The 144,179-nt window shown below is 40.1% G+C and overlaps 1 protein-coding gene across 2 annotated transcripts; it reads right to left on the bottom strand.

Annotated features, from left to right (window-relative positions):
- Positions 1-64,311: 64,311 nt before the first annotated feature.
- On the bottom strand, positions 64,312-138,003 carry PDCD6IP (programmed cell death 6 interacting protein). 2 transcript variants are annotated; one of them, XM_034956094.3, is made up of 18 exons: positions 134,715-138,003; positions 124,777-124,831; positions 123,279-123,348; positions 114,815-114,942; positions 111,559-111,712; positions 110,319-110,419; positions 107,931-108,062; positions 97,456-97,678; positions 95,385-95,508; positions 91,965-92,142; positions 89,818-89,929; positions 88,453-88,622; positions 81,301-81,549; positions 80,024-80,158; positions 78,777-78,871; positions 69,902-70,025; positions 68,604-68,791; positions 64,312-67,678 (listed from the first exon to the last, which is right to left on the bottom strand). In XM_034956094.3, the coding sequence occupies exons 1-18, from the start codon at positions 134,921-134,923 to the stop codon at positions 67,504-67,506; spliced, it is 2,622 nt and encodes an 873-aa protein (XP_034811985.1). In that variant the 5' UTR covers positions 134,924-138,003; the 3' UTR covers positions 64,312-67,503. The 2 variants fall into 2 exon arrangements, with proteins under 2 accessions (XP_034811985.1, XP_034811986.1); XM_034956095.3 differs by having other exon boundaries at positions 107,931-108,047.
- Between the last annotated feature and the right edge of the window lie 6,176 nt (positions 138,004-144,179).

Below are 144,179 nucleotides of genomic sequence, written 5' to 3'. Positions count from 1 at the left end.
CTTGCCGAGGGCACCAGATGGGACTTTGTAAGTCACCAGTGGACATTGCTCTGTGAAGGGGAAAGGCTTTTGCCTCTGGCCCCTCTTTCTGACTGGCTATTCAAATAGTGTTTTTCAAAACTTTGCAGAAAGCATAAAGATATCGCTCAAAGTTTAAAAAAAAACAAAAAAACAAAAACAAACAAACAATGCTCACAGCAGTGAGCTTCCAGATTCCACACAGGGAGATTTTCAGAGCACACAATATTTCTGACAGGTGGCCACCCCCCTTGTCTCTTGCACCCCCAAACCCAGTTCTTCCAGACTATCGTATATATATATATATATATATATATATATATATATATATATATATATATATATATATACACACACACACACACACATAATTAGGCCTGAATTTGGGTCTACCCAACATAATGACAAGTGCCCAAAGAAGGCCAATCTTATTTCCCTGCTCAGCCCTCATTATAAGTCTCAGCTGATGGGCTGCTGAGTCCTGACACTGCACATTTATTTAGAATTGCAAACACCTGTGTACTGGAAAACCAGGCCAGCAGAAAGTCTTGCCTCCTCCTCCCCACCCCCTTCCCCAACAGCCTCTATCTTCAGGGGCAGCCTGTCCTCCTGCCACCCCTGAGGCCCAAAGCCAGAAGTCACAGTGATTCATGCACCTAATGAAGGCAAACCTCCCCCACATAAGAACCTGAGACAGCCTCATTAAGCTTCCCTGGCAGTGCAGTCCCATTCCATGCTAAGGTGCTATCCCACCAGGGGTTAAAGAAATAATTATTGTGGGGCTGGGAGACTTCGTAAATAGCATTCGCCTAAGGAGGAAGCAGGTTTCCTGAGCCTAGCTGAGAAATACAATTAAGCTGTAATATTTTGTCAGGGCTTTTTCCTCCTCCTTACTGTTTATCAGTGTTAAGAGACAATTTATACTTTGCAATTCTCTGGGATGGTGAGTGTACCTCACAGCAGGCAGGTAAGATTAAACTGTCTATCACAAGGCGCTGGCCTTCCATGTTGCTACATACACATAGCTGGGGAGATGAGAGCCTTGAGCACTAGAGATCTTCTGACTTGAAACTTCAGTGGCTGAGAGCAGGGCACATCATTGCCTCCTCTGCCTAAACTATTGCCCAGAAGCTGGAATCAGGACCAACAGGAAAATTCAGAATTTCTCTTACACAATGGGAAGCCTACAGTCCTCTTTTCAACACAGAGATGTCTTGTAGCTTTACTCCCAAGGGTCGCTGCTTCCCCAGTGAGTCGAAAATGGGGTCCATTAGGAACCTCCCTTCCTGCAAGACAATCTATGACTAAGCTGAAGGCACCATGATTAATTCATTTCTTCACACAACTCATGTAATGAATACATTCAAATGAGGTAATGCATCTCAGAGGGGACACATTTAGCCTGTTTTGAAGTCCAATCACCCTTGGATTTCTCTGTTATAGTTTCCTCACCCTGAATAACTGAAAATCTTTTGACTCTCTTTATCTGTGTTTCATCCACTTTGAATGTGTATGTCCACAAACAGACTTGTACGTGAATGTTCACTGCAGTGTTACTCAAAATAGCCAAAAACTAGAAACAATTCAAATGCCCAGGAGAAGGGATAAACAAACTGTGGCATAGTTATACAATGGAATACTGCTCACCAAAAATTAGAACAAGCCAGTGACACATGCAGCAACATGGATGATTCCCACAGACATGATGTGGAGTGAAAGAAACTGGACCCAAAAAGTACAAACTGTATGACACCATTGCTATGAAACACAAGATCAGGCAAAACGGATTTATGGTGACAAGGCAGAATAGTGGTTATCACCAGAGGGGGAATTGACTGGAAGGACATTTTCTAGGATGATGAAAATATTCTATGTCTTGATGGCCCAGTTGTCACATGGGTGTATATTCTTATTAAAAAAAAGCCACCAAATGTACATTTAAGATTTATTCATTTTACTATATGTAAATTAAACCTCAATAAAGAATTTCTAAAATTTACTCATGATGTCATTTAACTTGAATTATATCCTCCCCTCCAACCTACCAGACTGTCCGAAGCCTCTAGCAGTCTGCTCAAAATAAACTTTTGCCAGCACTTTGGGACTGTTGGCTTCTCCACCAGGCTGTAAACTCCCAGCTCACCATGGGGTCCTTAGATGTTTGCTGGATAGATGAATGGGTGGATGGATGGATAGGTGAATGGATACATCATTCCCTCCACCTTACAGAAAGAGGGAAACCTATCCCACAATGCTTAATTCCTCACCCAGACGAAGGGCTGAATCTGTGCTCATTCAATCATCCACCCTCACCTGGGCCCCCAGGTGCCAACAACACATAGCAAGGTAATGACCAGTTAGGGTCAGACTACATGACCAGATGAAAGACTTAATTTAACAGTCCCACAGGTGATGAAACAATAACTTAGGCTGTATCAGTGGTCCATTCATCTGAGCTACTAGAAAACCATATTTATAAACTACAATGAAAAAAGTACTAATTTGGATAACCCATATTAATCCAAAAATGACTTATATATGTATCTTGAAAATTGTCACTGTTGTCTAATGGTTTAGTTCAAGATTTTCTTACTGGAAGAATGGCTACAATAAGCAGGAAGTACATCAAATTAGCTAGGAAGATGGCAGGGCGGAGAAAACACTTTTATGGGCAACTAAAGTCTGAGAATCTATTTCCAGTACAAATGCAATTAGTCTTTGGATCTCTGTTATCAGGGGCATCTTGTTTAGACTAAAACCGTCCATGTCAGGATCCATTTTTCTGCTTTGTACCAGAGTTTGGAGTCTTTATCCTTTTAACTCAATGTATACACAGGAATTTTCCTTGGAGGGCCAAGAAAAAAATCTTGGCTATAAAATGCATTCTCAATTCCTTTACAGAGAGAGAGAGAGATTCCTCAGACTTCAAGGAAAGGTACACAGGGGAGAGCAGCAGCACCACCTTGCTTGAAAGGGGGATTCTTTCAGCCTTCTGGGGTAGAATAGATGCAAAGGTTTGAGCCGAAGCAAAGGTTACAGGTGTAAAAATGTTAAAAAGTGTATAGTTAAATGTTGAAAGTGCTGAGGTAATATCAGGCATTGATTTTTTTAAAGATAAATGCTGAACCAAACTTGCCACACATGTCTCTCTACATACTTAGTCTGTGATATCTGAGTTACAACTAGTTAGGCTTTCATAAACAAGGATGGTGTTGTTCTTCTAAACCAACAGAGCATGCAACTGTAATGGATTATACAGCCTCCAGAAACCTGATCCTGGATGAGCCACCACCTGTATTTTACAAAGCTTACTCTACACAGGGTGCTATCCTCAAGCAGCCAGGAGCCCACAGCCTACAGGTACCAAAGTTAATCAGGTGGCTATTTGTAGCAATCCCCCATAGACAAAGGTAAGTGTGTGCATGCACACACACACATATGTACACACACATTCACTCACTCATGCACATGCACACACATGCGTGCACACACACACACACACCCATCCCACCCTGCCAGCATCCCATCACCAGGTGCCAGAAAAACCCCAACTGTATAGCAGGTCCCCCTGATCTGAATATACCGCAGAGAATATAAGACCTCTGAAACTTGTATCCCACAGCTCCAATCTGTAAACTCAGTTTTCAGAAGCCTTTCTTCCCTGCACCTTGAGAAGCCCCATGTCACGTTTGTCTGACCATACACTGGGGCTGTCAGTGGGAGGGTAGCCACCAATGGCATGGGCCTCCCCACACTCCTTTTTCAGTGTTTCACAAGCCTCTGACAAAAGCAGCTGCAGAATGCCTGCGTAGCATATTTTCACACTGTCTCCCTAAGAAAATTCCACTGTCTCTCTCATTTATCATATTCGCATAAGGGGCATGGGGATGTGATCCACAACTTGTGGCTGATGCAACCACATCTTTGCCTGCACAAGCTGGAGACAGGAAGAGACAGAGCCAAATTGAAGTTTGAGGGCAGCCAATCTGGTCGGAGAAGGCTCTGAGAAGAAGTACTCACCTCTGGAATGAAAAAAGAATCAGGAGACCATGAGAAAACTGACCCCTATAGAGCAGGGAACCTAGGAAAGAAAAAGAAAACATGTGTCCACCATGGTGTCAGGCAATCTACACCCTCGAGTTTAATCCCAGCTTCCATCCTGTCCAAGGACCAGCTGAGGCTTCAAAAAAGGGGTGGTGGCAGGAGCTGCTTCAGATCATGGGCCCTGAAGCTCTCAATTGTGGCACTCAATCACTGAGTAACACAGCTCTGGGCCTCAACACTTTATAAATGGGCCTCAGTTTGTCCATCTATAAGGTACAGATTAGGATTAAATGGCTAATGTATATAAGGCCCAGGGCATCATGTCTGGCACATAACAAGTACTCAAAATTACATTAGAGATTAACACAAAGATAAATAAGAATCTCAACAAGATCTGGAGGGTTGCTCTTAGTCCAGAACCACCACTGCTAAGGTTGTTTCCGGACAAAAGGCATCATTCCACTCGTGGCTCTTTTGTTATCACCTCCCCTGGACAGCCTGGGGGACCCTTTTCAGTCTCCGGATGTTCCTTGGGCCATTGTTATCACTATCCATTTTTCCTTCTGGTGACAGGAAGAGGAACAGAAAGGAAAGAGCAATGGGAGGGATTGCTATGTCCACCCTACTTTGTGCCATGATGGCCTCGTCACTCAGAGGCACCCACAGGCCTGGCATTCAGGGCCCAAGACTCGCTCTCCTTCCCAGAGAAAGCCCCAACTGCAGGCCTGTCCTGAGTCATTGGGTGAGTTCCCCAGCAATGTTCTCTGTCCCCCACCACCACCATAAGCCCATTCTTGGGGTTCCTTGTGCACGTACAGCCCAGGAAACTGGATGCCTCCATGGTCGAGACACCTGGTGATCTCCAGGCCCTTGGTCAACATCTTTTGAAGAAATTGATTATATTTTAAGTCAAGATGGAAATGAAGGAGCCAAGAAATCCCCCAGTCCTCTTTCTCCTGCACGAGGTTTCTACCTAAGAAAAAACCTCTTGTCCTTAGCCAGAGAAGACACAGTGGTGGAACCTGAAAGTTTATGAGACTAAAGAGACTTAAACAAGATGAAAAACAGGAGAAAGAGAAATAGCTGCACCAGTGTATGTGTGGGAGGAAGCTGAGTCCAGGGTGGGAATTAGAAGCCTGGATAGTGATGGTGAAAAGTGAGGGGCAGCAGGGAGGGAAGAAGTCTTGGGGCCCAGAGTAGGGTGAGGAAGGAAGACACAAGATAAACATTGAGAGGATAAAAGACCAGCCCAAGCTCCTGAATCTCTACCTCACATTCATCATCTCGAAAATAGGATGCCTGCCATCCCCACTCTAATCTTGACAGGAAGCACTTCATAAATATGCTGTTCTATAGAGGTGTTTGTTGTCATACGAATGCCATCTTTTGCCAGGCCTCCCTGTCAACTTGCTCCTTTCGTCGTGAACTGCAGCTAATTGAATAAAATAAGAGTGGTTTCATACCCCAGAGCAAAAACACTGAGCATCCTCAGTGTTTAGGAGTGATGGCACACCTTCAGGTTTCCATTCCGAAAAATATATATATATTTTTACCAAATGTCTGTGAAAGGCAGATAACCTAAAATGGAAAAACGCTTACGGCAGAGATTAAGAGGGAATAAAGGAGAGAAAGGGACGAGTGAAACAGCTTCTACATCCCAGTTTCTTCCAGTTACGTTCGGAAGGTTGAAACATCCCCCAAATGCTCAGCTCACTCACTTCTCAGAATCCACGTGCTTACCCTCTGTACATTCCAGGGAATGACACTCCATGCAGAGGATGCCAGAGGGTGCTAGAAGACACTGGAACGTGCAGGTAGCCCTTGTTGACTGCACAGCAGCAAGAGATTTTGAAGGACCCTCAAGCTTTTCTCTCCCCATCTTTATGATCCCATTTACTGAACCACCCCACTGAACCTCCAGCTGCACAAGCCTTGTCTGCATCTTTATCCTCAGAGCCTGTCACGGGAAATACACATCAAGCTCAGGAAGTTCTCATGCACTTTTCTGGAACAGGAGGGCCTAGATACTCAATTTCATACACACTGATAGGTCACTGATGTAACAGGCATGGTTATCTGGTTGACCTGGAAACTCATAGTTCTTCTCCACATACTGAAGCACTTCAAACAGCAGAGACAGTGAAAAACCAAGAAAGCTAAAAAGATAGCAAATAAGGGGGGAAGGGTGGAAGAAAAACATAACAGTCTGGAGGCATTTGGTGCAAACTTGAGTGCAGTTCCTCAAAATAGCCCCTAAGTGAAGCCACAGAGACGGTGCTGCAGCTCAGAACAAGAGGAGCCGCATCATCTTCATGCAGCAAATGATGTACTCAGCATACTCAGAATTCCTCATGCCTATCTCAAAATCCTTCTCAAAAATGAATCTTTTTCCATTTCTTTGCATCTATTAATAATGACTTCATTTTCAAAGGGAAAAAAAGTGCTACCACAGCACAGTACAATAAAACACCCTCATTTTTAAGAGATGAAAAGTCCTAAACTTCAATTCTCCAGAAAGAGCCTGTGAATGCCCAAGGTAAACCCGGTATTAAAATTCAGCTAGGAAAGTCTCTCTCAAACTCTATGTGTTCTTACTTAACATAGAATTTCAACACCTTTCCAGACTGGATTACAGAAGACAAACTATGGGAAGTTCTGGTAAAGGCAAGGATACAGATAGGAGAAATACACTGAAGGGTAATATCTACTACCACACATACTATGTAAGTACTGTTCATAATGATGACCTTAGGTCCTCATAGAAAAGGTGAACTTACATAATCTATGGAAGAGGAGGGGAGTGGGAAATATAGATGGAATAAGGTTGGTCAAAGTTGGCTATGAATTGTTGAGGCTGGCTGTTGGGTACATGGGGTTTATCACATGACGCTCTCACTTTTGTATATGCTTGAAATTTTTCATAATTATAAAAAGATGTTTTAAGGCTGAATTGGTTTTAGGGTACTCTGCTTTAAAAGGGTAGAAATCACATCATACATTTTGAAACTATTTATTTCAAAAACAATCCCACTAAAATATGAAGGCACTTTAAAGGATATACTCCAAAAATACACATTCATCTAAAAATAACTCATTTCTCGGCAGTAATTTCTTTATGTGGGGAGAGGGGCTGTGTCTATGTGGATCCTCTCTCTCCCTCTCCTTCCCTCTCTCTCTGCCAGGGCCCAAGTCTATTCTTTCTGCACTGATAATCTCCTCCACACAAACCAGCCAGCTCTGAAACATGCAGCCCAATGCACTGGTAGCCATAGGAGATGAAGATGCTGGGTTTTTTGCCAGATCTTGCATCAGGAAAGATGCCTTCCCGAACTGAAGGGCACAAGTACCTGGAATCAGGATTTCTATCTGCCACTGACTGACTAGGTAGGCTGGTGAGGGCCAAGCTAGATTCAGGTTCTCAGATTTGGGGTTGGCACACATGCATCATCACTACCCTACTCCTGGAGCCTGAAGGGTTTCACCTACCCGCTTCACGTTGGCCATTAGGGAAAATTGGTGCTGCAGAGCAATGCACTCTCAGACCAACACTAAATTGAGTTTGCAGGAAACATAAGCAGTCAAGTCTGAGCAGAATCTAATCATTCATTCCAAAGCAGGTTAATTTGTTCTTTATATGTTCACATCAACAATGTCGCAATGATTTGGGCTCAACATCCCGGGATTGTGTAAGGCAGCCAGCCTTGGTATTCCAGGCGGTGTGCTTTGAAGCTGCAAATTATTTGCTCTTTGTGAATACTTAGAGCTACTGGCCTTCCCTATGTGCTCCTGTCAAGAACCATTTGAGGGGGACCTTGGTAGTGATTCTTGAGGAAACAATGCACCAAAGTGGGTAACTCTTATGGACAGTCACTTAAGGCAATAGTGGCCATCCACTTCTTTTATATCAGTCCCCATCTCATGGAGTGGCACCGTCAGCAATCTGAAAACAAACCTGGACACTCACCCAGATGCTACCCTCTCCACTACCCCACATCCAATACAGTCCATTTTAATTCCTAAATATCTCTCACACCCATCCCAACTCTCCGTTTCCACTGCCAATGTCCTCATCCGCTCTAATTTCCTTCAGCTTATTGAGAAAAAAGTTCAAAATGAGGCCAAGGAAGGGAGGAAGCACCTCTGCACCCCAGGAAGGAAGATGCTCCATTCCCGCAGGTAAAATGTGGTATCATTGAATGTCAAATCCTCCCTGTGTCTCAGCATCTGACTCAACCCATCATCCAGAAGTGGAGCCAGTCAGGCCCAGCACCCAGGAGGGAGATTTGCTTGAAGGGTTATCCCTGAGAACCACTCAAGGTAGGAAGCGGAAAATCAAAAGCTCCATCCCAAGGAGAATGAGAAGGTGGTTGAGGAACCCAGTCACGAATCTGGCATGAGGCTGCTGGGGTAAAAAGCTAATGGTTGCATCTTCCAACAAGGCAGGCTGGCTCCATGTGAAGCTCATTCTAACTCTTGAGGTACTCAGAGAGGTAGCCTGTTGACCCAACCAAAAGCAGATTTTGTTCATGGTGTTTTCCAAAACTGGGCTTCACAGTCTTTAGCTGGAACATGCCATCTCCATTTCATCCAATGCCCCACCATACCTGACAGCATGAAACATTTCTGCAACCTTCTGAACCCTCGACACATTTAATTTTTCACTCCCATAATTTGAGCCTAACTGTCAACAGAAAGGCCCAGGGGAGCACTTTTCTTCCTGATTCAGTGGTTTCTATAAAAGGAGGAAGGTAGGGTCTGGCCCAGGACCTCATGCCAAAAACAAAAAGTAAGGCAAGTCAAATGTCCTTCAGGTATTCACAGGGCAATAGACCCAAAGAGAAAAGCAAACAGCCCTCAAAGTCAAACTAATGAGAAGTAGAGTGTACAGCAAACTTCCAAGACCAGGCGGCATGGGAGTGGCGGTGTTCAGGGCTATCACCCAGCTGAGGGGCTGGCTCATGTGTCAGCCTCCCTTGGTGCCAGCCACACAAATGGCTCATTTGAGGAACCCCTACAGAGGTCATCAAATGGATGGCTGCAGTCTCTTCCATAGTCCCTGCTACTGCCTGTGCCTTCTCGCCAAGGGCAGAACATCCCTGGGTGAAAGAACAGTTGAAAGATCAAGGCTGCAGGTGTCCCTTCCCCTGTGCTTGCCCCAGAGAAGACTCTACTACCACTGGCCCTCAAGGGGATAGGAGGCCTCTGTCAAGTCCTCCCCATCCCAAGTGGAGTTCCTCATGTCCAGTAAGGTCCTGGCACTTCCATCTCCTGCCTTTTAAAGAATGTGGTTCAACCTGGCCGGGCATGATGGCTCATGCCTATAATCCTAGCACTTTGGGAGGCCGAGGCGGGTGAATCACCTGAGGTCAAGAGTTCGAGACCAGCCTGGCCAACACGGTAAAACCCCGTCTCTACTAAAAGTACAAAAATTAGCCAACTTGGTGGCAGGTGCCTGTAATTCCAGCTACTCAGGAGGCTGAGGCATGAGAATCACTTGAACCTGAGAGGCGGAGCTTGCAGTGAGCCGGGATCTCACCATTCCACTCCAGCCTGGGTGACAGGAGCGAAATTCTGTATCAAAAAATAAAATAAAGAATGTAGTTCAATCCAGCTATTTTTTTTTTTTTTACTTTTGAAACCCTTTATAGAAATCTATATTATCCAGAATCCCAGGTGGAAGGAGCCAATTTCTGGGTGGTCCTGGAGGTGGTAGTATCCCTCCCAGACAGAAGAGATCCTCTCCAGGAAGCCCAGAGGAACCATCATAGACTTGAACACAAAAAGGAAAATTCTCATGTGTAGATAAAGAAATTGAAACCCAGATAAGTTAAATGACTTTCACAAGGTCATGCATCTGTTTTACAATAGGCTAGAACTAGAAAGTACATTTTCCTATAGGAATATGTATGGCGTTGTCTCACCAGACATCATGTTCTCTTCCTAACTTTGAATAGCAAGCACCCTCACCTCTCAAGGAGGGACCTAGTTTTGCATCATAGAAATTGCCTGAAACTGAAATATAAATATGAGTCTAACTAATGATAGAATTCTTATCCTTAGGTGAATAACATTCTGTTAAGAATGTTAAAAGGATGGGAAAACTATTTGGCAACTTATAGAAGATCCTCATATGTCATCATACTTTCCAAGTAAAGTTATTTCCAAAAATATCTACCTGTAACTTCAATTGAATACAATATGCATAGATAAAATCATAAAGATTTATGTCAGCTACTTGAATTAGCATAAGTCCCCGGCCTGAAAGAAATTAAACAAGTTTTTTTTTAATGTAGTGTCTTGAAAGTGTTTGAGTTAAAAAAAAAAAAAAAAAGATACACTCTCATACACTGTGACAGACTATATGAAAAAATAGTCAAAAATTCTTTGCTATGTGACTTCACAACTTCTCCCATCAAAAGGTAGAGTCTATTTCCCCACACCTTGAATCCGGACTCATCATGAGATTTGCTTTCACCAATGAGATGTTAACAATAAGTACAAGATAACTGGAGGCTAGAAAAGCAATTGTACCCTGGGACTTGCCCTCTCTCTTACTGCTCAAGGAACCATGCAAACACAACCACCATGTAAATGGGTCCAGCTAACCTCCTGGAGGATGAGAGTCCATATGGAGGAGAGCGGAAGTGTCCCAGCTGACAGCCGGCCAACCACCAGCCCATGCAAGTGAGGTCATCCTGGACTGGTCACAAGCCAATCCACTAACTGCCCACAGACTCAGTGAAAGCCCATCTGGAAGGCCATCATTCCAGCCATGCCAGGTCAGGAGAACCATGCCAACCCACAGAATCAAGAGCCACCAAGTGTTGAAGTGGCTTGTTATGCAGCAAAAGCTACCTGATTCATTTTCCAGCATGGCAGATACCTTCATATTATCAAAGTCCAATGACATCAGAAATCTCTTTCATTTTGTTAAGGAAAAGAAAAAATATTATGGAGTGGGCCAGCAGAGATTTCAACCTGGGACTGATAATTATTTCTCTGAGTTTTCTTCCACACCAGCCCAAGAAGCCCCGTGGTGAAAGGCCTCCCATTTGTTTTTATTTCTTTGCTGATAACCACCACTTCACTGTGGTTGAAACTTCAGTGTGGGTATCAGAAATCAATAATCAATACCAAGACTCATCTAATGTCCACCAAGGATTCCAAATGATGAAAGAAACCAACAGAGATTAAGTTACATGGTACCCACAGATTGGTCTCTTTAATTTCACCAACCATGTTCATTGTGATCCTGTCACTGAGCAGTATGGGATTGGATCTTCTCTGAGTTTCAAATCCTAGATGAGTTGTACATGTCAAGCAATGGCTGCTCTTTTCACCTGCTGGTATCATTCACTCCTGCATTCATTTTTTTATTTGCCCATTTGTTCATTCATTGCTATCACACACTTAGAATAAAACTTGAAGTCCTCATTTTGGCTTACAGGGTTAATAGCTACATCATATCTCAACACTCAGTTCACCCTGACCTCCTAGCTGCTCAAGTCACACACATAAAACATCCTTTGTCCTCAGGGCTTCTGTATTTGCTAAGGTAATTCATCAGCTCCATGTAGTCTCTCATCCTCCAGAAGCCTAGCCTGGGCCTGCCTACACGGTAGTAGGTAGCTCAGCAAGTTTCTGAGAAAAAGAAAGCAAGCGCACAAGACCTAGGATGGGAACTGGCACTTAGTCACTGCTGCCACATTCCACTGAACAGAGCTGGTCACAGGGCCAGCCCAGATTCAAGGGATGGGGAAGCAGACTCCACTTCTTGACAGAAGCAGCTTCAAAGTCACAGAGAAAAGAGGGATAGGTAGTGGAAGGAGAGAAACTTTGACCATTTTTGCTATCCATCATATTGACATAGGCCTACAAAAAGGCCTAAGAGAACCATCCCAGGGGTGGGAGCTGGGCTTTTTACTTTTTAAATTTTTTATTGGTCTGTAAGAGTTGTATATATTGGGTGGGTACATGTGATATTTTGATACATGTATACAATGTGTCATGATCAAATCAGGGTAACTGAGATATCCATCACCTCGAACATTCGTCTTTTTTCTTTATATGCTTTCTTATCTCTGTTGGATTTTGAACCCATTAAACGATAAATAGACAAATTTTAACTAAATTGTTTTGAACCTTTTTTATTCTTAATGTCTAGTAAGGAAGGAGATGGAAACTTTTAGCTAAAGAAAACATGGGGCTTTGGGCTGGGCACGGTGGCTCAGGCCTGTAATCCCAGCACTTTGGGAGGCCAAGGCGGGCGGATCACCTGAGGTCAGGAGTTTTCGAGACCAGCCTGGCCAACACAGAGAAACCCCGTCTCTACTGAAAATACAAAAATTAGCCGGCATGGTGGCAGAAGTCTGTAATCCCAGCTACTCAGGAGGCTGAGGTGGGAGAATTGCTTGAACCTGGGAGGCAGAGGTTGGAGTGAGCCAAGATCGTACCACTGCACTCCAGCCAGGGTGACAGCGAGACTCCGTCTCCCAAAAAAAAAAAAAAGAAAGAAAGAAAGAAAAAAGGAAGGAAGGAAGGAAGGAAACATGGGGCTTTACCATTTAAGATGAATAACCACATGTTGGCTGGGTCACATATCTCATTTGTCAACTTCTTTGCGTTTCGGTTCTTTCTAAAGTTCTACCTGTCCTTAAAGTGTGAGATAGCTGAAGTGTCAGTCCAGAGGGGCAGTATAATGTGATGTTACACCCATGACCTCCAAGTCACACCTACAAGGGTTTGAGTTTGAGTTATGCCATTTCCTGTCTGTGGAATCTCAGGCAACCCATCCATCCTATTTCAGTTACAGTTTCCGCCTCTGTAAAATGGAGATAACATTTATCCTGTAAGATTTGGGTAAGGATTAGAGAAAATATATACAGAATACCTAGAGAAGTATCTGGCACATAAGAGATGCAACAAATGGTAAGTATTATTTAGAAAGTAGAAATTTGCATTTTCTTTCCACAAACCATTTCCTATATTACTTTTAAAAATAAACCCTTTCAGATCAGACAGCTAGCTAGTGCTCCCACAGGAAGCCTGTTAGTCAACTCTTGAAAAAGGCATGAAAATCTGCTTATTGTTTTTGATTTTCAAAACCCAGGTCTACTTAAGGTAAACAATGCTGGTGTTAATCATTGTCACTCAGAAAGCAAACCTATCCCCTAATCCATTAAATATACCATCAAAAGACACTGGGCATTTTTTACAGATATAAATGAGTCAGGTCTCCAGGCACCCAGAGGCTGGGACCAGCACAGAGACGAGTAGGGTTTGGAGAAAATTAGACTCTAATTCAGAATTTAGGTGGCTAATAAGAAAACAGTATGATGCTATATGCTCTGGAAGATCTCCTATAAACTCCAGAGAAATAAGGCTCAGGTCTATAAGATGCCTCCTGGGATTTGAGCCTATAACTGGGATGGATCAAGTGGATTATCAAAATTTTAACTAGGCTGATTGCATTCTTGCCAGCTTAAGCACAAAGGCACATCTCTGGAAGGGTAGGGCTCCACCCTGGCTAAGAGCTCAGAAACAGAAAGCTTGTGGTACCCAGCCAGTGGGGGTCAACACCGTCCTGGAAGCTAAGATGTGAGGCAGCTGTTCGGGGTGCCTGCTGGGTGGCTAAAGACTAAAGACATTTGCTTTCCAAAGACAAGCTCCAGCTCACGCTCATTCACACATACAGATTTATTACCCAAACACTGTCTGAGACGCAAAATTTTATGTCTTTGACAAAGAAAGAGCATTCTGAACTAAGAATTTACAACAACCAAGAGACAACAAAAAGATACAGTCCTTTGCATCCAAACAGTGCAGCAGTCTGAGAAATGATCATGGCTGTGTTCCTTGAGGGCATTCATCAGAATGACAATGAGAAACTGGAAACTTCCACAGTGGAAGGGCCAGGGCTGGCACAAGTGTGATGAGGGCTGAAGTGCTCATCCAGACTGCTGGCTGTTCTCGCCTCCTAGCTAGCCTGCCCTGTGATTCACCCCTGTATCCTCTCCCTCCTCCATCCCATTCCTCCAACATCAAAAGCTAACCCTGAGGAATGATCGAATTAATCCAGGGACTATCAAACGTTTTTCTGTTAAATGCCAAATAGTAACAATTGGAGGCCTCACAGGCCACATGGTCTCTGTTGCCAACTACTGAATTCTGCCACTATAATGCAAAATTAGCCATAGACAAAACGTAAATAAGTGGCCATAGATGTGTTCTGATACAACTTTATTTATGGATACAAAAATCTGAATTCCATATAATTTTTGTGTATCATGAAATCTTTTGCTTTTTTTTCCAACCATTTAGAAATGTAAAAATTATTATTAGCTCACAGGCCACACAGATTCAGGCTGGCAGGCAGAATTTGGCCTTGGGGCTATAGCCTGCCAACTCCTGATCTAATCAATTCACACAATCTGAGGAGTAAATGACTACTGAGGTTGAAAGTGTCACCTTTCCCAGGGTTATATGCATGTAAGGGCTCAACAGAATCCATTCTTTCAGTAAGTAGTTACTAAGCACCTTCTAAGGGCCAAGCAACAAACTAGACACTGGTGATATACCAGGTGACCAAAAAAAGGCCTGGTCCCCAAGTTCCTGGAGCGGATGGGTTAGCAGGGAACTTCTCTGATTATATGATGTGAAGACATAGCTGGGCAATGGGGAGAGGATATCTTAAAATGACCACAAGGCTCTCTGGACACAGAATCCACACCACGGAGCCCAAAGTGGACCTTGGACAAACCCAATGGCTAAGCCAGCCACAACACAGCCCTGCCATTCTAGACAGTTTCTTCAGGCTCTAGAATTTCCTGAGGAAGCCACAACTGCTTTCTCCCTGCAATGCTGTTAGATGATAGGCCTTAACTGTGTGTATCTTGGAAAGACTCGTGCTTTTTGTTTTGTGGTTAGGGTGCAGTGCAGGGGTGAGGGGACCGGGCAAGGGAAAGAATTGAATGATATTAAAGCTCAAATCACAGAGTTGTGATGGGATTAACATCTGTTCCTAGGCAAATTTACCAATGATAATTCAGAACTTCACATTTTCTGGGCAACAAGACTCATTTACACAGAGCATTTGAAAATTCTGTTGTTCTGTCTCCCTAGCCTGTGAAGAGCGTGCAGAACGCAATCTGCACTTGCTTATTTTGTATCTAAGCAACTGTCAGATTCCATATCTACTAATAAGAAAGGGTATAATTATACCCTGATACTTTAATTAGTAGCAGATGCCTGTGTTTGTGAATAAAATGTAAGATTTTTAGAGGTCCAGAAGCTCAATTATATGCAAACTTCAAGTGCCTGATGTTTAGGCCCCTAATTCTTCCTGTTGGTCAGCACAGACACAGAAGCCCAAACTGTAGCCTTTACCAGATTTCACAATAGTGAGGAGGGCTGGGGGTCTATTTACCTGAGATATTCATATCATTGCATACCACTGTGTGATCGATGCAGCCATTCACTAGCAATTTTCCAGAAAAGATGGTAATATCTTTATTTTTAATTCACCATTTATTTCTACCTACAAAACCTACTCAAGTAATACACCCTAAAAGAAAAGAAGTAGAACTTGGAGAATGAGGGCAGCCCACTGTAAATTGTGGTTGGGTTGCAGTTTGGACAGCATCTTCCTGGGGGTATTTTTGAGTTTATCTATCGCAGAAGGTGTATTTCCTCAAGCAAAAAAAAAAAGAAAGAAAGAAAGAAAAGAAAAAAAAGCCTTTAAGTATACTAGCTTGGTTTTTTCCCCCTCTTAGAAGTCAAAGCAAGTTCCCATAAATTAAAAAATAAATAAATTTGCTTCCTCAGGTCTAAAAGCACTATGTCTTGTATCAAGGCCTTTGGGGAAGGACAAAAGTGATCAAACATGTCCTTGGAATCACTAATATTGCTGCTTACTCATTTCCACCCGGTAAATGCAAAGCCCTCAAGGTTTAAAATATCATCAGAATTTAAAAAAAAAAATGAAGGAAGGAAGGAAAGAGGGAAGGCAGGGAGAGAGGGAAGGAGGGAGGGAGGGAGAGAAGAAAGAAGGAATGAATCCTTCCATAGTCTATGCCTGTGTTCATCACTCACCAGCAGGCCAGCCAGGTGACCTGGGCTTACAAGTTGAATCATAAGCTAGATGGATAAGCTGATCACTAATCCATATACTAATAGATACTGTGTCTCATACTCTTCGTTATAACCTAGATCTCCAGCACAGGGATTGGCCCAGAGTGGGCACTTGCCTATGTTTTGCTGAAATAAACCAAATGGAATTCTCTGGGCCTCAGTTTTCCCATCTGAACAAGGCAAGAGAGAGACAGAATAATTTCTAGCATCCATCCTATAATTCTGAACCCTATTACCTATAGGCTTGTAGACTTCTGCACTGGTCAGCTGTCCAGCCAAGCCTAAATTCAGCTTAGAGAAAGAGAATAACTTGCAAAAGTCCAGATCCTGAACTTAAACACTGAAATCTCTAAGAATAATGTGTCTCTACCCACCTGTCATGACTCCAAGATATTTCAGGCAGCACTCTCACCAACAAGTCAAGAAAACATGGCTTTTTCTTCAACGACTTTCCAACAAAATTCTTCAACTTTTGGCTCCACTGACCAAATGAGAGGGTCCTCCTGGAACCAACCACCATAGAATAAAAGAGGCCAGCTCTATAAGGTGACCCTACAATTTGGGGAATTTCACAAAACTTTCCTTTGCCTTGTTTTCTTAGAAGCCAAGTCCCTCAAGTCCAAAGATGGACTCCAGCCTCTCCAATATGAGTGCAACAGGGCTCCACCCTACAAGTTAGTCCCAGGGAATCTGTGGAGGGTGAAGAAAAGAGAAATTTAGGAGCCAGGATAATTCTGCTTTTTTTTTCCACCCCAGATTCAGCCAAACAGCTGGACACAAGAGGACTGTGATCCAAGCACTTCACCTCCAAGTCTTTAAGAGGCATGAGGGTGTTACCCACGAGCACCGGGGCAGCATGTGGGCACATCATGCCAGCACAGGGCATGGTGGGAAAGGATGTGCTCATTCCCTCAGGCCAGCTTTCACTAACCAATGTTGCAGAGTGCCTGCCACTGCCTCCCTGACCTCAGGGAGTAGATTAGGAACTTTTGACTCATGCTTAATTCCCTCAGCTTCACCATACCAGCTGCTGACATCCCTCCCCTGTGGGGAGACTGGTGTGTTTAACATAGCTAGAGGCAAAAAAGAAGCAATCACTCTTGCCCAAATCTCTCATTCCACAAAAAAAACCTTCCCAGACTTGCTGGTGAAGTCTCAGTTTCTTTAATATTATCCCAACAATCTCCCTTCACAACCCAACTGTGCTCAAGCGCACTTCCTCCCCCGGCACCTTGCCTTTATCATTTTGTCTTGCCCCTTGACAGTGACAGAGCTGTGCCTGCTTCCCGCTCGTGCCTGGCCATCCATTGCCATCTAGCGTTTGCACACTGGCAGATCTGCCTAACTCAGAGAGCTGCTGAGAGTATTTCTTTGGGCTATTTTGTTCATTCCCCTGGAAACAGATATTAAAACTGGGTTTGGCTTTCCCCATCCCTTGCAGGGAAATCGTTGTTTCTGACAACAGGGACACACCAGCATGGGACTTCTAGGTGTTGCATCTGCCCCAGCCCCCATTCTGAAAGAAGCCCTTGAACTAGCTTTTGTATAGCAAAAACACCTCTAGAGCTTCTCAAATGGTACACTGGACCAAGGAGGACCTTGTTAAAATGCAGATTCTGATCTAGCAGGCCTGGGGTGGGTGGATCCAGGAGTCTGCAGTTCTAATAAGCTTCCAGGCAGTGTCCATGCTGCTGGACAAGAGGCTGTGCTTGAAACACAAAGAGCTAAAGGAGAAACAGAGACTCGTCAACACTTAATTAGCAGCTAAGTACTCAAAAAGAGCCTCAGTTCTGTCTTTAAATAGCACAGTGGCCCCTACACAGTGCACAGGACAACCCTGTTGCAGACAGCTTGGAGTGTGCAGGAAGCCTGCAGCCGTAGTGGGCAGCAGAGGGGAGTGTTTTAAGTACTTGCACCTGGAGCTTAAAATCGGACTCCACCACTGACAATGTGGTCTCATCCTCAGTTTTCTTCTTAATAAAATGGGGACAATAATGACCAACTGACCGAGATAATACACATAGAACAATTTAGCCCTGTGGCTGGCACTGAGTGGCTCACTATTACTATGATTCACTGTTAGGAAACCACCAAATCCCCCGTTGCACTGCCCTTGACTGTCACTTTGTTCTACGAGAGATGATGAGTATGAGAATAGACAGGGGCTTCTCGAGGCCACAACAGCAGACCCTTATATTAAAAAAAGCTGGGAGATGGAGAGGAGAGATGTGAGGAGCAGACGAGGTAATAACTGCTGCTGCCTTTTGATTTCTGCTGAAGCCTCTGGAACCTGCCTCTTCAGTCGTAAATTGTTCTCCAAGGGAATGCAACAACTGATAACCCATGGGGGGTGAGGTGCGGCGGCTGTCCTCCAGCCTTGCTCGCACACCTCCTCCCCCGCCCCTCTACTTGATGGCCACAGCTTTTATTTTTGCAAGACCTTCCTTGCTTCTACCCACTGGGCAGGAGAAGTGGGTAGTCAAGTCCCAGCTCTGGGGGCTTTGGGCCCTGAGGTGACACCATGAGGAGTGGGTGTCACCCAGGACAGTGGTGGGTGATAGGCAATCCTGCTCAGTTCTCAGGCTGAGGCACCAAGGAGCTGACAGTGTGAGGAGTCAGGGAGGACAGAGCTTGTTTTCTTTATTCAAGTCATCTTGCCCAAACTAACCTGTATTAAAACTCCCACATAAAGGAATAAAGATTATAAACTTTTTTAACAAAGTTCATTCCTAGTTCCAGCTTCCTCAATCTGATAGCTAGAAAGAGTTGTCTGCCTGCTAAATCCCTTTGTTATTTGAACCCATAATCAGCCTGAGAAGCAGCCATGATCTAAAGCTTTAGAAGCACTGAGAGGAGAATACATTAGCATTGTTCTGATTAATTCTTCCCCAGGCCTTTTCCATTGTATTTTTCTTTTTCTTTTGTTTTCGAGACAAGGTCTGTCACCCAGGCTGGAGTGCAGTGGCACGATCATGGCTCACTGCAACCTCAAACTTTTGGGCTCAAGTGATCCTCCCCCATTGGCTTCCTGCCATTCTGTTTTTCTATATTTGAATAGCAATTCTATAGAAAATGATTTTTTTTAAGGTAGCAAACCTTTGCAGGGCTGGCAGTACTTTACAACACATCTCCAGGAAAGCCTTGGAACTAATGACTTCAGAGTTACAGATGGGAAGACTGGGGCAAGTTTTTGAAAGAACTGGAGCCAGAACATCCAGCTGAGGTAATCTCAGGGTAGGCCAGTCTCATCTCACTTCAAGAGGATGCCAGTGGGGTAGTCTCCTAGTGATGGTCTTTTGAGACACCTCGAGCTTCCCCCTCCCTTTCCTCCATATCTGCTTTCCTTGTTTTGAACCTGAACTATGTTCCTACTGACTATAAGGCAGCTTCCTCCATCCTTTCCACCATGGACAACTTTCTGCTAAAAACACTGCACTGAAGGACACTGCCATTTGTCCTTCTAGAAGTGGCCCCATTCTGAGGCTTCAGGGGCAAGAGAAAGCTCAAGCCCCATGCAACGAAGGGCTAGGTCAGGAGGGCCTGCTGTCCACCTTGCAGGCCTTCTGGTGAGAGGAGAAGACAAGAGGTCCAGGTGGTATACTCTTTCCCACCTGTAGGAGGTCACCTGTAGGAGGTCAGTGGGGTGGTGTGGAGAGAAAGAGGTAGGGAGTGGGAGGAGAAGAGGTCATAGAGGCCAAAGACCAGATCCTCCAGGGCCTGGTGGGCCAGAGTAGGGACTCCCGAACATGCCAGGCACACCCTCCCTCCGGGTCTTTGCACTTGTTGTGTTTTCTGCTCTGAAAGCTCTTCCCACAGAAATCCATATAACTCACTCTTTCACTTCCAAAAATCTCCTTCTCAGTGAGGCCTTTCCTGACTACCCACAAACACTTTGCATGCACCTTTCCTCCTTTATGTTTTTCTTTCTGGTATTTATCATTACCTACCATACTGCATATTTTACTTCTTTGTCTTATTTATTGTCTGTCTCCCCTATTTGAATAAAAGCTCCATGAGGGCAAGGGCTATTGAATCCTGAGTGCCCAGAACAGTGCCCATCACATAGTAAGATGTTCAATGAATTTGTGTGGAATGAATGAATGAATGAGTGAACCTGGGTTCATTATCGAACCTAAACCCTCAAATAATATCAAGTAGTTACGGAGCATTAACTATAGGCAAAACCCTGTGCTGGGTGCTATGAATTCAATGAACAATAATGCATTGTCCCTGTTACAAAATGCACACCGTTTTACCTGGAAGACAAGTCATAAATGTCAGGAAAGTTAAATAATAAAAAAGGACTTAACCTTTTGTGACCTATCAGTATTTTATGGTCTCTCTAAGACAAAGTCTTTATGGTTTAGGAGGCTGAGCTTCTGGTTTTATAAATTAGTGATTCCCTACTCATTGAAGAGTCCCTTATCCTCACAAAATGATAAAAACCTCTTAATATGTACATGGGGCAGTTTTACAGATATGATAAAGCTAGTACATCAGTCAAGGTGCCAAAACAGAGAATTAATACACAAAATTTCAGTGTGTTACAAGCTCAATAAGAATTTAAAATCGTCATTAAATAAATACCATGAGCAGGTATGTTTAATATTACCATGTAAACCCCAGATAATATTATTACCAAGGGAGTCAGGGGCAGTAGAAGTCACTTACGATGGCTTAAAGCAGGACAGGTCAGCGGGGAAGTCAGTTCTAGCCAGAGTCTCAGTTGACCAAGCCAATTTGAATGTTGCCTGTGGAGAGACCCACAACATAAATGGAGACATTTCCCAGAGACAGAGGAACTCCTCTGACCCATTAAAAACATGACCAAACCCCAGAACACTATGCTCTCGGAGTTTCCTTCTCAGAAGCTCCCCCTCTCCCTCAGGGGTGTCTCGATGAAGCACCCTGAGGGCTTCAATCCACTTAGAGCACCTATGCCATGCTTAGTTTCAAGGATAGTGGTCTTCATTTCCCAAGAGATTTCCCTTTTGTCCTAGTCTAAGGAATGCTGAGCCTCGGGGTGACTTTTAGGACTAACAGCTCATGCCTGGTGGAGCAGGCCTGTCTTCTCATCCACAACTTCACTTACTGTCTTTCATTCATAAGTAACTCTCACTTTCACTACCAGGTTCAGTGAGTTGCTACTTGGTGAGGCTTTGTTGTGTTGGAAGTCTCTAGATGTGAGTAGGTGTCATGCTCAGGAGAGAGGGAAAGACAATTATCTGTTGAAATGTACAACCACCAAAATAGTAAGGTGGTGAGTCACTGAAAACAACCATGAAGATTATGATAGTGATATCATCACATTCAAAGAGGAAGAATGAGGGAGAAAAGAGGAAATACTCTCAAATTCATATTCTCCTTTAAAAAAAATAAGAGCTGGAATATGAAATGGGGGTGAAAGCAAGAAATTGTTCTCAGCAATAAAGATCATTCAGCAGAACATGACAGCCTCCTCACTCTTCCAGCCCTCAACCTACCCGCTCCTGGAAAGTGGGTCCTTGCTGCCTAAAGGAAATTCTTGAGATTCATCCAGCAAATATTTTCTGAGCACCTACTGTGTGCTGGGCTCTGTGTTAGGATGAATCAAGTGAGCATCTAACACAAAGGAGTTCAGTCTTTGCAAGGTACTCTGAAGTCTGGTTTCCAATTCCTACTCACAAACTCATCTCGACCGTTTTTATTTTAAGCCTGTCTGAGAAGGAGCTGCCATGTAAAAATCAATCTTACTCAACTCAGCTTCCAAAGAGAGCAGTTTCATTCGCCCCTTGCAAAAGTCTATTATATCCTGTACATGACAACACAGAGCCAAGAGGGGAGGAGGATACTCCTTTAAAGTCTAACAACAGAAAATCTATGTGCAGAGGGCACTCTGCGAAAGTGTAGATTCCATCTTGATCTACCTGCCTTCTACTTAGGGGGTCGATACAGCCAGACAAAAACTGTGGCCACACCGTGCAGCTTTGTGGAGCCAAGGAGGGTCCTCTCCCAAGAAGAATTAGATGTCTAAGTTACTGCCCTCTCTTGGGAATAGTTTTAACATCCAGCTGATTCCCTTATTAATTAATTAGTTAAATAAAAATTTGATACATTTTCATTCTATGTTTGTAGGAGAACAATGTTCTTTACTTTTTGAAAATTATATTTTGATAAATCCAATAGCACTAGATAGCATATAGTTTCCAGTTTGGGTTTGAACCGATTCACCTGAAGGTTTAGGAATAGTGTTTAGTTGGGGAGGGGGCAGTGGTGAGGCAGCTGAAATCTTTGGTTGGGAAGAGGAGCTGTTAATTTGATGGTAGTAGCTACCCATTATAGTTTGGGGTTCACTCCTTAGGCCCTACTGAGATCCTTTTATTTATGATCTTTTTTTATTCGTTCCTACCCTGCAAATATCTCAATTCATCCTCTTTCACAAAGAAAAATTATTATAAGGTCCTGCCCTCTTTTGACAGAGAAGAAAAGAAAATAATATTGTTTCCTGCTTGGAGATATATCAGAAAAGCCTGCAAGACAAAATTAAATCCAAAATCAATCAGAACCTCAAAGAGAAGAGCCAGATTGCAGGGTTTAGCCCTGCAGAGAGCCTCACCACTCCTCTGGGGAAAAGGGACTTGGAATAGAGGAGCTGCAAAGACCAGGGAACCCCCCAGGTGACCCCACCCCTGCCTCTGAAGGGTGCCCTGAGCTGCCCTTTCAGTCCCAGGGCCTTCTCTTCATGATGATGATAATTTTCTTAAACTTGCTCTGATTCCTGATTTCTAATGTGTTTTCTTCATCTTTTCTCACCACGTTTTCCTCAACAGTGATGTCAGTGATGAAAAGTAAAGAGTTGAGAACATGCTTATTTTAAATAAGCTGAGGATAGTCTTCGTGGGTTGTCAAAGAATGGCAATTAGCAGCTAAGCGTTGTGCCCTTCCTCTGTCATTTTCCTTAACTTGGTAAGAAATAAGTTAGGTTGATTTGGGATTTTCTTTTTTTCATTTTAAATTGCAAGTAGCGGAAGCCTAAAATGTCACAAATACAAAAATAACATCTCTTTACACTTTGCAGCTTAAAAGTGTTTCACAGGGAGAACTATATGTTCTGTTTCTCTACATTTGTTTGGCTTACATCATTCTTTCCCTTCCATGTCTTGTTGATAAAAATCACTGGTTTCTTTCCTATCCCTTAATTTTTGCTTGCTTTCTGATCTTCTGCAGCATTTTTCCTTTCTCAACTTCCCTCTCTCCTGTGGGTTCTAAACCTGCCTATCAGAGTCTCCCAGCAGCCAAGTCTCCCCAGCAGCCCTATCTCCAGCCCAACTTTTGGTCCAGGAATGCCCACCCTCTTATACACAGGATCCAGTTTCCTTAGGTGATGGACTCTTCCTACCTGCTCCCAGACCTCTCTCATCATTCTCTATGCTGATGATCTGTGGTTCAGTAGTTGGAGCTGAGGCTCAGGTGAATGGAGACCTGGGCCTAGCTCCAATGCTATCATTTATCAACTGGATGACAGGAGCAAATCACTCATTGCCTCGTCTACGCGATGTGAGTGATGATAGCCGCAGCATCTCAGGGCTGCTGTGGGGACCAATGAGATGATTTATGAGAAGGCACATCAAAGAGTCTAAAAAGCACTAAACAGATGCTAACTCTGGTTTTCTTTTGCCAAATGCATGGCCATGGTTTCTCTCACTCGGAAATTTCCTGCGAGGTTTTCCTAAGGCAATCCAGCAGAACACCTACCCCAGAGTAAGAAAGATGACTCTGGCTGAGAACTGGAGAACTGGAGTCCTGGCTTCTGAGCAGTTGTGTGGCCCTGACCAAGTATTGAGCCTTCCAGGGCCTCTGCTTCCTCATCCATGAAGTAGGAATAACAAATACCTCCCCAATCTTTCTCAGAAGTTATCAGGAGGAGTAAATGAACATTTTTTATAACCATCAATTTTATAGAAATGAAAGGCATTATTATTTCTTCATTTAGAGAAGAGGGGGCAGTCCTTGGCTTCTATTCGAAACTTTTTCTCATAACCTCCTGTCCCTCCTTATAGGAAAACTGGACTCTTAGATGATTTCTCCTAAGAAAGCTCATTCATTCATTCATTTATTCAATCCATCAACAAAAATTTTCTGAGCACCTGCAATGTCTCTCTGCCAAGCAGTAGGCCTTAAAATTGAGTAAAACAGTCCCTGCTATCTAGAAGGTCACAGGTGAGCGGGAGATTCAAACGCCCAGGTGAGACAGGAAATGTAATGGAGTGGGACAGGGAGCTTCAGGAACACAGGGGAAGCGCAGCCATCTCCACCAAGGCGACGGGGAAACCTGCGCCCCTGTCCTTGGTTGATGGAGGCATGAGGCCAGTGACCTTCCCTCTCTGGGCTCAGGGGCCCCTCGCACGAAAAATGCAGAGGTTGAAGTAGACATTCTCTAGGACTCATAAATGAGTCTACCGTGTCCTGTTATTCAAAATCCTATTACCAAAGGAAAAAAATGAAGATTAAAAAAAAAAAGATTCTAAGCCTCAGGAGGTCTACATGCTCTAATCAAATTGAGATGCCACACACAAATTTCCTTCCACCATACCTCTTTCTCTCTCTCCCTCTCTCTCTCTCTCCCTCTCTCTCTCTGTCTCTCTCTCTACACACACACACACACACACACACACACACACACACACACCCTTACCATTCACTCTGAGGGGACTTGGCACATAATTCACAACCAGTCAGCCTTCCATCCATCTCCCACTCTTTTGGTCATGGCTGAAAAATATTGCAAGGGTCTTCTGGATGCAGCTGGAATAAATTCAGGTTGTAGCCTAGCCTGGCATAAAGCTGCTGAAGTTAATATGGAGGATATCACAGCTTCGGGAGGTGGTTCAGGACTTTGAGCTATTTATAGTCTTTGCAATATGCAGAGCTGTTGCTTTACAGTTTCCATTAACCCCTCAGAGGTTTGAGCCATTAGATTAATTTCCCAGTTCCCTGAGGAATGCTGACCTTTATTAACCCCATTAGACCATTTTCTTTTGGGGTTCAATTCTCTGCATATGAAAAACACTCAACATCTTCATAGGCCTATTCAATTTACTTTGTACTTCTTATGCCAGAAAAGTGAAAAAGAGTTTCCAAATTGTAAAAATCCAAAGCACCCTTCCCCAAACACCTTTCAGGGCAAACAAATTCAACATTTGAGGTTGGTGGAAAAGTGGGGAGAAGGGGACATAATTAGAAGAAATAATGCATGACCCATGTATAAGCATGGTATTTTATATACATACATAAATGATAATATGCATGACTTTGTAAGTATTTAATCAAACTGTTTTAAAAAACTGTATACTGGCTGGGCGCAGTGGTTCAAGCCTGTAATCTCAGCACTTTGGGAGGCTGAGGCGGGTAGATCACCTGAGGTCAGGAGTTTGAGACCAACCTGATCAACATGGCGAAACCCCGTCACTACTAAAAATACAGAAATTAGCCAGGCTTGGTGGTGGGTGCCTGTAATCCCAGCTATTCGGGAGGCTGAGGCAGGAGAATCACTTGAACCTGGGAAGCAGAGGCTGCAGCAAGCCAAGATAGAGCCACTGTACTCCAGCCTAGGTGACAAAGTGAGACTCCATCTCAAAAAAGAAAAAAAAAAAAACTATATACATGACCTGATTTTAGTCTGCAGCTCTGCCACCAACTATTGCCATGATCTTGAGCACAGCTTTCTACCTCTTTGGGCATAAGTTACCTTTTGTGTAAGATAAGAGAGTTGGAGGCCGGGCACGGTGGCTCATGTCTGTAATCCCAGCACTTTGGGAGGCCGAGGTGGGCGGATCACAAGGTCAGGAGATCGAGACTATCATGGCTAACACGGTGAAACCCCATCTCTACTAAAAATATAAAAAATTAGCCAGGCGTGGTGGCGGGCGCCTGTAGTTCCAGCTACTCGGGAGACTGAGGCAGGAGAATGGCGTGAACCCAGGAGGCGGAGCTTGCAGTGAGCCAATATAGCGCCACTGCAGTCCAGCCTGGGCGAAAGAGCGAGACTCTGTCTAAAAAAAAAAAAAAAAAAAAAAAAAAAAGGGATAAGAGAGTTGGATTAAATCAGTCATTTTCAAAATTTCTTTCTTTCTTCACATTATATTGTAGGGAATCTCAGTATATAAAAAAGATGCTCCAATATACAAGGAAGATGCTCCCACAGGCCCAATGGGCCTGAATCCCACCTGCCTGTCCTCTCTTATCCCCATCTTGGCACCCCCAAGGCATCTCAGATACCCTTAGGGATCCCTGGAGCACAGACTGAAACTGCTTGAACTGAGTTTTAAATCCTCACCAAATCCCAAGTTTCATATTCTCATTGCCAAGTTCAGCCATCATCATACCAATTACCATCTTAGGATGCTGTGCTGTTTTAAACGGTTCAAATATATAATGGAAAAATGTCTAGGACAAAAAATTATAATGATCATTTCACTTGGGGTAATGACATATGACCCAATTCTTCCACCATACAGCACTGGAGCACGGGGAAGCAAGAAGCAACAGAAGTGACCCCACTTCACAGGGGGCTACAGTAAAGTGTGAGGATTGGACAAATGGCTCAAGATCACCCAGGAAGACGCTGGATAAGTGATAATTCAGATCTCCACAACAGAGCATTCCTCGCACACATGGGTTCACCCATTGCCCACCTGCAGCTGTCCCTAGAAAAGGATGCAAAGATGCAGGTGAATCTTCAGGGGAAGTCGTCAGCCACTGGGCAGCATTCAGCTCTGAGTATGAGTAGCTCCAGCAACCATGGGCAAAGTCTCCAAAAGTCTTGGAATTCCTAATCCCTGCAAAGACTCTACAGCTTCCATAGTCCTCAGTCAAAAACTCAATTTAAGAAAGTATCTGCAGGCTTCATTGCCTGTTCCATTAGGCAGTCAATCTCCTGCTGGACCTAACGAGGAAAGCTAGCAACTTGTCTCTTCCTTCAACAGATATTGAATGCTTATCATGTGCCCTGAAATGCACCAGGAATTAAGCAATAAATAAGACAAATGTATTCCTGCAATGTCACTAAATCCAACAGACATTTATCAGTCTTTATTTTATGGAACTTTTCAGCATTCGACACAACTGACCACCCCCTTCTTGGATCACTTGCTTCCTGTGGCTTCTACAGATGAACTCTGGTTTTTCACCTACCCCTTGCATCTTTCTGCTTCTCCTGTGCAGCTTTATCCTTCTCTGCTTGGTGGGAGACTCCATGCTAGCATTGTAGGTGCTCTCTTCCTCTCACTTTAGACCAGGAGTTTTAACTTAGGGTTGAGGGACAGTAAACATAAATGTGAAAATGTCTACTTTGGTATTTTCATTCACCTCTTCCTGAAATTTAGCAATTCCTTTGATTATGAATGCAGGCAACAAACTCCAGCAGTATTAGCAGGACCTGTGACTTTCTCTCCAATAATGATGCCAGGTGTCTTCATCCTACACAACAGTTGTAGAGGTCTCAAAATATACACCCATCACTGCTTTGAAATTATAGTAATTATAAGAACTGCTACTGTTTATTGGCATTTAAGGAGTTAATAAAATAAAGAAGCATATATACCTTCACATCACAAATTTATTTTTAATATTTGATAACTATATTTCAATGCAATTAGTTTCCACTGTTATCCTATGCATTTCATTTTGTACATTTTAAAACATTGGGCTGGGTGCGGTGGCTCATGCCTGTAATCCCAGCACTTTAGGGGGTGAGGCGGGGCGGATCACAAGGTCAGGAGATAGAGACCATCCTGGCTAACATGGCGAAACCCCATCTCTACTAAAAATACAAAAAATTAGCCGGGTGTGGTGGCACATGCCTGTAGTCCCAGCTACTCGGGAGGCTGAGGCAGGAGAATCGCTTGAACCCGGGAGGCGGAGGTTGCAGTGAGCCGCGATCAAGCCACCGCATTCCAGCCTGGGTGACAAAGTGAGACGCGGTCTCAAAAACACACACACACAATGGCTGCCAAATGAGTCCAAGGCACCAAAAAAAATGGTGAGTCACTTCCCAGGGGATCTTATTTATGACTGTGGCTTCAGCTGTCACCAACTCACTTACAAGTGTCTTCAGCTTACACCTGTCCTCTGAACTCCAAACCTCTAACTGCCTGCACAAGATCAACCTTTGAATATCTCAAAGTTATTTCAAACTCAACATGTTCAAAGTTAAATTCATGATAGCCCCTTCCCAAACTCCTCACCTAGTGGAGAGGGCTCTGTGTGATCGAGTCCTGCCACCCTCCCCAGCCCCATGCTGTACAGGCAACTCCTTACTCTCTGCCCTCCAGCCTCTCCTTTCAGTCCTTTATATCCCACATTCTGCCTCCCACCAGGGTATGGTTACAGCTGTCTCACCACACCCTTCCCTTACCCTCAGCCTTTGCCTAGTAACATTTACTCTCCATATCTCAGCACTCAGCAAAGCCTTCCCTGGCCTCCTAACTGTATCAAATTGCCGCATTAGAGAGGCGTACAATGCCATGCACCCCCTCTTTTGTAGAACTTACCTCTACTGCAATTTTACTTTTGTTTTGGTAGTTAGTTCTTAATGTTGGTCTCCCTATGTGATTATAAATTCCTTGAGGGCAGGAACAGGGTCTGTTTGTATCACCACTATATCCCCAGCACCTTAGCACAATGACTAGCACATAACTGGTGTCTTAGTCCATTTTATGTTGCTATAAAAGAACATGTGAGACTGGGTAATTTATAAAGAAAAGAGGTTTATTTGGTTCACACTTCTGCAGGCTGTACAAGAAGCATGGCACCAGCATCTCATGTCAGAAGACAAAAGAGGAGTCACCTGTGCAGAGATCACATGACAAAGGGAAGCAAGGTGGAGGTGAGGAGATGCCAGGTCTTTTAATAACCAGTTCTCTTGGGAACTAATAGAGAATTCATTCACCCCCAAGGAAGGGCATTAATCTATTCATGAGGGATCTGCCTCCACGACCCAAACACTTCCCACTAGGCCCCATCTCCCAACACTACCACACTGAGGATGGTGTTGAATGTTGAAATTTGTTGGGGACCAAAAAATCATACCCAAACAATAGCAACTGGCATTCAATAAACATCTGTTAAATAGATGACAAAATTAATTAATTAATTAACTAGTTACAGTCCATGGAGTAAAGGAAAAGATAGATATTAAACCAACATTCAAAATAATTATTATTTAATTCCAATGGTCATAAGTGCTACCAAGAAAAGAAAGATGTGCCGTGAGAACTTATAACTGGAGAACCTCATCTAGGTCATCCAGATTAATCAATAAAGATTTCCCCCAAAGAAAGAACATTTGAGCTGAGACCTGAGAGATGAGAAGCCACTGAAGAGACCAAGGAGGAGTAAATAGAACAGCCTCTGCCCCCATCAGATCTTGACACTCTAGTTGGAGAAAAAGATGGAATTCAAGGAAACTGGACCCCAACTGGAATAATGAGGAGACACTGGGGTTGCCGTTTCAAAGCAGCCTCCCCAAAAGCAATGGGGGCCTTTCCAGTTGGAGCCTTTCCCGACTCCATGGCTGCCGTGCTTAATACTCCATGGTTCTGTATGTGGCAAACAAGGCCCTTCAAGGGCTGGGGCCTAAATGCCTACCTCCCTAGACTTAACTTCCCTCACTCTGACCTTCCACCTTCTGCCACAGCAGGAAAGGACAATGGTTACAAGCATAGGCTCCACCTTAAGGCTGCCTGGGGGCAAATCTTAGCCCCACCAGCTATGAGCTATCTTTCTGGGCGTCACTTAACCGTTCCCTGATTTCCTCATCTGCAAAGTAGAGAGAAAATTGTACAGACCTGAATGTTGTGAGAATTAACTAAAAATAATGTTTAGCACAGTGCTTGGCACTCAGTAAGTGTGCAGAAAGCATTAACTGCAATCATTAGATTCTGGCTATTATTATCATTATCATTATTATGGACTTTGAAGTCCAAAAAACCTGATCCACTCCTTATTAGCCACTTATGAACGTAAATTTCAGATAAGTCATTCAACCTCCCTGTGCCCCAGTTCCTGAACTATGAAATGAGATAATGACACTTCTTACTTCTTAGGCATAGTGTGAGGACACAAGAGACAAGGCAGAGAAAACAGAACATTCCCTGGCACTTGGTAAATGAGCAATACATTTTAGCCAGGAGTCGCAAAGCAGTGTGGTGGTTGTCAAAATATGTCATGCTATTTGGCACCACTGTGACTTTCCTGTTTAAAATGCCCTTGTCCATCCACCAAGCATCCATTCATCATGGGAAACCTGCCTACACCCCTCTTCCCTAGAAGCTTCCCTGATACACATAGTAGCCCAGCCACCCTCTCCTGGGTACAGCTGCTATCAAGGGCACAAGATCTCTAATCCTTCTAACGTTGCCCATATCTCTTTGTGTTAAGGGTAACTGCTTATGCATCTGATCTCCAGGAGTTTCCCAGACACCTCTGGACCCCCAGAGCCCAGCACAGGGCCTGGAACACAGCAGAACTCAGTAAATGTTTGTAACACTGAACCTACTCGGCAACAGGGCACCTTTGACTCATAGTAAGGCTACAGCTGCAGAGTACAAAGCTCTGTGGACACATGGGTCCCTGAGAAAGGTGGGGAGACACTGAGACCTCAGAAGGCAGTCCCTGTGCCCTTGACTTCTTCCCTCAACTCCACCCTCTCACTTTTCTCAGCCTTCCTTGTACTCCTACCCAGAAGGGAAAATGGAAGCCCTGAAGAAGTAAGAGGCTCTGCAGGTAAGGACATGCCATCGGGACTTTTCTGCTAAGTGGCCTGAGTTTGCAGGTTTCCTGAGGGCCTAGCCCAATCCTTAATGAGTTGGCAAGAAAAGATTTCTCATCCCAGCTTGCTGCTCCCGCCTGAGTCAAAAAAATGCTAAATGACATCTTTCTGTTCCAAAAGGAAGAAGGGTCACACTGAGTCTGTCACGTTAGATAACACACCAGCAGGCTGGGACTTGTGTGAACCTGGATGCACCTTCCTGTCTCCTACTCTCCTGGTAATTGGCCAGGGCTCTCCAAGCAGGCCCTTTTCCCTGTACTAATGGCCTCACAGCCTGGCACCACCAACTGCTTTGTGCACTTTACCCAGTGCTGCCTGCAAATGCTCTCAGGGCTCTCCTCGGTCATTAATTCAAAGTTCCTCATGTCCAAAAAGACTCTGGGTGGTAGGCCTGAACACCAGAAGCCACCTAAGTGTCCTATCAACTGTCTCCATCAGGACTGTTGTGTGCGGGTGGGAGGGACAGGCTTGGTGGGAAAGGACAGAAAAATGTTCTCTATTTTTCTTTAAAAATCTAACACAAAATGAAACTTCTCACTCATTTATTTATTCATGTTTTAAAAATGTATTGAGCCGGGCACTGGGGCTCACGCCTGTAATCCCAGCATTTTGGGAGGCCAAGGCAGGTGGATGACTTGAGGTCAGGAGTTCGAGACCAGCCTGGCCAATATGGTGAAACCCCGTCTCTACTAAAAATACAAAAATTAGCCAGGCGTGATGGTGGGTGCCTGTAATCCCAGCTACTTGGGAGGCTGAGGCAGGAGAATCACTTGAACCCAGGAGGGGTAGTTTGCAGTGAGCCGAGATCATGCCACTGCACTCCAGGTTAGGCAGCAGAGCAAGACTTTGTCTCAAAAAATAAATAAACAAATAAATAAACAAACAAATAAATAAAAATGTATTGAACACCCACTACATGCCAAGTTCCATACCCATACTGGGTGCTAGGCTCACAGGAGGCAAAGCAGACATGGTCCCTGTTGTCTCTTGTGGGGTTTACACACTGGTGATGGAGCCGGATTTGAATCGAGGGATGTTGGAAGCAAAAGCTTAATTATGCTCTGTGATAGCTGTTACAATATCCAGAGTGATAGCGTTGGGGCCTGCACTACAGGGCAAGAGGCCCAGACTGGGTGTGAGGCTGGGGTTTTGCAGAGGGCTTGCTCCTTGAAGATTCAACAGATGGAATGCATCTGATGCAGAAGCAGGAAGTAATAATGCCTGACAAAGACGGAGGGGAATGGGGAAGGACAGAATTAGGAGCATTTTACGGGAAACGGTATGTGTAAAGTCCCCGTGCTGAGAAAGAGCAGAGCCCAGGGAAGACAGTGATAGGCTCAAGTTGAGTCTGGAGAGACAGATAAGGCCAGATGGCTCCTGGAGAGCAGTAGTTGTTATTACATGAAGACAACTGTAAATATAAAAATGACTATAGGATCTAGTCACTGCCACTGTCGTCATAACACCTTTGCATTCTAGCATGAGCCTTTGATATTGTCACACAAAGGCAGAGGAATATGGCAGTTTCAGATAGAAGTGCAGAGTCAGCGGGGGCCATGTTTTGGGCGTATGCACATGTGCATGATTAGCAGCCTTCCTCCCTCACATACCTCACTCAGCTAGTAGGGAAACTGAGAGCTCTGAGGCTGGTTGTAGGCCAATAGCTGGGAAAGGACCTAGAAGGAGAGCCATCCAGGTTCTGAAGAGTCACCCCTGCTGTAGAACCCACCAATGGGCCCTCCAAGTGTAAGAACAGGGCATGTGAGTGCAGAGGTGGCTCATCAGAACCTGCCTGATCACAACTCCAGGGAAATCAGGCCCCAGGAAGCAGGACTCAAATAAGCAGGACTCCAACCCGCCTAATCACAACTCCAGGGAAATCAGGCTCCAGGAGGCAGGACTCAGGAGAGGACACCAAGTGATCTGCAAAACTCAAGTCTCATGGAAGCCAGGTACAACCCTAGAGAGTGTCATCTCCATAAATTTTGCCCCTGCAAGTAGAAGTGGCATGAATGATAATCACAAAAATTGGGAGGAAAAAAGCAACCATGAATATAGATAAATTCTCATTGTTAAGGGCTTCTTTTAATAGAAATGAATAGAAAGATTTCATACATTCATTCCCTCATTCATTCATTTTTTCAGCTAATATTCATTGGGTATTTACAATATTGGGGTCACTAGCATTATATTGGCATTGTGGAATTAAAATAAAATCATACAGCAATAAAAACATGCAAACTGTTGATACATAGAAGAACATGAATGAATTTCATAGACATGATGAGTTAAGGAAGCCAGATACAAAAGAGAACATGCTGTATGCTTCTACTTATAGGAAATTCAAGAACAGGCAAAACTAGTCCATGATGATGGAAGTCAAAACAGTGGAGATAAGAGAAGTTATTGACTAGGAAGGGTCACAAGAGAAACTCCCAGGGAGCTGGAAATGTTCTACATCTTTGATATGGGTGGTGATTCCACAGGTGTATCTATAAAAAAGTTCATCAAACTGTGCACTTAAGATTAATGTACTTTGCACATTTTATGTATGTTATGTCTCAATAAAAAATAAAAAATAAGTTAAATTAAATTCAAGTTCAGACCTCAAATCTGATCACGTCCTGCCCATCTTAAAAAGAGATGTCTGGTCACTCCTAGTCTTTAAACTAGAACCCACACTCCACATCCAAGGTGTTTGACTGTCAAGCTTCATTCCACTCCATCCCACTCCCTGTGCTCCAACAGCCCTGAATACTTCATCACACCTGAACATATTGGGTCTTTCTCTCATGTCTTCTCACAAGTTTTTTTGGTTGTTGTTGTTGTTCTTGTTGTTGTTGTTGTTGTTGTTGTTTGAGATGGAGTCTCACTGTGTTGCCCAGGCTGGAGTGCAGTGGCACAATCTTGGCTCACTGCAGCCTCCGCCTCCCAGGTTCAAACAATTCTCCTGCCTCAGCCTCCTGAATAGCTAAGATTACATGTGCACGCCACCACGCCCGGCTAATTTTTGTATCTTTAGTAGAAATGGGGTTTCACCATGTTGGCCAGGCTGGTCTCAAACTCCTGACCTCAAGTGATCCGCCCACCTCGGCCTCCCAAAGTGCTGAGATTACAGGCGTGAGCCACCATACCCGGCCATCTTCTCACATGTTTTTCCTTCCCTTGTCTTATCTGCCTAGCAGAATATCTTCATATATTCACTCACCAAATATTTATTGAGCACTGATTGGATTTCTATCAGGCACTCTTAATCTTGCTTCAAGACTCAACTCGTTCATCAACACCTCATAGCAGCATCTCCCAGGTCTCTGAACCCCAACACATTGTAGAATCATCCATGACACTCATTCCCATGTCACAGATCTGTTTCCATAAAAAGCCTCTCCCTTCCAGACTGGGAAATCCTGTAGCACAGCACTAGGCCCCTCCCACCCTGTGACTTCAGTACCTGGTAGTGAAAGAGTGCTCACTCTGTGTATGAGGAAGGAGTGACTGGGCACAGGAGGCTTGAGCCAACAGAGAATAGAAGACAGACATAGAAGCCTATAACACAAGGCTGAAAGTGACAGATTCCACACAGGTCCTAAGAAAGGGCTCCCGGACACCACAGGATGGAGAGGCCACAGAGACTAAAAGGTGCCATCCCCACATCCTAGACACTGTGCAAACTCAAGATTATAACAGGCCTTAGCTCCAGTGAGAGGTGCACCCCTTTCATGCCTAGAAGAATTACAGCTGTACAGACAGAGCAGAGCAGAGCATGGATGCACCAAAAACAAAGAAACAAAAATGAGCCAATCCTCCTTATAAATATCATCGCAAAAACTCTTAAATATTAGCAAACAGAATCCAGAAACAAATTTAAAAATTAATACTACATGGCCAAGTGCAGTTTATTCCAGGAAAGCAAAGATGGTTCAATATTAAGTAATCTATTAAAATAATTCAAAAAATAGTTTAACCATCTCCAGAGATGTTCAAAAAGCATCTAACAAAACTATATATCTTCTTGAGGACAATTTCATTTAATAAAAATAGGACTATTTCAGAGACCTGTAGAAACTGTTAGGTGTTTCCAATATGCATCCTTTCCTTGCATAGTAATTAAGTACCTGAATACTATGTGGACACTTGGCTGCCTAGAATAAAAATGGTATTCTCCTAGCTAAGTGTAACCATGTAACTAACTTCTAGATAATGGGATATAGGCAGAAATGGCATGCACAACTTCCTGGACATATACTTAAAAGAAGAGAGAATGTCCATTTTAGTCCCTTCCCTCCTTCCTGCTGGTGGGAAAGTGGCACAGCTCCTGGTGCTGGAGCAGCCATTTTGGACCACAAGTGGAAACTGAACATTGAAGAGAGCAGAACAACAATGAACCTTAAAGTAAACAGAATTTGGTATGCACAGGTAGGAAGCTTCAAGTTACAAAACATAAAAAGTGATATTATCCAGTACAATTAGGGAGACAGCAGACGGCAAAGACATAGACATGGGTACTTGTCTAAGCTGTACATTTTTGCACATTCTAACATCTCTGAAAGTGATCTGCATCCTAAAGCTAAGAGCATCTTACAATTGCCATAGGCCTTTTTTTTATATGTTAACATTTTTGAGTAAGATGTGTCTAACAATTACTAACATCTTACATGAAATACAGTACCACAGGCTGATAATCTGGTGACTCTTATTCCATACAAAGCTCATGGGTGAGTTAAACCCTCACAGGTGGTATCTTGAAGACAACCTGCCAAAGGAGGCTGAAGCATTAGGAGAAAATCTTAGTTTTGGTGGGCATTAGCTGCTTCTGTGTTTTCTTTCATGCAACTCTACAAGACAGATGACCTCAGTCTAGAGCCAGCCCATCAGAAACAGAGATGGAAGGGAAAATAATTTTGCTAAGAGAGGTACTTTCTATCTGTGGCTGAAAACCTAAGTTGACTGATAGTGCAGTATTTTTATGGCCATGAGCAATAAAAGACAAGGAAGAAAGTTCCCTTGGGCAGAGGCAGGGACATCAGTAGATAATGAACAGGGCATTTTTCCCAGAGAACAGAAACAGGAGATCCAAGTAGCCCCACCATGAAATGTGTTCTACAGCCAGAAAAGGGAATCTTTGCCATTAGAGCTCACTGTAATCTCTGCCGTGGACCAACGTCTACAGCATTTCCCATTTTCCCTTTTGAGCATGGGAGTTTCTGTTGTGATTATCCTGTGTCCACTGAGTGACTGTATGTCAGCTGTGTTGTGACTAAATAACTTTTCTTTTAGTTTAAAGACCACCAGACCAAGACAGTGGCTCACACCTATAATATTAGAGCTTTGGAAGGCCAAGGCAGGAGGATTGCTTGAGGCCAAGAGTTCGAGACCAGCCTGTACAACACAGTGAGACCCTGTCTGTACAAAAAAAAAAAATGTAAAAATTAGCCAGGCATGGTGGTGTGCCTGTAGTCCTAACTACTTGGGAGGCTGAGGCGGGAGGATCACTGGAGCCCAGGAGTATGAGGCTCCAGTGAGCTATGATCACACCACTGCACCCTGACCTAGGTGACAGACCAAGACCCTGTCTCTAAAATAATAATAATAATAATAATAAACCAAAGGAAGCCTATTTGGACTTCATGGACAGAACTGGCCTTTGGTCAGAGGCAGGACCTAAATGGAACTCCCCTTGGGGCAGGAATTATTATGTTCCACACAGAAAAAAAAAGCAGATACTTAGCTACCGTAAGCAGTTGGTTGTAGCAGACACTGCTAATGACAGATGCTTTGTTGATGTGATAGATATATGTATCTCAGTCTTTAAACCAGCCTCATATTTAATGGGAAAACACAAGACGCACTCTCATTAAAGTCAAGAAAAAGAGAAGAATGTCCACCATTGCCCTTATTATTTAACATAATTCTGGAAATTCTATCCAATGAAGTCAACAATAGATGGAAATATAAAGTACAAAAAAAGTTAAAAGTGAAGACAAAGATAGGAGTATTTGTAACTGATATGATTATTAACCAATAAAAGTCCAAGAGAATAAGATGAAAATCTATTGTAAACAATAAAACATTTTGTAGGTTAGAGGGATAGAAAATTAATATGGAGAGCTTAATAGCCAGTTAGAAGGTAACATAGAGGAAAACATCTCACTTGTAATAACCAAAAATGATAAAATACATAGAAATAAACTTAAGATGTGCAAAATCTGTGTGAAGAAAAGTTTAAATTACCCCTAAAGGATGTATAAAAAAAAAGACCTGTACTGATAAGAAGGTATACCATATTCTTAAATAGAAAAATCCTTTACATGGGCAAAGAAAGCTTTTCAACAAACATCTCATTTTAAAAAGCAATTTGAGACATTATGATATGTTACCATATTATAGTAATTAAAATAATAGGGCAGGACACATGAAAGAATAAATACATGAAAGGAACAGAATGAAAAGCCCAGAAAGAGGCCCATGTGAGTCTGCATAAATAGATAAACACATCACATATGGTCAGGGTTTTACTTTAAGTCAGTAAGAAATGGGTTTTTTTTTTCAACAAAATAATGTTTGGAAAACTAAATAACTGATAGCAAGGCCACCACATTACAAATATTTTTTCCTAATTTGTTGGGGTTTTTTTACTTTCCATATGGTGTTTTTTGCAACTCAGGTGTTTTTTTTTAATTTCCATTTTTGTTTTATGTAGTCAAATGCGTCAATCTCATTTACTATGATATCTGGGTTTGTATAGTTCTTAGAAAAGTCTTGCCCATTTTGAGATTAAAATAATTCTATTTTCTACTAATATTTTATGACTTTACTTTTTAAATGCCCAAATCTTTGATCTACCTGGAACTTATTTTAGTGAAAAATGTGAGGTAAGGCCAAGTTTATTTCTTCTAGTGTGACTTCACAGATAACCAAGCTATGTTCAGTAAGAAAAGAAATCCCTTCTCTGGTTCCAGGTTCTTGCCCCAGAACCAGATGACTTTACCATTCTTGGCATTAGAAAAGTACTTACTGCAAGGAGTCAAACAGCCTGCACTGGATGGGGCCCCTGTCTTCAGCACCAACCCTACACAATGAAATGTGTACCTGTCAGTGACCCTGCATTGCCTCCAACAAGAACAGGCTGAAGGAATTTGGGACCCTGCCCTGCTTTTCACTGCCATCTCACTGTGGCTTGCTCTCTAACCTCATTATCTGGGATGAAATACCTTGTGGTTCCTGAAATTCACCTCTCACCACATTCCTTGACTAACTCATTTTTCAAAACTAAACTTTGCCATTAGTACTGGAAGCCTTGCTTTACACAAGACACAGACACACACACACACACACACACACACTAAACTACACTTTCCTTACCCACACCCGTCCCTCTGGGTAGTCCCTCCCTTTGCTCCCAAACCCCTTCACACACACTATGACCAAAACAGAAACCACATTCCACATTGTGCTGTTCACTGCTGTGTATCTTCCCTTCTAGACTCCAAACAAATATATCTGCTGCTTATGCTGTCTCTTCAGTTAGTGGAGAGGGGTGCTGAATAAATGGTTCCTGAATGACTAAAGGTCTTCTAAACCTGTTCCATTAGTAAGTATTTTTCTAATGCCAAGAATGGCAGTCTTCAAGAAGAATATGATGTTCATGACACTGCTATACATAATGTCCAAAAATGCAAATTATAAATGCTTAATTTCCAACAGAGCCAATAGTCAGCCAGCCACCCTGGTATGCGACAGCATGGCAGATTTTTTTGCAAAAATAGCCCAAATTATTCTCCTCCCTATATCAACACCTCTTTTCAATGTGACTTTTCACATCCTTCCATCCAGAAGCAGAATCTGTGTCTGTCGTTTGGGTCTGACCCTGGGACTAGCTTTGGCCAATGAAGTATGGCAGAAGAGACATTTTTGCCAGTTTCGAGCACAGGCCTCGGGGATCCTTGCATGTTTTTGCTTGTTTTCTTGGAACTCTGTCCTACCATAAGAAAAGCCTAAGCTGGCCTTCTGGTGGATGAAATACCTGTGGCGAGTTATCACCATCACTCCAATTGACCTTGCAAGATCCAGAAGCAGATTGCCTAACTGATCAGCAGCAGACCACAGACACATGATTGATGCTGGTCAAGGCCATAAGAATCACCTAGCTGATGCCAGCACAAATTGCCAACCCACAGTTTCACCCCAGGGATGCAGGGATAGTTTAACACATGCAAGTCAATAAATGTGATACATCACATAAACAGAATTAAAAACAAAAACCAAATAATCACCTCAATAAATACAGAAAAGTATTCAATAAAATCCAACATCCCATTATGATTTTTTTTAAAAAACCCTCAACAAACTAGGCATAGAAGGGACTTACCTCAAAATAATAAAAGTCATATATGACAAACCCACAGCCAACATCATACTGAATGGGGAAATTTTGAAAGCATACCCCAACAACTGGGACAAGACAAAGATGCCCACTTTCACCACTTCTATTCAACATATACTGAAAGTCTTAGCCAGAGCAATTAAACAAGAGAAAGAAATAAAGGACATCCAAATTGCAAGAGAGGAAGTCAGACTATCACTCTTCCCCAATGATATGGTCATATACCTAAAGGAAAACCCTAAGGACCCCTCCAAAAGACTCCCAGATTTGATAGATGAATTCAGTAAAGTCTCAGGTTATAAAATCAGTGCACACAAATCAGTAGCACTGCTATACACCAACAACAAACAAGTTGAGAATGAAATCAAGAACTCAATCCCTTTTACAACACCTGCAAAACAAAACAAAATACCTAGGAATATACTTAACCAAGGAGATGAAATATCTCTACAAGGAGAACAACAAAATACTGCTAAAATAAATCACGGATGGCACAAACAAATGAAAACACATCCCATGCTCATGGATTAGAAGAATCAATATCGTGAAAATGATCATACTGCCCAAAGCAATCTACAGATTCAGTGCAATTCCTATCAAAATACCAACATCGTTTTTCACAGAATTAGAAAAAAAAATCCTAAAAATCATATAAAACCAAAAAAGAGCTCAAATAGCCAAAGAAATCATAAGCATGAAGAATAAATCTGAAGGCATCACATTACTGAAATTCAAATTATACTACAAGGCTCTAGTCACCAAAAGAGCATGGTACTGGTACAAAAAGTAGACACATAGGCCAGTGGAACAGAATCGAGAACCCAGAAATAAAGCCAAATACTTTACAACCAACTGATCTTTGACAAAGCACACAAAAACATAAATTGGGGAAAGGACACTCTGTTTAATAAATAGCTCTGGTGATTCTAATGCCCCTTCCAAAGATGAAAAAGTTTCGGTATTAATGGAAAGAAGGAGAAATAGTAGCTAAGAGTAAAGAAATAAATAAGTGGGTTATTAATTGAGGAAAATTCAATATTACATTAACGACCCAAGAGTCTCAGAGCAAAAGATGACATTGTCTCTTAGCTCATTATTCCAGATACCTGTAAGGGTGAAGCTGTATATTTACCAAGGCCACTCCTGCTTTTGGAACCTGAAAAGATTGAGAGGAAACCTACAAATGTGAGCGGCCTCATCCTGGGAGACATTCATACAATATGATAGACTGAACTAGTTATTAATGATTGTGTATACAGAGATAGATAGATAGATAGATAGATAGATAGATAGATAGATAGATGTAAAGGATCCATGGTTAAAAATCAGGAGTGGCCTGTGGTGTTATGATATATATTGATATATGATATCATATATCTATATATATATCATATATCTATATATAGATATATATATCATATATCAATATATATAGATATATATATCATATATCTATATATTGATATATATATCATATATCTATATATTGATATATATATCATATATCTATATATTGATATATATATCAGATATCTATATATTGATATATATATCAGATATCTATATATTGATATATATATCAGATATCTATATATTGATATATATCAGATATCTATATATTGATATATATCATATATCAATATATATTGATATATATCATATATATGATATATATATCAATATATGATATATATATCATATATATGATATATATATCATATCAATATATATGATATATATATCATATATCAATATATATGATATATATATCATATATCAATATATATGATATATATCATATATATGATATATATATCTATATATATCATATATCTATATATAGATATATATATCAAATATATATAGATATATATATTTGATATATATTGATTTTCATCCACAGTTCTGGCTCATAACTCCCATAACCCTTGTTGCAGTCTTTTGTTATAATGCTGGGTGTGTTCGGCCTCTGACCTTCTCCCGCCCTCCTTTCACCTGCCCCAAGGTAGGACTCTAATGTTCTCCACCTTTCTGATTGTGGATGTTAAGACTCTCCCATGAGAGGGTCGCACACTATCCCCTGGGGCAAAGGAATACTGATGTAATGAAGCTTCCATAAAAACTCAAGAGGACTCAAGAGGGTTCAGTGAGCTTCTGGAGAGCGAACATGAGGAAGTTCCTGGAGCAGGGCCCACCCAAGGAGAGCATGGAAGCTCCAAATCCCTTCCCCTATACTTCATCCTATGCTTCTCTTCATCTGTATCCTTTGCAATATCTTTTATAATAAAATGGTAAATTAAATAAATTAATAAATGGTGCTGGGAAAACGGGCCAGCCACATGTAGAAGATGAAACTGGATGCCTATCTCTCACCTTACCCAAAAATCAACTCAAGATGGAGCAAAGAACTATTTAAATCAAAGACCTGAAACCACAAAAATTCCAGAAGATAACCTAGGAAAAACTCTTCTGGGCATTGGCCTAGGCAAAAAATTAATGACTAGGACCCTAAAAGCAAATGCAACTAAAACAAAACTAAATAAATGGCACCTAATTAAACTAAAAAGCCTCTGTACAGCAAAAGGAATAATCAGAGTAAACAGACAACCCACAGAATGGGAGAAAATATTTGCAAACTATGCACTCGACAAAGGACTAATACCAAGAATCTACAAGGAACTCAAACAAATCAGCAAGAAAAAAATGAATAATCCCATCGAAAAGTGGGCAAATGACATGAATAGATGTTTCTCAAAGGAAGATCAGGGAAATGCAAATTAAAACCACAGAGAGATACCACCTTACTCCTGCAAGAATGGCCATTACTAAAATGAAAAAAAAAAACAATAGATGTTGGTATAGGTGTGGTGAAAAGGGAACACTCACATACTGCTGGTGAGAATGTAAATTAGTACAACCTGTATGGAAAACAGTGTGAAGATTCCTTAAATAACTAAGGGCAAGTAGAACTACCATTCAATCTAGCAATCCCACTACTGGGTATCTACCCAAAGGAAAAGAAGTCATTATGTCAAAAAGACACTTGCATGTGTATGTTTATTGCAGCACAACTCACAGTTGCAAAGAAATCAATCAGTGTAAGTGGCCATCGAACAATGATAAAGAAAATGTGATACACATACACATCATGGAAAACTACTCAGCTATAAAAAAGCACAAAATAATGTCTTTTGCAGCAACTTGGATAGAGCTGGAGACCATTATTCTTTCTTCTTTCCTGGCCCACTGGCTACAAAGGAGAGGAGGCCATTATTTTCAGTGAAGTAACTCAAGAATGGAAAACCAAATACCATACGCTCTCACTTATAAGTGGGAACTAAGCTATGAGTATGTGAAGACATACAGAGTGAGATAATGGACTTTGGAGACTCAGAAGAGAGAGGGTGGGGCACAGTGAGGGATAAATAAACTACACATTGGGTACAATGTTCACTACTCAGGCGAAGGGTGCACTAAAATCTCAGACTTCACCGCTATGTAATTCATCTGTGTAACAAAAAACCACTTACACCCCAAAAGCTATTGAAATTTTAAAAACTATATTAATTTTTAAAAATTACAAACCCACAGAATTATGGGCTAAATGGATTGTTTCTTTTAAGTCACTCTGTTTTAGAATGGTTTGTTACACAGCCAAAACTAACTTATAAAACTGGTTATTAAATTGTTGCAGGGGCCAGGCACAGGGGCTCGAACCTGTTCCAGCACTTTGGGAGGTCAAGGCGGGAGGATGGCTTGAGCCCAGGAGTTTGAGACCAGCCTGGACAACATGGTGAGACCCTGTCTCTATAAAATAGATAAATAGATGAAAATGAATTGTGGCAGGAAGATTGCTTGAGGCAGGAGTTTGAGACCAGCTTGAGCAACCTAGCAAGACTCCCACCTCTACAAAAAAAGAATTTTAATTAAGAAAATAGTTACATTTCTTCCATATCAGTTAGTAAATATTCCCTACCCAACCTCCCAACCACCAACAATCTACCCTACAATCCAGCAACAAATGAATTAATGTCAGGTCCTACAGAGACCTCCAGGACATACTCTGTTTCTATAGCCTAGAGTGTTCTGATTGATCAATATGAATATCAGTTGTTAAATATTTTTGAAATTACCACTGGTCAAAGGAGAATGACTAAGCCAATTATGATATCTCAAAATATATAGTTACTAAAAATAACTATATGAACTGTATGTTTATAAAATCATGCTATAAAATAATATTACAGTTGATTACAATCAACTGATATGCATTCATTATAATAATACTAAATGCCTATGTGCACATTGACAAAGATGAGAATTAAAATTATAGTACCAAAAGCTTGGTGGGTTTTTTTTCTCTGTACTTATTTTATTTTAGTGCATAAGAGAAAACAACTATAATTTTTCCAAGTAGAATGTATTTAGAAACTTTTCTTCCTGGAATTGGGAATCTCAGAGCAAAGCCCTAATCTTGAATATAATGCATTAAGAAAAAGTGTATAGCTTCCTATAGGCAATATGTCCTAAATGCCCATTTAAATTTCTATTTTTAAAGGCTAAAAATTTGCAACATGAAAACAAAATCAATGTGCTCTAGAATCAATCATACTCATTTAGGCTAATATTTATTCATCTGTAAATAACTTTGCTTAATAAACTCCTATTCCCCAACCCAACATGGAAAGAAACCCTGTTTTTGCCAAGTCAGCGTCCAGATTTTTGTGATGCAAAAGTTATAAGATGAGTATGGCAGACATTGCTAGCTTCTTACACAATATCCATTCTTCCCTTATCTATTCAGGGCCTTATTTCCAAGGCTCCCTTGTAGCTAGCAATGGCCATGTGACCGTCTCTGGCCAATGAGTGTAGGGAGAATTCTACTGGCTGGGGCTTCCAGAAAATCAATTGTTTTTCTGATGTAAAGAGACCATTCAGCAGGCACATATCTTTTGCTTTTGGCCATTCCCCCTCTTCTAACCTGGAATGTAAGCATGACGCCCAAAGGTGCAGCAGCCATCTGTGAGATGAAGCAAACCATCCACCCTAACTGGCAGAGCAGAAAACCAGGAAGAGCTTCTGGCACAGCTGTGGAGCATCTTCCTATGGACTTCTTGTCTGGGGAGAGATTATAAATCTCTTACTTATTTTAGCCACTGTAATGAGGTTTCTGTAACATACTGCCAGACACAACACTGGCACATAAAAGAGGGGAGATGAGTCCTGAGAGACAGGAAGAAGGTAGGGAGGATATGCGCAGAGAGGCCAGGTCAATCTCTTTAATAAAGAACTAGATGAGGAAGGAAGAAGCAAGAGAAAAATCAGCTCTGGATTGTGGTTACAGGAGCAGCTTGGGTGCTGGCACAAGAGACCATCCGGAGGAGCTGAGGAGTAGAGGCAAGGGTCCTTGAAAAGTGGAACTGTGGCTGGTGAATCTTATCCCCTCAAAGTTCAACAGAGTCATGCAGCAAATGGAATTCCATCTCAAGTACTTCTGGCTGCTGAATTTTGTTTTGTTTTTGTATATGGAGAACTCTGCAGAGACTGAGCCATGTGGAGGCCCAGGGTTCACTAGGGTTATAGAAGAACTAATCTGGGAAAGTTATAGATGACAAGGACAAGCGTCGCTGTAGTGAAAAGGGCAGAAACAAGGAAGCAAGGGATGTGAGTTCAAGTCCTCATTCTTTCACAATCTGCTGTGAAGCATTAAGCAAGCACTTTGTCACATCTTGCTTCAGGTGCCCTTTTGTAAAAGCAGAGAGGCAGACCAAATGTACCCTAAGAACCCTGTCAGCTCTGTGACTATAGTATTCCAAAAGCTACTGTAAGGGCAGGACATCTGGACTCCTAGAAGGATATCCCTTCCTCATGTAGCTTTTCTTCTTGTCTTTGATGGCACTATATTGGGTGCATGAGGGTGGGGTTTGCAAGGAAAAAGAGGTCCAATTCATTAACCAATATTCCAATTCAATAAACATCTGCTGATCACCCGCTCTGAGTTGAGCACTCAGATTAATATGGCCAGAGGATTCCATGTAAGCTCCTTAGCAAGCCCCAGAGGCCCCCACCATAGGGCCCTGTCTGACTCCTTGGGCTTACACCCCCTGGTTCTCACCCACGTCCTTACTTCTGGTGTCCCTCAGCCTACTGGGATACTCGGTACCTCCCCAGGCCTACTCCAGATATGCCTTCTTGCCTGATATGCCCATCCCTTTTTGACCTTCCGATCTGGGAAACTCCTACTCATCGTTCAGTGCCCAGAGGTGGAGGGGTGATGGGGAAGCAGCCTTGAGAGTTTTCAGCTGGTAGCTGGCCTCATCTCTACCTGCTAGACTGTGTTGTCCCCTGATGAACACAAAATCTTTCAGAGAATATCAGTAGCAGTTGAGAACTTCAGAAAGACTTCAGAAAGAACTTCAGGAGCAGATGGCTGCTCCATCATCAGACCTGAACAGAGGTAAAAACAAAGACCCTGTGCAATCACAAGAGTGACCAAACCTCCCTCTCCCTAGGCTAACATGAGATGCTGCTGCTTCTTTTCCAGTGATACCTCTAACCCCAGTATTAGTATACTAGTACTAGTGTAAGATGCTCACTTACCAAATTGCCCCACTTTCTGACAGCACCAATCCAGAACAGAGCCCAGCTTCATTGTACTCTTCCCCAAATCACCAAACACATGCCCAAATCCTCCAGTAAGCCCCACTAACTCCCTCTTATCCACACATCCACGGTTCTCTGTGGCATTCACTCTCTTTTGGTGTAGCAAATTATGACTGCAGGTGTTTCCCTGGTGGCCTTTGGCAGGTGGCCATTGACAATCTTTTCCACTCTGATCTTCAATCCAGCAGAGCAAAACTTCTCTCTCATGTATTCCTGTGTTACCTGTGCACACTTCCAGCTTCCTTGAATCCTTTTTGGAACAACACTCTGTTACAACACTTCTCACTCCATATTGCATTTCCTGGTATCCATGTCTGTCTACATCTCTCCCCTGTGACTGTTTATTCACCAATGACAGGGTCCCTGTCTTCCTTATCACTTCCTTCCAGCACCTAGCCCAGGGCCCGGCACAGAGTAGGTCCTCAGGATGTCTTTGTTGAATAAATGCCCCAAGACTCCACACAAAGCAGCATGGGTGGACTCTGAGAATCTCAATTCAAAGCACCAATTGGTTCATAACTCTCTTTCCTTCACAGCTCACATCTCATGTGGAACCACAGGAGGAGGATGTTAGAAAGTTGCTCTTCATCAGCACTTCATGCGGCTTCTCATTTCTGCCTCGTGTGCTGTTCTTAAATTTGCAAAGTTGTCATCACTGTTGATTATCCAGTGTGGCCACCTCCGTGACTTCAACATCCCCTGACAGTGCTAGGCCCGTTTATTGAAAGCAGAGGACTGCAACTGCAGGCAAATAACAGGAACACGAGCTAATGAGTTGGTAACACCAAGATCCTTCACGAGAGGGAAGAAAGGAAGAGTCCTAGGGTTTAAATCACCTCCACAAAACATCCACAAACAGGACTCTGTGAGGCTGTCAGGAGCCTATGGTTTCTGTTTAACATGCACAATTAGCATTTTTAGGAAGCAGCCTTTTGGGGATAAGTATGTCCTGAAGTGTACCCTTTTATTCCTTTTTCAGTTAAAACACATCCGCTTAAAGGCAACCTGCACTTGCCCTGGCCCATGCACCAACAGTGCACCATCCCTGGCTCCCCTCCCATCCCATCTTCAAAGGTGCTATGGAAGAAACTGCAGCTGCTTTCACTAAGGAAAATGCGATTTTTCTCAGTTTTACCAAATGTGAAGCAAATATTTTTTAAGTGGTCAAAAATAACAGAAGTTTTTTTGTTTTGTTTTGTTTTTTCTCTCCAAAATGGCTCCCTTGGATGACAAGGGTTGTACAGACCCCATTCACTGAAGCTTCAAATGAAAACTTTACGTCCACTCCCGTGTCCTCACTCTGCAGCCCCCACTCCCGGTACCTCGCTCACGTCAGTAAAGAATTAGGGTCATGGACAAATACACAGGAACAAGGCGCCCAGTGGGCTCTCTGAAAAAAGAAAAGAAACAGCTCTCTTTTTTCATAGTTGAGGGGAGGTTTAAATATAACAAAATGACCTTTTTTTCCAACAAAAGTTAATTCTACCAGCCACAGGAAGGGTTGTAAACGAGATGTCACTTCTCAATGGTTTAAGAAACATGTAACCTGGAGAATCACCTCAATTTTGTCACCTATAAAGCAAGGTTCTGTTACCTGACCCCAGCATCAAAAGGTTGTTATAAGAAATATTTGTACAATATCTTTAAAGTGCCTGTGGTTTCTCAAAGAAAAAAAATGGAGTATGAGGCAAGACTATAAAATCAAGTGTGGGCAGGTTCATAAATAAATGAAACAAGTTCTGAGACCACAAGCAGAAATTGATCTTGCGGCTTAGAATTCCAGCACACCCAGGACTGACCCAGGCGGAGGAAGCACCAGGGCCCTCTGGGAGAATAGCCAGGAGTCCTGCAGAGCTAGAATCAGGCACAAACCTAGTTCTTGAAGTTGGCACAGCAACTTCACATGGTGGTCACAGCAAGGATGGCCTCCAAGGAGTCAGAGAGAAGCGCTGCTCCTCCTATCTTGTCACCACTGCCAGAGCCTGCCACCACCAACTGCTGCCCCTACGGCTCCATCACCACCACCAACCAACTATTCCATCATCATTTTCCAACGTACACTACCAACAGCTACCTCCTCATCACTCCACCAACCCTTCATTATCATTCCATCAACAACACCAACACTACCTGTCCATCACTCCACCACCATCACAAACAGCCACCCCAACCAACCTACCACTCCACCAACACCAACCACCCCACCATACCAACTATGCACCACCCCCAGTCCACATCATTCCACCAACACCACCTGACCATCACTCCATCACCATCACAAACAACAGCCACTCCACCACCCCACGTCACCCCACCAATGATGAATACCCACCACCACCAGTACACATCATTCCACCAACACCACCATTACCCCAGAAACAACCACAGCACCAACAACTACCTCACTACCACCACCCAGGCATCATCACACCACCCGACCTTCACCCAACCATCACTCCACCACCGTGGTACCACCACAGTCCCACTGCCACTGATCAACTACCTCCACCATCACCCCCACCACCGTACCACCCAGGTTCATCCACCCCATCCCATCCTCACCCCACTACCCTAGCATGTTGAGGAAACAGGGTCCAGAAGCATGAGACCACTGGTCTAGACTGTCTAGAAGATTCACACAACTCTTGAAATTTGTCATCAGAGAATGTTTAGCAAGTTGTCTAGGACAATAACAGTAATAATAATAGCTCATAATTTTGAGTAATTGCTAATGTGCCGGGGACCATTCTAAGTGCTTTTCATGCATTAACTCATAATAACTTTATGCAGAAAGTACCATTATGGTCCCTACTCTAAAGATGGGAAACTAAAGACAGAGACACTAAGGAACTTGTTTAAAGTCTTGCAGCCATAAGTCATATCTGGGACTTAGCCCAGGCCATCCAGCTCCAGGGCCCATGCTCTGCACCAACTTGTCACACTGTCATCTCACAAAATAAATCCTGGCACTTTAATGAAGGGCAGTTATTAAGTTCACCAGGTTATTGGCAGCACCAGTGCCATCAAGTGAGGCAGGATGCACCAGCAGCCCATGCTCTTGGCTACTATTTGTCTGTCCCATGCACACCACATGCTTAAGGAACAAAGCTGTGATCCTCAGTAACAATGGCCAGGCACGGTGCTAACTGTGTATACGATCTGTTTCCTTACTTCTCACCACAATCTCCTGAGGTAAAAGAATTCCCGTTTTATGTATGAGGAAACTGCGGCTCAGAGATGATCAACAACTTGCTGGTCACACGGTAGACACACCTGAAAGGACCGTATTCAGAGGGGTTGTATTTACCCAACACGTGCCAAGCATCCTGTGAGCTCTAGGGATCCACAGCACTTATGGCTGGTTCTCTCCTGGCCCCAGCATTTAGGATGGAGCCTGTAAAGCCCTGCTTTCAACAGTGAGTTGTTCAATGTTGCTCATAACTAACATTGGGGGACAAAAAAAAACAGGCAACAATCCCTAAAGGCCAGAGAGGCAGACAGTGTAACAAATGTTAATTTTGGAGTCACAGGTAGGTTTGAACTCAGAACTGTGTTCTGTGGCCGCGACTGCGCCCACGTGGACATCTGCTGCATTTCCTCCAGCCTGACCTACTTCAGGGCAAGTGAGGGACTGCAGAGCTGCAACTCCGTAGGATGCTGACTTGTGAAAGTGGCTGCCGCCCTTTGCAATTAGACACTCTAAGACCTCAATTCTGTGCACTTAAATATATACGGTGACCTAAGTGCTGATGTGGCCAAACGACAAGGGAACGTGTGAAATTGTTCCCATTAAAATCAGCCCTAGGGGCAACCACTGCATAACCAAGTGGAAGGCCTGGCCAGGTCCTCGGGTCCTTATTATAGGATCACAGCCTCTCTCCACCTCTAAAGCTCTCATTTCCCTCCCTCCCACGCCAACCCTGCCTCTGCCCCCTTCCCACGCATACACACAAACAACACATTCTTCTAACAGCCACTGTATTCGTGGAAAACCTTCAGCTGTGTTTCTAACCTGAAGAAGGAACTGTTCCTATGAGAATAAAAAAGGAGGTATCGTCTCTGCTCTACAAGGTTTCAGGGGGCAGGGGGAAGACAGCAAACAAGCTGGGGCACTAAACTTCGCATTCTCATCTAGTGCCTGGGAGACTCACTTTTTCATATCACGTCTTCCTGGGTTCATGAGACAGGGATGCTTCAGCTCTTGGCGGGGTATCCGCTACAGAGCCTCATCACAGCACCCCAATTACACTGCTAACAGTAAAGAAGAAAATTCGAACCAATTTTAGAACGAGTTAAGAGGAAATAAGAAAAATCCCAGCTATGATCTTTCTAAACATAAGTTGTGAAATAGTTCCCTCTTGTGGCTAAACTGGGAATTGCCACTTTATCCTTCCAGTTCTCCAATGTCTAGAAGTTAATCAATTTTTTAGTGTCAGAAGAAGCCTATGGACTTCTTCCGAAATTCATAATTACAAAGGAAACTAATGGCATTTCAATTAATTTATCCAATTATGAAACAAGTGGGGGCTATGCAGATAGATGTTCTTTTTTAACACAGTAAATAACAAGACCTAGTGGCAGGTCTAATTACCATAAATTCATGATATGCTCCTTTATGATGGGCATAAATGACATTTTGAGAAATCAGTGGCAGCTGTAACAATATGTGAAAAGCTGAGATTTCTAGAAATAAAGTCTCAGTTTCTGGTAATACTACAAAGGTTGGTTTGTTGCTATTTATAACTGAAGGAAATTCTAAATTCAAAAGTTAAGTTCTAATCTCCCATTCTAGTTCATCGAGCTGTTGAAGCCTCAGCCTCCCAAAGTGCTGGGATTACAGGTGTGAGCCACCATGCCTGGCCCTCTAGTTCACTGATCCTTTGAATTCTGTTCCTGGGCCCCTTGGGCTTGGTGAAACCCAGCTGTTCTAATCTAGCTTAATTTATTCATTGAGCAGTCTCTCTACACGAGGCGAAGTTACCACTTTTGTAGTATTTCCGGGGAAAAATCCTCCAAGGTGTGTGAGAACTAGGAAATCTGAATTAAATGGTCAACCCAAAACATTGTATCCAGCTGAAGCAAATCCAAAAAAGTCAGGAGCACCAGCTTCTGTCCTGTCTTGGCTAAACATCCCCCTGTTGAAGTGAATTTCAGCAAAATAAAGTGTAGAGAGGACTGGGGGCAGAGGAGGGCCAATAAACCCAGCAAAGTCTCCACAAGCGTGGGGTGGTGGGGGCAGGTTTGCCTGTACTAGGAATAATTAAAACAGCCAAGTGTCTGAGCACCTACCAGGGCCAGTCTGTTCAGCTTTCTACCACTCTCAAGAAGGGATTATTACTCTCATTTCAACAGTGAGGCAATGGAGGCTTAGATGCAAAAGTCTTGCCCGGAGTCATACGGCTGCTTGGTGGTGAGGCCACCACTGCCTCCCAGAAGACCCCATGGGTCCCCACGGCTTGGGGAGAAAAGCCAGTCCACAGGGAGGCTCCCTGTTGTATCCATGCCTCTGGGAGAGGCAGCGAGTAGGCAAGACTGAAGGTCAGTTGAAGGCCCCACAGCCACAGATAGTGACTCCCACAGCACAGCACCCATGGCCCACAAAGGACGCCCTGGATGGAGCACCCAGACCCCTCTCTATAAGCCTCTAATCTACCAAGGAATTCCGCATCAAGTCCAAATGTACTCCTTCTCCCTGCTGAGCTATCTAGCCCTCATCTGACCACTCCTCTCCTGCGCTTACACTTTCTTGAGGCTTTTTACATTTAATTGAGGTCTCCTGCCTGCTGCCCCTTCTCACCTCTGAACCCCTCAACACATGCCTCTTTGTCTGAAATGCTCCACTGCCCAGCCGGCACAAGCACCACCTTCCCCACTCCACATGAAAGCACACACAGAGAGGGCAGCAGTCTCCCCTAGGAAGGAGCACCAGTGGTGTCCTACCAACTACTCTTAGGCCCACCCTGGATTCCGGCCCCCAAGCCCTCCTCAGCCATTAACATCAACTGCAAGATTTCTTGATGGCTGAACACCCTGTGAAATGTCCCATGTCTCCCCACATGTCCCAGTGGCCTTGTCAGGACCAATCCCCAAGGACGGTATGCCTGGCTAACCTCACCGTGCCCCCCACCGGTAGGCCCCCGCCCCCCACAAAGGGCAGAGGGTAGACCCTCACTCTTGGGACCCAGAATCAAAAGCCCATTTCCCAGGAGTTTGGGAGGGTCCTTCAGGATAATTAGCTTTGGTGACATGTCAGCATGTGCTGGCCTGAACAGCAAGGCCTGGGTGCGAGCCACCAAAATCAGCTTTCTCTTTGACTCGTTTCTGTCACCCGTTAGTACCCAGCCTTTACAGCGTCTGTGGTTGGGAGCAGGTGTGAGGGTGAGGGTCTGTCAGATAGAGCTTGGAATGGGATATGCCACTCAGGTTTGTCCACACCGGTTCTGAAGACACAGCCCTGGCTTGTGAAGTCTAGCACTGAGGACAAGCCCCTGCACCCTGTCCTCACTGGGTAGGTGCAGACACTTTTCGGCAGCCCACTGTGTGCTGGTGATGGTTGCAGCACCAAGAAAGCCTACTCTGGAGCTCTGAGTAGTCAGACTCAGCACTGAACCTTCCTGTGCTCTGAAAGCCCTGGGGCCCGAGGGCCTCACCCTTGTGATGTCACTGAGCTCTGCAGTTTCTCAGCCTCTGATCTGGTGCATCTCAAAAATGGGCCCCAGGGATCAAATAAGCGTCTTCTGACACTAAAAAGTTGATTAACTTCTGGTGCATCTCAGAAATGGGCCCCAGCAAGACTCGAATGCTCTTCTACTGGGGCCAAGTGGGAGCTTCATTCTCCCCAAAACACCCATTGTTTCCAGTGGGTTCATTTCCACCATGACAAAACAGCCTTCCCCACAGGTGGGGCAATGCATTGGCCTAGGCCTTACATGGCATGACCAGGCTGGGCCACTGTAGGAATATTCTTGAATGCCAGGATTCAGGTTCTTCTCTCTCAGTCATAGGGTATTTTGCCTGGGAAATAAGAAAAAAAAAAAAGAAAGAAAGAAAGACGGAAGAATCTCAACACTGTGGAATAAGTGATTTACCTCCTCTCCATTCTGGTGACCCTCACATCTGACCAGTGGGTGAGAGCATTCAGGCTGCTCTTCAAACTCAGCTTCGTCTTCATCCCCTTCCCAACAGCGGCTTCTGAGAGCCTTATTTCTGCTCAGCAAATCTCCAATGGGCGTCATCATCAGACCATGGGGTGCAGTTGTGTGTGATGTAAATATTCTTTGCCATTCCAGAGATGGACCAAATGTGGTGGGTGGATGTGAATTGAAGCCCACCAATCCAGGGACACAAGAAATATTCACTGATTGATTGATTGATTGATTGAATTTGTTTCTGCCTCAGAAGCTCATTCCTCAGGGTGCTGAGAAATTCCGTCTCAGTAATTACTGGTTCCCCACACAAATACCCCAGGGGTTGCCAGGCACTCCCTGGGCTGCTGCCTGGCCTTGCTGTCCCTTCAGATGTGGAAGCTCCACTGCGTTTGAAGCATGATACCTCTGGGAATGCTGTGATCTCCTAAACCAAAACCTCATCCCCTCTGAAATGTTACCACTCCCTTTGACTCCTGCCAGAGACCCCAGCTTCTGCTCCCACGCACCCTCCAACCCAACAAACAATCCCAGGGGCAGGAATATGCAACGGGTTTAGCCACCTGACTGGAGATGAAAACAGGGACAAATACAAGAGCACTGCCACCCACAAATTCACATCTTAATACAGTATTCACTTGCAAACCTATCCTTCTAGTTCAATATCCTTCTCTTCTGGAATGCAAATTCCCAGGCACAGTTTAATCCCCAGCACCTAGAAGAGTAAGTAGTCTCTCAACATATAGTTTTGAATGACTGGGAAGAAAAAAAAAATGAAGGAATGAGAACAAAAGTCTTTCTACAAAACAAAACTCCATGAAACAGGAGAAACTTTGAAAACTAACATCTAACTGCAGTGAGATCCCAGCTTCATCACAGGCCAGTCCCAGGTACTCAAGCTCCCTGTGCCTTGTTTCTTCCTCTCCTGTAAAATGAGAGATCAAATCAGTGGCCACCTCACAAGTGGTGCTCAGCTAAAATAAGTTAATGGACTTTAAATTCTTAGAAGAGGACCTGTAACATGACAAGCACTCTATAAACATTAGCTGTTTTCAGCAGCAGAGGCAAGAGCAGCAGACAAGAGGAAGCTACACTTGTTGGAGCAGTTCAGATGAGAGGCAACAGGGTGAAAGAAACCTGAGCCCCAGCTCAGCTACTTGGCAGCCATGTGGCCTTGGACAAGTTGCTCAGCTTCTCTACAACGAAGCTGACTCCTCTGTTTTGAATGAATATGAATGAAAAAATACCATTTTCATAGGGTTCATATGAAACTTCAATGAATTACTACTGGCTGGGCATGGTGGCTCATGCCTGTGTGAAAGGAAAATCTTGGAAATCTTGGGGCTCCAAAATTACTAAGCTAAAGGGAAAAGTCAAGCTGGGAACTGCTTAGGGCCAACCTGTCTCCCATTCTATTAAAACTCAACCTTCTGCTCACTGAGATAAATGCATATCTGATTGCCTCTTTTGGAGAGGCTAATCGGAAACTCAGAAGAATGCAACCATTTGTCTCTTATCTACCTATGACCTGGAAGCCCCCTCCCAGCTTGAGTCTTCCTACCTTTGCTTCAAGTTGTCCCCCTTTCCAGACCAAACCAATGTTCATCTTATATATGTTAATTGATGTCTCATGTCTCCTTAAAATGTATAAACCGAACTGTGCTCTGACCACTTTGGGCACGTGTCGTCAGAACCTCCTAAAGCTGTGTCACAAGCGCGTGTCCTCAACCTTGGCAAAATAAACTTTCTAAATTAACTCAGACCTGGCTCATATTTTGGGGGTTCACACCTGTAATCCCAGCACTTTGGGAGGCCAAGGCAGGAGGATCACTTGAGGCCAGGAGTTCAAGATCAGCCTGGGCAAAATAGTTAGACCCCCATCTCTACAAAAACAAAAATTGAAAATTAGCCAGGTGAAGTGGCACACACCTGTATTCCCAGCTACTTGGGAGGCTGAGGTGGGAGGATGTTTTTGAGCCCAGAAGATCGAGGCTGTAGTGAGCTATAATCATGTCACTGCTCTCCAGCCTGGGCAACAGAGTGAGACTCTGTCTCTGAAAAGTAAAAACAAAATGAATTATTCAAACACTCACCAGTGCTTAGAACTAGCAAGTGCAAATACATAGTTGATGTTGAGCAAGTCACTACTGTAAAGTCAGCCAAGAGAAAGGACCAGTAGACCCAAAGTCAGGCAACTGAGTTTACTGACCTGCCGGGCTGCTCCTTGACAGGCAGAGGAGGCAGCTGTGAGCTCATACGCTGGGGTGGTTTATGGGGGTTGACTGTGGGGGCTGGTATGGCATACATTCTGCATAAACACACATCCTAGAGTTGTTTTGCTAAATTCTAACAGCGCTGCATTATTTCTAGCTCAGGTTACATAACATCTAAAGGAAATGGGGAGGGGGAATCCTTGCAGGAACAGGGGGCTAATTTTCAACTAACAACGATTATATAAAAAAGAGCGGCTACCATGATATCAGTGAAATCAAGCAGCTACTATCTACAGGGGAAAATGTGAGATCAGTAAAGATTGTACCAAATCATAAAATATCATGGCCGTATTTGAAAATGTTTTGGAATGCTCAACATCACTAATCATCAGAGAAATACAAATCACAACCACAATGAGATGTCATCTTACCCAGTCAGAATGCTACTATTAAAAAGACAAAAATAACAGGTGTTGGTGAGGATCCGAAGAAAAGGGAACTCTTATACAGTGTTGCTGGGAATGTAGACTAGTACAGCCACTATGGAAAACTGCACAGAGACTTATCAAAAAGCCTAAAATAGGAGAGATGGAGCAAGGTGGCCAAATAGAAGCCTCCAGCCATCATCCCCTCTGCAGGAACACCAAATTGAACAACTATCCACAAAAGAAAGCACTTCACAAGAACCAAAAATCAGTGGTTGGACATATAACAACATTCTCTATAAAAAAGAGTATATTGAGAAGTAAAACTTAGTGATGATTTTATTTAAAATGTCAGTCCCTAATCATTCTTACAGTATTTTGCTATGTTGAGAATGTAAAAAAAAAAAGTAAATTGCAAAAAAATTATATCTATAAGCAATTTTAAAATCTTTAGTATTAAAGAGTTAATTCAAAAAAATGGTTTTTAGTTTTTTTTTTTAAACTAAAACTAGAATTGCCACTTGATCCAGTAATTCCTCTATTGAGTATCTACTCAAAGGAAAAAAATATCAAAATACCAAAGGGGCACCTGCACCCACAGGTTTATGCAGCACTATCCACAATAGCTAAGGTATGGAATCAACCTAAGCACCTATCAATAGATGAATGGATAAAGTAAAGAAACTGTAGTATATATATACACAGTAGAATGTCATTCAGCCATAAAAAGCAAATACAATTATGTCATTGGTAGCAACATGGATGGAACTGGAGGTCATTATCTTAAGTGAAATAAGCCAGGCACAGAAAGACAGATACCGCATGTTCTCACTCAAATGTGGGAACTAAAACATTTGATCACCTGGAGGTAAAGAGTGAAAAACTAGACAACAGAGACTGGGAAGGGTGAGTGGGGGCAAGGAGAAGAAGGGAAGTGGGGTAAAGGGCACAAACGTAGAATAAGATGGAATAAATTCAGTGTTTGATCGCAGAGTAAGGTGGTTATGCTTAACAGAAATGTATTGTTCTTGGGTGATGGACACCCTGAATATCCTGGCTTGATCACAATGCATTATACACATGTATCAAAAAGTCACATGTACCCCATAAGCTTGGACTAACTTTTTAAAATGCATTGGTGACAGTGTGTGGCAGACCAAGCGCTGCAGAAAAAGGAATTGTGAATTAGATTATTTCAAGAAACTTCTCCAATCAAAAAAAAGGTTGAAGATTAAAATAATGGGTAAAAAATAATAGTAGCTAACATTACTAAACATTTATTATGTGCTACATAGATAGAAAACATGTGGAGAGATCTAGTATCTGTAACAATAGAGATTCCAGAAGGCAGTCGAGAGCATATGGAAGAGAAGTGAAAAATCCTCCAAGCTTACTAAAGGCTTGAGTATTTGTATCCAAAGCTCATCTGGACTTCTGGGGTTCTGCTCTGACATGTGAAGAGCTCAGCAACCACCCCTTCATCCTCACAACAAAAAAGAGCTGAACAAACTAAAATCAACAATTCTTTTTTTAATCCACCAGAGAATTGAGATCGCAGGGCAAACAAATACCCCCAAGACTGGAGAAACAGACAAATACAGAAGCAGGAGCCGAAGCCACTGGAGCCAGGATCTAGGAGGAAAAAAACTGTAATGGACAAACTGCTGGAAGCTGAGTGGGGCCTAGACTGTGTGTTAAAAATTCCTGGGGCCCAGTCCTAGAGGGGCCCCCATGTTTTCATGAGTTTCACCTGCAAAAGCCCTACCAGGGTCTCGTGGTGAAAATTTGGGGGAAATCCCCTGATGCTTCCAGCAGAAGGGGAAAGTAACCATCTGAGCATTCTGTTCTCCACTTGCCCTCAAGGGAAACTATACTGGTTACAATGCAGGGGAAAGGAAATACAGTCCCCACTCTGTGTCCATAGGTTTTGCATCCCTAAATTCAACTAACGTTAGACCAAAAAAAAATTTTTTTAATTGTATCACTACTGAACACGTACAGACTTTCTTTACTTGTCATTATTCCCTAAACAATATAGTAAAACAACTACATAGCATTTACATTGTATTTGGTATTATAAGTAATCTAGAGATAATTTAAAGTATATGGGAAGATGTGCACAGGTTATATGCAAATACTATGCCATTTTATATCAAGGACTTGAGTATCCATGCACTTTGGTATTTGTGAGAAGTCCTGGAATCAAGCACCTACTGATACTGACAGAGACAACTGTACCCAACTCCAGCCCCCTTTAACTAACTTCCTGTCTCACCTAAGGAGTAAAACAAAAGCTGGGAAGCACTTGTGAGGGTCACAGGCCATGGCCACAGGCTCCTTGAAAGATTGAGACCAAATCACAGGATTATAGAACACTTCTACCCTCACACCTCAACACCACATCAATAAGGCTCCTGTGTGACAACAGAGATTACAGCTGAAACAACTGCAAGCCTGAGGCTCTGTTTAAGAAAGAATGTCTAGGGAAAACCAAAAACAACAGGGAAAACAAAAATGAGGACACTGAAGAAAACTGAAATCTCAGACATCTACAGCTATGGTAAGTGATAAACACAGCCAAGTTCTTAGCCAGATAAACATAAACCCTTATCCTAAAGATCTGTTTACCTCAGGTCCTTTTAGCCAATATATCAAATCTGCCTTTCAACAGTAAATTACAAGGCACATTAAAAGGCAAGAAAAACACTCTGAAAAGATAAGCAAACAACAGAACAAGACTTACATATGGAAAAGATTTTGATACTATTTGGGAATTTTAAATAACTATACTTAATATGCTAAGGGTTCCAATGTAAAAGTGGACAGCATGCAAGAACAGATGAGTAATGAAAGCAGACAGCTCGAAACTCTAAGAAAGAAATGAAAGAAAATACTAGAAATCAAAAGCCCTATAATATAAATGAAGAATGCCTTTGATGGGCTCACTGGTAAACTAGATACAGATGAGAAAATATTCAGTGAGCTTGAAGATATGTCAAGAGAAACTTCCCAAACTGAAATGCTAAGAATGAAAAATTGGAACAGAATAGCCAACAACTGTGGGACAATAACATAACATGTAATATATTCACAAAGAGAACACCAGAAGCTGAAGAAAGAAAGGAGAAGAATAAATATTTGAAGTAATAATGGATTAGAATTTTCCAGGATTAATGACAGATACAAAACCACAGATCCAGGAAGCTTGGAGAACACGAATCAGGACAAATACAGAAAAGTCTACACTTTAACAAATCATATTCAAACTTGCAGAAAACCAAAGACAGAGAAAATCTTGAAAGAAAGCAGAGAAAAACCTGCTTTACCTATAGAAAAATAAGGATAAGAATTCCATTAGACTTCACAAACAATGCAAGTAAGAAGAGAAGGGAAATATTTACGGTGTTGAAAGAAAATAATCACCAACCTAGAATTCTGTATTTGGCAAAATTATCCTTCAAAAGTAAAGGAGATGATCATAGACATAAATATAAAACATAAAACTACAAAATTTCCAGAATATAACATAGGATAAAAGCTAGGTAATCTAGGGTTTGACATAGATTTGATATAACACCACAAGCACGAGCCATGAAAGAACTGGTAAGTTTGACTTCATTAAATTAAAAACTTTTGCTCTGTGAAAAAGCTTTTGCTCTACAAACTAGAAGAAAATATTTGCAAAACACATCTGATAAAGGAACTACATTAAAATATACCCCAAAAAAGCATTAAAATTCAATGAGAAAATCCAATTCAAAAATGGATAGAGGTCCTGAACAGATGTCTCACCAAAGATACAAGATGGCATATAAGCATGTGAAAGGATGCTCAACGTCATAAATCATTAAGAAATTGCACATTAAAAATAGTAATATACCACTACACACCTATTAGAATGGCTAAAATCCAAAAATCTGACAATACCAAATGCTAGCGAGGATGTGGAGAAACAGGAACTCTCATTCAGTGCTGGTGGGAATGCAAAATGGTACAGCAACTTTGGAAGACAGTTTGGCAGCTTCTTACAAAGCAAAACATAGTCTTTTATGATCCATGAATTGTGCTTCTAGGTTCTCACCCAAATAAGTTGAAAATTTATGTCCATACAAACCTGCACATTAATGTTTATTCATAAATGCCAAAAACTGGAAGCAACAAGTGTGTCTTTCAAAAGGTAGATGGATAACCAAACTGATATATCCAGTATTCTCATACAATGGAATATTACTCAGCACTAAAAAGAAATGAGCTATGAAACCACAAAAAGGCACAAAGGAAACTTACATGCCAAGAAGGCGGTCTGAAAAGGCTACATATTGTATGATTCTAACTGTATGACATTCTGGAAAAGACAAAACTATACAGACAATAAAACGATCAGTGGTTGTCCAGGTTGGGGAGAAGGGTGAGTAGGTGGAGCACAAGGGATTTTTAGGACAGTGAAACTATTCTATATGAGACTGTGATGGTGAATACATGACCTTATGCATTTGGCAAAATCCACAGATGTACAACACAGAAGATGAGCCTTAACATAAATTATGTACTTTAGTTAATAATAATGTGTGAATACTGGGTCATCAATTGTAATCAGTGAGCTACACTAATACAAGATGTTAACAAGAGGAGAAACTGTGAGGGGGTGGGGTAAGGGGGGTATAAGGGAACTCTATGCTTTCTCCTCTATTTTCTTTAAACCTAAAACTGCTCTTAAAAAAATCTATTTTTTAAAAAAAGTTCATACATTACCAGGTAATTTGAGTAAAGACAGATCTTTGCTGGAGAAAAATTTCAACTCTAATGGTTAAAAGTTTTGTAACACATTACTTACAAGGAAAAAAAGGCAACAGATATCTCTTCCACAGCACTGTGGTCTGTTTCCAAGTGCCTTCCCTTGTGCAGTCGCCTCACTTCCATCTACATTGTATTTCCTTTCTGAAAACCCCAATAGTGATAAAAGACACTGCTATGGAAAGGGAATAACATAAAGACCCTAAAATACGAAACAAGAAATAAGAAAGTGAATCTTCCTTTAGGAACCAAATACTCTTTCATTAAAGGGAATGGTGCAGCCAACGCTGGGCCCACGTGGCCTTTGTGGAGTCACCACCGTGTTGTAAATTCCCACCTTCCTGCTGATGAGAGAAGCTAGAGGATGCAGTATATTCGGTATAACCCAGGGAGCAGAACAAAGAAGTTGCTAATAAACCAAACTGAGTATAATTTATTTCCTGTTGCTACGATAATAAACTACCACAAACTTAGTGGCTTAAAACAACACAAATTTATCTTACAGTTCTGGAAGTCTGAAGTCCAAAATTAGTCTCACAGAACTGACGTCAAGGTGCTGACAGACCTGTGTAGGCCTTCCTTCTGTAGGATCTAGGGGTGAATCTTCCTTCCCTTTCCCAGGTTCTAGAAGCTGCCCACTTTCTGTGGCTCATGGCCCCATCTTCTTAGCCAGCAGCATTAGGTCAAGTCATTTTCATTCTGCCATCTGTCCTTTTCTCCTTTTTCCATCTCCTCCTTCCACTTTTAGGAAACGGAAATCACACGGATTCAGCCTGATAATCCAAAATCATCTCCCTATTTTCAAATCAGATGATTAGCAATCTTAATTCCCCTTTGCCAAATAGCCTAACGTATTCACAGGTGCTGGGGAACAGGACATGGACATAGACAGGCCATTATTCTGCCTGACGTTGTCAAAAGGAATTAAATGTGGTTATGCTCTGTTCCCTTTCTAGGTATAGATATTCTCTGTGATTCAATGTTACAAGTTTCTTGCTGAAAAACTACTTAAATATCAGCCTAAAATGCAAATCTTTATAAAAAATTATGATATATACTTTGGATAATTTTGAAAGAACATGAAAGCATAGTGGGATTAGAAATTGGCAGTGATTCAGTACATGTTACTGTTCTTAATAATGTCAAGCGTAGCTGAACTTAGAAATAATTCTCTAGCTAAAAACAGTCTTTGGTCTCTATGAAAGAATAGAACTCCAGTTTTAGATGCAACTATCACAATTCATTGTGTGCCTTCCACAGAGGGTCACAACACACCTGCTTCTGGGAGCTGTTAAGTCTAAATACAATGTGAACCCTGTGCGCCCTGGTAGTGGAGACTGTCTTAAGGAAGAAAACTGGGTCAAGGGACGGGGCAGGAAGGACACTTACTATCATACACCATTTTCTACCTTTTGAAATTTATACCGTGTATTGCCTATTCAAAAAACATACTACTTTTAAAAAGAACACATTATGCAGCCCAGTCCATTGTGGGAGGCTGATGAAGGCTGAAGGGGCCATTCTTGTGCACCCCTCTTCTTCCAGGGTTCAGTGGAAAAAGAAGACACTGGCCCCTCAGGGAGTTCCTCATCCAGAATCACTGGCACCTGCTGGCAACAGAGAAGCCCACAGGCTGGAGGCAGAGTAAGATTGGTGTAAGAGAGAGGGCAAGACCAAACCTCCTGAATGTTCAAAAGCATCCCAAGAAGGGAACAAGAGAAGAGGACCAGCTATAACCAAGTTATAATAGACCATGTTTACATATTTTATAAATCGAGTAAAAAAATGCAAACATTAACAATTATAATCGAGATGTACAATGTAAAAATAATAGTGCATTAGCAATTATGAGCCTAAACCCTGTTTATATGTTTTCCCTTCCCCATCCCCCTCCTTTTTTTTTTTTTTTTTTTTCAGACAGAGTTTCACTCTTGTTGCCTAGGCTGGAGTGCAATGGTGCGATCTCTGCTCACTGCAGTCTCCGCTTCCCAGGTTCAAGCGATTCTCCTGCCTCAGCCTCCTGAGTAGCTGGGATTACAGGCGCCCACCACCACACCTGGCTCATTTTTTGTATTTTTAGTAGAGACAGGGTTTCACCATGTTGGCTAGGCTGGTCTCGAACTCCTGGCCTCAGGTGATCCTCCCACCTCGGCCTCCCAAAGTGCTGGGATTACAGGTGTGAGCCACCGGGCCCAGCCCATCCCCTACTTTTTAAGAAACAACATACGGCTGAGAAGGAAAAAAAGAATATTAATGCTTTCAAAAATTATAGGTAATAAACAATATTTCAAACAACTAGGAAACATAAAAGAACACATAATCCAAGCAATGACAGATATAGAAAATAGAAAGGATAAAATATTTGTATCAGACAAAAATATCAGATCATTTAATTTTACCAAAATTGTTAAACTTCCCTTCTAAATTACAAAAAAAAAAAAAAAGGTTGAGTCAAGTAACTAAATCTAAACATCTAAAACTAAAGCAGGTGCACACATTAGGTTAGAAAACCTGCTAATGCATCCAAAAACAAAACAAGAGTAGTCATATAAAACAGTAGCCGGGTGCAATGGCTCATGCCTATTAGTAATCCTAACACTTTGGGAGGTCGCGGCAGGTGGGTCGCTTGAGCTGAGGAGTTCCAAGGCCAGCCTGGGGAACATGGTGAAACCTCCATCTCCACAAAAAAAAAAATTAGCTGGGCATGGTGGCAGGTGCTTGTAGTCCCAGTTACTAAAGAGGCTGAGGAGGTTGAATTGACTGAGCCCAGGAGTTTGAGGCTGCAGTGAGCCAAAATAGCACCACCGCACTCCAACCTGGGCAACAGCGAGAACTCGCCTCAAAAAATAGAATATACTGCAAGATGGAAAAGGGCCACTTCATGTTCACAATAAAGACATACTTGATGAGTGTGAATCATGTGGGCTTCAAAGTGTGTAAAGCTTAAAACAGCTAAAAATATAGGAACACTTAAAAACAATGGTAATAGACTTGAACCTCTTCACCTGTATCACCTGTGTTCATAACTTACGCAACTTTTAAGCAGAAAGGATCGCGGGAGCCACAGAACTGAGAGAAGCCAGGATCCTTTGCACAGCACCAATGAGGAGAAAAGGCAGACAACTTGGATGTGCCCCAAATTGATAACTTACAAAGGCAAGACCGGTCATTGGGCAGGGACACTGACTGGCAGTAGCCTGTGGTCTGAGGCTCGGTGGCATGAAGCCCTCTGGTTCACAGGCTGTAGTCGGTCTGCTCACAGGGAGTTCCTAAGCCAATCCTGCCCTGTGGTAGTAGTAAATACTAAAGCAGGCCAAGCACACAGCTTCTCAGTCATCTTCACTCGGGATGCAGCAGAACCCATCCCCCTTCCCCTCATCAGCTGATGAGTATAGTAATCTTGCTGATCATTTCCAAAAATTAACCTAAAAAGTGGTATTTGAAAAGAATACTCCTAGAGTAAATCACATAAGCAATGAAAAACATGGCCCATCCATGACCGCTAAATTATCAGGTTGCAGGTGTGAAAAAAAAAAATTTAAACACTATCTTCCTTTTGTAGTCTCATGCATTTAGTCAAAGTGGGTATTTTTTTTACATTTTCCAATTCACCATTTGTCAAAGAAATAATGGAAACTATAAAGCTGAAGAATAAACACTTTAAATAAGAATTCATACTCCAAAGAAGTAAGAATCTTTAAACTTTTATTTCTAGGATACATTCATCTGGACCTTTTTGTTTCTTTACAATGTTCCCCCTAAGATAAATGAATACAATAAAAATATAATCCAACTACCAGCAATGTTTCTAACCAGAAAAGAATCTAAAATCTCTGGTGTGATAATATAGGATTTTTTTAAAAAATATAAACTTCATACCAGAAATAAAGCCTGAATATTCTCTTTCTTTAAAAATATATTTTTTCCTTCTTTGCTCTTCCAAGTAAATCTTAAAATGAACCTGTTAGTTCTAGTCTATTTTTAATCCAGCAATTATAACACTACCTAGCAGGGTTTTTTCCTTTATACCTTGTTCTGTACTGTGAATCAACTAATAATTGCAAACGTCTTTAAAAAGTGAGATGCCATTTGGCTGTAGCAAGATTCTTCAAGAGATGCTGAAAATTAAAAAACAAAACACAAAAAATCCCTATTAGCAAACTGAAACCCACTTAACAAATTATATTATCATGTTTCTGAAATTAGAAAATGTATAAAAGCACTTTTGCAAACTGTAAAGTTCAAATGGAAAACATTTTTTATAATCTGTTTGGACTATAAAGACTGCTGACTGGGACAGAACTTTAGGGACACAAGGCTCTGTGAAATCCATTTTTTTCTGCAACTCCTTGGTTTTGAAGGGGAGGTTTATAAATTGCAAACAAGCTGGGGTATGGATACAGGAATATCTCATAAAGATTGATTGGTTTGTCGTGACATGTGACTGTTTTTCTTAATTGAGAATAAAGACCAAGGGGCACAGGGAGAGTTCTCTTAGATCAATACTTTATACCAGACTGATAAAAATTAGACAGTGTTTTCCCCACTTCTGACTAGTTCCTCTATGCAGAGCTTCATTATTTAAGTACAATCCAGTTTAAAATAGTATTCCAAAGCTCAGCATAAATGGTCTGGGGATGATTTCCTTTCCTTGATTTAGGAAGATAATAAAGCCTAATTGTAAATATGGGTACAACACACCTGAATCACAGAGTAGTACCCTTCCAACTCCAAACCAACAGTATGATCCTTAACAGTAATAAAGGGCTGCATTTATTGTGATTGTCTGTGCCCAGACACAGGTGATTAAAAAGAAACCAAAGGATGAGTGAACTGACAAGAGGGAAAGGGTTTGGGTTGCTACATTTAAAAGGTTACACTAACAGAGCTGAGTGAGTCAGGTGTGCTGTGGCAGGATCAGCTGTGGGGGCCTCCTTTCCTAGTTTCTGAATGATCTTCCTGTGGCTCTGTGAGCAGGCCCAGCATGGGGAATGGGCTAAAAGGCTTATACATCTCTTTTGGCCCTCAGATGCACTTACCCTTTTCTTTGGTGCCCTCTTTCCCCAAGAGAATATTCAGGCCAATTTTGCTTTTTTCCTTTTTTCTGCATTAGTAAGACATTATAAACTAGCAACTTGTAATACCTCTAACTCTCACTGAGTGTCTTATGTTAGTATAAAGTACCTCAAGTAATAAGAATGTGGAACTTAAATGCCACTTACAGAAGTCAAACAAGCCCATGTCACACTTTGATGAATCCAAAGTATTAAATCTTAGCAACTGATAAAGTAAAAAGCTATTTTTGCTAAGGTTTAACTATTGGACTTTAAACCAACTTTAATATTCCATGAAATCAAAGGTCATTTATATTGAATTAACATGCCTTCATGTCTCCTACACACAACAAAGTTTAAAATATACATATATTTTTAAACCAATTCACTCCCTTTTACAATCATACTTTCATTCGAACATTTAAAATATAAATCCAAACTGTCAATGAAAACAACAGTGGGACAAGTAACACTATCATTAAAATGAAACAATAATGCAAGAAAAGGTCAGCGTTGAAACTCAGAAAATAAACATAAATAGATTCACTGGAAATCTGCTCATATGCCTAATGTGTTCAGAAATGAACCTCACAAAAAACAGATCCCACTGTGATGTTAGACAACTCATTCCTTTCTCATTTTCTCATTCCATGATGCATGTCTTCACTATTTTTACTGAGGTTTATACAGTGAGTAGATATCCTAATGGCAGAGATTAATATTAAATACATAGCCTATTCCATAATTGGCATATGTTCCCAACCATTGTTTTGTATGCTCCTTGAATTATAAAATAGTCCAATCTTTAAGGAAAAAAAATTAAATGGCTTAGATCTATTCATACATATTGGGCATTAAATGTCACTAAGTTAACACAGTACGGTGGAAAAAAGGATGAGAGGGTACAGTAAGTGTTCCCCAAACAATTCCATTACATTATGAAGTATTGCCAATGGCGTATTTATTTTAACCAGGTTATGGGAAAAAAATGCAAGAATTATTACCAGAATTTGCATCAATTTTCTGGAGAAGCTAACAATAAAACATTAAATATACACATTTATTTGTATGTTTATTTGAAGAATCTTTGGTAGCAACTGTTTGTTTCTTCCACATTATAGGACTTTCTAAAATAAATGTCAAAAATCGTTTACTAATCAGCATACGAAAGATAAAGTATGATAATATTCTTTTGATTTCCCTGTAAAACATCCTTGATAATAACTTGTACTATTCATGCACTTAAACAGTATCTGTTTAACTTATATACATACAAAATGAGACTAATACCAGAAAAAAAATTAGACAGTAATGAGAATCAATAACAAAACATAACAATGACAACTGTTCTTAAGTAATTTATTTTAAAATTATAAGATTTACAGTGCCTTGATTATGCAAAATAGCATAATGGAAATTAAACCAAATCAATAAACCAAAGAGAAAGAAAACTTAATTTTCTCTAGTATCCATACTTAAACCATCTTTCTAAGTATCTGATGTCCCAACCATGTCTTATGTAGAAAGTATAATCGTTTCAAATGTTTCACTTGCAGGTTTAATTTCTCATTTTCAATTTTTATGAACTGTAATGCAATTTCAAATCCTATTATACCTAGTGTTTATACTGCAACAGCAGCAAATCTCACATGTGTAATCAAATGTGGAACTGGGGCACAGCTTCTAGCTGTAGACAGAAATTATACACTGCATTCAGTCCAGGAGAGTACATTACATTAACCAGAGCGTAGAGTTTAGTACACTTATTGCAGGGTTGGTATTTCTTTCCCTCTGATCTGAATCAGCTGAGCTGCTGAGCAGACATATTACTGCTGTGGATAGTAAGACTGCTGTGGGGGCTGAGGGAAGGGGTATGAAGGCTGCTGGGGTCCCGGGTATGGAGCCTGTCCAGGACTCTGGTGATACACTGGTGGATATGGCATATTATACTGGCCATACGCATAAGGATTATAGCCCATGGGCATGGGCATTTGGCAATACCTGATAGGGAGAAGAAAACAGAAAAATCTTGATTGGTAAATCAAATACTAAAAAATAAAACAATAATCATTCTAGAACTACGTTTTTCATGAAAGTCATTTCTATTTTTTAGTCTATTAAAGAACAGTGGAGTGAAAAAAACTGTTTCAAGGCACTTGTCAGAGAAAAGCATTCCTATCCTGTTATTAATTAAAACAAAAGAGTACCAAGTGTTTAATACTATCCAAAAAAAAAATACTGAAGAAAATAAGATTAAATATTCGAGTATTAAAGAAAGAAAAAAAGTGGAGACCCTTCATTTTAACGTGGCAAAACTAGTCATCTAAATACATTCCTCTTCCACAATATTCAATATTCACTGTGATGTACATAAATTTACAACTTATAAAGTTCTAGTATTTGGCAGACAACATGTACTTACTAAGTAAAATTTAGAGCACATCTTAAAAGGTAGTCAAATGTTTGGATTTTTAAAATTAAGAAATTACCACAGAGATTAACCTTTAAGAAAGTGCAAGCCATAATTAGATAAATTTCTATTCAACTGTTTATTAAATGCCAAGTATTCTAAGTATAGGGACGTAAACAAGGCCTTATCAGTTTTGCTATGCTACCCTCAGAAAAGGTACCTGTTTATCACCTAAAGTCCAAGGAAACACCTACTAAACTCTATAATACAGAAAAGATTATTTAATATAAACCCAATATGTAAAATATAAAAACATAAATTTTAAAAGCCTAGGAAATAGCTATCCTATTCATGTAAGTGACCATAACATTATTTTCATTTCTGGATAAGCTGACAGTGTAGCTTATTCATTCATGACACCTCCATTTGGAGAAGGGGTGACCCTGTTTTTAACAGGTTGGCCAGAGCCTAGAAACAATATTAGCCAACTTGGGATACACAATGTTGCAGCCTTACCCAGGATATCCTGGATAGGTGGGATAGGGTGGTCCCTGGGCCTGTGGAGGAGGAGCTGAGCCAGGCGTTTGTGATGGAGCTGGTGCAGCAGTCCCAGCCCCCACTGGAGATGGAGCAGTAGCAGAAGGAGCTCGATTTGCTGGAAGCACAGGTGGTGGAGGCCTGGCTGGGGGCTGGGGCTTAGTAGGCTATAAGAAAAAGTCAGCATTGACTATAAAATGTTTCATATTTCTCTCAAATTGCTATTAATTAAAATTAATAAGGACATATGAGAAACTCTAGAATCCAACCAAATATATTTTTAATTCCCATTCTTAAATACCGGCTTATTACTATAGAAATATATCATAGTTGAATAATTTTCCAACCTGTGGAAACTCCATAGCCACTGCTCTTTTCCTGCTGCCTCATATTTAATCATTTACTGCTTCCTCCAGTGGTTGGACATTTGAGGTGGAAGGAAGCAGCACAGGTACTGTTTACTACCATCATCTCCTCCTAGTCCCCAAACTTTACATGAAAAATGTCACACACCAGAAAATTTTTAAAAAATAGTATATAAAATAATCACACATCTACCAATGAAATTCAACAACTATTAACATTTGTCATTTCTGCTTTATCTATAACTACATCCATATATATTTGCAGAATCATTTGAAAGTAAGTTGCAAATTTCATGACACTAGCCCTAAAGACTTCAGCACTCAAGTTCTCATAAGGATATTCTCCTACATAATCACAATACCATTTTCATCCTTAAAAAACTAATGCTATTCCCCAATGTCATCAAATATCCACTCCAAATTCACTTTTCCCCTAATTAACACAAAAAAGCTCATATAGCTATTTTTATAAACCAAAAGCAAATAAAGTTCATATACTGCATTTGATTATAAGGAAACTTTCATCTCTTTTCATCTAGAATATGCCTCTTTTTTAAAAAATCTATGACATTCACTTTTAGAAATGATCAACTCAGTTATTTCATATAAATGTCCCATGTGAAAGATTTGTCCAATTGTTTCCTAATAGCATAATTTAACTTATTTTATCATTTGTTTTATTTGCTATAAACAGAAAGTTTAAGGGCTTGATTACATTCAGGTTAAGCATTTTTTTGTCAAGAATTCTTGAACGATGCTGTGTTCTACATATTGCAAAATATCAGAAGGTTGGTTACCTGATGCAGGTGGTAACCACTAGATCCTTCCTATGTAAATCATGTTTTATCCGTTAGAACAAGTAATCATCGTTAATGTAAAACCTCTGTTTAAAATATTTATTTGCCTACTAACCGGCATGGTTCTTGGCGCTGGAGTTGGAGGAGTTGGTGCATGTCCTCCTGCTGGTGAGGACTGATATGCAGGTGTAGGAATTGAAGGAGCACTAGGTTCTCTGGCAATGCTTTGTTGCAAGTCCCTTATCAAAGACAGAGTGTTAAAAATTAACATGATAGAAAAAAATTAACACACATAAAATATCAGCTTTTCTTTTCTTCATACATGAAACATAGAAAATGGATTCCAAACAATGATGGTATTTTAAAATATACTACATTTCAAATTAGTACAGTGACTATGGAAAACAGTATGGAGGTCCCTCAAAAAACTAAAACTAGATCTACAATATGATCCAACAATCCCACTGCTGGGTATATATCCTAAAGAAAGGATATCCATATACTGAAGAGATATCTGTATTCCCATGTTTATTGCAGCACTTCCAACAGCCAAAATATGAATGCAACCTAAGTGTCCATCAGCAGACAAATGGATATAGTGTAGTATATATACACAATGGAATATTATTCAGCCATAAAAAATATAATGAAATTCTGTCATTTGCAGCAACATGGATGGAACTGGAGGCCATCATGATAAGTGAAATAAGCCAGGCACAGAAAGACAAATATTGCATGTTCTCCTCCATATGTGTGAGCTAAAAACAAGGAGACAGAGTAGAATGATGGTTTCTAGAGTCAAGGAAGAGTAGGGGGTGGGGATGAAGAGAGGTTGGATAATAGGTACAAAAATACAGTCAGAGAGAATAAATAAGTTCTAGTGTTTAATAGCACCATAGGGTGATCATAGTTAATGATAATTTATTGTATATTTCAAAATAGCTAGAAGATTTGGAATGTTCCCAACACAAAGAAATGATAAACGTTTGAGATGAATATCCTAATTACCTTGATTTGATTATTATGCATTGTATTCATGTATCAAAATATCACATGTGCCCCACAAATATGTGATGAATATCCTAATTACCCTGATTTGATTATTACACATTGTATTCATGATCAAAGTATCACATGTACCCCATAATATGTATAATTATTTATCAATATAACAAAAACTGAAAAAAATAAAATATACTACATTTTTATTCTTGACTAGAATCTAAATCCTCTTTCTTCCTATTGTTTAATAAAATGAAGTTGTATCTTTTTTATATTTCTGAAGACTGGGGGAAAAAGTAAACATTTTCAGAGATCACAGTTACAGCTAGAGTAAGAAACATGTCAAACTGGGCAAGTAATCCTAAAAGACTGCCCACCCTCTAATAAAAGGTAGTCCCTGGATTTAAAAAACTCCTAACATCATCTATCTAAAAGTTATCAGAAAACTACAGTGACTCATAGTTATGTAGCTAATGTTTTAATCACTATATCAGTGTTTATACAAAATAAAACAGGTGAAAAGGCTAACCTTTTATGCAAACCATTATGCAAATTTCTAGATAAAAACTTCCTGAAGATATTCAAAGAAATGTGGCATTGAAATATTTTATATTAAAAGATAACACATCACCTGTCACTAAGGTAAACTCATGAAAGATATATTGCTGAAAATACTATTACAATTTAGTATTAAATATTAGAAAATTTTGTCTCCTCTAACAGTAAATTGAAATTTATCCCAAAATCACACTAAACAATACCTAAGGTAAAATGCACTCCATGTAATACATGATGTCAATCATCTTTTCACTGCACTGATTAACGTACACAAAGAAGTAAATATGACATGTCCCAAAACATCTGAGACAGTACCTTTTGCCCTGATTTAACGATTAACAGCAAAGCCCCACACTGTCCGCATCCAACCTTCCCTCTCAAGAAGGGCCCCAGTCACTCCAGACATAAAGAAAACTAGTATACATTCATCAAAAAAAAAAAAAAAAACTACTTCTTAAGTAAATAACTGCTTATAAAATAAATAAGTTTTTAATCAATATCAAAATTCTAAAAGGCCAGATTTTGAAATATCTAAAATATATACGTATATTATAAAGCTTTAACACAATACCTTTCTTTTCCTTTGATAAACTCTAGGGATGGTTGCAGTAAATAACACATTTATAGAGCAAATGATAATTTCCTAGCCACTTATAAAAGATATAAATCAATGCTATTAAATAAAATCAATAATGTAAAAGAGCAAAAAGATATAAAATAAAATGCCACTAGTACTATGCCCAACAACCTGACAGTAGTATTCAAACCATTAGTCAAAAGAAAGTAAAGCTCAGAGTAAAATATTCATTCTTCTTAAACGCTTTAAACTTCTGATGAAAGATTTCAATGAAAACAGAAATTAAAAAGCAAAGCCTCCAGCTAATAAGTATATAAAAAGGACATATTAGTCATCAGGAAAATGAAAAATTAAAATCATACAATGAGATAATACTACAAACCCAGCAGAATAGCTAAGGGCAAAAATGTGGAGCAACCAGGACTCTCATATATTGCTAGGAGGAATATAAATTAGTACAATCACATTGGAAAACTATTTGACAATATCAACTGAGCATACACACATATCCTTTGACCTCGATATATACCCAACAGCACTGCATATAACATGCTCACCAAAAGCATGTACTGTCTAATACAGTAACCATTAGCCACACATGACTATCAAACATCTGAAATGTGGCTACTCTGAATTGAGATGTGTTGTAAGTATAAAATACATATTAAGCCGGGCTCGGTGGCTCACGCCTGTAATCCCAGCACTTTGGGAGGCCGAGGCGGGTGGATCAGGAGGTCAGGAGTTCAAGACCAGTCTGGCCAAGATGGTGAAACCCGTCTCTACTAAAAATACAAAAATTAGCTGGGCTTGGTGGTGGGCGCTTGTAATCCCAGCTACTCGGGAGGCTGAGACAGAGAATTGCTTGAACCCAGGAGGTGGAGGTTGCAGTGAGCCGAGATCGTGCCACTGCACTCCAGCCTGAGTGACAGAGCAAGACTCCATCTCACAAAAAAAAAAAAATACAGATTAGATTTCTAAGACTTAGTGTGAAAAAAAGTAAAATATCTCTCATTTGTAATTTTACATTGATTATATGTTAAAATAATACTTTGGACATACTGGGTTAAATGAAATATTGAAATTAATTTCACCTGTTTTTTTTTTAACTACGGCTACTACAAATTTTACATTTTCAATTGCATATGTCACTGCATAGTACTTCACCATATAGATGTAGTTTTATTTAATTAACCAGAACCAGACATTTGACTTGTTTCCATATTTTTACTGCTACCAGCAATATTGGACAGCAGTGATTTACAACATTCATGCCAGCACTATTTATAAAAGCTCAAAACTGGCAACTACTCAAAATATTCAACAGTGGAATAAATAACTTGTACATTCACATAATAAAATATATGCAGAAATGAGAATAAAAGATCTACAAATACACACAACTATACTGATGAATCTCACAAATATAATGTAGAATAAAAGCCAGTCATGGAAGAGTACATAATATGTGATTCTATTTATATACAATGCAAAAACAGGAGAAAGTAATCTATGTTCTTACAAGTTAGGATAGCGGTTGCCCTGGAAAAGAAAGATAAAGACTGACTGACTGGGTGGATGCATTAACAATGCTTTTAGGGTGCTGAGAATTTTCTGTGTATTGATTTAAGTGCTGGTTGCCTGGGTGTACGCAGTTTGTGAACATTCAACAAGATATACCCTTATGTATACTTTTCCGGTATACATTATATCCAGTAAGATTTCAAAGGATTTTGGCCTTCAGTATTAACAACGACTTTAACAAAATAAACTCTCAGATATTCAAAAGCTAATATTATTATATGGCCTACTTTTCCATCTTTCATTCACCTTTCAATCACTGAGCTGAAAATACTTGACAAGTGTAAATAAAATATATACTTGTTTACAACAAACCTGATTTTTAAATTAGATATATGAAATATAAAATATTTTAAATGACGATATTCCAATCTTTCTTCCTTAGAATATCCAGAGCTTCCTTGTGCGTAAACAAGCCAATTTCTATATTTGTTATTTTCTTCCTTTTTACACAAAACATACTCTACACACTGTTCTGTGTCTTTTTACCATAACTATCTTGGAGATCTTTCCATATCAGTAAATTGAAAACACCCTGATTTTTAAAATAGCTGCACAGCATTTCACTATACAAGTATAGCTTTATTTCACCAGCCCTGGTCACTTTGTTTCTACTTTTTTACTGCTATTTGCAATGTAGAAATGAATAAGCTCATAAATATGTCATTTCTAGCATATTCTAATATATCCTCAGAATAGACTCCCAAAAACAGAATAGCTGGATTAAAGGATGTTTGAATTTGCAGTCTTATTCTTTACAGCTAAAATGCCCAACACAAGGATTGCACCATTGGGTATTCTCACGGCAATGTATGAAATCTATTTCTCCAACATGTGACAACAAAGCATATTATCAAACTTTCAGATTCTTGCCAATCTGAAAAATATTACTTCAGACTAATTTTAATTTGTATTTTATAATGAATGAGGGTATTCATTTTTTTTCATTTATTTAAGAGCCATTTGTATTTCCTTGTCTGCAAAATTCTGTTTGCGTCTTCTCCTCAGTTTTCTATTGGGTTTTCTTCTCGTTCATTTCTAGGAGTTCTTTTCTAAATAAAGTAAATTAGCCTTTTGCCTGTGAATAAGTTTCAAATATTGGATTCCCAATTTGTCATATCCTGACTCTGTTTATCATATTTCTATGAGAAACTTATTCTTTTCTTTTTTTTTAATGGCTTCGGGATTTTAAGTAGGAGTTATTAGATCCTGCTCATCCCAGCTTTATTACGGAATTCTCCTCCATTCTATTTTACACCTTATATTTCATTTACAAATTTCAAGTTTGGTCCACTCAGAACTTACTCTGGTATAAAGATAACTTTTATTTTCTAAATGGCTGGGCAGTTGTCCACCTCTTCTGGTTGGCTGAAGATCTTTTACACTAAATTCACATATGTATTTGAATCTATTTCTATTTTCTATTCTGTCTTTGTCTAATCATGTACCAGTACCACTGTGTTTTAATTAAATATGGTATTATATACCTTAATATCTGGTAGAACTAGTATTCCTTCACTACTCTTTTTATTGTTTTCCTGGCTGACCTTGCTTCTTTTTCTACTTGAACTTTAGGATCAACTTGTCTAATTCCAAATGAAAAGCTGCTGATTTTTTTTAATCAAAAGCATGCTTGCATATCAAAAGCATATGAATGCTTTTAATCAAAAGCATATGAATGCATGTTTATTTCTTTTGTTTTGTTTTGTTTTTGTTTTTGAGACAGAGTCTCACTCTGTTGCCCAGGCTGGAGTACAGTGGTGCAATCTCAGCTCACTGCAAGCTCCGCCTCCCGGGTTCACGCCATTCTCCTGTCTCAGCCTCTCGAGTAGCTGGGATTACAGGCGCCCGCCATCACGCCCAGCTAGTTTTTTGTATTTTTAGTAGAGACGGGGTTTCACCGTGTTAGCCAGGATGGTCTCGATCTCCTGACCTCATGATCCGCCCGCCTCAGCCTCCCAAAGTGCTGGGATTTCAGGCGTGAGCCACCGCGCCTGGCCGCATATGTTTATTTCTTTATTTATGTTTGTTATTAGAGATAGGGTCTCACTGTTGCCCAGACTGGAGTACAGTGGCTATTTACAGGTACAATCATAGTGCACTACAACCTAGAACTCTAGGGCTCAAACCATCCTCCCACTTCAATCTCCCAAGTAGCTGGGACTAGAAGTGCATGCCATCACGCCCAGTTGATGCATAAGTTAACTTAGAATTGACATCTTTATGAAGTTGAGTCATCCTGTCCAAGAACATGTTTTTTAACTTGCTCAAGCCTTCTTTTTGAAATACTGTTTTCTTCACATAGGTCTCATATATGACAAACTTATATTTTATCCTTTTTGTTGCTACTGTAAGTGGGTCTCTTCATCTTATCCTCTATAGGTTTATTTACATGAAAGCCACTGATTTCTACAAATTATTTTTATGATCAACAACTTCAGTAATAATAATTTTATTATTTGCAGAGTTTTGGGGTTCTCTTGGGTTTTCAAGTAGTTGTACAATCATAATGTCTGTAAATAGTGCTAGTTTTACTTCTTCCTTTCCAATTTTTTAATTTCTCTCTCATGTGATTGTCTTGGCTGGTACTGCAGTATAGTATTTAAAAATAGTGCTGACAGTGACATTTGTTGTCTGTTCTTGACTTCAGAGGGAACTGTTTATAGTGCTTCTCCATTAATCATTATACTGAGTTTTGGGCAGAAATATATACACACACATACATATATATATTTTCATGTTACGGAAGCATCTATCTTCTATCTATTCTTATTTTACTGAGTATCAGAACACTCATTTTCTCAAATGCTTCTGCCTCATCTATTAAGACAAACCTGTGATCTTTCCTTTGATGTGAAAACACTGAATACTGAAACTGGAATAAATGCCCCCCTCACCTTGGTCAATAATTATTTTTTAACGTCCTGGTGACTATTACTGGCAAATACTTTATTTAGGACTTCTGCATCCATATTCATAACTGAAACTGGTCTGTAGACTGTTTTGTATTAATCTTTGTTAGGTTTTTTTTATCATTAAGACTAATATGGAGAATACTCATCTTTTTTTAGGCTGGGGGGGTGGCTCACGCCTATAATTCCAATTACCTGAGGTCAGGAGTTCGAGACCAGCCTGGCCAACATGGTGAAACCCTGTCTCTACTAAAAATACAAAAATTAGCCAGGAGTGGTGGTGCACACCTGTAATGCCAGCTACTTAAGAAGCTGAGGCAGAAGAACTGCTTGAACCCGGGAGGCAGAGGTTGCAGTGAGCCAAGACTGCACCACTGCACCACTGCACTCCAGCCTGGGCGACAGAGCAAAACTCCATCTAAAAAAAATCACCTTTTTTTAAACATTTAGAACCATTTTTAAAACATTCTAATTATTTGCTTTTTATAGGTTTAGTAGAAATATTCTAAAAACAACTAACCTGCTCTTTCTTAGAGGTAGAAGAAAATAACTTCTCTCATGAACATGAGCAGAGAGGTGAATGAACATGAACATGTTCATTCTCTGTTCATGAATATGAACAGAGAGATGAATAAAGATCTAGTTGGCTGAAAGGGTCATCAGTATAAGACTCTTTCAGCTCTTTATATTTATTACTAATGAATATATGGCTTTTTATGTACCCGAAAGACAGTCTGGATATAAAATCTTTAGCATGTATTTACTATATGATATAAAATCTTTAGCTCATATTTACTATCCTTGAGATTACAGCAATCACTCCACTCTCTTCTGGCATACAGAGCTGCCAGCCTAATTTTTTTCACCTTTTTATAAACTGGCTTGACTGTTTTGCCTGACTGCCTAAAGGATTCTGCCATTATCTTTTAAGGCCAATAATTTATATGCCTTGATGCTGACAGTTCTTGATCATTTTCCCCTACCATATGATATCCTCTTTCAACAATCTTCACTTGTTTTAAGAAAATGTTCTTGAGTATCATTAAATACGTGTTCTGTTTACAGAACGTTAAATAACTGTTCTGTCTGGTTTTTCTTCTGAGAGAAATTCAGTTTTGCCTATATTAGATCTTCTGTGCCCATTTTCTAATTCTTTCTTGACTTTGGTTTCATTTTAATTTCCTCATTTCTACTCTGTGTTCCTGTGTGTTCTTCAGTGTTTATTCGCCCTTTGTGCTCTTTCCCATGTCATGGTTTTATTCTTCCCTTCTACTTCTTTCCTGAATTCTGACACCTCACATCTTATCACTTCCTGTTTTCTTACCATATTCCTGCAGTTCTGGAATTTCTGCTCAAAGTGTTCCTTAGAGGAGCAGTCCCCAACCTTTTTGGCACCAGGGACCGGTCTCATGGAAGACAATTTTTCCACAGGGGAGCGGAAGATGATTTCAGGATGAAACTGTTCCACCTCAGATCATCAGGCATTAGTCAGAGTCTCATAAGGAATGCACCACCTAGATCCCTTACACGGGCAGTTCACAATAGAGTTTGCGCTCCTATGAGAATCTAATGCTGTGGCTGATCTGACAGGAGGTGGGGCTCAGGCAGTAATACTCGCCCAGCTGCCCGCCCGTCTGCCACCCACCTCCTACTGTGCAGCCCAGTGCCTAACAGGCCACGAACCAGTACCAGTCCAAGGCCCCAGGATTGGGGACCCCAGCCTTAGAATGATTGCCTCCTTACATTTGTTGTTGTTGTTGTTTTTGTTTAGTTCATGGTCAGATGTTTGCTCATAATTTTCACCTATTCTGTGACAATATTATTTTGGTAAATGTTCTTCATCTATGAAGTTTTATTAAATTTTGTTAATGTTTTCCACCTTTTATCAGCACTGTGCTACTCTGTATTGATTACTCAGCAGGAAATGAGTCGTATGTTAACTGGCCCTGCTTTCTCAGCAGCCTCCTTCTGAAAGTGATTTTGCTGGTATTCTCTGAGCTATTCATGCTGTCTCCTCCATGTTCTATAGCTCTAGTTTTATGTAAGGAACCTATTTGCCACTTCAAAATAAATTGCTTGTATTTACTGGCACTTCCTGAGATCTGCCACCTGAACTGTTTTTATCATTTCTGTGACCTCATTGTACTTCCTGCATCTAGAGTTTCTGCTTCTTTTCATCCTTTCATTCCCAGATTATGCAGCTGTTTACTTGTTGCTTTGTAAAATACTCTATCTAGTTCCTTCTTCCATGAGAAAAGGAGGAAAATTGCTATCTCATACTACCAAGTTCATACCAAAAGTCTCTACATGATTTTTTAAAAGAAAATTCTTTAAGTACAATTTGGTACACAAAACAGACTTACTTTAAGAGTTCATCTCTTTCTGTCTTCCGTGCAAAAACTATATCACTGCATTTGTTCTGGAACCTGACCAGGATTTCAGTCAACTCATTGTAAAACTATAAGCAAAGAACAAATACAAGTAATGAACAAGAACAATTTTTTAATCCAGAGAGTAATGTGATCTAAAGCTAATTTGTCAATGATAGTTAGAGCCGAAGAACTGAGATCTGCATGAGATACATTTATACAATTTACTAGGCCCAACAACTTAATATTAAATATGATCTAAGACTCCTAAAGAAAACAAAAATAATAAAAGCATTTTTACAGAACATTATCATAAAAAATGTAACAAGTTAAAAGTTTCATGATCATGAAAATCTTCCTAATTCCTAGAGAAAAGTCAATTGTTTAGTAACATTAAACCTATTTAAGTGGAAGGATTAGGTTTTCAAATTCACTACAGAAATGCAAGCATACTTCAGAAACCCTTAAAAGAATTTCTAAAGGCTCTCTGGAGGGTTTTCTCAGCTTACCTATTTAAACAAAGCATTTTAAACCAAATTAAAATGGCATTTTACTATCCTCTCTATTTGGAAGGCTTTGCAGTATTTTCACCCTCTCTTCAGAGGGTTTTACATTTTACCTACTGTATTTATATCAAGGTAACTTTATTCAGTGATTATTATGAAGTTAAGTACCAAAAGGAATTATGCATCTGAAAAAACTTAAAAATCACTGTTCCCTCAAAAACAAATTGGTAAAAAGAAATACAAGTGAATTCCCTAAACTTTTTAAAGGACAAGGCAAGAAAGTATTTACATATTCAGTAAGCCTTCTGACACTTGGGCAGGCCACAAGTCTGTCCTCAGCAAACCACCACAGAGAACATAAAAGTCATGCCCCTCCGCTTTTCCATCACAAATCAGCTTTGACTACTCCTGCCCCTCAAAATTCATCAAATTAGTCAACTTCCTATCCCTTAAAAAGGTGTCATTGACATCTCTGCTAATTCCTGCTACCTGGAATATTTATACCCCTTTTCTGCCAGTTGAAATATGCAATTCATTCTTCAAAGTTCCCATGAAATGTTGCCACCTTCATTAAGCTTTCTCCCTCCTATAACAAACTTCGCAGCAGCAATGGCATTAAAGCTAAAATTCTAGGCAAAGAGCAATTTGGTTCAACTGGAAATACCACTTAACTTCCAAACTATGCGTTCACATCTGTACTTGCTAGCTATGGTTCCTTTTGCATGTACTTCATACCTTTGTGCCTTCCTTCAAATTAGCTACAAGTTCAACAAAGTTGTCATATGCAGTAGCTAAATTCTTCAAAACTTCTTCTCTTAAGTTAGCTTCATTATTAGATTGTTTCATTTTCGAAAATTCCTGATGTGAGACCTTGTTAAAAGAAAGATTTACGTATTTACATTTATTTATAAAATTAATATAGCTCATAACATTTTTATTGATCTTTTCCAATTATGAAAATCATATGTAATTAAATACATATGCAAAATTACTAGAATACCTAGTACACTCTTTTGAATCCTCATTATGCTTTAAATCTTTCTTAAGTAAAAATTTCAAAAATCCAATAGGAGTCAAAACAACCAATAATGATCACAGATTTCTATTAGTATATAACACTTGTAAAAAATATAACATGAAAATTATTTTACCTTTTGGAGTTATTTTATATCATATATAGATACAATGTTTAGGAGTAGAAATATATGTTTAATTTTGCACATTAACTATTAAAAGGGCAAACTTTCAAGTATTTGTTAGTCCAAACTACCTATCTGTAAACACGAAAACTAACTTCAAAATTCTCAACATATTTACTTTGCATTATTTTTTTAAAAAATGACTGAAGTCTGTATGTATGTTAGCCATACAATTAAAGGTATCAGTAATTCCAACTAATTTCGATTTTCCTCCCATATGGAAAAAAAAACAAAGCTATTAAAAACTTGGAACCATGAAAAATATCTGAAGTATCAAGCACACCTAAGTAATATGCAACATTTTAGCCATAGAAATGACTTTGTTTCTGCCGGGCATGGTGGCTCACGTCTGTAATCCCAGCACTTTGGGAGGCCAAGGCAGGAGGATCACGAGGTCAGGAGATCGAGACCATCCTGGCTAACATGGTGAAATCCCGTCTCTACTAAAAATACAAAAACTTAGCCAGGCGTGGTGGCGGGCGCCTGTAGTCCCAGCTACTAGGGAGGCTGAGGCGGGAGAATGGCGTGAACCCGGGAGGCGGAGCTTGCAGTGAGCCAAGACTGCGCCACTGCACTCCAGCCTGGGCGACAGAGCGAGACTCCATCTCAAAAAAAAAAAAAAAAGAAGTGACTTTGTTTCATAGATAAAACTGATGTGCCAAGTTTAATTTTACAAAATATACATGTATTAAGTTCTACTCTTAACTACAGATATTCTCCAATGTCATTTTCCTAACTGAATATAGGTTTAGTCCAGACATATCTTTTCTGTAATTTTTAAAACACAGATCTTATTAAATATATAAATTTCACCTGAATATTTTTAAGAAGTCCCTCCTGTTTCTTTAGAGATTCTTGGACTTTAGTTGTAAGACCTCCATAGACTCGATCTAGTTCAGTAACAGAAAGAGCTTCTTCATTTATCACACCATCTTGAGCCAGGGCTGTCAAAAACTTGCTTGTCATGTCAAAATTCACAGATTTCAAGTCATTCTCCAGACCCTCTCTTTCCTTCTTTACTTCATCAAGATTTGACAATAAGGATTTTAAGACATTTACAACCTAAACAAAAAAGACACCTTAGTTTAACTGCAAAAAAAAAAAAAAAAAAAGCCAATTTCGAGAAGGAAATAATATATAAAGGTTCATTCGGGCTGAGAGAGAGATGATTTCTCAGAGAGCCAAATATAAATTGAACGTGAGGTTTATATAGATAGACACTGTACCTTCAGTTGACTCATATTAAAACAAAAGCAGCATTAATAACAATAGCCAACATCTACAATTTACTGAACTCTTATGTGTTAGGCACCATGCTAAAACACTTCAGAAATATAATTTCATATATTCCTTACAATACCCCATGGGGTATATATATTTATGACCTCTATTCCAAAGATAGGGATAACGAGTCTCAGAAAAATTAAGTGACATGGTTATACAGCTACTAAGGGGCAGGGGTGAAATTTGAGACCTAAGTCTGACTAGTTCCAAAACCAATCTCTTAGCCACTCTACACTCTACTCCCTCCCAATCATGGCTGTGAAGCAGGGGAAGGTATGATTTTGCTAGGTAAGCAGATATCCTATTTTGCCTAGAGAGACTGAGAGAGATATAGAGAAACAGAGGTGAAGACAGAAATAGAGACAGCTATGAAGCAAGCATGGTAGATGGAGAAAGAAATAGAGAAAGATACAGATATAAGGGTATATACCACATTTATTTTATATACTGGGAGAGGAAAAGGAAAGAGGGTTCTTGTGCCTCTCTTCATACCATTAAGAGTTTTAGGCCAGATGTAGAGGTTCATGCCTGCAATCCCAGCACTTTAGGAGGATCACCTAAGCCTAGGAGTTCGAGATCAGCCTAGGCAACAAAGTGAGACCCCATTTCTACATTGAAAAAAAAAAATTAGTTGTGTGCAATGGTGTGCACCTGCAGTCACAGCTACTCCAGAGGCTGAGGCAGGAGAATTGCTTCAGCCCAGGGGGTCAAGGCTGCAGTGAGCCATGATCATGCCACTGCACTCCAGCCTGGGTGACAGAGAGAAACCCTGTCTCAAAACAAAATACAAAAACAAAACAGAGATTTATCTCTTGTATTCAGTCAAGACACTCTCTGACCTATACCCACCTGATTCATAAATACCTCTTCATATTCATAGTGTTCAAGTGCCTTCTAATGAGCACTTTCAAGCTGCCCCTTTCACTCATCTCTTCATACTTTGCTAAGACCACCAAGAACATCAACCCAATGTCTCTATTCCGCTTGCCCCAATGATGCTCATAGAAAGAAAACTGGGGGAAAGACAAAGGAAGAAGAGGACATCACGAGCCCTGTCTCCACCCCTGTCTTTCTCATTACCAGCAGCAATTCCAATTCCCATGGATTCCCCTACCAACTGCCTGTTTCTAAAAATTCCTATTCTACTCTTTCTTCCACAGTCTTAGTTAGCTCCTTGATAGGAATGTCCAAAGTAACATCCCTTTGTGAAGACCAGAGACTCGAGGTTTCTGCTAAATGTAGGTGAATTTCCTTTTTGGCCTTGTTTACATCCATATCTCCTAAACATCCTAATTTTAAAATGGAAGGAAAGGAAAGGAACAGAAGAGGGAGGGGGGGAAGAGAGGAAGGAAGGGGGAAGGGAAGGAGAAAGGGAGGGAGAGAAAGAAGAGGATACAGGGGAGAAGGCTGTGGAAAGAGAAAGAAATATGATTCCTAGAGTCTAGAAAGCATCAAACCACAGAAACTCTAAAAGGAAGGAGGAGGAGAAAGAATCATACGTGGGTGGATATGACAAAGTCTGTTTAAAGACCTAGCAGAACTTGATATCAGACGATGTGAATAAAAGTTTCCTTCCAAGTGACTTCCAGGACATATTATTAAATGAGAAAAAAAGGATACAAAAGCATATACAGTATGCTGCAATTTGAGTAAGACAGAAGGAAAATCAGAAAATAAATATACACATACATAATATGTATATATGTATACATATGTATGCATAATTTGGGGTGGGGGTTGTTTGTTGTTGTTCTTGCAAAAAGAAAATCAGTAAGGACAAACCAGAAACTAACGAATATGGTTACTTACAGCAAGTATACAGGAAAGAAGTAGAGGGAAAAGGAATGAGGCTTCTCTGCATGTACCTTTTGAATCATGAACATTTTTCACACACTCAAAAAACGAGATTAAGTCAAAACCTGAATATGGAAACAAATGGGTCTATCAAAGTGAAACGTAATTACATAAAAAAATGTAATTACATAGAAAATAAAAAACACTTCAACTCTGACTATACTCCCTTAGAGACCATAATGGACTTAGTTACTGTGCAATCAAGGACAGGTTACTACTAAGAAAATTCAATTTTCACAACTGCAAAATGGGCATAATAGTACCTATTTCAGGACTGTTGTGAAGACTGAGATAATCTATATAAAGTGCTCAACATAACTTCTAACAAAGGGTAAGTATTCAATCATATTACTTAGATTAGGAAGAAAAGCTAACCACAACTTCCATGGTATCCAACCAGACTGATACAGAGAGGGTCAAATAGTTAACAAATTCTGTGATATTCAAAAATGCAATAATTCTAACTTTCTGGGGGAAAAAATGCCATTTCAAACAACGAATTTATGAACGAACTTGTGGACTACCACACAAAGATAGAGATCCCTTATATTATGAACATGATTTTAAAAAAATTCATATGCAGTACACTAGTTTAACATATTTCAGATTATAAGGCACTGGCCTCATTTTAACAGAGTAAATGAAGTAGAAAATGAATTAAACTGCTTCCACAAATGAATGACCAAGATAATAAGAAAACCACTGCCTAAATTTTCTTATAAATTCAAATTTGAGGTTTAACATGTTATCAAAGTATATAAATAATTAGAATCCTAGCATGTTTATTTCTTATACACAGCTCCAGCTACCTTTCAACTGCAATTAAATGTATCCCTTTATTAAGTTAGGCTGCCAGTGATGATCATTCAAACAAATACTTTTTGTTTTGGGTCCATTCTAGATGCTATGGACACAACTACTAACAAAAACAGTCTTTTCCTTCATTTGGGGACCAGAGAGGATTAAATAAATATGCAAAGGGGAGGAGTAAACAAATACACAAAAATAGAATAATGTGGGTAGACAATGACAAAGATGGAGAAGAGGTGACATCTGAGACTAATGAAAAAGAGGTAACAGCCACGGAAATGGGAAGAAAGCCCTGCACAGAAGGAAACGCAAATGTAAAAGTCCTGTGGCAGGCACAAGCTTGGCAGGATCAAAGGAAAGAAAAAAACGCCACTCTGGCTGAAGCATAGTAAACAAAAGGCAGAACAGGAGATGAGGTCAAACAGAATGGCAGGAATGGCATCACCTAGGTTGTCAATACTTTGTCTTTCAGATCAGGAACTTAAAAACTTTTTTGGTAAAGGACCAAACAGGAAATATTTTTGCCTCAGTAGGCCACAGTCTCTGTTGCAACTCTTAACTCTGCTTTGTAGTGTGAAAGACAATGTGTAAATGAATGAGCGCAGCTATGTTTCAACAAAAATGTATTAACACTGAAATCTGAATTTTATATAATGCCCACATATTAAAACATTCTTTTGACTTTTTTTCAGCCATTTAAAAAATGAAGTAGAAAGTAGAGTTTTACATTTTAAAAATGTAAAACTCATTCTTAGCTCACAGAACATACAAAGAGAAGAGAAGAGGCAGGCTGGATTTGGCCCACAAGCCACAGCTTCCTGACCCCAGTTTTAGATTTAAAATCCTCTGTGGCATTTAACAGCACCAAGTACAATATGAGACAAGAAATGCCCTCAATGGGCCGGGCGCGGTAGCTCACGCCTGTAATCCCAGCACTTTGGGAGGCCAAGGCGGGTGGATCACAAGGTCAAGAGATCGAGACCATCCAGGCCAACATGGTGAAAACCCGTCTCTACTAAAAATACAAAAATTAGCTGGGCACAGTAGCACATGCCTGTAGTCCCAGCTACTCGGGAGGCTGAGACAGGAGAATTGCTTGAACCCAGGAGGCAGAGGTTGCAGTGAGCCAAGATTGCGCCACTGCTCTCCAGCCTGGGTGACAGAGCAAGACTCCGTCTCAAAAAAAAAAAAAAGAAAGAAAGAAATGCCCTCAATGAAATCTTCTATTTTACTTTTATAACCTTGTCATTTTATTTTCAGAAAAGGCAAATAAGCAACTATGTCTACAGCAAGGAACGCAGAAACTTGATACATTTACCCTACACTAAAGGTAACCTAGAGGAGTTTTTTGTCTCTTTATGTTAGGGACCAAGGTACTCAGCACAGTTCTGGAATAGTAGGCCTTCAAAAAACACTTGGTGAGTAAATAAATAAACAAACAGATTCCAGTCATTGTCAATATGTCTATAAACTTTCTGTCATGAGAAATCAGGAGTAAAAGCTGTGTTTGCAGATCCTCCACTAGTCTGTGAATCCAAAAAAGGCACTCCTCTGGGAGGGCACACAGTTTTAAACAATTCTCTTTATGCTCTACCTCTAAGGAGGTAAAGGGTTTTTTTTTTTTAAAGGTACCCCCTCCATTACTCCCAGCAGATGTAACACTTTGAGTGTAACTGAACACCATCCTTGTGCAAAAAAATACATGTTCCTTCCTCTGGCTAGACTCAGCCCCATATACATTAGGGCCAAGGCTTGGCCAGCCAACCATAGACTGGACTTCAGGCCACAGTAGATCATAGGCAACCAATCACAAGCAGTGATTCTAGGTATTTAATACAAAAATCTTTAAATACAAATTACCACTAGTCTGCAAAATTTGTCAGAGTATCTCAATATCTAAAACCAGATGTCCAAAGAGACTGAAAATAAGTAACCAGACAGTAGGCTTCTTCACAATAAAAGAAAAAACAGCCCTACCATCAAACTTGGACTTTTTAATAAAACATGTACATTTGCATCACTCTAATCAGCAATCAAAAAACTGAGTTTTTATCATAAAAATTCTGGCTAAAATCCGCCATCAACTATTATAACAACCATCTGAAATAGCTTTGATAAACCTGATGCTTGCCTTATTTGATTAAGGCACATGACAAACGAATATACAGAGAGTACTGAAATTTTTGTGGTTACCCTGTCAAGAAAATCTAGCTTCCATAAAATTATTTCGTATTGACTATAAAAGTTCCTTTCTCCTGTGTAACACAAGTAAGGATTAATAAAACTGATATAACTGAATAAAATACCAATATATCAGTGCATACTAACGCAGATTTTGCTTAGCACAAACCATTTTTGCTTTTCTACTGAAAGCAGAAGAATCAAAGGACAAAAGCCACGTAATTCTGAGTCATGTACAAGACACCAAAAAGAATACAAAGAAAGTACTAACCAGAAATCTTTTTCTAAAATAAAAAAGGTACCAAAATTTATTGCTGTTCGAAGGGTCTGCAGTTTCTTCTTCAGGTTCGTTGTTCTTCACAAGTTAATCTTCTGACCACCTCCTTTTCTCCCCTATGTCCTCAAAACAATAACTCACATTCCTTGTTCCATTGGGTTCCCCCGTTAGATCCAGGTTCAATGCACATTCAACTACGTAGCCTTCTCTTCCCTTTGAGAGGTGCCCAGTACCTGTGCATTTACTCTACACTAAAGGTAACCCAGAGCAGTTTTTTGTCTCTTTATATTAGGGACCAAGGTGCTCAGCACTGTTCTGGAATAGTAGGCCTTCAAACACTTAGTGAATAAATAAATAAACAAACAGATTCCAGCCATTCTCAACATGTCTATAAACCTTCTGTCACAAGAAATCAGGAGTAAAAGCTGTCTTTGCAGATCCTCTGTACCTCGGATAACTCTCTAGACACAGCCACTACTCAGCCCTTCTCCGATCCTACACGTTTACTTTTTCTGCCTATCCACTCTGTTCTCATAATGTGCCAATCTCTTAAGAAGCCTCTGAAGAGAACTACTCCAAAATTACTGAAATTTAAGTACTTCATCTAAATCCTCATAACATACTTCCTATACTTTCCCTGTGACATTTTTAAACTTCTTCCCTATATTACAGTCATCCTTGTACATGACTAATATTCCACAATGGATCATAAATTGAGGGTAAAGTCTGTGTATAATTTGTATGTTAATTTTCCAATGTACCTACCATAGTGCCTTACACAGAGCAGATATCCAGTAGGTCTTGGAATAAATATATGAAATATATAAAATGCTTCTATGGAAAGACAAATAAGGAACAAAACTCAAACTTTTCAGAACTTACTATCCCAGGAAATTCACTTTTTTCAAGAAGTTTTCAGCAGTATTTCTTGCCCTTTCGCTTGTTTTCCTGTGCAGAGATTTGAGACCTCTATCTTTTCCTACTAATTACCCTATCTCCCTGTGATAGGTCATTAAATTATACTTGCACTTTCTCTTCTTTTAGGACTTTCCAAATCAGATGCCCTACTATTCAATTTTCTCTTTCCCGTCATCAGTAGAAATACCATGATGGTGCTATCCATTTATTAACATGCACACCTTGTCAATCTTCCTTTCAAAGGTAGTTCCGGTGAAACAAGGTGGAAAGGAGTATAGAATAATGTAAGAAATAAAGAATTTGTGTATCTGGCTATACCCAGTCCTTTCATTTCAGGAAATTTCTATACTTCCAAGCTTCTCTCTTTTATAAAACCCAAATTAAATACTGTTGACCTATGAAGTATCTAAAATTTAGTTCAAAAAAGGGCATTCAATAAATGGAAGTTACTATTACAGGACAGTTAATATTAGTATAATTATCTATTACACAGTCTATATACTACTTTAAATATAACAACCCCAATTTATTTCTGCATTTTTTTAAAGTTGACAATAAGAAATTGGCAGTTCATTATATAAAATGGCTTGAATGTGGTTTTCTTAAGCAGATGACAACCCACATCAAAGTGTCCTTCTTACCTCACTGCCCTGCATGGTCTTTGCTGGATTAGCAGAAGGGATGGCAGCATTCAGCTCAGGCTCTGGCTTACACAAAAGCACGATGGTGTCACGATGAGACTGGTAACATTCTTTCACTTGTCCATCTGCCTGCACAGCTTTATCTAAAACTGTTCTGAAGTTGGTTCCCTCTGGGAGAAAATAAAAGTTTGCAGAGCACAGAAGTGATTCTAACAGCAACGTTTATCGGCTGGTTATATGTTGAGTTCTAGTCTCCAACTTTACTTATCCTCCCCTTCTATAGACCCCAATTCACTTAATAATAAAAACAGCTCCTGACAGTCTTTGCGTTCTCATTTTTAGAAAGATGACAAAATCACTTATAAAATCAAAAGCATAGCTATACCTTAAAATACATTTGGTGGTTACTATCTGCCAAATAAAAGTTAATTAATATTAATCTTTTCCTATAACTCATGAATGAAGAAGAAATCATTCTCTCCAAAAATTGGTCCATTTATTTTAAAAGTATTCCTCTGTCAAAAGAGCAATGTGACTTAAAAAAAAAAGATTTTTAGAAAAATCTCAATAATATACGAACTTTTTACAAAGATAAATAAAACTAATCTCCAGCCACCATGAAGATAGCATTTATCTCAGCAAGCACAAAATCTTAATAATCAAAGTCTTAAGAAGCATAAATTTGGCCTCAAAATAACTTAAAGCTCATTTTTTTTTTTTTACCACCCAGGATTCACTACTAAATGAAAAAAATTACAAAGCCATAAATGTAATATGCTCTCATTTATGTTTTTAAAATATACGCAGGGGCCAGGCATGGTGATTCAAGCCTGTAATCTCATCACTTTGGGAAGTGGAGGCAGGTGGATCACTTGAGCCCAGGAGTTCAAGACAAGCCAGGGCAACATGGTAAAACCTCGTCTCTGCAAAAAATACAAAAATTAGCCAGGCATGGTAGCACATGTCTACAGTGTCAGCTACTCAGGAGGTTGAGGTAGAAGGATTGCCTGAGCCCTGGAGGTTGGGGCTGCAGCGAGCTGTGATCCTGCCACTGCACTCCAGCCTGAGTGACACAGCGAGACCTTGTCTCAAAAAAAATAAATAAAATAAAATATGCACAGAGTTTGGAATAGAAAATGAAAGTTGGAGGATCATTTTAACTTTTCACTTTATACCCTTCTTAAAAATCTGTACTTCTGACAATTGGCAGATTACTTTTGTGAACTTTTTAAATCTTTATACTAAAACTGGGGAAAAACAGTTTCGGTAAAAATGAATTTACAACTGAGCCTAATTTAATCAAGCAAAAATGTGGGTCGAAATTGGGAATTTATTCAAATGAAGGTCATTTATACACATTTTTACCTGCTCTTAAAGGCTTATACAGTTCATTGGATGGTGTCCTTTGCCAACGTTCCTTAAATTTTGCTCTTAAATCATTATCGGTTGCTTCTTCTTCATCCAACAACCTTAATGACTTTAAAAGGAAGCAAAAAGAACCCTGAAATGTCATTTCTGGTATAAAAACTTTAATACATTTAATAAATGTTCATACACAATATAAGTGAGAATTTGGTGAGATAGGAATACTAGGTTAGAATATAAATCGACTTTTTTCTTGCAGACATCTAAGTTATAATGCATTTAACAAAAAGTCTTATAAATTTAAGGGTGAATTAGCGATCACCTTTCTCAGTTAAAAAAAAAAAAGGAGGAATAAATAAGAGACTATCTACATCCATATATCAATTTAAAGAAAGTTTTAAGATTAAAATAAATAAATAGAAGCCATAAACAAAAGAAAGGGGAAAACTGATCAATTACATTAAAAAATATAAAATTTAGACTTTCATTCCAATACAACAAACAGAAAATTATGTTTAATATATTTTTAAATGCCTTTTTAATGCACAGATAAGATGACAGGATAGTAGGGGGCCAGAAACACAAGGAAATACTAATCTACCAGTAGACACAGTGCTAGCACCAACAATGTATGACAATCCCTGATAGCTTAGGACAAAGAATAGCAAACTTGTGTCAAACACCACAGAGTAAACATTTTAGGTTTTGTGGGCCACAGTATATGGTACACAGAATTCTTCTTTTTTGACAATGCTCTAAAAAAGATAAAAATTATCCTTAACTAGTGAACCACACAAAAGTAGGCCACAAGCTAGCACTGGCCCACCATCCATAGTTCACCAGCTGTGTAGTTCACCATTGACTTGGATTGTGAATTTAGAACATGAAAAGTCAACAAGAAACATAGGTAGGGACAATAAAAGGTAAGAGGTCAGATCAAAAGCACTCTCCACCCTCAAACTGGTATACTTCCAAACAGGTGATTCTCAGTGGATGAATTTTTAAAACAGAAAACTGCCCTACAGAAGAAAACATGCCTGTCTGGACCTTGGCTCTAAAGAAAAAAGAAAAAACAAGAAGTATTATCTGAGATTCCCGATCAAAAGCCTGAACTTGGGACTAGAAACCGCACTATCTGTGTGACACAAAGTCTTAAGATAAATTACTACTATAATTAAAAGATTATAAAAGAAAGGAAAAAACCTCTTAAGTTTGAGGAGGTGCCAGGTATATAATGCCTTTTTATGGCAGAAGCAAACACAAATTCTTTCTAGAATTCACCTTAAACCCAGATCTCAATGAATTCCCACAAATAAGTACAGGAAATATGAATGCACAATCAAAACTCACTGAACACTAAATGCAATTCAGTATTCTGTACTGGATCTTGGAACAGAATGAGGAACACTGGTGGAATAACTGGTAAAATCTGAGTAATAATACTGTACCAATGTCAATTTCCTAGTTTTAACAAATGTGCCATGACCGCATAAGATTTTAACTTTCAGGGAACCTAGGTGAAAAAAATACAGGAACTTTCTACACTAAATTTGCAAAGTCTCTGTAAATCTGAAACTATTTTTTAAAGTTTTAAAAAACAGTAACAAAAAAACTGAACACAAGAGAAAACAAGCCACCATAAGCAAGAATCAGCAAAAATTACAAATCATAGACTCAAACCCACAAAAACTACAGATATTGGAATTATAAGATAAATAATATAAAACAAATATATTTAATATATTTTAAGAAATTAGGGATAAATTAAAGGGTTTAACCTTCCAGGTTAAGACAAATTAAATTAAAAAGAAAAATCTTGCTACATGCTATGTATAAAATAAATCAATAATTACAAAGACTGAACAGTTTGTATGACAGTTGATTTCTCACAGTATACTAGTTTTACACAGTGGTCATTTGAGTTTCATTAGTGTGTACTTACTTACCCTTAAGATAAGAATGAAACCCATTCTCACTCAACCAGAATTTCTCTTATGCTAGAGAAGGCTCTGGGCCACAGTAAATTCACCAAAGTGATGAATACTAACTACACTGTACCAGCATGAGGAAGTCTCCAGTCCCAATCCCTGCTGGACATCAAGGGATCACAGTGTTTATACTTGAAAAGCAAATCTTATAAAACATACCTCATCTAGGATTTCTCTATTTCGTTGCAGTAATTCAGGCAGTTCTTTAATCAACTGATCAACAGTCTGGATGCCTCCCTGTTCAATCACAGATCTGGATTTAGTCAATATAGACTGAGGTACAGTGTCTCCAGACACATCTTCAATTGCTGCTGGAAGATTAAGGGAAGCTAGCACCCTGAAAAAATGAGATACTATGTTATATTGAAGTCTAAAACAATTTAACTCCTCATCAATACTTACTTTATTTAATTTAGTATTCTATAACCAAATCAACAGCAATGGAGTTAGCACCCAGAAAAACTGGATAAGCCCTATCAATTAAAAGCAAAGCAAAGATTAACAGAAAAACAAAAAAAATCAGTGATTGATAAAATTAAGCCAAAATCATTAAAAAATGAAGCCCACAATTCAGAATTAAAAGCCAAAAAATAGGCTGGTGCAGTGGCTCACACCTGTAATCCCAGCACTTTGGGAGGCCCAGACGGGTGGATCACCTGAGGTCAGGAATTCGAGACCAGCCTGGCCAACATGGTGAAACCCCATCTCTACTAAAAGTACAAAAATTAGTCAGGCGTAGTGGTGAGCACCTATAATCCCAGCTACTTGGGAGGCTGAGGCACAAGAATCACCTGAAGCCGGGAGGCGAAGGTTGCAGTGAGCCAAGATCTCACCACTGCATTCCAGCCTGGGCGACAGAGTGAGACTCTGTCTCGGGAAAAAAAAAAAAAAAAAAAGTCAAAAAATAAGAAAAACTATGACCGCATTAAAATATATTAGGTATCGTTGGCTTACAGTTCAAACTTCTTTCAGTCTAAGTAATTAAAAGTCAAAAATTCTATCCTAAAAAAGCAGTCTTTTATACTTTTGATTGTTACAGCATCTCTAACAAGTCAGAAACAATACACAAAATAGTTATTTTTTTCTTTTATGCTCTCTTTCAACAGAATCAATAGTTATAATTTCACATCATCTAGGCAAAATGTCAACAGAAAATAGATGATCTAAGTATTCATTACAGAATCTTCATCTGTTCTCAGTTTTGTAGCACAGTAACAATTCCTCAGTTATTTCAGTTACATGATGGCGAAGGGAGGTACATATCCCTACCGACTATGTAAAGACAAAAAGGCAAATGAAATGATGTAATACAATGAACTCCTCAGAAAATAAGCTCTGTAAAATCTCAGACTGCCTGTTTATCATATGCTAGAGTAAACTTACATTCCTTTCTTGTTAGAGAAAAATGATGGTAAAATCCATGCATTAATCAAAACTAAAAACATGAAAAGGCAAGCCAACTACAAGAGAAATACAGTTTGGCCCTTGAACAACACAGATTTGAACTACATGAGTCCGTGTACCTGTGGACTTTCACCTCTTTCACCTCTGCCACCTGTAAGACAGCAAGACCAACCCTCCTTCCGCCTCTTCCTCAGCCTACTCAAACTTGAAATAGACAAGGATGAAGACCTTTATGATGATCCATTTCCATTTAATCATAGTAAATATATTTTCTCTTCCTTATGATTTTCTTAATAGCATTTTTTCTCTAGCTTATTTATTATAAGAATATATTATATAATACATATACAAAGTATGTGTTAATTGACTGTTTATGTTATCGGTAAGGCTTCTGGTCAACAGCAGGCTATTAGTAGTTAAGTTTTGGGGACTCAGAAGTTATATGCAGATTTGACTGTGCAGGGGGGTCAGCATCCATAACCCCATGTTGTTCAGGGTCAACTATATTCTCAATTATATGTATCTGACAAAGGACTTGCCTCCAAAATATGTAAAGAACTCTTTAACTATTAAGAAAAACTCAGTTTTAAAAACTGAGAAAAAGATTTCAATAGATACTTTACAGAAAATATATGAATGGCTAGTAAGCACATGAAAAGCTGCTCAGTATCATTAGCAATTAGGAGAATGCAAACTAAATCACAGTGAGATTCTGCTACACACACACTAAAGTAGCTAAAACTAAAAAGACTGACATACCAAGTATTGGTGAGGATGCAGAACAATTGTATTTTCAAACAGTGCAGATAGGATATAAAATGGAACAACCACTTTGGAAAACAACCTGGCAATTTTGTATAAAATTAAATATGCTAACCACACAACCTAACAATTCGTCTCCTAAGTATTTACCCAAGAGAATTAAAATATGTCCACACAAAGATTTATACATGAATGTTCACAGAAACTGAAATGCCCATTAACAGGTAAAAGAGTTAACAAACTGCTCTATAACCATAAAATGGAATACTGCCCTATAACCATAAAATGGAATACTCCTCAGCCATAGAAAAGACTGAAACTGATACACATAATATAGATGAATCTCAAAAACAGTAGCTAAGTGAAAAAAAGCAAAACACATTCTAAGTATATACTGTACATACTGTAAGTACTGTATATGCATATGCTAGAATGATTACACGTATTTTAAATTGTATAAAAAGTAAAACTAAACTTAAGACAGGGAGCAGATCAATAGCGGCCAGGGGCTAAAAGAAGAAGGACTGGGAAAGGGGCATGAGAGAATTTTTTCAGGGTAACAGTAATGTTCTCTAACTTAATCATAGTGCCGGTTACATGGGTACATACATTTATCAAAACTAAATGACCAAGCATGGTGGCTCATGCCCGTAATCCCAGCACTTTGGGAGGTCAAGGCAGGAGGATCGCTTGAGCCCAGGAGTTCAAGACCAGCCTGGGCAACAAAGTGAGATCTTGTCTCTATAAAAAAATCAAAAAATTAGCCAGGTGTGGTGGCTTGCACCTGTGGCCTCAGCTACACAGGAGGCTGAGGCAGGAGGATCACCTGAGCCCAGAAGGTTGAGACTGCAGTGAGCCATGTTTAGTGTTTACACCACTGCACTCCAGCCTGGTGACAATAAGACCCTGTCCCAAAAAACAAAAAATATATATATATACATAAATATATATATACACACATACACACACACACACACACATATACATATAACAATAATTGAACTGTGCACTTAGAATAGGTGTATTTTGTGTGTGTAAAATATACCTAAAAATTCTTTAAACCAATGAATTATTTTCTTAGTATTCAGTCCATCAGAAACAAAAATTGGTTCAGAACACTAAATGTACCATGTATCTGAGTTCATTTCTACTTCTCATTTCTCCCAAATAAATACCTCTTAAAATACAAATTTTTAGTCCTCATATCCTCACCTTGTTTCTGTAATTTCTTCCAACTATATTTGCTAGAGCTTCATAAATACAGTGTCCAACAAAAATAGTTGTAAGTGTGTGTCTACATTTTCTATTTTATATACTCTTGACATTTGGCTCTAAGCTCAGAAACTAAAATGTTCATAAACTAAAGAACAACCAAACGGAAAACTTTAGGCTCTAAAATTAAGCTCTACCTACCCATTTGCCAAAGTGGTGGCTTCTCTCATCTGAGCAATTGATCTGTTAACCAAATCGGCTTTCCTCTGATTATAGGCAGCCAAAGACTGCTGTACTGACACAGGAACCATCTTCTCAAACAGATCTAAAATTAGGAAGAGAAATTACAACAAAATTTTAAGACAAAAACCCGAACTGTAAAAGTGACTGTTTATATTTTCTTTCCAATATTCACATAGTCTATAAATATTTATTGTCTATTGACATTTAAAGATGAAAACTAAATCACTATTTAAAGCACAATGATAAAGAGAATTTTTAGATCACTACATTCATGGACAATGGCGACAATGAAAAGTTTCTTCTTTGAACTTAATTTTCTTTAACTTTTCCAGATGTGTTCATCACTGAGTTTGAGGGATCTTCAGTGACACTGTTCATCTGTTGATTAAACTGAATGAGGGGCCGGGAGCAGTAGCTAAGGCCTGTAATCCCAGCACTTTGGGAGGCCGAGGCAGTTGGCTCACCTGAGGTCAGGAGTTCAAGACCAGTCTGGCCAACTTGGCAAAACCCCATCTCTACTAAAAATACAAAAATTAGCCAGTGTAATGGTAGGAGCCTGTAGTCCCAGCTACTGGGGAGGCTGAGGCAGGAGAATCGTCTGAACTCAGGAGGCGGAGGTTGCAGTGAGCCGAGATTGCGCCACTGCACCACAGCCTGGGCAACAGAGCAAGACTCGGTCTCAAAAAAAAAAAAAAATTGACTGAGTGGGTCACGGCAGCAGGATTCTATTTCTGGCTCCAACACTTCCTAGCTATGTGACCTTGAGGAAATTACTTAACCACTCTGTGCATCAGTATCCTCATCAAATAGGGATAATAACAGTACCCATCTCAGGGCACTTCTGAAAACAAATGAGCTAATATTTGTAAAGTGCTTAAAGAGTGCCTGGCACATGGTAAACACTTTGTGTTTGCTAAATAAACATATAATCACCCTTTCCCAGTAACAGAATATTCTCCTTGGAATCTCAGCTAGAGGCTACCATCTGTTGTATACTTCTACAATATAATAACATGTATTTATCTCATACAAATACCACTCCAGAAGTTTACATGTTTAAAGAAATAGGCCGGGCATGGTGGCTCATGCCTGTAATCCAAGCACTTTGGGAGGCTGAGGCAGGTGGATCACCTGAGGTTGGGAGTTCCAGGCCAGCCTGACCAACACGGAGAAACCCCGTCTCTACTAAAAATACAAAACTAGCTGGGCGAGGTGGCAGGCGCCTGTAGTCCCAGCTACTCGGGAGGCTGAGGCAGGAGAATCACTTGAACCCGGGAGGCAGAGGTTGCAGTGAGGGAGACGGCACCATTGCACTCCAGCCTGGGCAACAAGAGCGATACTCCGTCTCAAAAAAAAAGAAAAGAAAAAAATATATTATTTTTGTGGTTTATTTTTATATTTATTTTATTTTATTTATTTATTTATTTATTTTTGAGAAAAGATCTCACTCTGTCACCCAGGCTGGAGTATGGTGGCACGGTCTCAGCTCACTGCAACCTCCACCTCCTGGGCTCAAGCGAGCCTCCCACCTCAGCCTCCAGAGTAGCTAAAGCCACAGGCATGCACCACCATGCCCAGTTAATTTTTTTTTTTTTTTTTGGTAGAGACAGGGTTTCGCCAGTTGCGCAGGTGGTCTCTAACTCCTGAGCTCAAGCAATCTACCCATCTCAGCCTCCCAAAGTGCTAGGATTACAGGTGTGAGCCACCACATCCAGCCATATTTGTTTATTTTTAATGGCAGCATCTTAAATAACAAATGTTAAGTTAACAAAATGACAAGTGCTACAGTCTTAATCAAACACACAGTTTCAAGTCTTCTAACTATTGTATACTTTACATATGCTTTATTATTGTTTACTTTCCATCTTAACATTGCACTGGCACAATATTTATTCTCATATTCATTTTAAACAACATGAATACAAATTATATTCAAAGCATACAACAGCAATTATGTGATTTTTAGCTAGGAAAAACAGAGTAAACTAGAGAAAAATGAGATTAAAGTGTGTCTGAATAACTGACATACCAGTAAATTTCTGACTGATGGGTACATTGACTGGGGTAGATTTCACAAGTGTGGCTTTGCCAATAGGATCTAGATCTTTAAGGTCTGGAACTCGATCATGATAAATGAAGTCATTATCCTTCTTTGCTGCAGTAAGGGCACGATTGATTTTGTCAGAAAAATCCTTCACATTAACATATTCATCATAGCGAGATGCCACTGTTTTAATCAGTTCTGCTGCATGCTAAAAAGAAAAACGTCAACAAAAAAAAAAAAAAAGAGGGAGGTGATTTTATTTCTCTTTCCCCACCAAGTATTTAAGCATTGGTTTCAAAAAAAAAATCTTTAATCTGAAGACTTGCATTTCCAGCAATGTGGCTGACAGGATTACCTGGAAATTCTCCGATCACAAAATACCCGAAAACTGAAGGATAATACGTAACAGCTATCCCTATAAACACACAGGCAGATTATCAAGATAATAAAAGAAATCCATGAGCCCATCAGTATAAACTGACATTGAAGAAAGCTGGCTGTTGGGTTCTTTCTTTTTTTCCTTCTTTTTTTTAGACAGAGTCTCACTCTGTGACGCCCAGGCTGGAGCACAGTGGTGCGATCTCGGCTCACTGTGACCTCCACCTCCCAGGTTCAAGCAATTCTCCCACTTCAGCCTTCCAAGAAGCTGGAATTACAAGTGTGCACCCCCACACCAAGCTAATTTTTGTATGTTTTGGTAGACATCGGGTTTCATCATATTGGCCAGGCCAGTCTCCAACTCCTGATCTTAAGTGATCTGCCCAACTCAGCTTCCCAAAGTGCTGGGATTACAGGCTTGCGCCACTGTGCCCTGTCTGGCTGTTGGGTTATTTCTACATCCAAAGAATTAGCAATTAAAACTTATTAAAGGCCCTCATGGAGAACTGAAACAAGGGTCTGGAAACCACACAACACAGAGAATTGAGATGCACCTCTTTCACTCCTTCACATGAAGGCAGGAATCTCAAACGGCCTAACTCTCAGTGAAAGGGTGGATCTGAAAAAAATTATCCAACAACACAGGAAGTGAACAACATGTCAACATCAATAAGAATTTTTTTTTAAGTTTGGCCTTATAAAAAAATGAACATAAGCCGCATACAAATTTAGGTGGTATTAGATATAGTGACACCATATAAAATAAAAAGCATTATTAGGGATAAATATAATACATAATCTTTTAATATTTGCCAATTTGCCAGAAAGATGTAAAATTTCTTATATTTTGCATGTAATAGTATCTATATAAACAATTATAATGAGAAATTGACACATTTACCCATAATCAACGTGGAAGATTTTAACATATCTGTCTCAGCAATGGCTGGACCAGATTTTTAAAAAGTGTAAGATTATAGAAGATTTGAGCAACACAATTAACGAGTTTGGTTTACCAGACATAGAGAACACTAGACTCCACAAATAGAGAACATATTATATTCTCAGGCATATAGAAAGCATCTACATCTATAAAATGACCAGATGAAGAGATAAGGCAAGTCTAAAACACCAAAATAACAAGAATACAAAAATGGTTTAATACTAGAAAATCTACTTATATAATTCTCCAAAATAATAAGTTAAAAAATCAAATTTCTCCATAGATGTTGAAAAAGTATTTGATAAAATTCAATATTCTTGATTTTTTAAAATCTTCGTAAAATAGAAATTATAGTTCCTTAACATGATAAAAATCTTAACCTCCAAAGCTGGTATCATGCTTAGAGAAAGATAACCAAAACAAAACAAAAGCTACCCTTCAGTGTAAACTAGGAAACAGGAAATTGCACAAATTTAAATCACTTTTTAAATTTGTAAATCAAATTTGATTTGTAAATGTGGTTGAACCCTCCCCCAAATAGCAAACACTAGTACCAGAACCGTAGGTATGCTATACACAGAGGGGGAAGAAAGGGAAGTGCTAAGGGTGCCACCCTAAGTTAAAACTACTTTAAGCAAATCTGAAAACAACAAAACAGGATGAGAAAACCTTGCCAGGTGACGGTAAAGGCAAAGCCAACTGGCCCCTATCATGCCACCAGGGGACCACAGAAAAAAATGTGACGCTGAGGGGCCTCATCCCAAGAGAGCTGGTGAGAAAAAGAAGTAGACAGATTAACTAAAAAGACAGGGTTGCTAGCGGGAGCAGAAAGAGAGAACAGAAAAGTAGGGAGGGAGAAGAAAGGGCATAAGCACTCAGAAAATGCCAGCAAAATATAAACCCTAAAAGTAGATGCATCAACTTGAAATGCAAAGGCTGTGAGGAATTCAGGGCAGCACAGGTACAGAGGTAGTGGGATTCTTCCTAATCCAGCGTAGGCTTTAAGAGCCAGAGAAGTGGACCTTAGGAGGGAGCCCTTAACACAATGATGCTTGTAAAGCTAACCCTGCCCATTTCCCTGCACAGGAACCCCCAGCAAAATCAATCTCATTCAAACCTAAGTAACTGAAAAGTCAACTCATCTCTCAATACAAAAAAACCATAAGGAAAAAACTGAAAACAAGCAGTATATCTTTCCAGTAGATAATGAAAGCTCACCAAAGAAATATTGCCGCAAAGCAGATGAAAACAGCATGCTAAAAACTAAACTAAACTAAAACACTTAAGAACACAATGACAGTACCAAAAGAACAGAGGATTGGATGGCCCAAACCAGAGTGAGTGATAGCCAAATAGCAAAAGAATATGAAACAGGAAGTGACAGAACTCACAAAAGTAAAGAAAAATACAAATTTATTTAAGAAAGCAAGACTGAGACATTTATACAAGGAGCAAAAGGGAAAACAGACATCACAGAAATCATAGTAAAAAACATACAGAACAAGAAAAAGTGAAGAAAACAACACAGAAGTTGGGAAGGAGGAGGCTGTTACAAATTAAAGATTTAGAGGGCATATCAATCAAATGCAAAGTGAGGACTTTGTGTGGATCCTGATTTGAACAAACCAAGACCCCTGAGAAAAAAATCAGGGAAAACTAAACTAGATGTGGATAATACTGGATTATGACTATTAACTACTAATTAATATTAATATTAATTTTGATAGATTGGGATAATGACCCATCTAGCAAAATTTCTTAATTTTTTAAATTTTTGTTTTTTAATTTTTTTAAATCTTTATCTCTTAGAGACACAGGCTAAAAAACTTAAGAATGAAATGATACGTGAGATAGTTGTAAAATACTCCAAAAAAATGAGGAAAGGAGAAATAACTAAAACACAAAATAGCGAAATACTGATAATCACTTAAGTTGGGTAACAGAAATTCAATGATTCATACTTTTATATATGTTTGACCATCATAGTTACACAACTACACTTTTATATATGTTTTCCATCATAGTTAAACAAAAGAAAATTCATATGAAGAAACATATGCAAGAATAGTCAGGAAAATCCAGAAAATAACAAAATTTAGGAAACAAGCAAGGACAGGCAGAAAAATTCAAAAAATGAGAGATAATACCTATCAGACATTAAAACAGTCTCAAGTATAAATAACTAAAATGATATGGAACTGGAGTATGAACAGATAAACAAGTCAATGAAACAATAAAAGCAGAAATAGATCCCAATATATACCGTGAATCTAATGTGTGATAAAGTCAGAATGTCAGATCAGTGAGGTAAACAAGGCTATTATAAAATAAATGGTTTGGGGACAACAGGCTAGCCATTTGGAAGAAGACTTTAAAAACTGGATCTGGGATCCAAGTTAAAAGAAAAATGGAAGATAGTCAAGATGAGAGTTGAGCAGCAGGCTAGAAAATAATGAGAACAGATTAAACAAATTGACTCCAAAAAAGTTATTTAATACCCAGTATCCAGATGTCCAGACATTTTTTTCTACTACCATTCTCCAATAAAAGAAGACATTACTGATTCTAGGTCTGGAGAAGGAAATATAAAAGATAAGTCTTGAGCATCTTGTAATACCAGAAAGTAAAGTACTTTAAAAAATGATAGGGGGCTGCGCTGGGAGGCGGCGATGAGAGGCTCGCACGCCTCCAGCCCGGCCCCGGCCCCCCGGGACGGAGAGCCGAGCAGCCCCGGCTCTGGGCTACGGACTATGGGCGAATAGCTCTGACCACCCGGCGAAGCATGCCACCTGCCTTGGCCTCCCAAAGTGCCGAGATTGCAGCCTCTGCCGGGCCGCCATCCCGTCTGGGAAGTGAGGAGCGTCTCTGCCTGGCCGCCCATCATCTGGGACGTGAGGAGCCCCTCTGCCTGCCTACCCAGTCTGGAAAGTGAGGAGCGTCTCTGCCCGGCCGCCATCCCATCTAGGAAGTGAGGAGCGCCTCTTCCCGGCCACCATCCCATCTAGGAAGTGAGGAGCGTCTCTGCCCAGCCGCCCATCGTCTGAGATGTGGGGAGCGCCTCTGCCCCGCCGCCCCGTCTGGGAAGTGAGGAGCGCCTCTACCCGGCCGCGACCCCGTCTGGGAGGTGAGGAGCGTCTCTGCCCAGCCGCCCCGTCTGAGAAGTGAGGAGACCCTCCGCCTGACAACCACCCCATATGAGAAGTGAGGAGCCCCTCCGCCCGGCAGCCACCCCGTCTGGGAAGTGAGGAGCGTCTCTGCCCGGCAGCCACCCCATCCAGGAGGGAGGTGGGGGTCAGCCCCCACCAGGCCAGCCGCCCCGTCCGGGAGGGAGGTGGGGGGGTCAGCCCCCCACCCGGCCAGCCGCCCCATCCGGGAGGGAGGTGGGGGGGTCAGCCCCCCGCCTGGCCAGCCACCCCGTCTGGGAGGGAGGTGGGGGGGGTCAGCCCCCTGCCTGGCCAGCCGCCCCGTCTGGGAGGTGAGGGGCGCCTCTGCCTGGCCGCCCCTACTGGGAAGTGAGGAGCCCCTCTGCCCAGCCAGCCGCCCCATCCGGGAAGGAGGTGGGGGGGTTCAGCCCCCCGCCCGGCCAGCCACCCCGTCCGGGAGGGAGGTGGGAGGGTCAGCCCCCTGCCAGGCCAGCCGCCCCGACCGGGAGGGAGGTGGGGGGGTCAGCCCCCCGCCCGGCCAGCCGCCCCGTCCGGGAGGTGAGGGGCGCCTCTGCCCGGCCGCCCCTACTGGGAAGTGAGGAGCCCCTCTGCCCGGCCAGCCGCCCCATCCGGGAGGGAGGTGGGGGGGTCAGCCCCCTGCCCGGCCAGCCGCCCCGTCCGGGAGGTGAGGGGTGCCTCTGCCCGGCCGCCCCTACTGGGAAGTGAGGAGCCCCTCTGCCCGGCCAGCCGCCCCGTCCGGGAAGGAGGTGGGGGGGTCAGCCCCCCGCCCGGCCAGCCGCCCCATCCAGGAGGGAGGTGGGGGGGTCAGCCCCCCGCCCGGCCGGCCGCCCCGTCCGGGAGGTGAGGGGCGCCTCTGCCCGGCCGCCCCTACTGGGAAGTGAGGAGCCCCTCTGCCTGGCCAGCCGCCCCGTCTGGGAGGGAGGTGGGGGCATCAGCCCCCCGCCAGGCCAACCGCCCCGACCGGGAGGGAGGTGGGGGGGTCAGCCCCCCGCCCGGCCAGCCGCCCCGTCCGGGAGGTGAGGGGCACCTCTGCCTGGCCGCCCCTACTGGGAAGTGAGGAGCCCCTCTGCCCGGCCAGCCGCCCCGTCCGGGAGGGAGGTGGGGGGGTCAGCCCCCCTGCCCAGCCAGCCGCCCCGTCCGGGAGGTGAGGGGCGCCTCTGCCCGGCCGTCCCTACTGGGAAGTGAGGAGCCCCTCTGCCCGGCCAGCCGCCCGGTCCGGGAAGGAGGTGGGGGGTCAGCCCCCCGCCAGGCCAGCCGCCCCATCCGGGAGGGAGGTGGGGGGGTCAGCCCCCCGCCCGGCCAGCCGCCCCGTCCGGGAGGTGAGGGGCGCCTCTGCCTGGCCGCCCCTACTGGGAAGTGAGGAGCCCCTCTGCCCGGCCAGCCGCCCCGTCCGGGAGGGAGGTGGGGGGGTCAGCCCCCCTGCCCGGCCAGCCACCCCATCCGGGAGGTGAGGGGCACCTCTGCCCGGCCATCCCTACTGGGAAGTGAGGAGCCCCTCTGCCCGGCCAGCCACCCGGTCCGGGAAGGAGGTGGGGGGGTCAGCCCCCCGCCAGGCCAGCCGCCCCATCCGGGAGGGAGGTGGGGGGGTCAGCCCCCCGCCCGGCCAGCCGCCCCGTCCAGGAGGTGAGGGGCGCCTCTGCCCGGCCGCCCCTACTGGGAAGTGAGGAGCCCCTCTGCCTGGCCAGCCGCCCCGTCTGGGAGGGAGGTGGGGGGTCAGCCCCCCGCCCAGCCAGCCGCCCGGTCCGGGAGATGAGGGGCGCCTCTGCCCGGCCGCCCCTACTGGGAAGTGAGGAGCCCCTCTGCCCGGCCACCGCCCCGTCTGGGAGGTGTACCCAGCAGCTCATTGGGAATGGGCCATGATGACAATGGCGGTTTTGTGGAATAGAAGCGGGGGAAAGGCGGGGAAGGGATTGAGAGATCGGATGGTTGCCATGTCTGTGTAGAGGGAGGTAGACACGGGAGACTTTTCATTTTGTTCTGTACTAGGAAAAATTCTTCTGCCTTGTGATCCTGTTGATCGGTGACCTTACCCCCAACTCTGTGCTCTCTGAAACATGTGCTGTGTCCACTCAGGGTTAAATGGATTAAGGGTGGTGCAAGATGTGCTTTATTATACAGATGCTTGAAGGCAGCATGCTCGTTAAGAGTCATCACCACTCCCTAATCTCAAATACCCAGGGACACAAACACTACGGAAGGCCGCAGGGTCCTCTGCATAGGAAAACCAGAGACCTTTGTTCACTTGTTTATCTGCTGACCCTCCCTCCACTATTGTCCTATGACCCTGCCAAATCCCCCTCTGTGAGAAACACCCAAGAATGATCAATAAAAATAAATAAATTAATAAAAAAAAAAAAAAAAAACTGGATCCATATCTAGCACCACACATCAGGATAAATTCCAAGTGGATCAACAATCCAAATATGTAACAAATTACAGACGTATTTATATTTTGCTATTGGCAATCCCATTTCTATTAATTTATTTAAGATATACCTGCTGCTATGTACGGGACTGTGCTCCCCAAATTTCGTATTTTGAATCCCTAACTCCTAATGGGATGGTATTTGAACATGGGACCTTTGGAAAATAATGGGGTTTAGATGAGGTCATGAAGGTGGGGCCTCATAGGGGATTAGTTCCTGTACAAGAAGAGACACCAGAGGGCTTCCTCCTGCTGTTCACCACATGAGAACACAGAGAGAAGGCCATCTGTAAATCTCACCAGAATATGACCATACTGGCACCCTGACCTTGGATTTCCAGGCTCCAGAACTATCAGAAAATAAATTTTTGTTGTTTAAACCACCCAGTTTATGGTGTTCTTATGGCAGCCTAAGCTAAGACACCTGCTGAAGTACAAGATAACTTGTGTACGTGATTTTTTACTGTAGCATTGTTTATAACAGTGAAATCTTGGAAACATTCAAGTATCCAGCAACAGGAGACAGCAATAAACTGTGGCTTACACAGTGAAGTACAATGCAGCTCTAAGGATGGTCTCCCTGTTGCTGAATTAAGATGAAGAGATCTTCAGGATACATTGTTATATGAGAAAAGAAGGTACACAACACTGTATATATTAATAACATACTACCACTTCAGTAAGAATGAGAAGTGAGAATGTGCAATGTGTGTGTGTGTGTGTGCTATGTATATATTTGCTTCTATTTCAAAGAAAGAAAAAAAACAAGAAATTAATGGAAATTAACTATGGGGCAGTAGGAATAATGGATGGAGGGAACAGGATAGAGGGAAAAAGAGGAACAGGAATTGAACTATATAACCTTATATATACCTATTTTCCCAATTTTGAAAAATTTCAAGCCCACAAAATAATTAGCTAGGTTCAACAATTACCATTTTGCCACATTTGCTTTATCTATTCCTTTCCCATACAAACACATAATCAAGTACCTTTTTTCCTTTTATTGCAGAACTATATGAAACTGAAGTTAGATGTTATAAGCCCTCATCCCTAAACACATCAGCAAGTATTCTATAAGGACAATCTCCTTAATACCTACAACCTAGTATCATAACTAAGAAAACAATACTTGCACAAAATCAGATTTACAATCTTGCTAGGTCCCTCATTAATGAGTCAAATAAATCTTTGACATGTAGTCATTCTATGTGAGTCATGTTTTTATATGTGTGTGTGTGTGTGTGTGTGTTTCTATATCTTTTTGAAAACTGTATTTCATCATCTTTGAAGATCCACCAAGATGACCAAGAAGATCCATCTTCTGGGGCCACATAAACTGCACTGTTCAAGAAGTGCAACTCATGAGCTGTATTAAGCTCAGGTACAATTTTTCGTGGCCCCAGAAGTGATTGATTCCAAGCAGTTATTTTACCTTTGCTGCCATTTTATCTATTGTTTTGATTTTCCTGATTGTGATTTTATTTTTCATTTCTGGTTTGCACAGGACCAATAAGTTATTTCTCTTTGCTAGTAGCCATAACTAGAAAGTTGGTTTAATAGTGTGACCTCCTAAGATCTCCGTCAGAATCATGGGGTATTATTCTCTACTAAGTGAGAAACTATAGCGAATATGGTTTATTGGTCAACTTCTTGTCTGTTCTGTGTGTCTTCTTGGGAGTGCAAATCAATTAAAAAATATTTCATGCCTACTGGAAAGAATAACTGTCCTCTGAAATATGGATCAGTGAGTGTGTTCTGTGTTAACTTTTTTTTGAGAAAGGGTGTCACTATATTGTCCAGGCTGGCCTCAAACTACTAGCTTCAAACGATCCTCCCACCTCAACCTCCCAAGTAGCTGGACTACAGGCAGGTGCCATCACACCCAACTTCTGTCTTAACTTTAACCTATAACTAAAGCTGTAAAACTAAAGCTGCAAAATCTATGTGTCTATAACTGAGGAATAGTCTTTACCTCCCTCCCATTGTGTGAATCTGAAATAGTTTCCTTTTTCAGGGGTACTTAAAAATGAGATTAAATTTCAAAAGGAGTTCTTTCTATGACTGATTTATAGAGACTAAATATGGGCTTACTTAAATCTAATAGTCCCAGAAACCAGAAAATAAAGAAACTAAACTTACAATTTAAATATGCTAGCCTTAAAAAAAGAATCCTTCCCACAAATTCCTTGTTCAGAATCATTTTTATATATAAATCTAAGTTACTGTAATCAAAGTGAAGCCCCAGACACATCTGGGTCTGACTTTTTTAAAAAGACTTTCTCTGATTTGGTCACTGTGAGATGCTTTCCCATGAAAAGGCTAATTAATTAATCTGAACCTCCTACACAACATTTCCATTGTTATGGTCTGAATGTGTCCCCCAAAGTTCATGTGTTCCCAATCCCAAAGTGTTGGGACGTGGGGGCATAATAAGAGGTGATTAGGTCAAGAGGGCTCTGCCCTCATGAATAGATTAATGTCATTATCATGGGAGAGGGTTAGTTATCAAGAGAGGGGCTTCATTGAGCAGTTCGGCTCCCTCTTGCTCTCTCTCACTCACTAGCACTCTCTTGCCTTTCTACCTTTCACCACAGGTAACACAACACAAAGGCCCTCACCAGGTGCCAGCACCTTGATATTCGACTTCTCAGCCTTCAGAATTGTGACAAATTTCTGTTCTTTATCAATTACCCAGTCTGTGGTATTCTGCTGTAACAGCACAAAATGAACCAAGACATCCATAGTATCTTCTAAAAATCAGTACATATTTAAACTTCCCTAACTCAAATGCCATAAGTCATCTTTCTATCCTCTGTCTACCAATACTCAAAACACAAACAACTCATACAAACAGCTCTTGCTCCTGCTGGCAAGTTGCCTCAGGTGCCATAATGTCACAGCAAGTTTCTGACAACCCCAATGCCAACAGTATGAACACAACTGCATAGAAGGTACTCTGCTGTTCACAAGAGATATATGTGTGTGTGCGTATATATATATATATATATATATATATATATATATATATATACGCACACACATCTCTCCACTGTCGTCCTCAAGTTGTGGAAGTATATGCCCCAGTTTAGACAAAGACCAGGCCACAAGTTAAACACTACACATACTCCTGGAGCATGGCAATTAATTTAGAATTATTTTTACACTAAAATAAACATGACCAAAAAAGAGAACTGAATGCAAATTCTGCATGAATTTTTCAGATAAAATATGAGACCTCAAAAAACCATGCAGTAAAGTCTAAAGACAAAAACAATCTGGAGATGGCAATTAATTTAGAATTATTTTTACATTAAAATAAACATGGATAAAAAAGAGAATTGAATGCAAATTTTGCATCAATTTTTTAGATAAAATATGAGACCTCAAAAAAACATGCAGTAAAGTCTAAAGATAAAAACAATCACTTGTCCCTGCTGATAGGGGTGATGAACGGGAAAGGTTTTTATGGGCAAACTTGGAAATCTCACTAGGAAAAAAAAGAGAGATCCAAGTTAGTTACTTAAATATTTATTACCAAGAGACTCACCTGTAACCTTGCAATTTCTTCTCCAAATTTCTTCTGCTGTTTTGCCAGGATAGACTGATGGTACTCAGCATTGGCCTGCATGATACAGTGCTTTGCAGCCAAGACAGGGAACACCTCCTGGAAATAAAAATACTGACCAGGGGAGAGTCCAACCACACAAACCACCACAGACAACATGGGATGCAGGAAGAAAAAGGAAAAGAAGACAGAAATTAGAATCACCCCATTAATGGTTTAGAGATTAAGGTTAGTCATTAGGTGTAAACAGAGAAGACGACATGATTTTGTGTGGATTGAAATCTATGAATTAAATTTTTTTTCTTCCAATTGAAGGGTTTTTTTTTAACTGTTAACTGAAGCCAATTTAGGTTTTTACAATTCTCTTTAATTGATCCATGAAGTCAACATTTTGTTTACAAAAAGAAAAGCATGCATTATTATAAAGAGAAGTAGAATGGACATTCACAGAGGAACACAAAGCACAGAGCTTTAGAAGCTTTCTTATGAGCCCTTACCCAGCCTGTAGAGTTAACTAAACCATCATTACTCACATATACTAATGAAATTGCTCTATAGATGACTGTTTCATCATGTTTTAAAAAAAAGACAGTAAATTTTCACTTAAATTCATATCCTAAGAGGGTTCTTACTAAAGATGATTTTAGCCATATAAAAATGATTTAGTATCATAGATACACTAATATTTCAGTATCTTATACTCAAAAACATATCATAGACAAATGCACTAAGTATATGACCAATGATAATGATAAAGTGTTATTTTGCCTATTTGTTTTGAAAATAATTCTAGTCAAAATTAATTTCAAAAGATCCAAAGACATAAAGCAGGAAAGCAATTATACTAGTGGTGGCTCTTCCAAAACGTCAAAATCTAACCTGTAACCTCACTGCTTTTAGGAAGTATATGGTATTAAAAAAAATCCAAGGAATTAGGCTAGACAATCACTATCTAAACAAAAAATGTAAGAGAATCAAAAACTGAATTACTACCTTGTGTGCTTTCCTGTCTCCCAGGGAATAATTTCCTACCTTCCTGGATCACTACTTGCAGACTTTTCAGTTTTATAACTAGAATATGAAAATACCTTATGAGCTTTATTAGTAAAAAGGAAAAAATAAAAGACATCTAAATTTCAAACTACACTCATGCCAGTTCTCAAGGTAAGGCTGGAGCAACTTGGTTCTGAAACAGGAGATTTTCAAGGAATACCAGGAATGCTGCAGAGGTAGCTTCCAAGTCTTTGTAGGTGACTTTCTTCTCTCCATGACAGGACTGAACTAATGGCCCAACAGGATGTAACGGAACACTGTGCAGCTGAACATGAGGTCTTTCAGATGAAAAAAACATGAGAGGAGATCCCAAGTCTCTTTTTAAGAGGAAGGCTGTTAATACCCAAGAATCCTGGGCAAATTTCTACTAGGCTCTTGGTGTATCTTAAATCCCCAGGAATCGTCACATTAATTCCTTATTGATCATTTTCTGAGTAATAAGTACTGTTAATGCACTTATGGGCATTTTTACTTCACCCCCAAGTTGTCTGCAATTTTTTAATGTACAAAGATTCCTGAATATGACTTATAAATCAATAAATTCCCCTACCAAAAAAAATCATGTAACAGATACCATATGATGAAACTAATTCCTTGAACATTTCTGAAGGAAGTAGTTGAAACATATATTTCACTCAATCTTTAAGTTTTCTTTATTAATCATTCCAAATTTACTAGTGATTTGCTTTGTCATTAACAAATGATCATCACTGAATAGTCTTTACAATTGTCACTTCAGAAAGGTTTACATTAAAACATTATACTTCCTGTGATATGTGGTTTAAGATGGTTGCTTTCCTTAGCTGTCCATTAGCAGCCCAATTTTTTATCCCTGTTGGCAAAACTGAATTCTAATCAAAGTATCAGATGAATTTGTTAAGTTTTCTTTTCCTTTTTTCTTTATGTCTGTTTTTGCGCTTTAAGGCTCATCTTTAAGAAAACAGGACAATAATTAAAAGTGTGAATCATCAACATGCTCAAGTATACATGCTTGTACCAAATCACCAATGATTCAGAACTACACAATGCCTTGATTTGATAAAAGTATTGAAAACAGATGGTCAACATTTTCCAGAAAGAGTTCTAGCTTGGAAAAACAAGTTTAGTAAAAGGTAAAGACAAAGGCATCCCCTAAACATAAAAGAATTGTTCATGCATCTTAAATTTAAAAAAAAAAAACTATTTCTACTATATACTTCGGATAACTCTATTAAAACTTCAAATTTCTTTATAAGTTTCAACTTGCTTCTTATACACAAAAAAGTCTAAATATTTCACATGCAAAGTAAGCAAGTGTTTATAAAAACAATAACTGACCTTGGGGAGAGTATCTTTGTATTGACACTGTTTGAAAGCATCACCAAAATAATCTGCAGCCTGATTAGCCAATTTAGCTATGATGGCATCTTTCATTTTATCTGGAATACAATATGACCATTATAATTAAAATAAATATGAGCTAATCTGACATGTCTCAGTATAAACACTGAGATCACAAGTTTGTACACGCATCTTAAAACATCTTTCTTGATGAAATCACATTTTCTGCACAAAATTTAGAACAGACAAAATAGATTAGTGGTTGCCAGCAGTGGGGGAAAGGGGAGTGAGGAGTGACTGCTAATGGGTACATGGCTTCTTTCTGGGATGATGGTAATGTTCTAAAATAAGATAGTGGTAATCAAAACTCTATGAATATACTAAAAATCTTATGTTGTATACTTAGAAAGGGTGAACTTGAGTGTATATAAATTCTATCTCAATATAAGCTGTTATTTTAAAAGAAAAAAGTATTCCAATTCCTATTTCTTCCACATGATGACTTATCTCTCATTTTCAGTTTCAGCCCATATTACATATTCAGCCCATTTTCAATCTCTCATGCTAACTTATATGCCTTATAAGAATTATTCTTATTCCCTCATTCCCAGGGCTAGGGACTGTGCCTGGATGACTCCTTCTTGTCATTTAGGTCTACTTTAAAGAGGACCTCCTGAAAGAAAGCCTTCTTGACTAATGAATCTAAAATTAGCCCAGCTTCCCCTATATCCCTATCCCATAACCATACCACCAGCCACTATCATATAATTCTCTTATTTTTTATAGCAATTATTTCTGAAATCTTATAGCAATTATTTATGAAATTATCCTGTCTACTTAATTCTTGCTTATCATCTCTCCCGTCGCCAAAACGTAAGTTGTTTTCTAACTCCGTTTATCTAGAAACTAGAACAGTGACTGGCACAGAGTAAGTATCCAATAAATATTTGCGAATAAATGTCTGACATGTTAAAAACATACATAAATACTATTCCAGAATGGAGTGTTTAAAGACAATTACTAAAGATCCATTTCATGACTTCAAACACAGCCTACATTCTTAAATGTAAATTTGTGCCACAAATTCAGAAAAGGATAGCTGAAAATTTTCCACAATTCATGTATCAAGTTCAAGAAGGAAAGCTCGACATTGAACATATTATATTCTAATCACTTTCTTAATTTAAAAGCCTTATCACTTCTTTTCACATGCAACAAAAAGATAAATTGGAGTTACCTCTTGTGGCTTTTAAAAAAAATACTTCTTGAGCCTGTGCCAGCATAATAAGACTGAGGGTCCCAACAGTATCTGGAGATATGTCCACGGTCGGCTCTCGACTTAAGGCAGATAAAACCGTCTCTTTAATATGTAAAAAGGCACCACTAGCAAACTAAAGGGGGGAAAAAGAATTTCTTTATAGGAACTCAGCAAGACTTAATTTCCTACTGTTACATATAAAAGTCATTTCAAATGTTAACTCAGTGAACAGTTAATATACTTAAATTTTTATATTACGCAAAACCAATCTAAAACATCTGACCTGCAGACAATAAGGTTATCTTTCTAAAACTCTATAGCGTAACAAGAGATTTAACAAAGATTAAAAGTAAATTACAAGGAAAAACAAAGTAAACTAATGGAACAATCTGATTAAACTATTTTTAGATATACTTCCTCAAAATTAACATGAGAATAGAGGCGGGGATAAACATTAAAATATTTTTAGTACTGCAATGCTCTTGCTTTGGTCCCAAACAAATTCATCTTTCAAATAATTAAACATGCCGTAGTTAGGGGACACCCCAGATAGTACATACACCTAGTCCTCTGAGGAACAGCATTACTACCCATTGCTAGTGATTTCTGTCTGGCCTTCAGAGCTCACTAGTGAAATGTTCCCCATCAGATTTTTCATCTCAATTATATTTTGTTAATACTAAAATAACTTTGCTTTTATGAAACAAATTATACTAAGAAAAAGAAATAAATCAGTCTGGGATTAAAAGGTGTCATGAGTTGGCCGGGTGCGGTGGCTCTCGCCTGTTAATCCCGGCACTTTGGGAGGCTGAGGTGGGCAGATTACCTGAGGTCAGGAGTTCAAGACCAGCCTGGCCAACATGATGAAACCCCGTCTCTACTAAAAATACAAAAATTAGCTGGGCATGATGGCACACACTTGTAATCCCAGCTGCTCGGGAGGCTGAGGCAGGAGAATCACTTGAACCCAGGAGGCGGAGGTTGCAGTGAGCCAAGATCACGCCATTGTACTCCTGCCTGGGCAACAGAGCGAGACTCCATCTCAAAAAAGAAAAAAAAAAAGGTGTCATGAGTTAGATAAATAGATAACACAGAGAAAACTCAAAGTCAAATGTATTAAAATGAACAGCATGTTTCTGCAGTCAGTAAGTATTATAACACTAGAGTATCTGCTAGGAATGAACAATTGAACTTGTTTAGTAAACTAGTGAATCAAAGTCTAGAACAGCAAAGTGTCTGAGTCTCTCATTTACAGATAAGGAACTGGAGGTACTAGAGAGGTTAAAGAACTTGCCCAACGGCACAAAGCTTCTGGGTGGCAAGCAGCCTAGACAAGGACCTAGGTCTAATACCACCACCACCAGTTATCTTTCCATGATACCAGGTGCCCTGCTGTGAACCCTCACAGAATGGAATGTTTCTTTCATAATTCAGAATGACCTAAAATCTCATATACTAACTAACTGAGTTACAGTTAACCAAAAGCTAAATAAAATTTTACTTCGTTTTCACTACTGTATTTTATTTTATTTATTTTGAGACAGAGTCTTGCTCTTGTCGCCCAGACTAGAGTGCAATGGCACAACCTCAGCTCTCTGCAACCTCCACCTCCTGGGTTCAAGAGATTCTCCTGCCTCAGCCTCCCGAGTAGCTCAGACTACAGACACCCACCATCACACCCAGCTAATTTTTCTATTTTTAGTACAGACAGGGTTTCACCATGTTGGCCAGGCTGGTCTGGAACTCCTGACCTCGTGATCCGCACACCACAGCCTCCCACAGTGCTGGGATTACAGGCGTGAGCCACCACGCCCAGCTCCTTTTCACATTTTAAAATATTTGCCATGTATAGCCTCAAAAAGAAATAGCGTATGCATTATGTTTGTCATCTATGCCCATTCAAAACTGTAAGGCAAGCCACAATTTGGAGCGTGTTGTTTGCTTAAGGTATATTTTCCTTTTACTTTCTCAGAAGAGCATCACTCACCTCTTCCCTAAACATAAACAATGGGAAAAAGCAGACTACCTCTGAGACAAGCAAATTTCATGGGAGGTTTGGGGGTGAAACAGTGGAAGGACATTTGGAATTACATGAAATTTGGAATCAGAACTATTGAAACCCAAATGGACTGCTTTATTAAGACTTCGGACCTTTAGCCTCCTCGTATGTAAAATGGGAATGACATTATATGACATACATCACAAGGTTTATCTGAGAGTCAAATAATGTACATGAAAACACTTTGTAAATTAGAAAGTAATATAAAATGACAACATGATTATATATATATTACTTAACAGTAATCATTTACTGTTCTTTTAACCAAAACAAAAAAAAGCTGAATAAATAATAAACAACTGCTGGCCGGGCATGGTGGCTCACATCTGTAATCCCAGCACTTTGGGAGGCCGAGGTGGGTGGATCATGACGTCAGGAGATCAAGACCATCCTGGCTAACACAGTGAAACCCCATCTCTACTAAAAATACAAAAAAAATTAGCCAGGCAAGGTGGCGGATGCCTGTAGTCCTAGCTACTCAGGAAGCTGAGACAGGAGAATGGCGTGAACCCAGGAGGCGGAGCTTGCAGTGAGCCGAGATTGTGCCACTGCACTCCAGCCTGGGCAACAGAACAAGACTCCGTCTCAAAATAAATAAATAAATAAAATAAAATAAACTGCCACAAAATAACATGCCATATTAGTAAATGATCAGTACGTAAAACAGATTAGGCAACTTATGAACATATGTGTCTGACCATATTTAAATATGACCTCTCAACAAGTCTCAAAGTTAAAATTTTATTTTCTTGCCAATTTCTTGTCTTTATTTTTGTAACAACAGTGAAATTTCAAGTGTGTCTCACTCTAAGAAAACATATGAAAATAATGTACAAATTTTTTTAATTAGGTAATTTATTTAAAATGGATTTACCCTAAATGCCTGAGATGAAATCTCAGACATTTCATAATTTCTTCAACCAACAATTATTGAGCCTCTATTATGTGCCAGGCACTGTGCTAGGTGCTGGGTATAAAACAATGAGGAATAACAGACCTGGTCTATAGACAGTTTATCTAAGGGCTTCAACAGTAAGAATCAATTCATTTTAAAAGTGCATTCGTTTAAGAAAACATCTGTTGCGTAAGAAGTATCTATAAACCTAAATGCAAATTATTTTCCACTTAATCCAATTTAGTGTTGATCATTATTGTAGTAACTACTTTTCAGCATACCTGGTAATGCTTAGCAGCGATTTTCAATCCTTCATCATTATCCAGGTTCTGTTCTGCTGCAATTTGGCTAGCTAAGGCTGCACAATTGAACAACACACAGCTCTTTTCATATCCTAAGCTTGCAAGAGCTGTAAAAAATTGAGAAGGAAAAATTCATCAGATTATTTTTTCTAAAGAAAACAAATGTTTCAAAGAGAAATACTATGACCTCTCTCATCCCGCTGACTCTCACAAAAACAAGTTTCCAGACCTGTTTTCTTGCTGTCATATGCTCCCATATTTCAAGCTGCCCTTACAGGCATTTATTTCCACAACAATATTCCCATCACCCAAAACGCTAAAGAACAGTAAGTTATTCTTTCTCTCCTTCCCTTTACTTCCACATTTCTATTACAATCAAATTCAAATGTAAAAGTCATTTTCATGTCATTTCTCTCAGTTTCTTAAATTTGAATAAATTATTTCCATTTTTCCGTCACCTCTCAAAATCACATTGTCCCACCACAATCAAACCAATTCCTCATTACCACAAATCTAAGTCGATGCAATTACCTCCTAGCTGGCCTTATGCTTTACTCCCTCATGCAAATACATTTCTCAAAGGGCTAGCAGGTTAGCTGGGCTAAAACCCAACTCTGATTAAAAAAAAAAAATCTACACACTTCACATCCACTTAGGATAGCTCCTATTAAAAAACAAACAGAAAATAAGCATTGATGAAGATATAGACAAACTGGAACTTTCCTGTACTGTTGGCAGGAACGCAAACTCGTGGTTGGGCATGGTGGCTCACTCCTGTAATCTCAGCACTTTAGTAGGCTGAGGCAGGAGGATCTCTTGAAGCCAAGAGTTTGAGGTCAGCCTGAGCAACACAGCAAGACCCCATCTCAACAACAACAAAAAAAATTGTTTTTAAACAGCCAGGTATGGTGGTGCATGTCTATAGTCCTAGCTACTCGGAGGCAGGAGGACCACTAGGGCCCAGGAGTTCAAGGCTGCAGTGAGCTATGATCATGCCACTACACTTCACCCTGAGCGTCAGAGCAAGACCCTGTCTCAAAATAAAAAATAAAAATTAGAAAAAGTGCAACTGCTGTGGAAAACAATATGGCGGGTCCTCAAAATATTAAAAATAGAATTGCTATTTTATCCAGCAATTCCACTTTTGAGTATACACCCCCAAAAAAATGAAAGCAGAGTCTCAAAGAGATATATGTATGCCCATGTTCATAGCAGCATTATTCACAAAGCCAAACATGAAAGCAACCCAAGTGTCTGTGATCTGATGAATATATAAACAAAATGTGGTATATACATACAATGGAATATTAGTGAGCCTTGAACAAGAAGGAAATCATATGCTATAACACGGATGAATCTTGAGGACATTAAGCTAAATGAAATGCCAGTCACAAAAAGACAAATATTGTATGATTCCACTTATATGAGTTACCTAGAGTAATCAAATTCATAGAGACAGAAATCAGAATGATGGTTATCAGGGATGGTGGTAGGGGGAGGGGGATTGTTGTTCAATTAGTACAATATTTCAGATTTGCTAGATGAAAAAGTTCTGGAGATGTATTTTACAACAATATGAAATACACCCAACACTAGTGAACTGTATACTTAAAAATGATTAAGATAATAAATTTCATGTTGTGAAATTTTTTTTAAATGCAGTCTACGACTCTACTTGTATGAGGTACCTACAGTTAAATTCAGAGACTGAAAGAATGCTAGTTGCCAAGGGTTGAGGGGGGAGGGAAGAATGGGACATTATAATTGTTTTTTTTCTTTTGAGACAGGGTCTCATTCTGTCACCCAGGCTGGAGTGCACTAGTGCAATCACACCCATTGCCGCCTCTACCTCTTGGACTCAATCAATCCTCCTGCCTCAGCCTCCTGAGTAGCTGGGACTACAGGCACAGGCCACCATACCCGGCTAATTTTTTTATCTTTTGTAGAGACAGGGACTCACTATGTTGCCTAGGCTGGTCTTGAACTCGTTGGTTCAAGCAATCCTCCCACCTCGGCCTCCCAAAATGCTGGGATTACAGGCATGAGCCACCGCCCCCAGTCTGTGAAGTTATCATTTACTGGGCAGAGTTTGTTTTGTAAGATGAAAAAGAGTTCTCGAGATGATGTTTGCACAATAATGTAAATGTACTTAATACCTCTGAAGTGTACACTTAAAATGGTTAAGAAGGCATATTGTGTATATTGTATCACAATTGAAAAATAACTTTTAAAAAAGAATCTACAATAGCTCCCTATTACTCACAGAATTCAATCAGTTTGGAATTCAAGATCTTGCATAATGTGCAAGGCATTGACCACTAGGCAAAATAAGGCTCCTTACAAAAAACACTGAACAAATCAATCTAGGAGAATCAGAACAACACTACATTTGTATGTCTGTGCCACAGAGTAGTACCATAAAGTAAAGCCCTCCTTGTTACAGTACTTTGGTGGCCTCCTAGGTAATAAAGGCCAGTTTTCAACTTGCTTCCAAACCAGTTCTAGTCTCCTCATTCTAAACTAAAGCAGACATAAAAACCAGCTACTGTAACCTACTTTATTAAACATATGGAAAATCCAAAATAACCAGGTTGTGAAAAATGCCTGCAGCAAAATAAAGGAAGAGCAATGTGAACTGAAAAACTAAGCCCAAAATAAATAAAGACAATTACAGTCATAAAAGATTATATTCCAAATATCACAATTAGCATTCCTTAAAGAGATTCAAAGACGGTACATCCACAAAAGAAAAGGATTTTTTTAATTAATAAGACAAAGCTCCTAAAAATTAAAAACTTGATTGTTAAATTTTTTTCAAAAGTTTTAAGGGCGGAGGAAGGAAAAAAAATTTTTTTTCAAGTTTTAAAATTAATATCTAGGCAATCTCAGAAAGAACATAAAGTCAAGAAAAAATATAAAAATTACGAGTGAACAACTCAGAACACCCAACATCTAATAAAGTATTCCAAAGAGAGACAAAAGAGACAAGAACATTATCAAAGAAATATAAGAAAACTTCCCAGAGCTTAAGGGAGATATAAGTGTTCAAACTAAAAGGGCCAAAAAGAAATGCCCTACACACGAATAAAATGAAATCCCATTAAGTCTTTTGAGATTTCTAAACATGAAAGATAAAGAGAAGACTGTAAAAATATTCCCAAGAGCAAAGAAACAGATCACTTATAAAATAACAAAAATCAGACTTTTCATCAGTAACACTAGATACTAAAAGGCAAGGGATTGGCCAGGTGCAGTGGCTCACGCCTGTAATCTCAGCACTTTGGGAGGCTGAGGCGGACAGATCACGAGGTCAAGAGAACAAGACCATTCTGGCCAACATGGTGAAACCCTGTCTCTATTAAAAGTACAAAAATTAGCTGGACGTGGTGGCGCACGCCTGTAGTCCCAGCTACTCGGGAGGCTGACGCAGGATAATCGCTTGAACCTTGGAGGCGGAGGTTGCAGTGAGCCGAGATCGTGCCACTGCACTCCAGCCTAGCGTCAGAGTGAGACTCCCTATCAAAAAAAAAAAAAAAAAAAAAAAAAGCAAGGGATCAATGTCTTCAAGTTCTGAATATAATTTTAATTAATTCAATAAATATATACATTAGGCCAGTGTGGCAGGAGAGAGCAAGGAACAAAATTAAATATCAGCCAGGCGTGGTGGCTCACACCTGTAATTCCAGCACTTTGGGAGGCCAAGGTGGACGGAGCTCTTGAGGTCAGGAGTTCGAGACCAGCCTGGCCAACATGGTGAAACCCCGTCTCTACTAAAAATACAAAAATTCGCCAGGCGTGGTGGTGCATGCCTGTAATCCCAGCTACTCAGGAGGCTGTGGCACGAGAATCACTTGAACCTCAGAGGCAGAGGTTGCAGTAAGCCGAGATCATGCCACTGCCCTCCATCCACCCTGGGCAACAGAGCAAGACTGTTCTCCAAAAAAAAAAAAAAAAAAAAAAAAACAAGAATGAAATATATTCCAAACAAGAAATAAAAGTAAACTGTTTATATATCGGATACATATCTCAGTCTATTATGTTGCCCATAAATATTATCATACCAGACTGTAGTCTCTCATTTTATTTTGACAATTTCTCATGTATAAGAGCTTTTATGAGATTTTACATATAAGAGCTATTTTATCTTTTTTCCTTTATTTTCTTCTATCCATCTAAACTTAAACCAGGTTTTCAAAACAATATTTAATTTTCCTTTTTTCAAAGATGCCTTTCTAAGTATTTAACTATATTCTTGTTTCTTACTTGCTCTCTTTTAAGTTTTTCCTTTATCTTTTTTTTTTCTTTTGAGACAAGGTGTCACTCTGTCACCCAGGCTGAAGTACAGTGGCGTGATCATGGCTTACTGCAGCCTCAACCTCCCAGGCTCAAGCAATCCTCTCACCTCAACCCCCTAAACAGCTAGGACTACAGGCACACACCACCATGTCTGGCTAACTTTTTTATTTTTTGTAGAGACAGAGTTTCGTCTGTTCCCCAAGCTGGTCTTGTACTCCTGGGCTCAAGTGATCCACCTGTCTTGGCCTCCCCAAGTACTGGGATTACAGGCACGAGCCACCACTTCCAGCCTCTAAGTTTCTCAAAATGAAAATAACTCATGAAAATAACAGCTTTCTAAAATTCAAACAATTTTTCTAAACTACAAAAAAATAATTAAAAATCACCCAAGATCTCATCTTCCAGAGTTAACCAGAATTTATTTTTTGGTATCTCACAAATAACTACATAAACATTCACACACATAACTTTTCACAAAGTGGATACTATACCACACTCGAGTTGCCTGGAATGCACAACTCGAGGGAGGAGGAATTACTCTGGGTTCTGTATGAGGAGTGTCCCAAGGAGCCCAATTCCGGGGACCCTAGAGTTGTACAATGCAGCAACTCTGAACTAAGGCAGGCCTTTTATTCAATATTCCATTGATATAACTTTACATATCAACAAATACATATATGCATTTTTATTCTTAGTATTCCAAAAGTACACAATATTCAAATGAATGAGTAGCCTTTTATTTAACCAAGACATTACTGAAGGACATTTAATTACCAATTTTTGCTACTAGAAATGCCTTGATGAACCACCTCCTGTTTATGATCTAATTTTTTGCTTCCCAGTTCTTCTGGATACTTGAGTTCATCACTCAAGTGTCTCCTAGTTCTCCTGCCATCTGCTCCTTATTCTCAGCCTACCAAATTTCTTAAGTCATAACAATACTAAAAATCCTTTTCTTCACCTTGGCTCCCTCTCAGAATGATGCTCCCTTTGTCCCCAAATCTTTACTGTAGATTTCCTGAAATGAGCAACCCACATTTACTGTTTCCATTCCCTCACCTCCCATTCACCCCTCAATCTGATGCTTATTCAGGATACTCCAAGAGAAAATTCTCTCTGCTAAATCCAGTGACTTCTTCAACCTTACATGACTTGAGTTCTGCCACAATGACTCTGTCAAGGATGTTCCAGCCTGGACCTGGGATGATCATCAGAATCACCTGGAGATATTTTCTTTTTTTTTTTTTTTTTTTTTTTTAAACAGAATCTTGCTCTGTCACCCAGGCTGGAGTGCAATGGCACAATCTCAGCTCACTGCAACCTCTGCCTCTCAGGTTCAAGTGAGTCTCCTGCCTCAGCCTCCTGAGTAGCTGGGATTACAAGGCGTGCGCCACTATACCTGGCTAATTTTGTATTTTTAGTAGAGACAGGATTTCACCATGTTGGTCAGGATAATCTCAAACTCCTGACCTCGTGATCCACCCACCTCGGCCTCCCAAACTGGGATTACAGGCGTGAGCCACCGCACCCGGCCACCCGGAGATATTTCCAAAGATACTAATTCCAGTGCCCTACTCCAAAACTTTCTCCTATCACATCTGGCACTCTGTATCTTCATCTTTAAAGATAAACCTTTAACATTTTTCCCAGGTAATACTAATACGCAGCCAGGTTTGGGAACCACTGGACCACATCACCTTTGAAACTCTTCTGGCATTCCTTCACATCTCTATTTTACCCTGGTTCCTGTAAGATATGAAAGCTTTTTCTCAACCTCATTCCCAGAACCTCTTCCTCTATTTCCCCTGAATGTTATATTACTTAGCTCTGACTTTAATACTTTTCTCAGTCAATTATCTGCCAGAAGGAATAAATGTATTATCACCTAATAATTGTTCCCGAATGTGTATCTTTCTCTTCTGAGCTTTAAATCCTTTATTTCAAAATGCCAGAGAAATGTCTACCCAGACATAACACAGAAAAATCAGAGTCAACCTTTCTACTAAAGAGGAATAAATATCCAACAGGTCAAACCAACTTATTAAATCTCAGAGTCAAGCCTCAACTCTTACTCTTCCTTCTGACTGGTAGTCAGCAAATTCAGTCAACTTCACCTCTGAAAAGTCTGAAATCCCTCTCTTCTGTAACTTGCACACACTAGCTTGTCTAACCTCATCATCTCTCATCAGTCTCCTAACTGGTCTGTTTCTCTCTAGTCCCGGGAGTTAGGCCTTCTAGATTCATATCCCAGGCTTCATTAAATCCTAACCATATGACTTCAGAAAATCACGTAATCTTTCTAAACCAGTTTGTTCAACTGGCAATAATAGTGCCTTTTCCTCATTAAACTATTGGAGAATTCAGTAAGACTATTTATAAAGTCCCTTCCAGAGTACCTGGGTAAAATAAATGCCCAATAAACATGCACTATTATTATATAAGAGGGAAAAGTACAAAGTCAGGAGCATAATATTTGCAACTCTCCACAATCTGCTTTCTAATACCATCACCCTCCATAATCCCCAATTCAACCTATGGTTACAAGCCATAACAATAATTATTATTAAATTAACATTATATATAATATCTACTATAAAATATATATTTCCATTTCCTCACCTATATATAAGTATAAACCTTATATAAGATATATAGATATATGTATGTATATGGTATGCACATACTATATAATACATATTATATATCTATATCTTATAAGGTATATAGTATATATCATAGCATATCTTAATGTATATGTATACTATAAAAAGGATATACCATAAGGCATATTATACATACTTATATATAATACATGTGTATATATACATATTTCTTATATATAATATATACATATATGTATATGTGTATATGAATATATGAATATATATGTATATATTTATATACATATATGTATATAAATATATACATACATATAGTATACATATTATATATACTATACATACACATAAATGTATATATGTATATATGTATACAAATATACTATATATGTGTGTATATGTAAGTATATATACATATATGTATATCATACATTATATACTTACATATATAATACACATTATATACACATATATACATACATGCATATATAATACACATTATATATGCACATATAATACACATTATATATGCACATATAATACACATTATATGTGCATATATAATACATATATACATATAATACATATATACATGAAATATACATATATCATATATACATTACAATGTTATATAATAATATAATTATTCATTGCAGCTAATAAAGCACTGTTCTTAGGACTTTACATGTATTCACTCATTTAATCCACATAAGAATCTAATGGAATAGGCCAGGGGCTCACATCTGTAATCCCAGCACTTTGGGAGGCCGAGACGGGTGGATCACCTGAGGTCGGGAGTTCGAGACCAGCCTGGCCAACATGGTGAAACCCCGTCTCTACTAAAAAAATTACCCGGGTGTGGTGGCGGGTGCTTGTAATCCCAGCTGAGGTAGAAGAATAGGAGAATCACTTGAACCCAGTAGGCAGAGGTTGCAGTGAGCCAAGATCGTGCCACTGCACTCCATCCTGGGCAACAAGAGCAAAATTCTGTCTCAAAAAAAAAAAAAAAAAAAGAATCCAATGAGATAAATAGTATTATCTCCATTTCACAGATAAGAAAATTAAGGCACAGAGAGGTTATCTTGCTGGAGCTGGTAGATCAAATGTCCTCACCCTTCTGACCTATGGTTATGATTTTGTATCTGTAATATTATTTTCTACAAATCCATCCTTCAAGGCCTAACTCAAACATTGTCTGCTTTCAAAAGGTAGAATTACTTTCTTCCTCATATATGCTTCTATGAGTTTGTTCATAGGCTATTACATATTACACTTTTAAATGATCAACTATCTTCCTAAAAACTAAGTACATCGGTTTTATTCATTTTTATAACTAGGACAGTGCCTGGCAAGGCATGGGCTCTCTACAAATATTTCAAAATTGCATTAAAAGTTGAAGCTAAAAAGAGAATGAAATGTAAAAAACTTTAGTATTTACAAAGAGTCATTAGGATAACAATTTTAAAAACTAAAAACAATGCAAAGTAGTTAGACCAATTTTCCTATCACTTTTATTAAAAATTACATACCCAGTTTTACAGAGCCTCCAAAAAGTGAACCTTTATCGAAAGCATCCTTCCAGGTAAATGTCAAGCAGATCTGGATAGAATGAAAGAAAACAGAAAATTAGGTTACCTTCCTGAATCTCATTAAATATTAAGTCTTCTTTGAAGAAAAATCCACCATGAAAAAAAGGACAAAAGCTCAAAATATTATCTCCTATAACCACCCAACTTCCTTTCCTTCTCCTTTTAAATTGAAATCTAAAAAAAGTAAAATACTGGCACTGGGATATTTCAAATGGTCATTCTGCCTTGGTAATCATAAACACTATCTTATTCATCTTTATAAACACACAATGACTTTAACGGAACAAAATAAGTAGTAGATGCTTGTCAAATAAGCCAAGTGAAGCAAGGGAAATAAAAGTAAGTACTACAGGTTTCCTAGAAGATGAAATTAAAAACTATTCCATGATGACAAAAGTAGGAGAATGGTTATTTTGGGGAATAGGTTAATATTTTATTTATCTAGGTGGTGGTTATACAGGCATATTCACTTTGTAAGATTCAAGCTATACCCGTGATTTGTTCACTTTTCCATATGCTACATGAAAATTAAATGTTTATTTAAAAACTCTCTCTCTGCTCCTGAAATATGTATTATCACATACAAAGATTAGAAAGAAATAAACCTCATTTAAATTATTTATTGCAATCTAATACAAAAATTTCTAAACTCTTGATTAGGGAAATTTTCAAACATACAGAAAAACTAAAGAGAATAAAGAGAATGAACTCCAGTACATCCATCAGCAGCTTTAGTCTTTTGCCCTTCTTGGTTCATCTACCTCCCAATTTGCCCTGCCTCCAGCCACCTACACTTTTTTTCCAGGAATATATTAAAGGAAATCTCAACATATAATTATTTCACCTGTAAAAACTTTAGTACAAGAATGTTTAAAGTACTTTTCTTATAACTATTTTAAAATTTTAAAGTATCACTAATTTTAAAATCTTTATCCAATCTCCAAAATAAAACTATAAGAAATGATCAGCATTTTCAACATCTAGCCTTTAAGGAGAAAATAGTTGACATTCATGTAATTAACATTTAATCAAAACAGCATTTGCAACTTTTACATGCAAATGTAACTTGTGCAAATAATTTTTAAAGCACATAAACTGAGACTAATAATTCCTGAATTGTGCAGTTTCCTTCCTAATTCTGAAAAAGTCAAAGGAAAGGACACAGCAGATTAATCAGTCAACAGATCCTACTGACATAAAATGAAGTCCAAAGAAAAACAAACCATTGCTCTACATGAGCCCCAGAAGTGACTGAAGAATGACATGAACAGAATTCCAGGAGATTCTTTCTTCAGAAGCACATATATTCACATTAGACAGACCTAAAAGCTCCTATTTTTATAACACTATCTCATAAAACTCTAAAGACAGTGAAGATATTGGCAGAAGGAAATGGGTGCTATTACCATATAATTTTAAGACAGAATTAATGACTTACCTGATTTTCAGAAAATGGGAATTTGGGTTCAATAGAACAAATCTGATCATAATATCTAAAAAATAGAGCAGAATTAATAATTACCAGAGCTAAATATTACATGCATTTATGTAATTACAACTGGTTTAAAATGATACAAAAATTATTCATGCTTACTTTGAGCAGCTATTTTATATGAAAAAAAGTTTTTTAATACGTAAACCAGAAGCTTAAAAAATACATGCAGTGAAAAACTATGAACAAAAACTCATACCCACGACCACAGAAAAATATTTATCAACTGTTATTGGCTAAAAGCAAACTAACATCTGCTCTGAAAACCAAAATATTTCTTAAAAATACTATTTCTTACTAAAATAAATAAGTTTGTATCCATTAGACAAATTAGTATCTCTGGTAAACTGCCAATTAAAAACAGGTTTACCGACTTTTAAATGTTTTGGGTAAGCCCATCTCTATCTGTCTCCAGCACTGCCACACAGCACATCAAAGCTACCACTGTCTTTCAGCTAGAAATCCAAAAGTTTCCTAGACAACCTCTCCATCTCCTTTCTCATTCTTTCCGACCTGTTTTCTGCATAGCAGCCAGAATGATCACAAAATATAAAGCAGTCTTCCCCCCATCAGGGTGAGCTGTCAGTCAGCAAGTCTGGCAGGGAAAGGAGGAGAAAAGGGTCAGGCCAAGCTTTCTAACTGGCCTCTAATCTTTCCTCCTTTCCTTTTTCCCTTATACTTCCCCCACCCCTTCATCAGGGGTATTTTTGTAATGATTATTTCTGGGGGCAAATTTTCAGCAGGAGTGGGCAACATATGAGACCAAGCTTTTGGCTGGCATGGCTATGAGTTTGGTTATAAACAGGAAAAACTATCCAATTAAGTAAATACATTGAAGATAATGGAAGCCAAGTTTCTCAAGGTCAGAGATACAAATACCTGAAAGGGCCAGGCACAGCGGATCACACCTGTAATCCTAGCACTCTGGGAGGCTGAGGCGGGTGGATCACTTGAGCCCAGAGTTCGAGACCAGCCTAGGAAACACAGCGAAACCCTGTCTCTACTAAAAATACAAACATTAGCCAGGCATGGTGGCGCACACCTGTGGTCCCAGCTACTCATGAGGCTGAGGTGGGAGGATCACTTGATCTGGAGGTCATGGCTGCAGTGGGCCAAGACAGCGCCACTGTACTCCAGCCTGGGCAAGACCCTGTCTCAAAAAAAAAAAAAAAAAAAAATCCACAAACATGAGAAGGCAGAAGGTTAGAATAACTCCACAGTTTTAAACTGGAACTGGAGATATCAATGTGAACTTTTTTTGTTTGTTTACAGACAAGGTATCATTCTGTTGCCCAGGCTGCAGTACAGTAGCACAATCACAGTACATGGTAACCTTGAACTCCCAGGCTCAAGCAATCTGCCCACTTCAGCCCCTGAGTTGCCAGGACTACAGGTGCATGTCACCACACCCAGCTAGTTTTTAACTCATTTTTTAAAGGTAGCAGAGAGAAATAAAAACAAGTATAATTGTGTAACTATGTATTTCCTAAATGTATATGCTAAGAGGGCCTATAAGCAGTAACACTTCACAGTAGCAATAAGCACACCTACTGCCCAGATAATCTTTTGCATTAAAAGGAGCCAAGTGCTCCTTAGAGAAATGGCTGACTCAAGGGCTGAGACTGAAAAAATTCAATATTCAAGTCTAAAACATCTTGCTATGCCAGAAAGTTAAGGAAGTGCTCAAAAAATGATGAGGACATGTCAAAAGGGCACAGGAGGTAGCTTTAAGGGGCTCCCAATGGCTAAGCACTGAACCAATCTAAATAAAATAACAGTAAAAAATAAGAGCCCATTGAGGAAAAGACCACCATTCGGAGGTAAATAAACAGGTGAATAGGGAAAACTCTATCCTACGGTACCATAGTCTAGATGAAATTAGAAAAATTACCATTTGGTACCTTTCAGAGTATAATATCTAATTCTGGTAAGATTCATCAATAAATGATAAAATAATGAAAAGTGTGTAATGAAACAGGATATTACATAGTCCCAAAGTATCTCCCCACAAAATATTTACTAATTAGTACAACATGCTTATTAACTGTAAGGTCAAGAAACCTGGCAAACACCATCTTAACCAAGCAATAAAAATAAACATTACCACTACAGAACAAATCCACATCTTATTTTTCCTGATATGCACTAGAAAGAACACAGCATCACTTCGCTGGTATCCTATGCAAAAATGCAGAAATCACCAGAAAATTAGACAAGCCTTTATTGAGGAAAATTCTAAAAAGTAATTAGCCTGTACTCTTCAAAAATGTCAAGGTCATGAAAGACGAGAAAAACTGAAGAACTGGTCCAGATTGAAGGAGATTAAAGAGACGTAACAATTAAATGCACTGCATGATTCTAGATTAGATCCTGAACCTGTAAATAATATTAGGAAAATCAGCAATATTTGAATGAATTCTACGGATTAAATGGTAATAATGAATCAATGCCAACTTCCTGACTTTGAAAGTTGTACAATGGTTATACAGGAGAATATCTTTGTACTCAGGAAATAAACTCTGAAGTATTAAGTACTGAAACCCTTTGGTGGATTCCCATTACACTTAAAATTACATCCAAAAATGCTGAAGGTCTTACAGGATATGGCTATCATCCAACTCTCCAGCCTCATCTCAGGATATTCACTATACATTCGAGTCACTAAATTATATGCTCTCCTTGCTCAGGGCCTTCACTCTTTTTACCACCATTTCTCACTATTGTCTAGGCTGACATTGTTATCAAAGAAAGTTTTCCTCATTCATTCATTCAACAAATATATACTAAGAGCTTACTATGCACCAAACAGTTTTAGGACATTAAGAATTTAGCAGTAAACATCTAAAAATCTGTGCTCTTGTGAAGCTTTTAGAGGGGAAGACAAAAAAGAAAAAATATTATATAGAAGACAGTGGTAAGTGCCATGGAGAATAAAGAGACAAGAGGAATAAAGTGAATATATGAGGAGAGGTAAGAAGGTTGTCATTTTAAATAACATGGTCATTTGACTACATGAAAAAAAGTTTTAACTCTAAAACAGCATGACCATAAAAGGCATGAAAAAGGTGATGAGGTGAGCCAAGCAGATATCTGAGAATTTCCAATCTAGGGAAAATCAAGTGCCAATACCCTGGGACAAGAGGGTACTTAAGAATGTATCTGGCATGGCAAGGAGACCAATATGATCATAGAGTGAGCAAGGGAGAAAATAGTAAGTGATGAAGTCAAAGAAGTAATGATGCCTTGAGTGCAACTGTAAGACTTCTGAGTTTTACTATATAGTGTAAGAGGGTGAATCATCAAAAGGTTTGGACAAAACAGCAATATGACTTATTTTCATACAGTCACCATGACTGTTGTGTAGAAAACTGACTGCAGGTGTGCACGAGCAGAAGTAGAGAGATCAGTTAGGAAGCTACCGTAGTAATCCAGTCAAGAGATGATGCTAGCACGGATCAATGGAGTCCACGGTGGCAGGAGAAGTGATAAAGTTAATCTAGGCCAGGCGCTGTGGCTCATGCCTGTAATCCCAACACTTTGGGAGGCTGAGGTAGGAGGATCACCTGAGCCTAGGGGTTTGAGACCACCCTGGGCACATAGTGAGACCTCATCTCTACACATACATACACACGTCAGCCAGGTGTGGTGGTGGGCCTACAGTCCCCCAAAGGGACTATGCAGCGGGATAAGGTGGGAGGATCACTTGAGCCCAGGAGGTCAAGGCTGAAGTGAGCTGTGATCCCACCACTGTACTCCAGGATGGGCCATGGCGTGAAATCTTGTCTCAAAAAAATACAGTCAATGTAACCCCTTTTTAAAATTAGTTGCCCCTCCATTTATAATCTCTCAGGTCCCTGAACATTTTCTTCATAGGATTTAACACAATTTGTGATATATTATTGGTGGGATTATGTTTATTGTCTTTTCTCTCAAAGGATTCTAAATTCCATGAAAGCAAAGACTAGATCTATTTGCTCTCTGTTTTGTTGCTAGCCCCAAGCAAATGAATCAGTAAAATGCAAAGTTTTCTTCTATCTCTGAAAAATAAAACCTAAAATTCTGGTTTGTGAATGAACAGGAGCTATCAAAGAACAAGCCCATAAGAAGGGAACAGCAAGTGCTAAAGGTCTGAGGCAACCACGCCTAAAGGTGTGCTTGGCACAGCAAGGAGGCCAATATGGCTATAAAGCCAGGACTGGCAAACTTTTTCTGAACAGTGATATTCTAGACTCTGCTGGGAAAAAGGCTAAATCAAGCATATAATAAGTATGTAACTACTTATATAACAAGAGGAAAAACCCCTGCCCTGCCCTGTACCTTTTTTGCCTAGGTTGGGCCATCCCAAAATTGTGGCACACGGCTGCCCAGGTGCCATCCTGGAGACATTCTCCAAAGAAAAAGTACCTGTCTGATGGAGAGGAGCCATGGGGAGACAGGAGGAGTGACCAACATGGTCAGTTTTACTCTACCCCAATGAGACCAAAATTCTCAGGGAGAGTCTACTGTGGGCACCTGCCCCAGCTGGCTGTAGGTGAGATAATTTGCTGAGTCACCAATTTCCAGACTGAGAGTCTACCATTTAGTGCCAAGCCAACGCCAAGCAGAATATTTACTCTGGTGTAGGCAGCACCACAGTAAGTCTGGGCAGCAATAAAGCATGGCCACTGGCCAGGGTGACAGGAGCTAGAAGCAAAGGGGAGAATGGAACAGAGGCAAACAGCTAAGCTAGTTCTCCAACACTCACAATGCTAACCCACTGGAGTGGTGCCCATAGGCCATACAAAAACAGGCAGCTGAGCAGGCCTTATTTTGCTGACCCTTGCTATAAAGTAAACAAGGAAGGGAGTAGTAGGAAATGAGGTTACTTCCTCTGCAAATGGGTGAGGAAAAGAAGAATGGCTAAACTGAATGCACTAAAATTTTTATACCCATTCTCTTCACCCCAAAGTTTTTGAGGCCAACTAACAAAACCTGAGCTTTATGGGGGAAACAGGGCATTTATATCCTGTAACTGAATGATTAGAAGCTATGTGATGAAACCCTCAAAGTAAAATGGCTATCTTAGGACAGATTATAGAAGTTGAAATAAAAGTACAACAGGAGGGCAATCACTGGAAATCAACAATGTCTGATCAGCATGGAGAAAACCCCAACAAAATGAGAGAGATCAACAAATGCTTTACAAAAGAAAGCAGCCATTGCTAACTGCAGTTACCACGAACAAAATCTGTTCCAGGAGATCCAACTACCATAAGCTACTCCTTCAATATAATTCCACAAGGTATTATCCCTCATAGTTCAGCCCAGATCACAAGCATCAAAGTTCTCTAGATAGGGAATCCACAGAAACAAGAGAATCTACCACACCCTTCTCTTTAACATTTAAGTACACTTTACTATAGCAGCAGACTCTAGCCTAGGATGTATCTCTAACAAAGTAGACCTAGGCTGCAAGTTTTGTATAAGTAGGCACAGGGAAAGCCAGTATGCTAAGCCAGGGAGTTGGCAAAAACTAGCACATTGTGGAAAATAATGGTGCAAAAAAATTGGTGTCTTCATAGATTCTATTTTAGAAATAAGCGAATTTTTTTAACCAAAACTATAAAATCCCAAATATATTTAAAAGGTATAATGTCACAGTCTTTCAAGTCAGATAGCCCTGAGTTTGAATCCCAACTCTTAGCTATGTGATCATGAAAAAATTATTCAATTTCTCTGAACCTTTCCTAAAGAGTAATAATACCTCCTTTAAGCGTGAGGAATAAATGGTACTGTATATGAAGTGCTTAAAATAGTTCCTGGACACACAGGAGTACATGTATGACAAATGGTAGTTATAGATTACTGTTTTGCAACAATGGAGAAGTACTTATATATGTTCTCCAGTATTTTATAAAACTCAACCAGTTTGGCACAAATATATAATAACTCAACTTAAAAATCTCATGGGGAAAAAGAAACTAGGAAATAAATACATTTCTTTGAAATACCACAAATAGGTACAGGACAAATTCCCATTAGAAATTCTAGTTTAGGCTGGGCACGGTGGCACACGCCTGTAATCCCAGCACTTTGGGAGGTCGAGACAGGCGGATCACAAGGTCAGGAGATCGACACCATCCTGGCTAACACGGTGAAACCCCGTCTCTACTAAAAACACAAAAAAATCAGCCGGGCGTAGTGGTGGGCGCCTGTAGTCCCAGCTACATGGTAGGCTGAGGCAGGAGAATGGCGTGAACCTGGGAGGTGGAGCTTGCAGTGAGCCAAGATCACACCATTGCACTCCAGCCTGGGCAACAAGAGCAAAACTCCACCTCAAAAAACAAAAAAAGAAAAAAGAAAAAGATGTCAGAGATATCAAATACAACTAAAGTGGAGATCAAGCACTGCTAAGTGGGGTAGGGAGTGCTAATTGACTACATCATTATCAGTCTATCCTATTCCTTATTAACAAAACTGTGTCCCTTTAGCTGAGTATACAGCTGCTCATAATGAAAATTCCTTTTCCTAGCATCCTATCAGAAGGACACACAAAATGGCCGGTAACATATAGGCAGGGTGTTGTGGAACAGTTGCCAGGAAACACCCTAAAGGGCGAGCCCCGTGCCTTTCTCCATCCTACTACCTGCAACTTGGATATGATTGCAACCTGGACCTGAGAACAATATTCTAGGTTTCAAACAACAGAAAGCTGAAAGGAATCTGAGCCCCAATTAACTCCACAGAACCACTACACCAGCCCTGGGCTACCAGAACTACCTACCTGCCAACTTTTTACAAAATAAAATCTTAACTCAGATAATTTGGGATCTACCACATAGAAATGAACCTAACCCTAATGCAGGTGTCATACTAAAAATAGATGTACCTGATAGACTGCATACATGATTGTTAAGATCCCCAACCTCCATTCTCCAGGATAAAATTTAGAAAGCTGATAAGCAGACTTTTTCATGGAAGACTAGAAGCTTTCTCTCTAAAGAAACTGATCACCACAAAAGAAATTACACAATGCTGGTAAATGGTATATCTGGAGCTTCAAATAAAATACAAAATACAAAATAAAAAACCAGCAGGGTTCCCATTTGATCACCCTAGGTCATCATTTACCAAGGTCTAATCAATTTTTAGTAAAAGCCACTTTATAAAGGAAGAAGTATCATATAAAAGGGTTTTTTGTTGTTGTTGTTTTGTTTTGTTTTGAGACAGCGTCTCAGTATGTAGTTCAGGCTGGTCTCCAACTCGTGGGCTCTAGTGATCCTTCTGCCTCAGCTGGAATTATGAGTGCATGCTACCACACCCAGAACAAATGAGTTTTTAAGTACTCATTCTCATTATTATAATATGCATAAATGTATATTTTAGGAAATTTTAATACAACACCTACAAGTTAGTAATAAGAAAACAAGTCTATCACTGGAGCAATATATGGAGCTGCATATCAGGACTTATCAAGCTGGCTTCAATTATTTAGGAATTAGTTTAAACTCTGTTTTTCAAAGTTCATTAGTTTAAAAGTTCATTAAGTTAAAAAATTAATGTTAAGTTTACACAATTATCCAAACATAATTATTAAAAATAAGATATTCTGCCGGATTTGAATGAACATCACACAACTGATTCACATCTAATTTTACAGCATATATACCTACAAAACTTTTGTACCTACCTCCATTATAAACTTTAGTAATATCTCCAAGCTTACCCTAACCCCTCTAGAAGCCCAAAAAGTGAAAATACTTAATATTTGTTGAATTAATGTGGCAGGAGGGGATTATACAGAGGTGACTAAAGAAACATGGTTAGTTTCAAAGAGACTATATCTACAACAGGTCCACTACCTAGGAACAGTTCACACATTTAAGTCTGGTAAAAAGAATAAAGGAAGGAACAAATGAATTAAGTTTTAAAGTTGACAGGAGAACCGTATCCAAACCATTATCCACCAACCTCCCATGTCTGTTAGCTTAAAACCCATGCACCAAGTGCTTCTGAAGACCCCAAATCTGAGGGCTGGAACCAAATTTGATATATTCAACAAGATTTTTATCACAGGGTTCATTATACCACAACTATGTTTTCTTAATATTACTAATGGAAAATCCTCACTGAATGCTATTCATGCCTACATAAAAATTACCTTGAAATTGTTTAATTATGTTAATTCTAAAGAATGGCTAAGTATTTCTAGGTTAACTTTAAAAAAAATGCTTATGCTATTAGACTAATGATCCTTGCAGCCCAACAGTTGTAGCTCTAAAATTTGACACCAAGGGGTCTTAATTCCTCTGAGCAATCTATTCAGTACCCCTTCCTTCGGAGAACCAACCCTTCCCCAGTCCGGACTCATCTTGCTTTGATCCATGGGGTAAGGAGAAATTAAACCGGCTGGATGACTCAGATAAGGGCAATTAACTTAGCCCATTTCCCACCATCATAAATGGGTGCAAACAAACCCAGGAGCCTCCCATGGACTTCCACCAGAGCTAAGGAGAAAAGCACTCCCTTCTGTAAGATACTGAGTGTTGCGGACGATTGTTATTACACTACAGCCATCCCTCTCAATACATGAACAAAGCTTTCGAGGGAAGCATCACGGAGGCAAGACGATCTCCAGTGATACCTAAAGCTAAGGAAGGAATATCCCTAGACTTTTCAGTTAGCAGAATAAGTCTTACTTTTTTTTTTTTTTTTTTTTTTTGAGATGGAGTCTCACTCTGTCGCCCAGGCTGGAGTGCAGTGGCGCGATCTCGGCTCACTGCAAGCTCCGTCTCCCGGGTTCACAACATTCTCCTGCCTCAGCCTCCCGAGTAGCTGGGACTACAGGCGCCCGCCACCACGCCCGGCTAATTTTTGGTATTTTTAGTAGAGATGGGGTTTCACCGTGCTAGCCAGGATGGTGTCGATCTCCTGACCTCGTGATCCGCCCGCCTCGGCCTCCCAAAGTGCTGGGATTACAGGCGTGAGCCACCGCGCCCGGCAGAATAAGTCTTTTCTTAGCTCAAGCTAGTTTAGCCTGGGTTTCTGCTACTTGGATTGGAATACAATTGTGATTCTCCTGTGAAACAAGTAGAATATACTATACGGAGAAAACGAGATTAACAAGGTAGGCAAAAGAAATGTTTAACTATAAAATCGTAAAAAATGTTCTTATAACTATTAAGTATCATGAAAGGAACCCTCATTAAATCAGCATGAGCTAAATAAGCGTTTGCTAAAATAACAAATTTACTCTACTGTGTATATACCTGTTTGTGAACAAACTGCTTTTAAACAACCTACCTTGAACGGTTCTACTATGTAACTAGAGTTTTATTTCAAATAGTTGTAGCTCCTAACTTTCAGAATTCTCCATCCATCATTTGATTATTTTGAACTGAGGAAGACGGTCCATTTCATGTAGACAATGTGATGAGCTGATCAGACATTTGGTCCAGTGTCCCAATTCCCCCACTTCCCCCACTGCCTTCAAGCAACTACTATTATGAAATCAAAATGTGGCCCAAGAAAGACAGTGATGGAAAAATGGGGCGAAAGGGGAAGCTTCAGTTAGAGACCCAAAAAAGTGAAAACTAGTTCTAAGTAAATGTGGCAAAAGAGATCAGTACAGGGCAGACAGCTGCTCCCAGGTATCTGATCCACGGAGCCCTCGCCGACCAAGGGCTAGAGCAGACGTGCAGGCAGGACAAGCGGGCAGTCACAGCGGGCCTGCAGGGCGGGTCCTGCTCACCAGCAAAGAATGCAGACCACACCTACGCGCCTGGTCAGGCCGGGACGGGGCGGCTCGGCCCAGGTTACAGGATTGAAGGAAGGGGGGGAGACAGGAAGAGGAGCGGCGAGGGACGGCTGGCAGACAACCTACCCACTCCCAGCCCCGCGCCCACCTCAGGAGCGTCTCGAGCGCGCCCTCGTGCTTGTCCAGCGGGCGACCGACTGCGGCGCGGCGCAGCTTGCTGAGCTCCTCCGCCGCGCGGCAGTACTGGGCCTGCTCTTCCCCGCCGCTCGGGTAAGTCTGCTGGATGAACTTCACCAGCGGCTTGGCCAGGTCCACCTCTGAGGTCTTTTTCAGCTGCACCGAGATGAATGTCGCCATGATCAGCGCCTCCGCCGCCGTTCGGGCCAAACAGACCGCGGACAGCTTACGAGGGCCGAGGAGAGAGAGGTACCGGGCTGGCGGACTGGCGGACTGACTGGCGGACTGACTGGCTGACGGACTTGCGCTCCGCCTGCGTTCCGGGTCCGGCAACTTCCGGGAGCTCCAGCGCAGGCGCACTGGCTGCGGGGTCCTTAAGCTGTCCGCGGTCACGTGAAGGTGTAGCGGCGGCTACGCCCACCTGGACCCAGTTTACCCTGTACTGTGCTGCAAAATATTACTTTCTCCCCATCTGGAATTCTTCCCTTCCTCCTTCCTGCCGCAGTGGTGTACTGAGCACTTTCACGTAAGAGTATTCCTCCACTCGAACAACCCCCTGGAGAAGTACTCCTGTCACTGCCACCTGCGAGAGTTTGCGGCTACCTCCCCAGGAGGCAGTCCCAGGGTTATTATGACCTATGATGTTTATTCAGCTACTGTTGACGGGCTGCTGTGCACAGGTACGGAGTGCACAGGGAACCTAGTAGGCAAGACCCCTGCCATCGTGCAGCTTACTGTCAGGTTGACACAGACCTTAAGGTAAACGGAAAAAGTATCAGGAAAAAAACAGGGTGCTTGGGATTTAGGAGATGTTAAGATCGCTTGGAGGACCCTAATTTAAATAAGATAAAGTAGGTTTTCTCCGAGTAGGTGAACTGAAAATGAACCTGTGTCTCTGGTTGCTGTTTTGTAGAAAGAACAAAATTTTAAATAAATTAAAAACGACACCTGTAATTTGAGAAGATGCTTGATATCAGAAGAGGAGAAGAGTGGAGAGGGGTGGAGTGGCAAAGGAGAGCCTCCAAACCAAAAGCCTGCGGCAGAGGCCCTAGGAGGCAAGCACTTAACCATGTTTCAGGACTAGAAACGAAACATGTGACAAGACCTTTAAAAACAAATAGAATGGGATGGAATAAAGTTGGATGAGTAAGCAGGCATCAAATCATTCAGAAACTTGTTGTCCAAGTTGAAGAATTTGTTTAGTATTGTATAATAAATGCAGAGGAAGCTATATACACTTACAATTTACATTTTTTAAAGGCCACGTTGTAGCTCAATCGGATAGTTTGTCTTTTGATGGGATGTAGTATACAGTATCATCATGGTATATTCCAGGCAAAAATATTTAACTTGAATCTGTCAAGCCTTTGCATCTAACACAGTTTGTAAAAAATACAACAGATAGATGAACAAACTAAATGATGCCAGAGGAAGTAACTAGACAGATCCAGAAGGTGAAACATTCTGCAGGATAACTGGCCCATCTCTTCAACAATTTGTCATGATAAAAGCAACTGCTTTATGAAAAGAAATTTAAGGGACATAACAGTTTGAATTGGATCCTGGTTTGAACAGACTGTCTATAAAATGCATTTTCAGGACCATTAAAGAAATACGAATGTAGATGGACTGAGTATTGGATAAAATAGAACCGTATTGCCATGGACAAGATCATTAACTGAAAAGAGCAAGTCACGAAATAGTATGTTACAGCATCTCATTTTGGTTTAAAAATGCACATATATGTATTTATGTACAACTAAAAAAATAGTGGGCTTATACCCTAAGGTGTTAGTATTGGTAATCTTTGGAAGTGGAAATGTGTATTTTTTTCTTTGTGTTTGCCTATCTTTTTCATTGTAACTTTTGCAGCACATAGACTACTTTCATTATAGTAAAAGTTTATTTTACCACAATTTTTTTTTTTTTAGAAAGAGTCTCACTCTGTCACCCAGGCTGGAGTGCAGTGGCACAATCTCAGCCCACTGCAACCTCCACCTTCCAGGTTCAAGCTATTCTCCTGCCTCAGCCTCCTGAGTAGCTGGGACTACAGGTGCACACCACATGCCTGGCTAATTTTTGTATTTTTAATAGAGACTGGATTTCGCGATGTTGGCCCGGCTGGTCTCGAACTCCTGGCCTCAAGTGATCCACCCGCTTTAGCCTCCCAAAGTGCTGGGATTACAGGCGTGAGCCACTGCACCCGGCCTATTTTACCACAATTTATAAAAATTTTTGTTTATTTTAATTAAGCTATTCTGTGTTAAAATAAGTAGCCACCCTTGGCTGATGCATAAAGAAAACATAAGAGGAAGGAAAGAATGGAAGCAAGGAGGCAAATCATGAGACGATTTCAGAAATCAAGACGAAATCAGGAAAGCTAACATTAGCAAGAGTGAACCAAACTGATAATATCTTTGAGTTTAAAACTGAAGAATTTACCAATGAACTGCATAGGAAAGTAAAGAAAAGAGAGTGGTCAAGATAGGTCCTGGTTTTGGGGCCTGAACATCTGAGTGGTTAGTAGAATCATTACCGGTCGATAACCCATGGAAGAGGGTGGGGGATGGGTGGTGTCTTGTAGGTTGGTTGACAGGACTGACCCATTGGGAAGATAATGAAGAAGCAAAGTATATGAAAAGAGGAGAAAGGGTAACCAGAGGAGGGAGGATACAAAGGGAGTGATTAGCCATCAGAAAGATGAGGGACATGACATTTGTTGAGGCAGATGGCGGAAAAAAGAAAGTTAACATAGATGTGGTTAGTTTTGTGGCATTGACCAAAGGAAGATTAAGGTGATACTATCTGATGGCTTGGAATGAAAACCAAACTCCCTGCCACAACATGATGATCTTTCTCTGCAATTTCATATTTTGCCTCTTGTTCCTCATTTGTTACCACTGAGTCACAATGGTCTTTTTAGTTTCTCAAACACACCAAGATCTTTCTTGCCTCATGTGACCTAGAATGTTTTCTCCCTTTCTTCATATCTCAGTTGAAAGGTCTCCTCTCCTCATCATCATACTATCTAAAGTAGATTCCCTCCCTTGTTAACCTCTAGCGCAGCCGTTAGTTCCTTCATAACACTTACCCTAACTTGCAAGTATTTTGTTGGTTGATATAATTTTTATCTGACTTCCCCACTAGAATGTAAGCTCCATGAGGGCAAAAATTGTGTGTTTTGTATACTGATGCATCTCTAGCACTTGGTATAGCAGGCATTCAATAAATATCATTAAATAAGTTTCACCCTTGTAAAAAAAAAATATATATATATATATAAAATATATTCTCTACTTCCAAAATAACACACTTTCACCAACAACAAGCACTCCAGCTAATTAGGCAATAGGCCAATAAGCAAAGAATGATGGTATATTAGTCAAGTTTGGCTAGCTTATGTTCTGACAATAAACAATTTCAAAATCTCAGTTTCAATTTTAAACTCAAAGATACTAATAAACATTTGTTCTTTGCTCACACAAAGTCTAATATGGAACAGGCTTAGAGTTGTCCTCCAACCAGTGTCTGAGCAATCCAGACCACTTTGGTCTTGTAACTCTGCCATCCCAACATGAGATTCCACTTTCACTGCAGAAGAGGAAATCTGTAGCATCATGCAGCAGCTTGTCACTACCTCAGCCCTCCTACTTCCACTTGCATTTCACTAGCTAGAACCTTTCACATGGCTCCACCAAACTGCAATGGGACTGGGAAGGGAGAATCAGATATTAGGGAGCATTTATAATGCCTTCCAAGGGTGTGTTTCACTGCTTCCAAACTTGCTTATGATGATGTTTTTCATTTATGTAATGAAATGCCATATGTTCTTAGTGTGTATTCTCAGCATAACGAGTACATTTGGGGAATATTAAGTCAGTGGACTTTCCTTCTTGAAAATTCCTAGTTCTGGGCCTATCATTAACCCCACTGATTGAACCAGTGGAAATAGTTGGCTCTTCGAATGGAGAGAACCCTGCTGAAGGCAGCTTTGAGTTTCAAAATAGTGTGTTTCAAGTCCACATGGAGACGATAGCCTGAAAGTAAGCACTTATGATTTTTGGAGGAGTCTTTGTTATTAAGGAGAAAAGAGGCTTACAGAAGTCAGATTCAGAAGACTGTAGTATTTTTACAATAAATGAGAGTAAACAGTATAAGGATTTGATGTAAGGGAAGTTCCTGCAGTGCAAGAAAGAAAGTCCTTTTGGTGCTGAGCAGAACAGTCTAAGAGAGAGATGGTGAAGAACAAAAGGAAAATGTAAATGTGGTATTCACACTTCCCTACTCCACACTCAGGATAAACCTAGAGTATGAGGTAGAGGCGGGAATCTAGAGGGGAGGAAGCATAGAATAGGAACACCCAAATAGACTTGATGAAACAAAAAACATCAAGGATGGCTCCCGTGTCACCTGGGAAGACACACTTCATGTAAGGAATGGAAAAAAGGCAATGGTAAGGGACAGAGGCCCTGGATTTTTTACAACATGCGATAGAGAACTATTTGTCTCCTTAATTTATTAGCATATTTAACTTTAAAAAATAATAATGAATGAAAGAAAAATTACCCATTTTTCAAATATGGGTGTGTAAGTTTTTTCCACTTTGTACAAAAAATTTTAAAGAAACAGAAACTGCTGAACACCTTATATTCAGAATTACTCCCTGTATAAGCCCATTCCAATTCCATATACTGCTGATTAAATTTCCATCAGTTGGCAGTTCTCTAATATCAGTTTCACTGCTATTTAACTAACTACTGCCCTTTGCTACCAGTGTCTCTCTTGGATGAGAGTCACTTTACTTGAATAAGATAACTTCTGAGAATAAATTTATGCACTATTTTGGAAGAATTGCTCTATAGAGTAAAAAATAATTCTGGATAATTGAAAGTTATCTTGTGAGTATCTGGACATTAAGGATACATTTCAAGACTCCTGTTTTCACTAAAATCCAATATTTGTTTAAGCACTTCAAGTTAAAGAGGAGCACCTTCCCCTTTCACCCTGACTATCGTTGTTAATTCGTTTTTGAAGCTATATAAGAACGTTTCTTTAATCGGTTTTCCCTTAGGCATACATTAGCTCTCTGTTCAAGACTTAGTAGCAGAGAGTAGTAAGTAAATGGTTATTAGTGGTTCTTCATATAAAACACATTTGAGTTTCTTAGAAGAAAATTATGCATAAAGATTACTTTCAGATATCATGTCTGTAGTTCGTTAATAGAGAAGTTTCTCTGAACGTGTAGAACACTGTAATAAGATAAATAAATTTTTAAAAAGAAAAAGTAAGCATATATACAAAATGTATGTAATTTCATTTGTCTTCACTTATTTAATATTTATAACCATACATTAAATGAAAACCAAATCCTACAAGCTTCATGGTACAAAGTTTTGGTAATACTTGGATGACCAGACTAAGTTATTCAGCAGATATTTTTTGAGCTTATACTGTGTGCCAAACAAAATGTAGTTCAAGAGAATTCTATGACCAATCTATTAATCTATTGTATGTACTTACAGAGGTCTTTAATCCACCCTTATATAAGGTAGTTCAGCAAACAGTTCATAGGAGGAGGTCTAGGAAAGCAGTTAAGGAAAGTCCTAAAATGGCAGCTCTGCAGCAAGCAGAAAGTACAACTAGCCCAGAATAAGGAGAGGGTGGAGGGGCGCAGGAGGAAGATCCAACAGAGGGAAAAAAAAGGTTGAAGGGATTAGATAGAATAAAAACCACCAGGGTTCTCGTTGGAAAAATTATTCTTTTCCCTTTGTAATTAACAACTAATTTGTGGGAATATAATTTGAGGCTATTAAACATACTGTTCCACATTAAACTTTCTTCCACTAGTTTTAGCATACTTTGATGATTCTTCCATGAATCTAATATTTCTGTGATGATTGCAAAATGGTAATTTTCTTATCCATTATTCTGCCTATATCTATTAGCTGACATTATTCTAGAAAGAAGAATTTTCTTTTCTCCCTTATTTATTCATTTATATGTTTATACCAGCATGGATCCATAGATTTTTATTTAATTTGGTAGATTATAATCTGTTATTATTATTTATTTTGACGCTCAGATTGTCCAAGATTTGACTGATATGAACACCCTCAAGCTGGCTCCTGTGTTCTTTTTCTTCCAATATTTTCTTTTCTTTTCTCTTCTTTTCTTTGTTTTTTTGTTTTGTTTTTTTGAGACAGGGTCTTGCTCTTTTGCCCAGGCTGGAGTGCAGTGGTGCAATCATGGCTCACTACAGCCTCAACCTTCCAGGCCCAGGCTCAAGCAATTATCCTACCTCAGCCTCCCAAGTAGCTAGGACTACAGGTGCACACTACCATGCCCGGCTAATTTATTTGTTTATTTTTTGTAAAGACGGAATATCCCTATGTTGCCGAGGCTGGTCTCAAACTCCTGGACTCCAGGGATTCTCCTGCCTCAACTTCACAATTCATTTTTAAAATTTCAGCCACAGCATAGAGTTTTGCAATAAACAGTCACCTACCCACCACCTAGATTCTAACATTAACATTTTACTATGCATGCTTTATCTCACATTTGTCCATCTAATCTTCCCTCTATCCACCCATAAATCTACCTTGCTTTTTGGATCCATTTCATAGTAAGTTGCAGTCATCAGAAAGGAAAAGTAAAATAAGTAAATTTATTGGTAAATAGGCAATTGATGGGAGTCAAAAGATATTTAAATGATATCAATGAATGTTGCTTAAAGTTAAAAAATCGAATAGCAGAAGGAGGTAAAGAAAAAGGAAGTAAAGAAAAAGACTTTTAAAATGACTCACAAAAGAAAACCCAATGTGATAGATTATAAAATTGGCCACAAACTCTTCCTCTCCCTTTATCATGATTTTGCAGTGTGACATTGCAGATCTTCCCACCAGGAAGTGGAGTCTTTGTCTGCACCCTTTAAGTCTAGGTCGTTGATGTGAGCTGCTTTGGCCAATGGGGCATTAGCAGTTGTGATGCAAGCAGACACTTCAGTCATCAGGGTTTGTCCTCTCTTACTGCACTTGCAACCCCGTGACCTCCATGTGTACCGTCTTGCCTGCTGGATTATGAGAGACGTGGTTGAGTCACTCTCCTAGCCCTAACCAACAGTCTGCTAATTGTCAGACATATGAACAAGGCTATCTTAGATCATCCAACAACCAGGCAACACCCTAGATGACCTCAGACACAGAAGCAAGCACCTGAGAGATCAGCTGAGCCAATCTAGACCAGAACTGTTAAGCCAACCTACAGAATTATGAGCTAAATAAATGGCTGGTTTTTAAGTTTTGGCATGGTTTGTTATGCAACAGAAGCTAACTGATACACTATCATTATGGTACATGCAAGCAACATACCTAAAACAAAATGATTCAGAAAGGCTAAATAGAAAGGAATAGACAGACATACTAGGTGCTGTGGACTGAATGTGTACCCCCAACAGTCACTTCTTGAAATTCAGTTCCAAATGCGATGGTATTTGGAGGTGGGACCTTTGGAAGGTAATTAGATTGTGAGCACAGAGCCCTCATGAATAGGATTAGTGCCCTTCTAAGAAGAGACGCAACAGCACTTGCTTCCTCTCTCACTCTGCTATGTGAGGATACAGTAAAAAGGTGTCCATATGCAAAGCAGTAAGAGGGCACTCACCAAAACCCAATCATGCTGGTACCCTGCTCTTAGACTTCACATCCTCCATAACCGTAAGAAATAAATGTTGTTGAAGCCACCCAATCTATAACAGCTTGGACTAACTAAAACACCAGACAAATGGAAACAATAGGAGTGCAGGGTCGTTCTTTTGATATCAGACAATTCAGACCAAAAAGGCTTAAATGTAATTAAGGACATTTCATAATGCTAAAGGCTAAAATTATCCAGAAAAAAAAATGTAACTAAAAGCCACAATAAAGATAAGAGTTTGAAATATCAAACTTTTGTATCAGCTAACCCAAAATATCTGTGTACCAAGTAACACAGCAACCACCATCATAAAAAAGAAACTATGGGATTACATTTCCAAGTAATAATATCTCATCTTTGGCCAACTCTGTGAGTAGCTAAGGGAATTTTAAAAAATATTACTCAGGGATGATCCAAAGAAGATACATTTGGAAGCAAGATAGGTGGATTAAGTCTGTGCTGAATAATAATTTGTCATACCTCATTATAAGAGATGTGGCCATGGCCAGGCGTGGTGGCTCACACCTGTAATCCCAACACTTTGGGAGGCCGAGGAGGGCAGATCTCTTGAAGTCTGGAGTTTGAAACCAGCCTGGCCAACATGGTGAAAACCCGATTCTAATAAAAATATAAAAAAATTAGCCAGGCATGATGGCAGGCGCCTGTAATCCCAGCTACCGAGGAGGCTGGGGCAGGAGAATCACTTGAACCCGGGAGGCAGAGGTTGCAGTGAGCTGAGATTGTGCACTACTGCCTGGGTGACAAAGCGAGACTCCGTCTCATAAAAAAGAGAGAAAGAGAGAGATGGCCTTGTAAAATTATAGGACAGATGGACAGATGGGAAAATATGTATCTTCTACCTTGCGGTTGGGCTGTACTCTATGAAAATTAATATTTGTCCTTGGGAGGTGGTGATTCAGCAGTCCCCTGCAGCACAGTCAGGAGAGCAAAGAAGTTCATTGATGACTCACAAGAGAAGTGAGTTCCTTCACCTGTCCTTTACTTTTTGGTGAAACCTGGATAAAGTTCCCCACGTTCTCCACCCTAACTTGGAATATGAGAGAACTCCTCTATTCTCACACAGCACAGTCTCCCCCAGAGTATTATTCTAGCTTACTTGTTATTAAATGGGTAATTTTGCTCTCCAGTGGTCATTTTTGGTTGTCACAACTTGGTGGGAGAGGATGCTACTAGCCTCTAGTGGATAGAAGCTAGAGATGCTTCTAAACATTCTACAATGCACAGGACAGTCTCTCATAGCAAAAATATTATCCAGCCCTAAATGTCACTAGTACTAAGGGTAAAATTCGCTTGAAAAGCATATTACTCAGAACAGGCTCCAAATTTTGAGAAATATACCGCTAGGGGTATAGTCTGATCTATTTGCAAGGGGTGGGTTGTTCAGAGAATGAATAAAGTCTTGCTTTGAAAGGTGAGAAGAAGGAAGCATTGTTGCAGAGATATTGGCTCCTAAGAATAGGGGAGAAAAATAAGGAAGTGGAGTACATCAATGAGGGGTGAACTTCCAGAGGAATTTTCCATTAAACTAAAGAGAAATTTACTGCCATTTTCTTTATTGACCCCACCCTCATTAAAGGCAGAATGAAGGAACAAGACAGCAAAGAATGTGACTGGCCCCATGGAAAGGAAGTTGTATCCTATCCTGGGGACTCTGTCCAGATGTTCCAGGTGGTGACAAACAGCAACATAATATAGTGGTTTATGCAGACTTCTCCACACATGT

The sequence above is a fragment of the Pan paniscus genome, chromosome 2 (genome assembly GCF_029289425.2).
Source record: "Pan paniscus chromosome 2, NHGRI_mPanPan1-v2.0_pri, whole genome shotgun sequence".
Classification (NCBI taxonomy): Eukaryota; Metazoa; Chordata; class Mammalia; order Primates; family Hominidae; genus Pan; species Pan paniscus.
The sequence above is the reverse complement of the archived record's forward strand: the minus strand, read 5'-3'. Positions and strand labels throughout refer to the sequence as shown.

Bases quoted from the DNA above. Each gene is read 5' to 3' on its own strand.
- PDCD6IP (XM_034956094.3), bottom strand. From the start codon at position 134,923: ATGGCGACATTCATCTCGGTGCAGCTGAAAAAGACCTCAGAGGTGGAC. The intron at 68,792-69,901 runs GTTAGTAGGCAA...TTTTTCTTATAG, and splicing joins CAGCGCCAAGAACCATGCCG to CCTACTAAGCCCCAGCCCCC. The intron at 67,679-68,603 runs GTAAGGCTGCAA...TCTCCCTATCAG, and splicing joins ACCTATCCAGGATATCCTGG to GTATTGCCAAATGCCCATGC.